The sequence below is a fragment of the Perognathus longimembris genome, chromosome 9 (genome assembly GCF_023159225.1).
Source record: "Perognathus longimembris pacificus isolate PPM17 chromosome 9, ASM2315922v1, whole genome shotgun sequence".
NCBI classification, from domain to species: Eukaryota; Metazoa; Chordata; class Mammalia; order Rodentia; family Heteromyidae; genus Perognathus; species Perognathus longimembris.
In genome coordinates this window covers 39,100,022-39,244,200 of record NC_063169.1, presented here as the reverse complement: position 1 = coordinate 39,244,200, position 144,179 = coordinate 39,100,022, and the positions used below count along the sequence as shown (strand labels likewise).

At 38.9% G+C, this 144,179-nt stretch overlaps 2 protein-coding genes across 6 annotated transcripts in view; one reads left to right on the top strand and one right to left on the bottom strand.

Annotated features, from left to right (window-relative positions):
• The first annotated feature begins 24,900 nt into the window (after nt 1-24,900).
• Ros1 (ROS proto-oncogene 1, receptor tyrosine kinase) lies at nt 24,901-121,709 on the top strand. 3 transcript variants are annotated; one of them, XM_048354636.1, is made up of 44 exons: nt 24,901-25,028; nt 31,586-31,630; nt 33,998-34,057; nt 38,746-38,806; nt 42,789-42,937; nt 43,583-43,721; nt 47,587-47,788; nt 48,436-48,512; nt 50,329-50,451; nt 50,953-51,137; nt 52,858-52,955; nt 54,739-55,239; nt 56,199-56,211; nt 56,499-56,736; nt 57,826-57,936; nt 59,536-59,714; nt 60,930-61,121; nt 62,603-62,703; nt 65,773-65,987; nt 66,812-66,972; nt 67,335-67,476; nt 69,781-70,043; nt 71,940-72,003; nt 72,287-72,489; nt 74,686-74,891; nt 75,781-76,067; nt 77,437-77,616; nt 80,325-80,527; nt 81,844-81,988; nt 82,754-82,986; nt 85,906-86,082; nt 88,465-88,633; nt 89,512-89,629; nt 94,477-94,667; nt 96,628-96,711; nt 100,540-100,675; nt 101,583-101,745; nt 101,818-101,882; nt 102,088-102,217; nt 104,189-104,286; nt 104,971-105,174; nt 106,579-106,713; nt 114,289-114,452; nt 120,853-121,709. In XM_048354636.1, exons 1-44 carry the CDS (start codon nt 24,906-24,908, stop codon nt 121,161-121,163), a joined length of 7,044 nt encoding a protein of 2,347 aa, XP_048210593.1. In that variant the 5' UTR covers nt 24,901-24,905; the 3' UTR covers nt 121,164-121,709. The 3 variants fall into 3 exon arrangements, with proteins under 3 accessions (XP_048210593.1, XP_048210596.1, XP_048210595.1); XM_048354639.1 differs by lacking the exon at nt 56,199-56,211 and adding an exon at nt 36,742-36,768 and having other exon boundaries at nt 54,739-55,235; nt 56,524-56,736; nt 77,440-77,616; XM_048354638.1 differs by lacking the exon at nt 56,199-56,211 and adding an exon at nt 36,742-36,768 and having other exon boundaries at nt 54,739-55,235; nt 56,524-56,736.
• Nucleotides 121,710-138,290: 16,581 nt separating this feature from the next.
• Nucleotides 138,291-144,179, bottom strand: part of Vgll2 (vestigial like family member 2) — a 6,841-nt gene continuing 952 nt past the window's right edge. Inside the window, exons 2-4 of one of the 3 annotated variants that reach the window (XM_048354635.1) lie at nt 142,461-142,770; nt 139,918-140,451; nt 138,291-138,738 (exon numbers count right to left, since the gene is read on the bottom strand). In XM_048354635.1, the coding sequence (XP_048210592.1) occupies nt 138,698-138,738; nt 139,918-140,451; nt 142,461-142,770 (885 nt within the window). In that variant the 3' untranslated portion in view covers nt 138,291-138,697. Of the gene's footprint in view, nt 138,739-139,487; nt 140,455-142,460; nt 142,771-144,179 lie in introns of those variants that run through there. The other 2 variants (XM_048354633.1, XM_048354634.1) reach the window with 2 other exon arrangements.

The following is a 144,179-nucleotide window of genomic DNA, read 5'->3' as shown; positions in this document are numbered from 1 at the left end:
TTTAGACTTTTGAGAGAGGTGCGGCCGGGGAGGGGGGAGGGATAAACTTGTATCCAAGGTTGTTTTTGTGGGTTTTTTTTAATCCTATATTGTTGGAAAATTTACTCCCACGAAAATATGGCACCTAAGCATCCTGAAACCATAAGTTGATTCATTGAATCATTTTCTAATTCCAGCTTTCCCTTTTTGTTATTTCTCGGTCTTTTCAAGATACTAAGTTTGGGCAGCTGCTTGACAGACTCAGAAGGTTTGCCCTGTGAGCGCTGAAAGAAACCAAGACAAAGAGAAGCATTGTTTAACCGGGAGGAATTCTTGGGTTGTGGCAGGTGAACTCCAAGGGCGACCCTTTCCATCTCTGCAGATGCTTTGATAGGGACGGTTTTATCTTACTTTCCGGAATCCTTAGAGGGATAAAGGGGAGAGATTTGGGATCTGGTAACAAAGACCAGCTGGATCCTATTGCTTTCATTGTATCATTCCTTCCTTGAAATATGAAAGAAAATCTCAAAGGTTATTTTATATCTACCACACACTTTATTTTTCATATCATACTAAATAAATATATATATATTATATGTTCTATCTTAAGTAAGATAGCATTTAAGCTGGGTGCCGGTAGCTCAAGCCTGTAATCCTAGGGAGCCCCAGATCTGTCAGATCCTTATCTCCCATTAATCACAGAAAAAGCCTGAAGGGGTGCTGTGGCTCAAAATGGTAGAGCGCTTTGAGCAAAAAGGAGCTCAGGGACAGCACCCAGCCACAAAGTTTGAGACTCAGGACTGGCAAAAAAAAAAAAAAAAAAGTATTTAAACAGAACTGCAAACTTGGTATAATTCTAGTTAGAAAGCTTCAAAATAGATTATGACTCGATTTAATGACCTAATTAATCTTATCCTTAACACTTAGTAATCCTGATTATGACTGTGAAGAAGAGATCTGATATATAAAATAGAAACCTCTATGGTCTTCTACTTCTGAATACTTTCCCCAGAAAAAATTGAGGACATGAATTACATAGAAAAAAATGAATTATATAGATCAGCAAGTACAATGATAGAAGAGAGTCATTACTGCACAAAGGAAAGATATGTAACTTGGATTTTAAAAGTCTGGATGGCCTTAATGGGGCGAAAAATGATAACATTAAAAAAATACTTGCCAGGTGAGAACTGGGAGAAAACTCAGAAATGGAGATCAAAGGGTACTTATAGGAGTTGAGCCTAATTTGCCAGTGAGCTTGAGCCTGACCCAGAGTGAAATGCAGGAACAGGATCTGGAGGCCCTGGGAAGAGGGAAAGTGGAGGAACTTGATCAGATTTGCATTTTAGAAAGATCACATACATTGGCAACAGATTGAGAAATGGTGAAAAGAGAGTGAAGACGTACTAGAGTTTGTCCCTGGAGTAGAGATGATAGGATCTAAGCCCTTACACTCAAAATAGGATCACAAGACCAGCTGCAGAGTGTGCTGGAAACAAATACTCCTACTCCCCCTTTAAATCTGCTCATTTTTGTTTTTATTGTGTGCAACTCCTGGGGCTTAAACTCAGACTCAGGGCCTATGCTCTGCACCTGAGCTTCACCCCACCGCCCCAAAGGTTAACACTTTACCCCTTGAGCCACAGCTCCACTTCCAGCTTTTTAGTTGTTTATTGGAGAGACAGGCCTTACAGATTTTCCATTCCAGGCTGACTTCAAACCATTATCCTCAGATCTCAGTCCCTTGAGCTTGGATTACAGGCATGAGCTACCAGCTAAAACAGTTTTTTTTTTAAAGGTCAATTGAGTGGTAGGAATAGTTATTACATTAATAGTTCTTACATAATATGCCTTTAGAGTAACTCTCACTGTAGTAATGGACGAGGGGAGGGCGGAGAGAAACTGGCAGGGGTGGAGCATAGGATAGCACAGTTGCTTAGTAAATGGTCCTAGAGAAACTGGATATGCATAGTAAAAGCATAAAAGAAAAGGCAAAGAGGAGGAGGAAAAGAAGAAGCTGAAAAATCTTCTATCCTGAGTTTTATAACTTATTCAGAAGTTTATAGGAAATGGATTCTGGCATTTTTCTTCTTTTCTTGTGGTGATGCAGATGGAACTCAGGGCCTCACCTGTGCTAAGCAGCACTCTACCACTAAGCAAATCCCTTTGAAAACTGTTCCACAAGGGCCATTTCACTGGCATGTGTGGGATGCAACATCTGGCTTGCTGCATACCATCAGGGCAGGGGTGGCCAGGAGATGTGTTGTGCGAAGATTCCATCAACTCAACAGCAAGGGCCACATGCCACTCCAGAGGTGACAACAGTCATTTCCCTGAACCTCCCTCAGAGGTGATTGTGACAAATCACCTTCTCTAAATGTATTTATCTTGAAAGGGGTAGTGTGTGTATATTATGGAAACTAATTTGTAGTGTTACCTATCAACTTACTTAAACCACAAATGAAATCTTTCCCAAATAGTGAATGTCAAATGTCACAGTTATAGATTGGGCTGAAATAAAAATAGAAATCACTCTCTGAATGTAAGTTGACTATCAAAAGTAAATTATCGTCAGATGCTGGTGACTCATGCCTGTAATCCTAGCTACTAAGGAGGCTGAGATTTGAGGATCATGCTTTGAAGCCAGCCAGGGCAGGAAAATTCATGAGACTCATCAATTAAGCTACTCAAAAAAGCCGGAAGTAGTGCTGTTGCTCAAGTGGTAGAGCATGAGCCTTGAGCAAAAGAAACTCAGGAACAGCAGTCAGGTCCAGCATTCAAGCCCCAGACTGGTCAAAAAAAAAAAAAAGTAAATCATCTTGTAGTATATGGTGAACCAAAATATCTTTGTACACTTCAGTGAAGTGTTTTTTGCAAAGACACTTTAAAATCTGCTATAGCATCAAACTGAGCCTGTATTAACACTGAACTTTTAGTCAATTTAGCACATCATTATTTAACTAGTTTTTGTGGTTAGTGAGATGTTTGTATGACTTTTCATATAGTTGAATGTAACTACTGCTTTTGTGAGTGTGTATTAATACCTTTTTCACATTCTTTCTTTATTTTTTGTCAGTCATGGGGCTTGGACTCTGGGCTTGGGCTCTGTCCCTGAGCTCTTCTGCTCAAGGCTAGAGCTCTCCCACTTGAGTCACCGCACCACTTCCAGTTTTCTGGTGGTTAATTGGAGATAAGAGTCTCATGGACTTTCCTGCCCAGGCTGGCTTTGAACCTGGATCCTCACATCTCAACCTCTTGAGTAGCTAGGATTACAGGCGTGAGCCACCACTCCCAGCTTTTTCACACTATTTCTAATGAAAGTTTTTCTTTATGAACAAACTGTTTTTTGTTGTTTTTGTGCTGTTACTGGGGGTCTTGAACTCCAAGCCTTGTTCTCTCCCTTAACTTTTTGACTCAAGTCTGATGTTATATCACTTGAACTAAATTTCCACTCTGGCTTGCTGCTGATTAGGTAGGGATGTCTCTTGAATTTGTCTACCCTGACTGGCTTCAATCTGGGATACTAAGATCCCACCCTCCAGGAGAAGCTAGGATTACAGGTATGAGTTATCAGTATCCAACTTAAAAGTGTTTAAATATTTTTAACTTATTGTGAGTAGCATGGATGGCAAGATTTTTATTTCAGTTTTTATTTTCATATTTTGTTCAATCAGGAATTTAAAATTATATTAACTTTATTTTACATATTTATTTTAATTCTTTTTATTTCATTTCATGCTTTTTGCTCATAACGTCTTCTTGTATATTTGAATCATTTAAAATGTCTAGCTTCAGGAGATCCAAGAGGAGACAGCAGATTGAAGAATTGCATTACATTCTCATTTCCCCACAAACCAGGACTAAATGCACAGTATAAGAATGATCCTTTTCTGAAAAGTATGAATATGGTCCAAATAGTTATTTGCATGTCTGAAGATAGAACAATGAAACTTGTTAGAACTGTTTTAAGAAGTGAAGAACCAGGTGCCCTTGCTCATGCCTATAATTATAACTACCCAGAAGGCCAAGATCCAAGGATGCTTCATAGCCAGCCAGGATAGGAAAGTCCATGAGTGAAACTCTGATCTCCAAATATCCACTAAACAAAAAACAAACAAAGCCGCAAGTATAGCTGTGGCTCAAGTGATAGAGCACAATCCTTGATCGAAGAAAAACTCAGGAATAAAACCTAGGCCCTGAGTTGGAGCCCCAGGATCAGAACAAAAAAAAAAAAAAAAAGAAAGAAGAAATAGTGCTGAGAATGTGGCTTAGTAGTAGAATGCTTGCCTAGCATGCATGAAGCCCTGGGTTCGATTCCTCAGTAACACATAAACAGGAAAAAGCCAGAAGTGTTACTGTGGCTCAATGTGGTAGAGTACTACCTTGTGAAAAAAGAAGCTCAGGGACAGCACCCAGGACTTGCGTTCAAGCCTCAGAAATGGCACGCATGGACACAAACACAAACACACACACACACACACACACACACACACACACAAGCAATGAGATGAAAGAGGCATGTATTTATAACTCAATGGAATCAAAAGAAATACAAGCACACAACTAAATAAAAGAATGCAATAATTTACTGACATCAAAAGGGAAAGTTATTAAAGAATATACAATTTGTGTATTTTTTCAATGTATGTGAAATCTAGAATTAAAATAAAAGTACTAGTGCTGCTAGCTCATACCTATAATACTAGCTACTCAGAAGGCTGATATATGAGGATTGAGGCTTGAAGCTAGCCTGGACAGAAAAGACCATGAGACTCTTGTCACCAATAAACTTCCAAAAGGCCAGAAGTAGAGTTGTGGCTCAAGTGGTAGAGCACTAGCCTTGAGCAAAATAATTTAGGGACAGCAACCAGGTCCTGAGTTCAAGTGCCAGGAACAGCAGACACATACACACACAAAGTTTCAAAGGTTGTTGATCATGTACACTGTGCCGCAGAGCACCTTGTAACTTCCCCAGCAATCTACAGATCCTAAATCAGTTTGAAGCTTTGCCCTTAAGATTTGGATTTGACTTGATTCAGACTCTGGGCAGGTCTGGACAATAGTCCTTTTCTCTTATTTTTTTAATCTGCTGTTCAAAGCAATCTGGTTCATATCCACTAAAAGAATTAGTTAGAAAATGTGTTAATGGGCTGGGAATACGGCCTAGTGGCAAGAGTGCTTGCCTCGTATACATGAGGCCCTGGGTTTGATTCCTCAGCACCACATATACAGAAAATGGCCAGAAGTGGTGCTGTGGCTCAAGTGGGAGAGTGCTAGCCTTGAGCAAAGAGAAGCCAGGGACAGTGCTCGGGCCCTGAGTTCATGGCCTAGGACTGGCCAAAAAAAAAAAAAGAAAGAAAATGTGTTAGCCTCACATTCTGGAGTGACTAAGTCTATTTACTCACATAACTCTAAGATTAAAACAAGACAAAATAAGACTTTCTTTTTCTTGGTCTGGGTATGGGCACTGTCCCTGAGCTCTTTAGCTCAAGGCTAGCTCTCTAGCATTTGGGCCACAGTGCCACTTTAGGTTTTCTTGTGATTAATTGGAGATAGGAATCTCAGAGTCTTTCCTGCATGGGCTGGCTTTGAACCCAGATCCTCAGATCTCAGCCTCCTGAGTAGCTAGGATTACAGGGGATGAGCCACTGGTGCCTGGCAAGACTTTCATATTGAAAGCAAAAAATATTATAATATATGAGTATAATAATGTCAAATGAGTCTTTTATTATGTTGGTAGATCAACCCATAGTACAACTTAATTGCATGGGAGAAAAATTAAACCTGAACAGTTTACCCTAAACTACCATAGGAAGAAATACAGACTAGTTTACATGTCAGAGGTAACAAAAATGAAGCAACAGGGCTGGGAATGTGGCTTAGCAGTAGAGTGCTTGCCTAGCATGCTTGAAGCCCTGGAGTCAATTCCTCAGTACCATATAAACAGAAAAAGCCAGAAGTGGCACTGTGGTTCAAGAGGTAGAGTGCTAGTCTTGAGCAAAAAGAAGTCAGGGACAGTGCTCAGGCCTTAAATCCCAAGTCCCAGGACTGGCATAAATAAATAAATAAATAAATAAATAAATAAGCAATAGGCAATTGTTTTTGCAATAAACATTGAGGATTGATATTTTGCAAAGGACAGGATGAGAAAAATGTATACATAAAGGAAAGACTGGAGGAAGATATTTGCAGCTTCTAAATATTGGGAATAAAATTTGCCTTCCCCATAAATACAGAAAATGTCACAATAAATAGGTAAGGGAAATCTTTCCCAGAACACTAAGTATCTAACAAATATATAAAGAGCTGTTCAAACTTCTTAATTATGAAATGTATGAATTATAAATGCACTGAGATACACTTACAATGAGCATGAGATGTAGTTGATGTACATTTTCAAGCCGTATATATCATTAAGAAGCAATGAGTGGAAATTCATGCATAATAGACAGACATAAAAATGATGGGATGAAGTAAGAAACGTGAGACCCAGAAATTTGTATATGTAAATGTATACAAAATTAAAAAATATTTTTACTCAAACAACAGTACTTTCTTTTTCAGGGCACATGATGGAAACAAATTCAAGTAATTTAGACTGGGTTTGGCAGCTCACCTCAGTCATTCCAGCTCTATGGGAGGCAGAGGAAGAGGAATATGTCTAAGACTGACCCTGGGAAAACACCTGAAACCCCATATAAATATCAAACTAAATCAAAACATGTTGGAGGCTCAAGGGGTACAATGCTTGCTAGCAAGTGTAAGGCTAGAATCTCAAAGAAGAGCAGATATTAAACAAATCTAGGTCCTCACTATTAGCCCAGACTGTCCTCAAACATATGGTCCTAGCCTCCTGAGTGCAGAGATGTGTGCTACTACACAGGGAAAGTGTGTGTGTGTGCGAAGGGCTGTTCAGTGATTCTTTATTACTCAAAGTGCTTGTCCGTGGGTTGATAAGCAGAGGGCTGCTATTTATCAGCAGTACCTCTTGGAGTGCAGTTTCCAAAGGCTTGAAAATGACCTAAACTGTGTTGCTCTTGGTATTTGGCAGCCAATTTCCATACTCTGTAACCAACCCACCTGGATCAAGGTACAGCCTGGTCTTAGCAAAAATGTATACTGAGGTGAAGAGTAAAGGTCATGTTCTCACCATCTAATGGAGAGAACCAGTTGCTAGGGCTTCTTATCAGGGCTATTGACTGGGGTTTGTGTGTAAGATCATGTTTACAGATCAAACAAGCTTGCTTATCAAGCTTTCCCTGTATACTTTCAATTATTACTATGTGACTAGGGTGTGGTTTATTAGAAAAATGAATTAGAGGCTGTGGGCATACTGGGAACAAAAGCTAGTAAAGCAAGCAACAAGGGTTACAAATGACACTTAAAAGCCAGAGCAATCATGGAGGTCATTCTCTAGTGCAAGGAGTGGTTCCCCAGCCTCAGGATAAAGGTCACTTCTACACAATATATTCTACTAGTGAGTGCATTTTCAGTGAATTACCATTTTTTAAAAAAGTTGCTGGGCACCTGTGCATGGTTCATGCCTGTAATACTAGCTACCGAGACCTAAGGATCAAGGTTTGAAGCCAGGCAGGGCAATAATGGGTGTGGATGAAGGAATAGCCCAGCAGCCAGATGAGCTGGACACCCTCAGCTCTCCCCCTGGGTAAATGGTCATATAAAACAATTAACACTAACTGGCAGGGCTGGGAATGTGGTTTAGTGGTGGAGTGCTTGCCTAGCATGCAGGAAGCCCTGGGTTCAATTTCTCAGCACCACATAAACAGAAAAAGCCAGAAGTGGTGCTGTGGCTCAAGTGGTAGAGTGCTAGCCTTGAACAAAAAGAAGCCAGGGACAGTGCTCAGGCCCTGAGTCCAAGCCCCAGGACTGGCAAAAAAAAAAGGCATTTGAAATGTTTAGCTTCATTTATTTAAGAAATATTTATATATTTGTTGCTGGATGACAGTGACTCATGGCTATAGTCCTAGCTACTCAGGAGGCTGAGACCTGAGGAGTGCAGTTCAAAGGCAGCCTGGGCAGGAAAGTCCATCAGACTCTTATCTCTAATTAACCCACCAAAAGACCAAAGTGGAGCTGTGGCTCAAGCGGTAGAGTGCTAGCTTTGAACAAAAAAAAAAAAAAGCTCAGGAACAGTGTCAAGGCACTGATTTCAATCTCTAGGTCCAATACATGACAAAAAAAAAAAAAAAAAAAAGGCCAGATGTGGAAACATGGATCAAAAGTGATAGAGCACTAGCTTTGAGTGAAGAGCAGGAAGCCCTGAGTTTAAGCCCCAGTACTGGCACATACAAACCTATATATTTCTAAAGCCTGCTTATATATTCTTCTACAATGTATGCTTTATTCCTATTAGTAATTAAGTAATAAAGTCAAGTTCATTGGTATGAATTCCTTACACTTCCAAGTTCTTTTCCAAGTCTTTTGGAAAAGACACTCACATATGGCATATCTGTAATCCTAGCTCTCAGAAAGCTGAGTTAGGATAGGATAGTGAGTTCAAAGACAGCCAGCATTACTTACTACTCAGACTCTGCCTCCCTCCCTAAAAAAAGCATCTTCAATATAACTGTTATCCTTTATGCTCTATTGCTAAGAGAATGCTGTGAAATTTCAATGTTCACACTTTATATTATACACATGTAGACTTTGATTAGGAGAAGCCTAGTAGTTAAGTAGTACTCTACTCTGTAAAAAAATTATACTACATATGTGGTGAGATTGCAAAATGTCTTTCCAATGTAGATATAATGCTTTGAACCACCATCCTTCGGGATCTCGGCCTCCTGAGCCTCTAGAACTACAGTCATGAGCCATGGGTGCCTGGCTAAATTTTTAAATTTCTTCTTTTTTCAGTCTGAAAAAGACTCTGCTGACATTAGCATTTCTAGTTTTAGAAACTCACATCTTCCAGTATATTAAAACCAAAAATTGGATCCCTACAATTGCCCTATTCTCTCAGATGGACTCTGACTTGGAAAAAAAGTCAGTGAGTATGAGTGATATCTTTATAATACACAGTAGAAGTCTTCTGGGAATTATTTATCTACCACACTGCAGAAACTGAACAACAAACCAAATATCTGTTTTATTTTTGCAAACAATGCAACATGTGATTATTGTAAAACAGTAGAGCATCTCAGAAGTATGTGACAGGTAGTGTTCTGTCATCCTTATCCTCCCCAGATAAACATTTCATGTGAATTCCCCCAGAGTTGCCAAAACTGAACCTTCAGTTTGCTACAGGAATGTTGCTCATTGAATGCAACTATTATTTGTGGACTATGCAAATATATATTGATGTGGCCTTTAAATGTAGATGTAATTTGGGTTGAAATATAAAAAGTTACAGTAGCAACTTTGAGGTATCATTTTGTTCCTTGATTTGCAGGTTCCATTCTTTTGCACAAGGAAAGCTGAGTAGACCTGGTTTTCTTGGTTCCTGAAATCTTCCTGGCTCACAGTAAAGCTTTTCCAAACATGATTATATACCCAATGAAAACTTGCATTTGCACTAACTGTATATTTTACTTTTAATAATTTTAGAACAAATAACTTTTCTACTTTTTTTTTTTTTGCCAGTCTTGGGCCTTGGACTCAGGGCCTGAGCACTGTCCCTGGCTTCTTTTTGCTCAAGGCTACCACTCTACTACTTGAGCCACAGTGCCACTTCTGGCCCTTTTCTATATATGTGGTGCTGGGGAATTGAACCCAGGGCTTCATGTATGCAAGGGGAGCACTTTTGCCACTAGGCCATATTCCCAGCCTCTCTACTTTTTTTTGGTCAGTCATGGGGCTTGAACTCTGGGCCTGGCTGCTGTTCCTGAACTCTTCAGCTCAAGACTAGCATTTGAGCCACAGTGCCACTTCCAGTTTTCTGTTTTTTATTTTATTTTATTTTTTGCAAGTCCTGGGGCTTGGATTCAGGGCCTGAGCACGGTCCCTGGCTTCTTTTTGCTCAAGGCTAGCACTCTACCTCTTGCGCCACAGCACCACTTCCGGCTTTTTCTGTTTATGTGGTGCTGAGGAATCAAACCGAGGGCTTTGTGCATGCAAGGCGAGTACTGTACCACTAAGCCATATTCCCAGCCCTCACTTTCAGTTTTCTAGTGGTTAATTGGAGATAAGAGTCTCATGGACTTTCTTGCCCTAGCTAGCTTGCTTTGAGCTGCAATTTTAAGATCTCAGCCTCCTGAGTAGCCAGGATTACAGGCTGAGCAACCAGCGCCTGGTGTCGACTTTTTTTTTTTTTTGGCCAGTCCTGGGGCTTGGACTCAGGGCCTGCCACTTGAGCCACAGCGCCACTTCTGGCCATTTTCTGTATATGTGGTGCTGGGGAACCGAACCCAGGGCCTCATGTATACAAGGCAAGCACTCTTGCCACTAGGCCATATCCCCAGCCCAAGGTGTCAACTTTTTTTGTGTGAAAAAATACCTCACTCATTGGCACCAGTATCACTATTGCTCTGATGAAAGAAATAGATACTTCTGATAAAGTAAGAAATATTTTTAGAAAAGCTATGACCAAGTTTTTTGGGCATCAAAAGCTTAACAATTTGTCATCCATACTTATGAGAACATTAAAGAGGCTGCTCGGCTGATTCATAACTCAAATTCTTGGCATATCAAGTGGGACTGGGTGAAAGTACATACAAAAGTAAATTTTAAATTTAAATTTCCAGTGATCAATGACGGACTAAAGTATTAAAGTATTAAATATCTCTAATAAAAACTTGCACCTGGGTGCTAGTGGCTCATGCCTATAATCCTAGCTAAATGGTTAAAATTAATTCACTCATTTGCTGATTAGCTAGTGCATTCAAATTGCCATTTATTTTCTCATATATCCATTCATCCATCTTGCTCTCTTTTGGGGGGAGTACGGTAATGTTTCTAAAAAGCAAAACATTATATGTAAGGTCCATCCCTGGGAGGGCTCCATGCAGATTCCCCCCACCTGTTTAAGTCTGTGCCCAGTACCTGAGTTACCTAGGTAACTGTCACACCTGGACGCATTTACCTCCTCCTTCTCTGAGATCACATTCAATCCATCTGGCCATATCATCTCCCACCTTTTCCTATACAATCTGGCTCAGCATGAGTCCCTGCTCTTTCCTTTTCTCTCTTACTCTCTCTTGCTCTTTTCTCATTTTCCCCTTTTCCTCCCCCCCCCCCCCCCCGCGTCTCCCCACATCTCCATCGTGTGTGGGCTGTCAGTTGGCTTTCTTCCCAATAAAGTCCTTTTTGCCTGAACCATGTGGCAGGTTTCCTTACCGGTGAACCTTACATTATAAAGTAGAGGTAGAAATTTATATAAAAACATCTTACTTCAGAAGATTTTGCTTTAATATATCTGGATCTGGTTAAATATAGTATGTGTGAGTTCTTGATCCAATCTCTTTAATTTTTCAGCGCTAGACTTCCTAAACAGAGAAGTGATAAACTTTATTCTTTTTAAAAATCTTATTTAAAAGGCAATGCCATCTTGTTATGTTGCCCAGACTAGCTTCGGGACTCCTGGGCTCAAGCAATCTTCCTATCTTTGCTTCCTAAGTAGCTAAGATAAAAGATGTACTATACCTTCTACACATTAAATGAGAAACTATGCACAAGACTCTTTGCTCCCAAATACTATACAATTGTACATTTTTATTTTTGAGTGCCGACTTCCCCTAATCTTTTTCATCTTTTCATGTATTATCTCTATCTATCTATCTATCTGTCTATCTATCTATCAATCAATCATCTATCTATTTATCTATTTTGTAGTCCTGGGGTTTGATCTCAGGCCTCAAGCTAGCTCAGCTTTAGTTTGCTTTACTGATCCACTTCTATTTGAGCTACATTTACCTTCAACTCTGATTTTTGCTGGTTACTTTGGAGAAAGAGTTTCATGGCTTTTTTTTTTTAGCCTGGACTGGATTCAAACCATGGTCCTTTGGATCTCTGCCTCTCAATAGGGTAACAGGTATGAACAGTCGAGGCCTGGAAAATCTCCTTTATCTTTGAGGTCAGGACAGCTGAAGGTTGGAAGTCCCATTCGATGAAGTGGCCAAAAACATTTGTCTGTAAGATGGCTAACAGAGTGATTGCCAGACAATCTCTAACTTCATTATGGCCCCTTCACTATGGTAAATAACCCTCCAGTCTTCCACCAGGAACTGCCCAGTTCCCTGCTGACAATTTTCACTCCACAAAAGGTGTGGCAAGAGGAGGCAGCCTAATTCCTGGAAGATCTCCACCCATTCCCAGAAAGACATAAATACTTCTCCTCTCTAGTAGTCTATCCCTACTGTAATGAGGTCCCCCCAAGGGACCGAACCACAATGTAATAGGGTCAGAGGGTGGGGGGAATCTCCCATCCCTCCAAGAGTCCACCACTCAGAGACAGTCCCAAGCAAAAAGATGGATTTATTGGGGAAGCAAAAAGTCTACTGACGGGCCACGGTCATGGCCCAGACTCGGGAGCTGGAACTGTAACCGTGCGCCCTGGGCCACACTCAGGATCAGGTTATAAAGGCAAATACCACATGTATTTGGTGAGGTTACAACACTTACAGAGCATGCCAGGTCACATGCAGGTGGCCAATGGAATTACAATCTGCCTCATTGCAACTGTTTGAACCAACCTATCATGTTAGTTAGACTTGGCACACAGACTTGGTGGGGCTCACATGATGCAGGTGGATATGCCTACTCAGGGAAGGGCACAGGTTTAATCTTGAATGTTCTACTACTTAGGTGGTCAAGCAGTTTACACAATCTTATCACAGCGAAGAGGAATTTCCCTGGATAGGGCAGGGGAGATCTTAGTGAAGATGGAGTTGGCTTCTGCTCTCTTAAACTAATCTGAGATGGAGTCAATCTGATACCCCTCAACAGCCAATGATGGTGCTGGCCAGATTTGACCTCCATATTACACCTACCACCCCATTTCTCTTATGCAGAATCTATCCCACCATACAGAATAGTTAACTTATGAGTTTATCTGCTATTTCCCTATTCTTGGCCAAGAAAAAAAATCTCCTAAGTTGCTCAATTGTTTTACAGTTTGCACAATTCCTACTAGGAAAAGAGATTGTGTTTGGGGTAAACAAATAAAAACTTAGTAGTAGGAAGCATAAGAATCTGGACTATCTACAATAAAAATAAAATGACACTGGATAATGTCCAAGTTTCGATCATAGTAGCTTTAGGACAGCTTTAGGACAGCTCTAGGTTTACTGTCCTAGTGTGACTACCACCATGTTGCATCCAGGTCTTTTCCATAGCAGCTCTTTGTCTCTGTGTAAAGAGACCCAGGACTGCAGGATGCTACACTAGAAAGAGAAATGTTAGGCTCATACCTGGCTTTAAACCTAGCTTCATATTGAGTAGATTTGAGCTTTGGTATCAGTTTACTCATCTGTATCACTATGCAGTGTTGCAAGCTTGCCAGCATTGAGTTCGGTAAGTGGCAGCTGTTGAGGTTTGGAAGTCTGAGCTTCAGGCCCTCTCTGATAGCAGTCCTGGCATTCAGAGATCAGCATAAGACAAATCTTATTTTATTTATTGATTTTTGTGCCAGTACTTGGTCATGAATGCACAGCTTTTCCTGATCAAGTCTGGTATTCTACCACTTGAGCCACAGCCCCACTTCTGGCTTTTAGTGGTTAATTGGAGACTTGTCTCAAGACTTTCCTTTTTGGGGTTACTCAGATCTTCTCCATGAGACTTTATCTCTAATTCACTGGCAAAGAGCTGTATTTATAATATGTCTCAAATGATACATAGCCAGCCTACTTAGCATGAGGTTCTGAGTTAAAATCCTAGTACTGCCAAAAACAAAAGAAGAGGTTAAAGAGGGGGTTGATAATTTGGCTCAAGTGGCAGAGTGCCTGTCTCACAAGCATCTAAACTAAAAAAAAAAAGAATGTTGGGGGCTGGGAATATGGCTTCGTGGTAGAATGCTTGCTTAGCATGTATGAAGCTCTGGGTTCAATTCCCTAGCACCACATAAACAGAAAAAGCTGGAAGTGGTGCTGTGGATCCAATGGTAGAGTGCTAGCCTTGAGCAAAAGAAACTCAGGGACAGTACCCAGGCCCTGAGTTCAAGCCCCAGGACTGGGAAAAAAAAAAAGAGAATATTGGGCTGCGATGTAGCTCTGTGGCAAAGCGCCTGTCTAGCAAGTGCAATGTCCTAGGTTTGATGCCAAGTAGCAAAAGAGAATTAAACAAAAAAAGAATGTTGTAGAATGGCATATCATTTCATTTAAAGAGTTTGAAATATACCCATGTGCAAAGATTGAGTGCAAAGAATGTACATGTAATTTATTTTGAAAAATCAAGTATTAAACCTAATAAATGATCAACTTAAAATAATTCATAATTTTTCTTGTAATGTCCCTACAACTAATCTGAATTTTAACATTTAAATGGGAGGAAAGGGATAAAATTTTATTCTAGAAATGGTAAGAACATGTATAGTATCAGAAAATGTAATTTTGTTTGATGGCAAAGTCTTGTAAATATTAAAATATTAAAATTTGTGATTTCTAAGGCTTATAAAATTCTGTGACTTTTCAGAACAATGGTCATTTCAAATCTTTGAGAAAGTTTGAATCAATAGTCAAGGAACTGTTTGATCAAGTTTTATTTCTTGTCTTCAACACGTGGTTCACAGACATGTATAGTTAGCATAATGTGGCTATTTGCCAATATAAAATATGACCATTGATCTAAATTATTTGATTGGCTTTATTTCTTGTGAAATCACACAGTTGAACCAAAAGATGAGGTTTTATTAATTTAGCTTTTACTTAGATTCTAGTTGGGCTTAAAAAGTGCTACACTGCCACCTTGTGGACATGAGGTTTTTAAAATTTTAATTTATATCAAAGCCTTTTTTTTTTTGGCCAGTCCTGGGGCTTGGACTCAGGGCCTGAGCACTGTCCCTGGCTTCTTTTTGCTCAAGGCTAGCACTCTGCCACTTGAGCCACAGCGCCACTTCTGGCCATTTTCTGTATATGTGGTGCTGGGGAATCGAACCCAGGGCCTCATGTATATGAGGCAGGCACTCTTGCCACTAGGCCATATCCCCAGCCCTCAAAGCCTTTTAATACACAACTAAACTCCACCTAAAATATATATGAGGCAAATAGCTATTGACTATAACTCAATAATGAGTACATAAGAAAATTTTAGGTATTTCCCACAATCTACAAATTAAAAGAATATTTTTTCCTGTGTAAAGTGATAATTTCTTTTAACTTTATCAGAAACCACGAAGTTCCAGATAAGACGTGGATTTTCTAGAAGTTTTTCCTGACCTAAGTCCTAGTATAAAACAGTCAACCATCTTATTTTGTCTGGAACTAAAACCGTTTTCCCAGGGTTCAGGTCTTTCAATGCTCATGTTAGGACTGTTGCTAACAAGTTCTGTAGAGTTGATCACTCTGAGTCTATATGAAAATATAAATATAAATAAATTATAAATATAATTGACGGAAATTTTCACACTACATTAAAAATTCTGTCAGATTTATGGGAGCTCACAAAATGCCTTTAGAACAAAAGGAGAGTCTGATGAATATAAAGTACCCTTATCTAACATTATAAGCAACAGTATTATAGCCACGGGTGGAAACAACACAAATACTCCTTAACAGTGGTGTAGTAAATAAAATGGGGCACATATTTTTACCTTTAATAAATTTTTGTTATCGTTAAGTAGTTGTACGAAGTTGTACGAAATAAAGCAGTTTATAAATATAATGTATCTTGATCAATGTCACCCCTTTCAACCGGGAAATGTAATAAAATGGGGAATGAGTCTTTGTTCATTGGTAGGGGATTTCTTTTGGGGTGATGAATATCTCTACAATTAGGGAACAGCTGCTTGCATGCCTCTGTAAATGTGCTAAAAGTCATTGAATATCACAGTTTTATGTGTTTGAGATTAAACAAATGTTTGTGTCACATTCTCACTGCTGCTGAATGTCAGCAACATGGTGATGAGAAGAAGGCAGTATGGGAAAAGTAACTTATGTGTCCAAGTTTCCAGGGTTGACTCCTTCCAGGTCTATAAACTCTAGAATAAGTTAATTTGAATTATTTAAAACAAAAAGAAAGGGCTGGGGATATGGCCTAGTGGCAAGAGTGTTCGTCTCGTATACATGAAGCCCTGGGTTTGAGTCCCCAACACCACATATATAGAAAACAGCCAGAAGTGGCACTGTGGCTCAAGTGGCAGAGTGCGAGCCTTGAGCAAAAAGAAGCCAGGGACAGTGCTCAGGCCCTGAGTCCAAGGCCCAGGACTGGCAAAAAACAAAAACAAAACAAAACAAAACAAAAACAAAACAAAACAAAACAAAAACAAAAACAAAAAGAAAGCCTAACATTTCAGGTAAAATCTTTGCGTTGAGACTTGGAGATTTAGTGTCAGATGCATCTGGGTTGTCAGAAGCATCAAGTCTATTTCCTCAACCTTAAGATGTTTTGAGAATAGTGTATTCTGTGTGGAATTGTGAGGAATTAAGGAGTGGCAGACTGGAAGAGTTATCAGGGCAATTATCCATGTATACCTACTTTTCCTATTGTTGGCCAGGCACTGAGTCAGAGTGAAGAAGGGAAGCTTTCAGCTCAGGTAAACCCTTTGTCCTTAGAAGAATGGCTGTGGACTGATTACATTGATGAGCTCCTTAAAGCTGCTATTTACCGGACATTTACACATTCTTTACGCAATTTACACATTGTTTCTGGGAAATTTCCTGGGAGGGACAGTTTCCCATATGTGGACCTCAAGCAGCTGCCAAAGCTATAGATAATAGATAAGATTTGATGTTCTTAGAAATCTCCCCTCTGAGTGTGTGTGTGTGTGTGTGTGTGTGTGTGTGTGTGTGTGTGTGTGTAAGTACTGGGGCTTGAACTCACGACCTTAAGCTCTTGCTCTTGCTTAGATGTTTCTGTTCAAGCTGGCACTCTACCCACTCTAACACCTGAGCCTCTACTTCCAGCATTTTGGTGGTTAATTGAAGATAAGAGTTTCAGGGACTTTCCTGCCTGGGCTAGCTTCAAAATATGATCCTCAAATTTCAGGATTACAGACATGAGCTACCAGCACCGACTGTCAGGATCTCTTCCCTAAACAAGGTGTGTTTGTGCTCACCTGTAATTCTAGCAACTTAGGAGACAGAGGCAGGAGTATCACAAGTTTGAAGCTAGCCTACCCTACAGAGAAAACAAGTTTTTCATTAAGACTTCCTTTCTTACACATATTTCCTTTCTTTTAGCCGTAACTCGGCATCACTTAATTTTATGACTCATAGTGAGGTGCCAGACTTTGAAGTCAGGCCCCACCACGTGAACCCCATTTTAGAATTAAACCCTGAGCCAATCAGATTTGTACCTGTGTCCTAATCTTGCTTGCACACCTGATTGTTGTAACCTTGTTCTTTGCCTTTATAAGCCCTGTGTAATCACAGCTCGGGGCTTCCTCCTAACCTCCGCTGTGTCGGTGGGTAGGACGAGGCCCCAGTTGGCAGCTCGTTAAATAAAGCCTTGCCTTGCTTTTGCATTTCGGAGTGTCTGAATCTCGGTGGTCTTCTTGGGGGTGGTCTTGCGACTTGGCACAACAATAGCTTTTGCTCTATTCTTACTTTTTTTTTTTTTTCTTTGCCAGTCCTGGGCCTTGGAATCAGGGCCTGAGCACCATCCCTGGCTTCTTCCCGCTCAAGGCTAGCACTCTGCCACCTGAACCACAGCGCCCCTTCTGGCCATTTTTCATATATGTGGTGCTGTGGAATCGAACCGAGAGCTTCACGCTTAGGAGGCAAGCACTCTTGCCACTAGGCCATATTCCCAGCCCCTTTTGCTCTATTCTTAAAACACAATCATTTCTCTTATATTCCAAAACATGGACCACTAGCAAAGATTTTAACCTTTGGTAACAAACTATTTCAGTTGCCTTGCAATTGCTAGTTCCTGTTTTTCTTTGCTTTATCAAATCATTTTTTCCTGATCTTCTTAGCTTTATGACCAAGGTAAGCAGAGCCTCTGAGGCAGGGATTGGCATAGGGCTGGCATGCATAACCTGCTTGGTGGAGTGAGCAATAGGCCTCTGAGGTTTGGGATGGAATTCTAGGTAATACTAGTCATGTTCTCTGTCACTGACTTTTTCTTTGCTCTCTCTGTAATCTCCCCATTCATTCGGCTATGTTCAAACACCGGACCCCCACAAGGACCACCAGAGACCCACACCAATGTGCAAAAGGAGTCTTTATTGCAAGCTCGAGCTTGGTCCTCCATGTACTCGGTAACCGGTGACGTAAGAAGCCCTGAGCCTAGGGCTTCCAACTGTTTTATACATTCTTTGCGAAAGGCAGGGACTTGGCATACATCATAGTATCTTTTAACAAATCAACACACACCGCGGGAAAATTATAAAATAATTCTAAAGCATGGTTGGCACATTTGGTGGCAGGAAGGAATCTGGAAAGGGTCATTGGTCGGATCAAGGGACCGATGCATTTAAAATGGATTGGTTAAGCCATAGGGGTATAGCAAGGGGGATACGTGCACAGCTGCAGGGTTTTAGTTAGATACTGGAAACCACACCTGGGTGGGGGAGTTCTGGAGTAACTCCAAAACCTGTTTTTCTTCTCTGCCAGTCACTCTTATGGGTGTTTATGGTTTCTCTGAGAACTATCTGTCCCAGGGCATCTTATGGTCTTTACGGGAAAGCGAGGGGTGGAGGGTAGGGCTTACAGTAAGGTCAGTTGGGTACAGAATGGGGTCTTAGTACAATATGGAGTTTCCAAGGTCCTTAGCCGCAAAGCAGTTTACAGAAGCAAAACTAGCAGTTAGTAACTACAAAATGGTGGTTACAAGTTTTAGTTTCTCAATTCTAGTGTTAAATCAGTGGAAGGGACAAAATGGAGTATTTTTAAAATGTCTTATCATGACCTCCCTTCAGAAGCTAGACTCAGCATCATTGTATCACCCTTTGCATTTTGTGCTTGAATCTGAGCCCCATAGGGTTATAGATACTAGAGAAGCCTGAGAATTTCCAGAAAGAAGTTCCTAGACAAGAGAACTAACCTTGAATGGTTAAGTCAGTTTCAGGAGGAGAAAATGGAGAAGGGTGTGTATAATGAGGTACATGGAGGGAGGATGATCCCTCCAGGTCTTGGAGATGGACAGGCAAAATATTATAGTAAAATTAGAAGAAAATGTGTCCAGAGTCAGAGTGGGTATGTTGTAACCCAAGTCTTGGGAGAGCAGAAAGCTGTGCCTCTGTCCCTTCAGACAGAGTGTCCTCTGCTAAGGAAGGCTGTCCTTGTGCTCATGAACAGGAAGTGGTCATTTTGCCACAGCCTGCACAGGATTGCTTCTGATTCATTTGCAGATTTTCAAAAACATTCCTCTAGGAAACTCTGACCTGAATGCTTTCCAGAGGAACAAATGAAGCTGCTAGTCAAAATAGAGGTAGGGTGAGAAAGACGTCACACTTGTCTTACAACTCTGTTGTCTTGTAACTGTAGGTGGCTTAAATGGGCCCAGCCTCAGAAACAGTTGAGCAAAGGTTTTGAAGTGATTGTGTCCGTGGGTATTCAAGGAAAATTAAAACACACACCAATGACAAGGGCAGTTGAGATACTTCGTATCATTTACACCCTCAAGTTACCTGGTTCCATTTTCATTCATGTACTTTAAGCATTATCAATATATTCACCTACCTTTCCTCTCTCCATTTGTCTATCCCTGCTCATTTTGAGCCTCTTTATCCTTCACAAGTTTCATTGTTTTATATTCACAAATGTGCTGTGTGTGTGTGCACATGTGTGCGCGCGCTCCTGTGCACACAGGCCAGTCTTGGGCTTTGAACTCAGGGTGTGGGTGCTTTCCTTGAGCTCTTGTGCTCAAGGCTAGAACCACTCTCAGTTATGTGAGTATATTGAAACAGAGGAATTAAACTTTGAAGAATGATGGACAACTTCAAATAACAAATCTGTACAAATCCCTGTTGCAGGGCTGGGAGTGTGGCTCAGGGGTTAAAGCTTTTTTTTTTTTTTTTTTTGGCCAGTCCTGGGGCTTGGACTCAGGGCCTGAGCACTGTCCCTGGCTTCTTCTTGCTCAAGGCTAGCACTCTGCCACTTGAGCCACAGCGCCACTTCTGGCCATTTTCTGTATATGTGGTGCTGGGGAATCGAACCCAGGGCCTCATGTATATGAGGCAAGCACTCTTGCCACTAGGCCATATCCCCAGCCCCGGGGTTAAAGCTCTTATCTAGCAAGCCAGGCCCTGAGGTTAAACCCTAGGACTTCCCACTCCCATTCTTATTGAAGACCTTTTGTCTTTCCCATGTTTCCAACGAATCTGCTTTTCCAATAACAGTTTTTGATATAGCAAAGCAAATGAACATGTACTGTGGTAGATAGGTTTGGCAACCATTTTGTGTTGTGAAATTTCATTGTTTGCATCAACGAATTTAATTAGAAACTTTAAAACATGTGTTGCAATATTTGCCAATATGAACTGTCTGGTCAAAGAAAGACAGACATTTTCTAAAACTGATGTCATCATTTCCTGGTTATCATTTCCTATGAGATTAAACATACTTGTATCATTACAATGCCAATAAAAGAACTCTAAATAAAATACTTTCCTGGTTGTCTTTATTAAGTGGCCAAAGTGCTCTCCTGGAAGGCATGTGGGGATATTGAGAACTACTTTCCTTAAATAGAAACAGCTAAAGAAAGCAATGTTAAATTTTTACTTAAGCAACAGCTAGAGTGAAGGCCCTGGTGTTAGATACCCCTTATGGGTATAAGAGGTTTAAAATAAGCTGGGCTCCTGTAGTTCTTATCTCTTTATCTCCTATAAACTCTTCAGAAAGCGCCAGAAGTGGAGCTGTGGCTCAAGTGGTAGCGCATTAGCCTTGAGCACAAAGAGGCTCAGTGACAGTTCCCTGAGTTCAAGCCCCAGGACCCCGAGGGGGGAAAAAAAAAAGATTAAAGCAGCTAACCCCATGCCAACTGGTAAACACAATACATTCAAGAATCACTTCTGGATTTACCAGGAATCTTACTTCATCACTTCAATAATTTTTGTGTGTGTGTATGTGTGGGTGTGTGGGTGTGCGTGCAGGTGCATGTGCACCAGTACTGGGCTTTGACCTCAAGGCTTGGGCTCTATCTCTTAGTTTTATCATTAAAGACTAGTGCTCTACCACTTGAGCTACACATCTACTTCTAGTTTTGTTTGAGATAAGAGTCTCATAGACTTTTCTGTCAGGGCTGGGTTTGACCCATCATCCTCAGCTCGCAGCCTCCTCAGTAGCACAGATTATAGGTGTGAGCCACTGGCTTACCTGGCTGCAGTAATTTTTCAGTAAAGAAATCTGAAATTTTTTTTTTCTTCTCCTTTCTAGATGAACTTTTAGGTATACTCAGAAGGAATGTTTTTAGTCTGAAGTCAATTGGTTTCTCAGTGTCTATGATAAGGCCAATGTTGGAATTTTCCTCGTGTTACTCATAGCTTAATGATGATGAACACACAATTCTTAAGTATGTGACTTTCTTAAAAGACTAATGTGTCCTGGGTCTTGGTTGTTATGAGTCAAAGTATCTGCCTCAAAAATAAAAAGCATGGGCTGGGAATATGGCCTAGTGGCAAGAGTGCCTGCCTTGTATACATGAGGCCCTGGGTTCGATTCCCCAGCACCACATATACAGAAAATGGCCAGAAGTGGTGCTGTGGCTTAAGTGGCAGAGTGCTAGCTTTGAGCAAAAAGAAGCCAGGGACAATGCTCAGGCCCTGAGTCCAAGCCCCAGGACTGGCCAAAAAACAAACAAACAAACAAACCAAAATAAAAAGCATGAGCTTCCCTGATCTGCTTCTGTTCGTCACTGGGTTTCCTGTCTTCATGAGCCACTGTCCCGGCCCTCATTTCTCAAGATGGTCATTGGAATGTTGCTATCTTTTTTTGTGTCCATCTGGCAGTCAGTGATCTGGCCAAAGAGGGGCCTGCAGTGTGAGACAGGAAAGTGAGGTAATATAGCCACAAGCCTTATGGTGTGTGCATGAATTTAGTGACACAGTGGTTGATCATTGACAGACTTAACAAAGTGACAGAATTGGCCTCTGGTCACAATCATAATTCTATGGTTTCCAGCAGATTGTAGACTCAAGAAAAAGTTGTGAGGTTAACAGGGTTATTCACACCTAACATCAAGGCAAATGAAGTTTGAAATGTGATGTTGGGAACTGGTGTTAAACTGAAATTATGGCAATTGGAATTACCAAATTGCAGCACATGAGAACCATGTAAATGATGCCTACCTTTGTGGTGGCAAATTGTGTTTCCCCAAAGTGATACTGTGTTTTCTCCCATCCATCATGTCCTTCTAAGACCTTGCTTCATATCAAGAAATAAGGGACTAATTCACTTCCCCTTGAATTTGGGAAGCTTAGTAACCACTAGCTAACCAATAGAATGTAGCAATGGCGATACCGCCTTTCTAAAGACAATACAGCTTGTGCTTTGAGAGCTGCAACCCTTTCACCTGGTTCTAAGCCATCCTCTAAGGAGTCTGATTGTCCAGTGACTAGGATGTCGTGAGGAAATTCAAAGGCACATGGAGAAATCACATGAAAATTATACAAACAAATTGACTCAATACTACATTATTGTACTTTTATGCTAGTAGAACAACAAGCATGGAGATAAATTTTAATGGAATGAGAAAATTCATTAGGTGTCATTGATTATTTTGTGATTTAAAAATGTCTTATATTGTGTTATTTTATTATTTTAAAACTTAAAAAATTATTGTTATTGTAAAGGTGATGTACAGAGGGGCTACAGTTATGTAGGTCAGGTAATGGGTACATTTCCTTTTAAAGAGTGTCACCTTGTACCTCATTTTCTGATATTTTTCCCTCCCAGGCCCCCTTCCCCATTTAAGACATTTTATTAATATACATTAGCAATATAAGAGATTGTACTGCAACAGCTTGGCATATGTATAAATGTGTTATTTTAGGAAAATAATCAGATTTCTCTAAGGATGTGTGTGTGTGTGTGTGTGTGTGTGTGTGTAAGTGGATGTAGGTGTGACAGTACTGAGGCTTGAACTCAGGGTCTCAAGCTTGGCTTTCTTGCTCATTGCAAGTGCTTTTATCACTCAAGCTCTTGATCCATACCTCCAGTCTGGCTAGTCTTCAGTCTGTATTTCTGAAAATGAAATAAATAAATAAATGAAGACTTGACACACAACAAGGACTTTTTCCCCCAAGAGAATAAGTTTTATGGATTAAGTTTGGGCATCAATATCTATTCATGTGGCACCCACCTTGTCAGCATTCACTAAAACATAATAATTTACCAAAAGATGTAGTAACACCTCATGCATGCATGCATGCATGCTTTTTTTTGTTTTGTTTTGTTTTTGTTGCCAGTCCTGGGGCGTGGACCCCTGGCCTGACCACTGTCCTGGGCTTCTTTTTGCTCAAGTTTATCAATCTACCTCTTGAGCCACAGTGCCACTTCCAGCTTTTTTTCTGTATATGTGGTGCTGAGGAATCAAACCCAGGGCTTCATGTATATGAGGCGAGCACTTTACCACTAGGCCATATTCCCAGCCAACGCATGCTTTTTTGTTTGTTTGTTTTGCTTTGTTTTGTTTGTTGGTCATGGAGTTTGAACTCAGGGTTTGGGTGCTGAGCCTGAGCTTTTTCGGTCAAGGCTAGAGCTCTACTCCTTTGATCAATCTGGTAATTAGTTAGAGGTAAAAGTCTTACGGACTTTCCTGCCTGAGCTGGCTTTGAACTTGATCTTCAGATCTCAGCCTCCTGAGTAGCTAGGATTATAGGCATGAGCTACTGGCACCTAGCGATCAGGTGTTTTAATGAAAACCTCACATCACTAAAAGATTAAATTGTACTTGGTATACTTTAAGAAAACAAATCTTCTTGGCATTTTAGATTGTCATGAAAAAGAATACCACCACAAAAATCTCTGACCTTAAAGAGTTAGCCTTCTGAGATCTAAAATGTAGCTCTTCACAGTAACTCAGTTCTGTTCTTCATAGATTTCAATTCTTTGTTTTAGACCTCGGCTTAACTTTATCTTGCTGTGACACGGACTGAAATTCAATGTAATATTTCCTTTACAAGGAAGCTATACTTGTAAATATCTTAGATCTCTATGGCAGCTGGTTTCTGTCTCAATAGACCTGATAAGGCAGTGTTTTAGTTAATGTGTAGTAAAATTCTGGGAGTGCTCTAACAGACTTCCTTGTCTTTAACTCACTCTCAGACAGTTTGTCTATTAATTTTAGCTTTGTTTGCTTTTTAATTTAAATAGATATACAATAGGGTTATGAGTGCATGGTTTCAAAGCATTGTTTTCTTTTTCTATTGCCTTGTTTTGTGTCAATTCTTCTAATTTTTTCATAGCATGTTATTGTAATAATATTACCATTTGACCAAGTATGGATAGTCAGAACCCAATTTCCTGTATAGATGAACCAATCTCAGAGAAGTACATTGGTGGATCATCTACTGAAGCACTAAAGTTTCAGACTGTACGAGTGTCACGCTTGCTGAAATACAATTTGCATTTTCACGGTTTACTTTCCATGTGAAGTGCTCTTCTAGCATCTAATCTTTAGTCAGTGAATGACTTTTTATGGGAGAAGAAAGGAAGCTATGCTTTGACATAGCTGTTATATAAACTTTACAAGCTATCTGGGACTCAAAGGTCTAAGCTAGCAGGTCTTGATATTATTTCAACAGTGAAAACAAAACAACAACAAGAAAAATCCACTAGCCACTCTTCCGACTGAAGTGATGAAGTCTAAAGAATTCATATAGAATGGAGAAAATCAGAAGAGCAGTCATCTAAAAGTCGACCCTTGATGAAGTGATGAAGAACATTCACTGGTTTGTTCTGAAACTTGTCAACTTTCTGACTCTTGGCTTCATATGGATTTCTGTAGCACAGTGCACAGTTTTAAACAACTGCCTTAAGTCGTGTGTGATAAACCTGGTAAGTCTCATTTGTCTCCTATTTGTCTTTGCAGGAAGTAGAATGTAAATTCCATTTGTAGCACATAGGTAATTGAACATTTTTCTTTTTGTGAGAACTCTTCTTGTAAGAGTGGTTCTAGGGAAGGATAGCATTTTTTTTAAAAGTAAGGTAGAAATATGAATAGTTTCAGAAGATGAGGCAGATTATGTTCCTTTGTTACTAAGTTGGATTTTTTTGGGGGGGAGGATTGTGGTATCATGAGGATTTGATCATGGAGGATTAAATGGAATCTATTCTTGCACATTTCAAAGTATTCTATTTTTCATAATTTATTACAGAATTATTAATATTTATCATGATATAGAAAGTAGATCTGGCCACACAGTACACCTTTTACTTTGAGACTAACCATGATATTTAAATTAAATGGATTACCATAAAGGTCTAGTGGAACAAGGAAACAATGCAGACACTACAAGAATTGTTTCTAACTCTTTATTTCTACCAGTACATTTGTAATTTTAGTTAATAAGTTTTTTGATGTGCAAATTCAAGTTTTCTTTCTCATTTCTGGTTGTCATCCCTTCTGTATGTATGTTGCATCAGCTTTTTATTGTCCTTAAGAGAGTCAGTAGCTCAACTATAAAAAGCAAATACTCATAAGCTAGTGAGCAATGTGCTCTTCCCATCTATAGACAAAGGAAGCAGAAATACACACAACCTGGTCCATAGTCACACATTTTAAAATATCAAAAATATGCAGATATATTCATTATTATGCTAATATATTGAAGACAGAATTCTGTGATATATAAGCAGAGATTTATATAACACATTATTGGCTCCTAGTAAGCATTTAAGAAATAGTTTATATCTTTTTTTTTCCAAAGATCTCATTGTCTTTGAGATAGGATAGTTTGCGTGTGTGTGTGTGTGTGTGTGTGGCGGGAGGGGGTGTTACAGTTGTTATCCAAACTTAAAAATGAAAGCATTGGATTACTAGATGTTTCCTTTCCTAAATTGTCTCAATTGTTTTCTTTATTAGGTAGAAAAGAAGGATAAAATCCTACAATTTCATTACTATTAAGCTTTAATTTTTGTTTCCTGGTCAGGGAACCAAAAAAAAAAAAGCTTTAATTATGTGAATATTTAGTATTTTTGTTAACTATCTCTTCAAATATGTATCTATAAATATTTTTACATACAGTTGTATATCCAGTCTTTTCATTTTATTATTTTTATTTTATTTATTTATATTTTGTCAGTCCTAGGCTTTGGACTCAGGGCCTGAGCACTGTCCTGGCTTCTTTTTGCTCAGGGCTAGCACTCTGCCACTTGAGCCACAGCACCACTTTTGGCCGTTTTCTATATATGAGGTGCTGGGGAATTGAACCCAGGGCTTCATGTATGAAGCCCTTTTTTATTGTTATTATAAAGGTGGTGTACAGAGGTGATACAGTTACATAAGTCAGGTAAAGAGTATATTTCTCTTTTTATTATTGAGTAATCTTGCTCAATTTATCTTTTTAAATTTAATTTTTATTGTCAAGATGATGTACAGAGGGGTTACAGTAACATACATAAGGTAGTGAGTACATTTCTTGTCAAACTTGTAAGATTATATTTCTTTTTTGGACAATGTCACCCCTTCCTTCACTCTCTCCAAGTTTTCCTCTCCCACCCCCACTCACAAATTGTATAGTTCATTTTCAAATAGTGTCTGATGAGTGTCACTACTGCGTTTGTTTACCCTTTGTCCTCCATTTTTCTGCCTCACCTTACAGTCCCGATTACAGATAAATGCAATCTTTTCATTTCACAATATAAGTTTTCCCCTATACCTTGAAGCTTTCTTGAAACAATCTTTAATGTACTTCATGGTTTATTATAGAAACACAGCACTATCATCTGTTAATTTTTCTTCTGGAAAAATGTATTTCTTTTGCTTTTAATAATTGAATCTCCATTTTAGTTTAGTTTTTTTATTCTTCTCTTTTTGTGTGGGTTCCTTGATTTCAGGGTTTGGCAAGACAAGCAGACAGTATGTTCCTTTGTGGACATGCCTTCCGTTGGCCACCTACGGAAAAGGGGACAGCTGATAAGGTGAACTGCCTGCCAATCTGGCCATCAAGTGTAATGAAAAGTCTGTGATCTGGGCCTCCCACATAGGTTCTAGAGGGACAAGAATGAGGTGAACAAACCACTGAATGTAGGCTTGGATCAAGAGAGAAGATGCACAGTTTACTGTATTTTCTTTGCCATTCTTTCTAACATGGACATTGGATATGAAGGCCATCTTTTACTTCCCTGGGTGGTTCTTGGTAGTGAGGCCTTATTCTTCACAAACAAACAAATGTGAGGCTTACTGAACAAAAACCTACTAGAGTTGAGTGCTTAAGTCTGGCCTGTACATATTAGTTGCGCATGAAATGACTTACTTTGTTTAAATTCTAAATGTTCGTTTGCATTCATGAGATTGGATAACTATCATATGTTCCTTAACTTTTAATATTTCTTCTTATATAAAGTGACTTTACAAAAAAGTTTGTTTCATTGAAAATATTAGGATGGTTATTTCTATAAACTTAGAGTTAGGATGCCTTGAAAAGCTTGCTTAAAAAAAGAATTCAAGAGAGATAGAGGGGAGAGATTGGAATATATTTTATACATGAGTGGAGATGTTACAATGAAACCTCTCCTGCACAACTTAATATATGCTGATAAACGTCAGCAACAAAGAATCCAGACTACTAAAATTACATTGATAATAAATCTGGATTGGAGTTTTAAGCCAGCCCAGGCAAGAAAGTCCATGAGACTCTCTTCTCTAATAAACTAGCCTCATCCCCTGCACTACCCCCACCCTGTACCCGCCCCCCTCCACCAAAAAGCCAGAAGTGGAGCTGTGGCTAGCACTCTATCACTTGAGCCACAGCTCCACTTCTGGCTTTTTTGGAGGGACAGCACCCAGGCCCTGGAGTTCAAGTCCCAGGACAGGCAAAAAGATAATATTTTACAAACCCTGATATAAATAAAAGCATGTAAAGTAGTTTCAGAACATGAATAGTTACTTTAAAACATCACTATAAAAGAAGAAATATTGAGTTAAAATATAATAGATATCTAACATCACAACAACCACAGAATTATTAAAAATGAATGATAAAATTTATCTATCAAATTGGCAAAAATAAAAACATCTGTGGATGGCAAACGTGTTAGTTGGCCTTTGCATGTATATTATTGGTTGGGGTTTGATAGAGTTCTAGAAAACAATGAGTTCATAATATCAGAATTGAAAGGGATAAAATACCTCTGCTCTTCACCTTTGTCTGAGGTGATTGCATAATTAATCAGATATGTATGCAAAATTTTTTTTTTTTTTTTTGGTCAGTCCTGGGCCTTGGACTCAGGGCCTGAGCACTGTCCCTGGCTTCTTCCCGCTCAAGGCTAGCACTCTGCCACTTGAGCCACAGCGCCGCTTCTGGCCGTTTTCTGTATATGTGGTGCTGGGGAATCGAACCTAGGGCCTCGTGTATCCGAGGCAGGCACTCTTGCCACTAGGCTATATCCCCAGCCCCCATGTATGCAAAATATTAAGGAATATTCAGAGTAGATTCCTAATGGCCTGAACTATACTATAATAATTAATATATTATTTAGTGAAGTCTTCACCAGGAACTTTAAGAATTTAACAGTATTCTACTTGTGTTTCAGATGAGGATGCAAAGTTTAACTATCTACAAGTAGGGACAAGCATAACATATGTGGTTAAAATGCATATCATTTCACTTTGTTCCTCTATTGAGGTAGGAAGAAAATAATGGATTAATTCCGGATGATGTGGGCAGGATAGTAAAACTTGTGCCAAGAAGTAGGGGTTAGATTAAGAGGGTCAGAGATGTAGAAGTGGGTCTTGGGTGGGGGGAGGATTTTTAACCAGAACAAATAGAACTAAGATAAACTGCAGGAAGCCCCAATGGTCCAAAGCAAAAGAGAGGAATCTGGTGCAGTTACCCGAGGCATTGCAAATTCACAAGAGCATTGGCTCCAGAGATAATCTCGTTGCCCCTATTAAATCCTAGCTCCACAATTTTCTAAACTTCTCAGTGCCTCCACTATAAAATGAGATTAAGAAATAATGTCTACTCTATAGAGTTTTTGAGATGGTTGAATGAGATTTTCTACAAAGTGCCTATAAGAATGCCTAGAATACAGAAGGAAACCAATAATGCTAGCTATGGTTATTTTGAGAATAAGTGAATAAGGAGAATAAGTGAGCCACTTGTCTACTTGCTTAGCAAGTTTGAGGCCTGAGTTCAGTCCCCAAACACATGCGAGAAAGAGAAATACACAGAGAGAAACAGAGAGGAAGAGAGAGAAACACACACACACACACACACACACACACACATACACACACACAAACACATACAACACAGAATGAGTAGAGATTAGGGAAGATTAGGGAAGAGTGTTGATAAAAGCTTCTTCGGAAACTCACATACCTGATTTATGAGACCACCTTACCAAGACCACACAGTAACATGCCACTCAGCTCCTTAACTTTTATCTTGAGAAATGCCAAAAGCTGGACTCAGAGCTGCTCTGATATGACTTTATGGCCATAAGAAACATCCCTTTGTTTAAAATAGAACACAAGGGCTACCCAGAATTCACATGCTTTTTGCTTCAGAACTATATTCTGAATCAGTGGGAAAAATGAGTCCAACTCTAAACTCATTGTCTTTCAACAGATTTTTTTGTTTGGAATTCAGTCATATAAAAAGGAATTCAAAGTTCATTTTGAACAAATTCATGAGAACAAAGTAATATGAAATACTTGGTTGCAAAGTTAATCTGAACTACATATTCCTTTTAAGAACAAAATATTATCATTTGAAGTTTTCATTTAAAATAAAATAATATGAGCAGCCTTTTCTTTTCCTTATAAATATAAATGATTAAGGAAAGGAGTTAGAAAACATCATTTGAAAATTAAATGAAGGTCAGTAGCTGTTGGCTCACAGCTAAAATTCTAGCTACTGGGATCATGGTTTGAAGCCAGCTTGGGCAGAAGAGTCTTCTTGAGACTCTTGTCTGCGATTAACCACTCAAAAACCAGAAGGGGCGCTATGGTTTAAAGCGGTAGAGTTCTAACCTTAAGCAAAAGAGCTCAGGGACAGTGCCCAAGCCCTGAGTTCAACCCCTTTAACTGGCAAAAAAGAAAATTAAATGCAAGGAGAAATAAGACTATATTTGGCATTGGTACCTGTATCTAATTACTTTTCAAGTTAACCTAAACAATGGCAGGCCATTGGGTTATACTTCCAAGGAACTTCTAGAACACTCTGAAGCGGGAGATCACAGCAAATGATTATTGGATTGTTTCCATTAGATACTATTCTGGGCACTGGTGACAAAGCAAAGGGATGGAAATGGATGGAAAGGAAAAGTTGGTTTGATCTTAATGATGGAATGGTCCCCCTTTTTCCTTCAAAAGCACAGGTAGTTAAGAGGTCACATCAGATAATTAAACTACTTCCACAGCTCTCCTTGTTTTTGTCACTTTTATAACATATCATGCTTGTAGTAATGACTCAGCCAAGGACAAATACCTTATCCTTTGCTGATTGTCTTTCCAATCCTATGGTTCTTATGGGCAAACCTTGAAGCTTTGATCTACATTAGCTAGAAATACTAGGAATTGCTAGGACTAGCTAGAAGTATTAGGAATTTTTAATTCTGTCTTATGAGCAATCACAAAAAAGGGGAGCAAACTGGAACAATTCTATTCTAACCTAAGAGACCTTTGAGCTGACTAGTTGCCAGTCCACAGGTTTATGTAATTCTGTCTGAGACTCTTTCCATCATTCTTCAGTAGCCACACTGTCTTCCATCTTCATTCCTATAGCCTCGCTCTCACAGTACCTTTGTACTTTCTGCTGAATTTTTGGTGTACATTTATAATTTACACCAGCATTTTGTCTGAGTACAAGATAGATTTAATACATATTTATTCACTTTTTCAATGTGCATGCTGGTACTAAGGCTTCAACTCAAGGCCTTACATTCTTGCTTGATTTTTTGGCTTAAGGCTGAAGCTTTGTCACTTAAGCCACACTTCCACTTCTGGCTATTTGCTGATTAATTGGAGACAGACTTTCTCCTTGGACTGGCTTTGAACCACAATGATCTGATCTTAGCCTCTTGAGTAGCTAGGATTATAGATGTGAGCCACAAACACCTAGAAAATTAATGAGTTAAAAACATGTAGATATTACTTTATTGTTAGAGAACAAGAAGAGGCAACACTATTCCAGAAACCTTCCCCTCCCTCATATACATTATGTAAAAATGAACTACATAACTTGTGAGGAGGAACAGAAGGGGGAAACTAGTGGAAAGGAAAGGAAGTGGTGACATTGTCCAAGAAGAATTATATTCATCACTTGACTTATGGAATTCTAATCTCTCTATACCATTCCTTAATAATAACAATTTTTAAAAAGCTGTGGTAGTTTCACTGTACCCAGTATTGATAGCTGATGATTACTACTCTTTCTTCATTTCAGGGCAGGCAATTTGACATTGGCACACCATCAAATCTCAGTGAACCAGTAAGTAATTGCTTCCATTGTCTAGAATTTTACAATGTTTGTGTTGCTAAAAAGAGACAGTGCTCAGGTTTTTGTTAGAATGGAAAGTTGCCAACTAAAATCTCACTTACTCTTCCTTGATAAAGTAATGTCAACTGAAAACAGTGAGAAGTCTGAATCATGAAATTCATTTAAAAATAAAATGTGTTCAAAGTGGGAAAAGCATAAGGTGAATTCAAGTCCAAGAATTTGATTATATAGCTGGGATATGGATTTGGAAAAATTCCTTAGTATTTATGATACTTAGTCTTATTGTAGTTTTTTTGAGAGCATTATGCTATATAGTCTCCAGGGTTTCTTTAATTGTTATATATTTTATGATTTTATTACTTTTGGGCACATGTACTCATTTATTCAACAAACATTTAGTAACTCTAAGTGTCAAGATGAAGTAGGCCCTGGACTGGGACTAAAGATTTAGAAATAGAGTCTATGTTTAATAAAATAATCTTTGGAGACACATAAAACTAGAGAGATGGACACATACAGTGATCATGGAAACCTGAATAGTGGTATAGTATGCTGTGGTGTGTGTGTGTGTGTGTGTGTGTGTGTGTGTGTGTGTGTATGTGTGTGTGTGTGTGTGTGTGTGTGTGTGTATAGTGCTAAGAGACTCTTCAGGAGAAATAAACACCTTGCTTCTCTGAAAACCCTCCAAACAGAAAGATAAAGAGTATTCTAGAAGGGAAAAGATGTATTATCTTGGAAAATGTGGTGTATTTCCAAACACAGAAATGTGGGTCTGTCACAATGTTGGGGAATGGTACAGAACACAGCTCACAGTCAGAATACAGATGGGGTTTGGTCAATAACCAGCTGAGTCAGTAGGAGTTGGTGACAGTTTGTACATGAGGTGGGAGATAAGGGAATGAGAAGAGGAGGAGAAGGAGCTCAGGTAACATAGATGATTTAATATGTCAGTGGGAAATACAGAAGAAGGAGGAAATCTGAGCGGGGCCACTAAGGAATGGGATACTTCACATACTGGACCTGAAATGCTTATAGAACTTAAGAGGAGACATCAAGTGAGTGAGTGGATATTTGGCTCTGAGGATCAGGAAGGAACCCAGGTGCAGTTATAAATTTGGGGGTTATAAGCACATGGCCTGTGGAAGGAATGTTCACGTCAATCACAAGCCCAGATAAATCACTTGTGGGTACTGGTGGCTCATGCCTGTAATCTTAGCTAATTGGAAGGCTGAGATATAAGGATTGTAGTTCAAAGCCATACCAGGCATGAAAGTCATGAGACTCTTATCTCAAGTGAGCCATTGGAAAGCCAGATGTGGCACTGTGGCTTAAACTGGTAGAGCTCTCACCTTCAACAAAAGAGCTCAGGCACAGCACCCAGGCCCAGAGTTCAAGCCCCACAACTGATTGGGGGAAAACAAAAATCAGGTGTGTTAAGGAGAAATGTGCAAGTCTGTCCAAAGAGAAGGTAGATCAGTTGTCAGAAGATATTTCAGAGCAGTTGTAGGGTGAGAGTTGGCTTGTAGGCAGCAGACATCTTACATGATGTACCCATTAGGTAGACATGCCACCTTCTAGTTGTATCCTGCTTTTAGTTTGCTTGTGTGGGAACTGCCTGAGGAGCCAAGATATACCTGGTGCCATGCTGTGCTAGACTTTGTCTGCTGCCAGCTGCCCAGTGGACAGGGTGTCCTGAAGATTGGGTGCTGTCTGTGTTCCAGGCCCACACAGGGCACAACACCTCTTAGCAACCCTGCTGCCTTGAGGGGAACCATACCATGTCTTGGCTCCATCTGTAGATATGGCAACCCAAATGTCCTGATCTCTAAACCATAAGGGGGTATTGTTATTAAGCATTTGCAGGTGACAAGAGAAAGTCACATTTCTTCAGTCACCATAGTTTTTTCCTTTAAAGAATTTATTATTAAGGAGCTGGGACTATGGACTAGTGGTAGAGTACTTGCCTCATATACATGAAGCCCTGGGTTCGATTCCTCAGCACCATATATATGGAAAAAACCAGAAGTGGTGCTGTGATTCAAGTGGCAGAGGGCTAGCCTTCAGCAAAAAGAAGCCAGGAATAGTGCTCAAGCCCTGAGTTTAAGCCCCAGGACTTGCAAAAAAAAAAAAAAAGAAATTTATTATTAAATAGTTGCACAAAGAGGTTACAATTTCAAAAGTCACCTACGAGTATACTACATTTTGATCAAAGTGATATTATTTTTCTTAATTGTTATTACAAAGGTGATGTAAAGAGGGGTTACAGTCACATAATTCAGGTAAAGAGTACATTTCTTTTTGGACCATGTCATCTCTTCCCTTGCTCTCTCCCTGTTGTTGTTTTTTTTTTTTTTGCAGTGCATACAAGGATGTCATTTTTGGAACTCTGTAGACCAGGGAAACTGCACTTTAATGTGTGTAAGTATTAGCTATGTTTTAATTATTTTCATATTGATCTTTCCATCCAGAGAAAATTTGTCGAAGTGGAGTCTTATTTTCATTTCCACTGGTTTTCAACTTGAAAGCTAAACAGCTGAGTAATATTAATTAATGAGAAAAAAGTTAAGAACAACATTATTTCTTTGTAGTTGTGATAAGCTAGGGCATGTTTACTGACAATCAATGGACAATCACTTGGAGATTGACATTACTAACACAATAGGAAGCAAAAGAATGTTAAAGCAAATTAAAGATGCCCAATTATTCCCAAAGTATATAGCAGTAGAATGTTAAGCATTTCTTAACTTTCCTAGTTCTGAACTTCTCATGTTTTTATGTACAATTATCTGGGGATCTGGGGTCTTGTTAAAATGCAGATTCTGACCAGTAGGTCTGGATGGGTCCCGAGATTCTGTGCATATAGCAAGCTTCCAGTGATGAGATGCTGGTCCTCAGACCTACTTTGGGAAGGAAGCCTCAGATTATGTTCATGTTCATAGTTTCTTTGTGGGGAACATGGGAAAAATCTAACACAGAAATCACAAACACCTGGTTTTCTCACATCATGTAAAATAGACATTATGAATTCCAGATACTCTGTTTCTCATTTTTAATTTAGTCTGGCTTTGCCACTTCATGTGTTAAGGCATTGAACTCCTTGCTTTTATTGCTTTTCTTGGTAGTAAATTAGTATAATAATGGAACCTCATTCCTAAGGATAATTCTAGACACATTATAAGTATTCTAATCTTATGGATAAAAATTTTGTTATTTAAAAGCGGGTTCCTCTGGGGCTGGGAATATGGCCTAGTGGTAAAGTGCTCGCCTCATATATAGGAAGCCCTGGGTTCGATTCCTCAGCACCGTATATATAGAAAAAGCCAGAAGTAGCGCTGTGGCTCAAGTGGTAGAGTCTAGCCTTGAGCAAAAAGAAGCCAGGGACAGTGCTCAGGCCCTGAGTTCAAGCCCAGGACTGGCAAAAAAAATGGATTCCTCTAAATATTTTATCACATATATGATGTATGATTTATTTTGACAAAATTAAAAAGGATTAGAAGAATTAGACCATAGAAGTTTTTGCACTTATTTTTTAAAAAAATGTCTTCCTTATAGAGAAGGTTGAATGTTGGAGATATGGCTAAAGTGGCAGAGCACCTGCCTAACAAGGGCATGGCCCTGAGTTCAAACCCTACTATTGCCAAAAATAAAAAATCAAAATAAATTAAGCCCACAAAGAGCATCCATTGAATGTATTTACATATGGTTCACAGATAGATAAAGGAAGATTAAACCAGACTGTGTGTTCGATGGGGTTTGGGATATGATCACTTTGGATGGGATGGAATGAGAATAACAAGGAAGTGGGAGAAAGGGAGGCAGGAAAGTTCTGTTGACTATGATCATTTTATGAAAATTCAACATCTGTGTGAGGATGATATGTGCACTTCTGTGTATGTACTGTGTTGATATGTGCTCTGTTTTCAGTAAGAATAGATTTTAAAAAGTGAGTTCCTTTGTTTAGTTTCTTCAGATCAGAGGTTAAGGTGACTTGAATGATAATAATCCTAATATGCTTCCTATGTGTATGCACACATACACATTGGTGACTGGACTTACTAGTTACTATGTACATGTTACAAACTGCCACTTAATTAGTTATTTGTCTAGTTATTTGTATCTCCAATCTTTTTCAAAGTATAACCCTGCACCGACCACAGTGTGGGGCACACAGCAGCTATCCAACACTGGCTGAGTGTAGTGTTGGGAATATCATTGGTTGTGAGGCAACAATACAAGAAGAAACGTGGATGATGGAGCAAATAATCTGGGCTGAGGAACCTGCTTGAATTTACTAGCCAGAGCTACTGGTGGTTTTAATTTCAATTAGTCTCTAAGTCCATTCTTTACCCTTGTCCATCAGAGTAGGATACAAATGGCTCATGCCTGTAATCCTATCTACTCAGGAGGCTGAGATCTGAGGAGCATGGTTTCAAGTCACCTTGGGCAGGAAAGTTGTGAGTCTCTTATCTCCAATTAACTACCAGGATACTGAAAATAGTGTTGTGGCTTGAAGTGGTAGATTACTACTAGCCTTGAGATAAAAATCTCAGAGACAGCACTCATGCCTTGAGTTCAAACTCCATGACCTGCAAAAACCAAACCAAAACAAAAAATTTCTTATAGATATCATCCTCTACCATTTTTTCAGTGTTGTAAACAATGTAATTTTTAGAGTTATTTGTACAAAAGCTTGTACATAGCTCTATACAACTCTGAGTTCCTTTTAAATTACTGCTTTCTTTCTTTTGTTAAACTCAATGGTAGAGGGGCTGGGAATATGGCCTGGTGGCAAGAGTGCTTGCCTCGTATACATGAAGGCCTGGGTTCAATTCCCCAGCACCACATATATAGAAAATGGCCAGAAGTGGCACTGTGGCTCAAGTGGCAGAGTGCTAGCCTTGAGCAAAAAGAAGCCAGGGACAGTGCTCAGGCCCTGAGTCCAAGGCCCAGGGACTGGCAAAAAAAAACAAAAAATAAACAACAAAAAAACTCAATGATGGAAAAAGAAATTAATTTGGAAGAAATGTACAGCTCAGTATCATTAAAAGTATTCATAACATTCAGTATTTTAAATAAGTTTTGCTTTCTTTTTTTCTATGCAGAATGATACCTATGTTACCATTTGTGAGGTGAGTTGACCCAAAAATGATATTAAAGCCAATGTATTTGCATAGGATCCTCAGAAAAATTCTAAATTAAGAGGGGTTGAAGGTGTGACTCAACTGATAGAGCATTAGCAAATGAACAAAACCATCAAGTACTGAGTTCAAGTCCTGGTTTCAGACAAAAAAAAGCAAAGAAAAAAATTAAAAATGAAGTAATAGAAGTCAGTCTAAGTACACAGAGACCTTTCCTGGGGAATGTTATCATTCTGGGCATACAGATTACATCAGCTCATTCTAGGCACAAATATTTGTTGTACATCATATTTGTATATCATATATGTATATACTTCATATAAACTTATATATGAACATGTACAATGTGTATACATATTTTTATGTATAGAAACATACAGCCATTCTTTAGTTCTAGGAACCCCTGTGGATATAAAAAAAATCCTTGGATGTTCAAGACCCTTATATAAGAAGTGCAGTATTTGCAGTTGACCTGTGCACATCTGCTCACACACTTTACATCATCTCTACATTACTTCTAATCTAATACAATATGAATGCTATAAATAGTTCTTTTTTAATAATTACTTATTTATTGTCAAAGTGATGTACAGAAGGGTTACAGTTTCATATGTAAGGCAGTGGGTACATTTATTGTACAATTTGTTACCTTCTTCATCTCTCCCCCTCCTCCTTCCCCCTCCCCCCATGAGTTGTTCAGTTGGTTTATACCAAGTGGTTTTGTAAATATTGCTTTTTGAGTCATTTGTCTTTGTATTCTTTATCTCTTGATTTTGATACTCTCTTTCCCTTCCTTAGTTCTAATACCAGCATATACAGTATCCAGGGTACTCAGATGTAAATGGTTCTTACACTGTACTATTTTGGAGGCATACAGAAAAAAAGTGTGTGCATATTTAATCAAGATATAATTAGAACTACTTTTGGCCATCAATTGGTTGAATCTACATATGTAAAACCTGCTAAAACATAAGGTTGACTGTCTATTACTCTAATCTGAGTATTCTTTCCCCAAACAAAGAGTTCTCTACCATGAAATCTATCACATTAAGAGAACTCTTTAACTCAGTTTCTTCATTATTAAAGAAGATCCTTTCCTAACATTTTGAAACACAGGTATCCCCTGGCTGCTTTGATAATGAGTGATTTCTGATGTCTCTGGCTCCCCTCCAAGGTCCTCTCTGCCCTTTTTCCTACACTTGATTTTCACCTCTTCAGAAAGGCCTGTGTGGAGGTGGGAGGTAGAGGGAGAGGTTGTAGGTGTAGCTCCGTTGATAGAGTGCTGGCCAATGAGCAAAAGCATTGGGTACCGAGTTCAAGTTCTGATCTCTGACCGAAAACAAAAGAGAAAGGAAGGAAGGCAGGAAGGAAAGAGGGTGGGAAAGGGAGGGAGGGAGGGAGGGAGGGAGGGAGGAAGTTGTTAGGTCTCCTAGGCAGAGGAGACCTGGCTCCCATAGGGGAATGCAGTTGAGCAATCTGGAAGGTGCTGCATAAATGTTCCTAAAAGGGGATTCTGGCTCAGATTCTATCAACTTTTAAGATCCAAACACCTTGAAATTCTGTCCAGGCAACTCACACTTGAGAAATAATGAGTAACCTCATGTGAAGTCAGGAGTGTGGAGCTGTGAGGCAGCCTCATTGCTACCTTTACCTCCATTTGAAATAATATTTAAATGTTCATATAGGGCAATTTTACTATATGTTTTTCCTTGAAAATAATCCAGGACAACCAGCCACAATTTCCTCCATTTGTCTGGACTAGTGATATTTCCAAATAATACATATTTCCAAATGAATCTCCTTTTTCCTTCCTAGTTTCCCATCTGGGGGGGGGGAATCATGTTATATTGTATTTTCTAATATCATTAATATGTGGAAATCTAAGTATTAAAATGTCAAGTTTTAGTTGAAGCCTATCAGCAATGTTAGCAGGCTGCATTGATTCACCTGTTGTCTTCTTTTCCACAGCGTGAGTCATGTGAGGTTGGCTGTAGCATTGCAGAAGGTGCCCATGAAGATCAAGTACTGGGTAAGGAAACACACTCAACAGTAGTGAAGCAACCCGTACCCCTCCAGGGATTTTTTAAATGAAAGAGTAATGAAGTACCTCTTCAAATATCCTGGCTCCTACACCTCAGTAGAATAAAAAAAAATATTTATAGAGAGCTGAGAGCCAGTGGCTCATGCCTATAATCATAGATACTCAGGAAGCTCAGATCCGAGGATCATGATTTGAAGCCAGCCCAAGCAAGAAAGTCTATGCGATAAGACTCTCCAATTAACTACCAAAAAAGCTGGAAGTGGAGGTGGCTCAAAGCAGTAGAGGGCTAGCCTTAAGTGAAAGAACTAAGGGATAGCGCCCAGGCCCTGAATCAAAGCCCTGTGATTGACAAAGAAGAAACAACAAAAGCCCTCAACTATACAACTTTGTCCTTCAATTTAGGTGTTAATTTTTTTTCAAATTGTCCCAAATTTGTTGATTTGGGAGACTTGTTAATTTATAATATTTAATGAATGGAAATACTGGATATATTATAAAATTGTTTTAACAACTTGTTTATACAATGCTCTCATCAGCTATGGAATAATGTCTGTGTGCCACTAACAAATGAGGTGTGCCAAGTCTAAATGAATGCACTGGAGACTGGCACAAATGGCCCACACCTGTAATAATCCTGGCTACACAGGAGGCTGAGATCTGAAGAACTTGGTTTGAAACTAGCCTGGGCAAGAAAGTCCATGAGACTCATGTTCAATTAACTACAAAAAAGTTGCAAGTGGTGCTGTGGCTCAAGTGAGTACTAGCCTTGAGCATAAAAGCTCAAGGACAGTGCCCAGGAACTGAGTTCAAGCCCCAGGACCAGCACATTGGAACATACAGACTTCCCTTTAGGGTTTTGAGAATTTTTTTTTATTGTTTATTATAAAGGTGATGTACAAGGGGGTTTCAGTTACATATATCAAGTAAAAGTACAATTCTTTTCATACAGTGTCACTTTATCTTTAGGTTTTTATGATGAATCATTTTGCCCATTGAGCCAAGACTTTGTTTGTCACTAATGCATCGGTTAGCTCACCCATTTACTTATGTCTCTACTGTTCTTATTACATTTTAGATTTTAGAATGTTCATGTCCTTTTCCACATGGTAAGAAATGATAATAGTTAACAATACACTAAAATAACAAGAGATATTTTTATTAGGAATTTTCAGACACTGTTGCATTAATTTGTAAAAAGTAGCTTTGTCTTCAGAGATATAAATCCTGTTTTATTTTGTTTTTGTTGCCAGTCCTGGGGCGTAGACTCAGGGCCTGAGCACTGTCCCTGACTTCTTTTTGCTCAAGGCTAGCACTCTACCACTTGAGCCACAGCGCCACTTCGGGCTTTTTTCTATATATGTGGTGCTGAGGAATCGAACCCAGGGCTTCATATATATGAGGCGAGCACCTTACCACTAGGCCATATTCCCAGCCCCAGAGATATAAATCCTATCATTACGACAGGGAAGAAAATTGAACTGAGAGAAAAGAAGGAAGTGGTGACACTGTTCAAAAAGAAATGTACTCATTACTTGACCAATGTAACTGTAATCACCTCTCTGTATATCACCTTTACAATAAAAATAAATTTAAAAAATGAGGCATAACGTTTAAATGCTTGCTTGGGGCCCTATAGATGATAAGAGATACAACTGCAATTGCGATCTAGCTGTTTGATTGCAGAACCTCTCTCTCTCTCTCTCTCTCTCTCTCTCTGTGTGTGTGTGTGTGTGTGTGTGTGTGTGTGTGTGTGTGTGTGTGTGTGTGTGCTCTTATGGTCCTGGGGCTTGAGCTCAGCGCCTGGGTGCTGTCCCTGAGCTTTTTTTCTTGTTTGTTTGTTGCTTTCTTTTCCCTTCAAGGCTAGTGCTTTACCAATTGAGCCATAGCTCCACTTCCAGCTTTTTAGTGATTGATTGGAGGTAAAAGTCTCATGAATTTTCCTGCCTGAGCTGACTTTGAATCGAAATCCTCACAGCTCAGCCTCATGAGTTGTTAGGATGACAGGCATCCATAGTAAGAAATGGAAAAAGTAGAGAGGTACTTTGTTTTATACAGTTGCTACAGTTCCAAATGAAGTGCTAATCAACGGAGTATTGTGCCAGACTTTTTGGGGGGTGAGGGTGGGCTGAGCTCTCAGATAACAATGGCTTTAATTTTCCTGGATTTTAGAGTATGGACTTGAAGTCATTGTATGTAATGATGAGAATTGCATTAGTTTTGATGTAAAAGAATGAGTTCCTGGGGATTTGTCTGTAACCATTCATTTTAATCTCCCTAACAAATCCACCACACTTCCTCTATCAGCGTAGTGTTATTTGTTTTAAGTCCATTAAAAAGTGTAAGCATTTCATTAATCACATCTTTGGCAGAATAGAAAAACTGAAATAAGATAAATTTTACTCCAGTGTAGATAGTACAGTACCAAGCAAATAGTACTCAATAAACATATGCAACAAATGATCATGTCTTCAATGTTTAGAAGTCATGGCATGTTTGTATGACAAAAGAGTAGAACGTAGAGTCTTTTGGCATGAAGGTAATAACTTTTTTTGGGGGGGGAGAGGCTTTTTTTCTTTCTTTCTTTCTTTCTTTCTTTCTTTCTTTCTTTCTTTCTTTCTTTCTTTCTTTCTTTTTTTTTTTTTTTGCCAGTCCTGGGCCTTGACTCAGGGCCTGAGCACTGTCCCTGGCTTCTTTTTGCTCAAGGCTAGCACTCTGCCACTTGAGCCACAGTGCCACTTCTGGCTGTTTTCTATATATGTGGTGCTGAGGAATCGAACCCAGGGCTTCATGAATACGAGTCAAGTACTCTTGCCACTAGGCCATGTTCCCAGCCCGGGAGAGCCTTTTGATATTTGGAATTTGAAGACATTTTCAGGATTATTGCAGTGTTATACTAATTACTGCAGTCACTCTAAGCCTTAGCTTTCCTCAGCTGTTACACAGATGTTCGGAATTTGGTAAGGGAGTAATTTTGTACATGTACCAAATAAATTGCTGAAAAGATGGGCAGCAACAGTAGAATTATGCTGTAAAATTCCAAAACTAATTTTGTTTGTTTTTTGCCTGTCTTGGGGCTTGAACTCAGGGTCTGAGCACTGTCCTGGCTTCTTTTTTTTTTTTTTTTTTTGTCCAGTTCGGGGGCCTGAGCACTGTCCCTGGCTTTTTGCTCAAGTCTAGCACTCTACTTCTTCAGCCATAGCACCACTTCTGGCCTTTTATGTATATGTAGTGCTGAGGAATTGAACCCAGGGCTTCAAGTATTCAAGGCAAGCACTCCACCCACTAGGCCATATTCCCAACCCCAGTCCCTGGCTTCTTTTTTGCTCTACCACTTGAGCCACAGCGCCACTTCTGGATTTTTTCTATATATGTAGTGCTGAGGAGTCGAACCCAGAGCTTCATGTATCCAAGGCAAGCACTCTACCTATTAGGCCATATTCCCAGCCTCTCAAAAATACTTTTGGGTGTATCCCTTGGAATGATGGATGATCCTTCTATACCGCAAACATGCTTTGGCATCTGTTTCCCTCGCATGTAAAAAAGTGGTGCCTTATTATCATAGGATTGAGCAGTCTCCACCCCACCGACATTACCTACCTATAAAAAGAAAAAGACTGCCCCGAATACCTGCTCCTGTTTACTATGCAGGTGAATTACTACAGTAGGAGAATTCATAGGGCCCTGGATCAAACAGGCACACTCTCTCTTGTTTTTTTTGTACCAGTCCTGGGGCTTGGACTCAGGGCTTGAGCACTGTCCCTGGCTTCTTTTTGCTCAAGGCTAGCACTCTACCACTTGAGTCACAGCGCCACTTCTGTCCATTTTCTATATATGTGGTGCTGGGGAATTGAACCCAGGGCTTCATGTACACCAGGCAAGCGCTCTTGCCACTAGGCCCTATCCCCAGCCCGCTCTCTCCTGTTTTGATGAACAGAAGTGTGTGGTGAGTGGCATATTGTTTCCTCTGCAGAGGGCACAGAACACCCTTCAGCCCCCTTTGCATCTTCCATTGGAAGCCATAGTGTGACATTGCGATGGAAATCTGCTAACATATCTGGAGTCAAATACATCATTCAATGGAAATACGCACAACTTCCAGGCAGCTGGACTTACACAGAGGTATGCAAAGTTGACTTCCTATCTAAGCAAAGAATGCGTTATTTAAAATTCCAAAAGATTACATATAATGGCAGTAGCCCTCCCTTATCAATTTCTGCAGTTTCAATTACCTGTAGTCAATTGTCAAATAGTATTAGAAAAATATATTATTAGCCATATCTGCAATTCTTTCAGCATGATATCACATTATCATTCATCCCGTTCACCATTACCTGTCTGCCTTCCCACGGTGATTCTATATGGATGGAGGTCAGGAAGAAGATTCTCATAGGGTTTTGTTCTGATTTAGAAGTACTGTTTAGGGTAGTTCTCCCTGAGTGCCAGTTTTAGGAAAATGTGAGCAAAACTAGAACTAAAAATAGTTCTAAGACATCAAGTATATTAACATGTCAAATTTTAAGTAAAATTTTAAGGTAAGTGCCAAATAATTGAATCCTTAATTTTGCTAATTTGAGGAAAGAGAGAATTTCTGTGTGAGTTCGGTAGACTGATTTCTGGATAGTTCTGTTTTACTTTGTGTGGTAGGAATTTGGTGGCTCAATCTTCAAAAGTCCATCTACCTTTCGCAAATTAATCTGTATTCTTCTGTTCCAATGTGTTGGAGTGATTCAGTAAATTCTGATAATTAATTTCTCATGGATCTAGACTGTGTCCAAGCTCTCATACATGGTGGAATCCCTACACCCCTTCACTGAATATATTTTCCGAGTGGTTTGGATCTTTACAGCCCAGCTACAGCTTTATTCTCCCCCAAGTCCCAGCTACAGGACTCATCCCTATGGAGGTATGGCATGCATACATTGTTTATTAAATAAGGATATTATTTATCAGCTCTGGCTTAGTTTGTTATTGTTTTAAGTAGTGAAATAAATCTGATGTGAACCTCTTGATACGTTACAAGGGGCATTCTGGCTACTGTATGGAGAACCAACTCTGGAGTGTGGGCAGAAACAGGGGAATCTGGGAGGAGGCCATTGTAGTGACTCATGTGAGAGTTGTCAAGACATAATAGACGTATGGTGGATGTATGTCAATTGTATATTTATTTGTTGAGACAAATTTTGGACTTTTTCTTGCCCAGGCTATGAACTTTCTTTGACTGTGTAGCAATGAAATCTGTGAAAATATTTAGCTTCTTTCTTTCTTATCTTTTCCTTTTTCTTAGAAACTTGGTTATTTTTCTCATTTATTCTACAAGTATTTCTTAAGCAGCTATTCTATTCCAGACATTGGTCTAGAAATGAAAGTCCTGACATCCTCAGAGCTTTATTCTGAGGAAGGAAAATAGGCAGACAAAAGATTAAATAGAAGTATTCATTGCGGTTATAAGAGGTCCAATATATAACATCTTCTTTCCCAGTCCGGTTCTAAACCAATGAAAGAAAAAAACTCTAAAGGCCCATAGATAAATACAGAATACCACCATTATTTCTGAGGAAGACTAAACTGGATGATATGACTTAGCATGAAAAAACTGAGATTAATTTGCTAATTCCCTGATACCTATTCTATACTGAAGAACAAGCAATCCTCTTTAGTGAAAGCTTAATTCTGCCTGTCAGCGAGTGCTGGCTTCCTGTGAACTGGGGACCAGAACCTTTCTTTTAAGACCTCTGACTTATTACCTCATGGTGCAATGGCTTCTGCCAGCATAAGTAGATAGTTGTCTTTCTCTATGGGGAAATCTAGGGCTGAATAAGTATTTACACAAGATGCATGGGGAGATATGGCATGAGGAATAAGGAAGCATTTCATTGAACAGCGAAGGTGTAATTTCGCATAGGTATTTGTGCTGAGCAGGATAAATGATAAAGAATGCTTGAGGAGGGGACCTATTTTGTATGGCAGACTGGTGGAATAGGCCTCTCTGAGAATAATGGTATGCAAATAAATTTAGAATGAGTTTTCCAGGAAGAAGGAAATGAGTAAGCTGAAGAGGAGGAGTTGAGATAGGACAATAGCCAGAGTTCCAGTATTGTATGGCCACAATGTCTATGATATCAAGGGCTAGATTTTATTCTATGCATGGCAGGTAGCAAGACTTTGGAGAAGACTGGCTCAGATATTTAATTTTTCATAATCAACAAAATTATTTATTTAGAAATTATTGGCACAGGTGGAAACTTTTTTGAAGAGAGTCCTAGGGCACAGCAAATAGGAGAGACCTGACAAATGCAATCAGACTAAAAGTTTCCGCACAGCAAAGGACAGGTCACCAAACTAAAGATAGTCAACAGACTATGAAAAGATCTTCACCAACCATACCTGAAACAAACATCTTAAGTAACCTAATATCTTAAATAACAAGATAGTGCAGATACTTAAAAATTTTAAATTTTACTGTAGCTGTTCAACAGAGAACAGATAGAATAGGATGGAGGCCAAGGCAAGGGGGGTGGGCAGTTAAGAATACAAGCAAGTGATAGCAGTAACTCTGATTATGATGACCATGGTGGAGGAGGTGTAAAGATTTGCTATGTATTTTGAGGACATGGCTGATGGAGTTGCAGAATGGATTTGGTGAAGAGGATGAAAGATCTACCTTGATAACTTAGATTTTCAGTCTGAATATCTGAACATTGGCCTTTTTTAGATGTAGTAATGTGTAGCTTGACTAGGCAGGAAAAAAAAAGGTCTATTTTGGCCAAGTAAAATTTGAAATGTTTATCACATAACCAAATGGAATTGCCAAAGACACAGTTAATTTGTGCACTTGAAACTTGGGATGGATTAGAGAGATCTGAACTATAAATGTAGAAGTTACATTAGAGACATTCAGGCAATTATTGCATCTTGCTATGGAGGTGGTGCTTTAAGTTGTTTGAAGTGGAGCAGTTCATATCTGAGTGTAATCCTAATGTGTGTGTGGGTTTTGTTCTTGGTTTTACTCATGGGGCTTGAACTCTGGGCCTGGGCACTACTGTCCCTGAGCTCTTTTGCTCAAGGCTAGCGCTCTACCACTTTGGGCCCTAGCTCCACTTCAGGTTTTCTGGTGGTTAATTGGAGATTAGAGTCTCATAGACTTTCCTGCCCAGTCTGGCTTTGAACCATGATTCTTAAATTTTAGCCTCCTGAGTAGCTAGGATTACAGGTGTAAGCCTCCAGCATCCAGATCCTACTGTGTTTTTGCTGACTTTATTCTAATTCAGTGGATTGTGTTTTTTTCTCTCCTATTCCCAAAGATGACTCTACAGGGAGCCCAGTTGCGATGCAAAGATTTTTATATTTGTCACACCTCTGTGAGTTTGGGAGAGAATGTTTCATAGAAATACAGAGACTGATTAAGAGGCCTTTCTGAGACGTCCAGTGTGAGAGCTGAACTGTCTCACTTCTGCCAGCTCCATGGGCCAGCAGCAACATAGAACATTTTCCAGAAGCGTTCAGTAGGAGAAGTCTAGTCAATGGCAGAATGACATGAATGTCTTTTTTTCTGTGAAAAGAGAAAAGTCAAGAATGTGGTTTTTGGCTGAGATATGGGAAGTAGGTAGATGCCTGCATAGAAACCAGCTTGTTAGCTCATATGTTTGTCTTTCTATTCTGTGCTACTTCAGTAGCATGTAGAATGAGTCAGTAAATATTTCATCATTTAATTCGTGCTCCTTTCAAACTTTCCGAGGGTCAAGTGCCATTGAAGCTCAGTCAAGGCTGGATTCCCAGGGACTTTAGTGGTGGGTGTGGTAAGAAAGGTGTAGCCTGGCTCGTCAGAGCTGATGGTAACAGAAGGGAAGGAGACCAGTCTAGTCCAATTCCAGCTTATCTGAACTCACATCTCCAGTGCAACCAGTCAGGCTGCTGAACAGTGAGTGAAAAGTTCCCAGCTCCTACCTTTTTCAACTCATGATAATCATGGTCTCATTTGCTCAGATTCTCTTCTTTACCTGCTACCATCTCAGGATAAAATTTATTTAGGTCTCTAGAGATTTCTGACAGCTCTTAGTGTAGAATATTTATTCTATTTGTAGACTTCAACATTTTATTTGGAAAATAAACATTTCAAAGCATCTTTTGGGTAATGTTAGTACATAACTGGAAGAATTGAAGACTAGGTATATACATTTCTACCACCTTCTCTCTATCATATGTTTTTCATTTTTTATTTAACTGTTACTATAAAGGTGATGTACAAAGTGGCAGTTACATAAGTCAGGTAATGATTACATTTCTTTTTTTTTTTAAACATTTCTTTTTGGATAATGTCACCCCTTCCCTTACTCTCTCCTTTATCCCCACCCACAAGTTGTATAAGTTCATTCTCAACCTATTGTCCTACCATTTCTGTGTACTGTTTACCCTTCCAAAGACAGATAAACACAGAAGAAAAAAAGAAAAGAAAAACAGCAACAAAGGAAAAAACCTTTCTTGTTTCTGCTTCCTGGAGTTAATTTCAATAATATTATTATATATGGCCAGATGTACATAAGCATTGAACCTTTTTGTTCCTTCTACTCATCCTCTGGCCTCACTGTGTGTAAATGCCTAGAGTCCTATGTAATTTATTATGGTCCAGTGTATTTTCATATGTTTTGAATATGAATAAAGTATCCGTACTGCAGTTAACTCTTTAAAATGAAGGGCTTTTTTTTTACTCTTTTCTAGGATCCTAAAATATGTACATTTTTATGCTCACTATATATCATTGTCTCTTGCAGTTCCCGAAATGGCTCCTTTCATTCGCAACATAGAAAGTTCGAGTCCTGACACTGTGGAAGTCAGCTGGGCTCCGCCTCAATTCCCAGGTGGACCTATTTTAGGTTATAATTTAAGACTGATTAGTAAAAATCAAAAATTAGACTCTGGGACACAGAGAACTAGTTTCCAGTTTTACTCTACTCTCCCCAATACTACCTACAGGTAAGAATTCGTAGTGGCCCACAGGGAATTGGAGCTAGTATGACTGAAGGCAGGCTAATTGTTCAAGAAACACAGCTGTAGTGTAGATTAAATGCATTTTAGGCAATGTCACTGACTGTGCTGTTGAGTCAAAATTGAAGTTTTATTTTAAAGCATCTATGTTTATTAGATCACAGAAGCCCAAACAAAATTGTTCTTAACTGTTTCTATTATTTTCAAGGCTCTTTATAAATATGAGACAATAAAGTTATAAATACCACAAATGCCATTCTTTTTTAACTAAGCATGAAAAAATTAAGGAGGTAAAACTCAGTTAATGGTGCCTTTATTAACCACAAGAGATTGTTTTTTATTATCATTAGCTTCTCTGGCATTTGCTAAGGGCCACCTAAATTAGGGGAGGAGTGGGGGTCATGCAGATAGCAGAGTTCAGTTTTTTGACCTCTGTGACCCTGAACTGTTCTGTGGGGAATGTAAACAAGGATGTGATGGATGGTCATTTTAGTGCTGAGCAGTGACACTCAGTAACTAGATATATGTATTACCACACCATCCTTTAAATAGAAATGCCATTGCTCCTTCTGTTTGCATCTCATGTTCATACCACGCCATGTGAAACACATCTCTCCAAATTGTTTTTGGAACAGGTTTTCTATTGCAGCAGTCAATGGAGTTGGTGAGGGGCCAGAAGCAGAATCTACTATTACCACTTCATCCCCAGCAGGTACTGCCCAGGGTTGCTCCTTTTGTGACACAGGAATAAAGGATAGCCAAGACAGGGTCAGATTTCAGTGGTCCGAATCAACTGTAGACTTCAGATCCCCTCTTTTCTGTATTTGCATGTTTTATAACCTGCTACATTTTTAAAATACATCTTTTGTGCTGGTATTGGGGCTTGAACTCAGAGATTGGGTGTTGTCCCTGAGGTTTTTTGCACAAGAGCAGCACTCTGCCACTTTAGCCACAGTTCTATTTCTGGCTTTTCTTTGGTAGTTAATTAGAGAGAAGAGTCTCACAGATTTTCCTGTTCAAGCTGGCTTTCAACCATGATTTTCAGATCTCAGCCTCCTGAATAGTTAGGATTACAGTCATGTACCACCAGCACCTCACTTAAAATTTCAATTTTAAGTGAATACAAATATTTGAAAACTAAAAAGTAAAAGTTTAACTTGAAAAATTTCACATTAGGATTTAGGGATTAAAAATTAAAATACTAAAGAATATTGTTTAAAAATGGCTCAAATTCAATCCTAGGTTTCATTTGAAATCACAGGCCTTTTGGTATTTTTCTAAGTACCTTTTTTGGGGGTGGTCAATTACTTTTATTTTTTCAATTTTTATTATAGAGATGATATACAAAGGGGTGACTGTTACATAAGTCAGGTAATAAGTACATTTTTTCTGAACACTATCATCCCTTTCCTTTATTTTTAAATTTTAGAATTTTAAAATTTGCCTTGCTTGTTTGAATGCTTATTGTATTAATGAAATAAGAAATGAACATGCTTTCTAAGACCCATTAGTCTTTTTTTTTAATTAGTAAAGAATGTTAAGGGGCTGGTAATGTGGCCTAGTGGTAGAGTGATTGCCTAGCATACATGAAGCCCTAGGTTCTGTTAGCACCACATATACAGAAAAATCCAGAAGTGGCACTGTGGCTCAAGTGGTAGAGTACTAGCCTTGAGCAAATAGAAGCCAGGGACAGTGCTAGGCCCTGAGTTCAAACCTCAGGACTGGCAAAAACAAAACAAAAAACCAAAAGAATGTTGAGTACCATTCAAAGACTCATAATTCTACAAGTCTGTTTTCTATTTCCATCAGAATTTCACTTGCTGATCTGACCATCTTTTTTCCACACCTATGCCAGTGGATATTGGATGTCATCTGTCACCAGTCTTTAGATTTTTTGGCTGTTCCAGGAAGGACAGACATGATTATTATGCAAGACACATGTCCAAAGAGCAAGTTAAATATAGAGACCTGTTAAAATTGTTATGTGATTATTGCATATCAATTATCCCAAAAGTGTTTATCACTATGGATCCTACAGCAATCTTCAGTTGAAAAGAGAATCATGTAGATTTTTGCAGCCCTTAAATTTCATTCCTAAGGACTTTTCTTTTGCCTCAAAGAGATGTAGAGGACTAAACAGAAACAATCATTGTCTGTGTATATGTGAGAATCCAACAAGCCACTCTGGCAGGGGCAGACCTCTTTCACCAAGCAAATTCTCACAACTAGGAATAATGAACTGAGCTCCTACAGGGGCATGAATTGTAACAACTCATGTGATGGTATTTTGGGGGGTTCTTAAAAGCATGTACACATGAGTCCTACTTGATTGCCACTGTATTTCTTACCTTTCATCATGGATTATTATTAATAATTATTAATATGGATTGTCCTATTATCTTCAGAGAATATTTGATCCACAGTCTCATTTAAGTGCCATTTTCTTTTATTTTCATTTTAAGAATTGGTATATTTTTGATGTTAGTATGCATTTAATATCTCTGTCTGTAACTTATGTCATTTTGCAGTTCAAGAAGAGGAGCAATGGCTCTTTTTATCCAGAAAAACTTCATTAAGGAAAAGGTCTTTAAAACACTTAGTAGATGAAGCACACTGCCTTTGGTCTGATATTATACACCATAATATTACAGGTCAGTATAATAGAAAAATGTTTAATGTTAAAGGAACAGTTTGGAATTTCTGCAAGAAATATTTCTAGAGTAGAAGAATGTTTTAAAAAATGATATTAGGTCTGAGAAGGGATGTAGCTTAGTGCTAGAGCAGGTGTTTAGCATGCATGAACTCTTGGGTTTAATCTCCAGCACGCACACATACACACACACACACACACACACACACACACACACACACAAATAAAACTACTCACATCCCCTTGTAAAACAAAATCCAGTTTTTTCCTAATTTAAAGAATATACTTTTAAAAAATATTTCTAATATATACTACTTAAATTGTTCTTGGAGAACTTAGAAGACTATTTTCTTCAAAACTACCACTTTTATTGAATATTTTCTTCAAAACTACCACTTTTATTTCTTAAGTTAATATTAGATAAATAAAATCTCTTTAATATTAGATTTTCTTTTGTCTTGGTTGTTATTTAATAATGTGTGTGTATTTTGTGGTCTTCCAGGAATATCAGTTCATGTCCAGCAGGAAACTGTTTATTTCTCTGAAGGAGTTCTCATATGGGTGAAGGAGGTTGCTAATATGTCTGATATGTCTGACCTGAGAATTTTCTACAGAGGCTCAGGATTAATTTCTTCCATCTCCATAGACTGGCTTTACCAGAAAATGTATTTCATCATGCATGAACTGGTTAGTCCAAGAATTAAAATTGAACAACTAGCTATTATTGATACTGTGTCTTGGTATATTAACAACTAAACATAGTTCTCATATTCAATGCATACATACTGGGCTGAAATGTGGCTACGTGGTAGAGTGCTTGCCTAGCATGCATGAAGGCTTGGGTTCCATTCTTCAGTACCACATATACAGAAAAGGCTGGAAGTGGCACTGTGGTTCAAGTGGTAGAGCTTTAGCCTTGAGCAAAAGAGGCTTAGGGATAGTGCCCAGGCCCTGAGTTCAAGCTCTGGGACTGGCAAAACAAAACAAAACACATACCCACAGAGTACTTTAGCCAGTAGATTAGTACTGAATCATAGATCTAATCTCCAGGGGCCAGCCCTTTACTGACTAGTCCTTACTTCCCATAATCAAAAGTTGTTTATTTGTTTTACATCTTTTTGGTTATTGTTGTTGGTTGTGGAGCTTGATCTCAGCGCCTGGGCACTGTCCTTGAGCTTTTTTGCTCAAGGCTAGTGCTCTACCACTTTGATCTATAGCTCCATTTCTGGTTTTCTGGTAGTTAATTGGAGATAAGCATCTCACAGACTTTCCTGCCCAAACTGGCTTTGAGCCACGATCCTCAGGTCTCAGCATCCTGAGTAGCAATGATTATAGATATGAGTCACCAGTGCCTGGCTTTATTTTACATTTTATTTGTAATAATTAGTTTCACAAGGGAGTTTTGTTTTGATATGTCCAGATGTACAGACAATGGGTCTTAATTAGATCTTCCCCCTCCATCACTCTCCCTCCTCTCACCTCTTCATTTTCCCAAATCAACTTCAAGAAGTTCATTGTTCTATTTTCACATGTGTGCATAAAGCATTTTGATCACATTTACCCTCTCCATTTGCCACTCTCCCCAACAGTCATAGTTCTTGTTAGTGATACTTCATCTGTATTACCACTAGATAAGACTTCCTGTCATAGGAAACATAGATTTTAATTATTAAAAAAACAGGTTTACATTAGTAAAATTCTGAAAGAGTACCAGTCCTGAGATCTTTGAGAAGACACAGTGTTGATGGTTTTAGGTTCTATTTCTTTGAAAGCTGTAAGTATAGCTGGAAGCCCACAAGCTTAGGATATAGAATAATAACTTCCTCATTTTTATTTTTTGTAACATTGGGATTTAAATTCAAGGCCTAGCACTTGCTAGACAGGTGCACTGTCACCTAAGCCACACCCCCAGCACTGTTTTGCTTTTACTTATTTTTTGGTGCATTTTTTTGCCTAGGCTAGCTTCAGATCATTATTCTTCTATCTATGTCTCCTGTGTAGCTGAGACCTCAGATGTTTGCCACCACTCCTGATTTATTGGTTAAGATGAGAATGTTGCTACTTTTCTATCCAAGCTACCCAAGAATTGCAGTCTTCCAAGTCTCTGCCTCCCAACTAGCTGCAATTATAGATAGGAGCTAGCTACTGCTTCAGTCCTGTACCTCTCCTTTTTAAGAAAGAATTTTGCCATGTCATCTAGGCTGGCCTTGAACTCAGAATCTTCTAGCTTCAGCCCCCCTATTGCTAGAATTATAGGTATATACTAAAATGGCTTCTTTTGTTTGATCTGAAAAGTGTGAAGTGATTATCACAGTTCCTAGCATAGGACAGAGCTCAGGAAAGGGTTGGTGGCTGAAATGAACACAAAGTGGGCATTGATCTTATTTCTGTGTTTTTGTTTGTCTAGGTGTGTGCCTGTGATTTAGAGAACTGCTCAAATTTTGAGGAAATTACTCTGCCTTATGTTACTGCACCTCAAAAAGTTGTAGCAGATTCCTACAATGGGTAAGTATAGCCTTGTAAATATGGCCTCTCTTTTATTGGTGAAAATCTTTGTGAAAAGTGCTTTCTAATGAAACATTGGTGTACTAATTTCAGGAGAATTTAATTTCCTGGCAAAGCATTTATTCTATTATAGAGCCTAGATAAAATTACTTTCAAACTTGATAGTCTACCCTGCAGCAAAAACAACTATATGGCAAAGATTTTTTTTTTTTTTTTTTTTGCCAGTCCTGGAGCTTGAACTCAGGGCTTGGGAGCCGTCCCTAAGTTTTTTTGCTCAAGGCTACAGCTCTACCACTTTGAAGCACAGCTCTACAGCAGGTTTTTAGGTGGTTAATTGGAGATAAGAGTCTCAGGGCCTTTCCCGTTAGAGTTGACTTTGACGACAACCCTGACTTCAGCCTCATGAATAGCTAGGGTTACAGGCATGAGCCACCACCACCAGGCTTGGTTTAAGGATCTTTAATTTTCTGTTTTGTTATTTTTTATTTTTTTATTTGTTTTGTTTTTTGTTGCCAGTCCTGGGGCGTGGACTCAGGGCCTGAGCACTGTCCCTGGCTTCCTTTTGCTCAAGGCTAGCACTCTGCCACTTGAGCCACAGCGCCACTTCTGGCCGTTTTCTATATATGTGGTGTTGGGGAATCGAATCCAGGGCTTCGTGTATACTAGGCAAGCTCTCTTACCACTAGGCCACATTCCCAGCCCGGCAAAGATGTTTTGTAAGGTCTTAGGTCTGCATTCTAGTCCTGGATTTTTATTTTTATTTTTTTGTACTGGTTTTGGGTCTTAAGCTCAGAGTCTGGGCACTGTCCTTGAGTTTGTTTTTGCCCAAGGCTAACTCTCTACCACTTGAGTAAGCGCTCCCCTTCTGGCATTTTGGTGATTAATTGGAGATAAGAATCTTGTGAACTTTCCTGCCCAGGCTAGAACTGTGATTCTCAGATCTCAGCCTCCTGAGTAGATAGGTTAATAGAAGTGAGCCACTAGCACCTGACCAAACTATTTTGTACCAAACTATTTTATGGTTTTCCTTGAACATATAAAATTTTTTTTGTTATCCTTAATAGTTCTACAAAGTACTTGCAATTCATCATGTCAGTTTGTAAGTACAATACACCTTGATCAGTGTTACCACATTCACCATTCTCTTTCAGCTCTCCTAACCCCACTTGTCCTCTAAATTTACCTAGTTCCATTTTCATCTATATACAATGGATATTATGACTATATCCACCCACTCTTCATCTTTCCTTGGAGAGCTTCAAAGGCCCTTTCTATTATTAAATTCTGTGATTCATTCAAGCACCAATAGAAGCCAGGCACCAGTGGCTCACACATGTCATTCTAGCAACTCCTAAGTCTGAGATCTGAGGATTACAGTTTGAAACCAGCCCAGGCAGGAAAGTCCATAAGTTTATCTCTAATTAAACTCCAAAAAGGCAGAAGTAGAGCTGTCACTTAAATATAGAGGATTGACCTTGAGCAAAAACAGGCCCCCTGAGTTCAAGGCCCAGGACCAGCAAAAAAAAGAAAAGAAAGAAAAAGAAAAAAAGGCCATTGATAATTATGAAGTGACTAAAGCATTAATGAAAACTGAAACTTTCCAGTGTTCCAACAAATACTTTAAATGGGCAGAACATATATCTTTTTTTGCACCTGGGAAATAATGGACTTCCAAGGAGAGAGAAATGGCTGTGACTGGGTGGCAAGGCAAAGCAATTAGGTGAGGAAGTTATGTAGCTACGCTTGCAGGAAATCACACTCGGCTTCTTTGTTCCTGCATCAGGTATGTGTTTTATCTCCTGAAAGACGGCATTTACAGAGCTGACCTCCCTGCGCCATCTGGCAGGCCAGCTCCAGCTGCGCGCATTGTGGAGAGTTGGGAATTAAAGGACTTTGCGATAAAGCCACAGTCCAAGAGAATCATTTACTTCAACGACACCACCCAAGCCTTCGTGTCCACATTTCTGGATGGCTCAGCCTCCCATCTCGTCCTTCCTCAGGTCTCCTTCGTTGATGTGAAGAGCTTTGCTTGTGAAAACAATGACTTCCTTGTCACAGATGGCAAAGCTGTGTTCCGACAGGATTCTCTGTCGTTTAATGAGTTCATTGTGGGATGTGACCTCAGCCACATAGAAGAATTTGGGTTTGGTAACTTGGTCATCTTTGGCTCATCCGTCCAGTCACACCCGCTGCCAGGCCGCCCTCAGGAGCTCGCCGTGCTCTTTGGCTCTCACCAGGCCCTTGTTCAGTGGAAGCCCCCTGCCCTCGCCATAGGAGCCAGTGAGTGGGGTGCCAGGGCGACTGCTGGCCAGCTGGAGGGAGAGGAGGCCAGAGATGCTCGGTTCTGGGATCCGGTTTCAAGAAAGTACATATAGTTGTCCCCCAGAATCAGCTACTTAGCTATAAATGAGAGTTTATCCAGTTGCTCTGCATTTATTAGCGTTTCAATAGAGGGATCTTCATATTTCCCAGATAGATTGCAAAAGAAGAGTTGGACCATTTGTTGGATGTATATCATGACTATACACTCCGACTTTCCAGCCAGAGTGAATATTTGCAAGGATGGTATCATACCTGCATTGGGATCTTACATAAATTTGAGAAATACTCTAAAATTCTCTAAACCTCACTGCATTTCTAGGGAGTCAGTACGTGCAGAAAGGTTCTAGAACCAGTCCTCAGGGGTTCAAATGCTGGTTTTACAGGCAAAATGACCCCGAACATGTTATTTAAACCCTCTGTGCCTTGGCTATTACAATTGAAAAATGACAACATTGGTTATATCGTGTGTGTGTGTGTGTGTGTGTGTGTGTGTTTACCAACTTTGGTCCATCAGACAATACTATTTAACAAATGACCATGTATGCCTTTAAGACAAAGTTAATTATTCCTAGCCAGGCATGGTAGTATAGTCCTGCAACCTTAGCTCCTTAGGATATGGAAGACGAATGATTATGAGTTCTAGGCTAGTCCTGGAAAAGTTAGTGAGACCATATCTCAAAAACAAAATAATAACGAAAGGGTTTGTGGTATGGGTCAAGTAGTAGAGTGCATGAATGACAAAAGTAAGATCTAGCATTTAATTTACCATGTCACAAAAAAGGTAATTATTATTGATTGTTGCATATCTCAAAACTGGCAGATGAATAGGCAGCTTTTTCTTCAAATGGGAAATTTTGGAAGTTAATGTACAAACACTGAAAATGACCATAAATATTCATCATTAAGCATTTTTCTTCAGAGCCTGCTTATACTAGTATTTTAGAGATACAACATTACAATATATTTCTAGTATAACTGGTTATAATATAGTTTTAAAGATAACCCTCTGATAGTTGAGGGGAGCTGACCAAATAGCTTTGACTAAAGAGCATATAATTTGTTGGGCATGATGTCTCAGAAAGGGCATGTATTTGTTTATTGTCACCCTGACTCTGATGATTGGTATGATAATAGGTCTTATTGCCTAATGAATCTGCCATCTGAGATAAGGCTGTTGATGAGCTTACTGAATTCTTGGTTTTCTCTCTGGAGTCATCCTAGTCAATAACATTGTTGAATTCTTTAGGCCCTTCTGCCTGGCAAAACTGGACTTATGAAGTGAAAGTGTCAACCCAAGATCTTTCTGAAATCACTCAGATTTTCTCTAATATAAGTGGAACTATACTTAATGTACCTGAGCTGCAGAGTGCTACGAAGTACAGGGTGTCTGTGAGAGCAAGTTCTCCCAAGGGCCCAGGCCCCTGGTCAGAGCCCTCTGTGGGTACGACCTTGGTACCAGGTAAGACAATGTTCTGGATTTAAAGGAGTGATTTTGAGAAGAAGATCAGTTTGTAAAATTCCTTCCTATGAGCTGGTGGAGTATTTCAAGCAGTAGAGTGCCAGCTTAACAGGCACAAGGCTCTGAGTTTAATTCCTAATACTGCAAAAAATAAAAATAAATAAATGAAACAAAACAACAATAAGCCCCTAAAACAAAACCATAAATGAAAATGTGGTTTCTTTCTTTCTTTCTTTTTTGTTGGTTGTAGGTCTATGTGCTGTCCCTGGGCCTTTTTGCTCAAAAGTAGTGCTCTACCACTTTGAACCATAACTCCATTTCCAGTTTTTGAGTGGTTAATTGGAGATGAGTCTCATAGGAACTTTTCTGCCTGGGCCCATTTCAAACCACAATTCTTAGATCTCAGCCTCCTAACTAGCTAGGATTACCTACTGTGGTAGCTACCCTGCCCAAGAATAAGGTTGCTTAAGGATGCATTTTGTAATTGACATTTGTAAAGCAAATAAACACTGCAACAGCTGTGCTTTTAACTTGCTCTTTCAAAAACTTCCAAAGATATATTTGAAGAAACCAGTTGACTTCTTTCTTCTTCATGGGCTTCTTGTTTCTAAGTTTATTAAGCTAAAGCATTTCTGAACTCTGATAGTTTTGGAGACAGAAGTAGAGGGGCTAAGGATGCTGTTGAATTCCACCATTCTCTGAAAAAAAATGGAAGAATAACTATCATTTATAGAGCTGTCATAATTAGTTCTGGAGGCTCCTAAAGGAGCCATGGCAAGTAGTGATCATAAGAGTGGGGGTGCCTGCCATGACCATCGTGATGGCATATTACAGTCATGACACGAACATTCATCTTCACTTTCCATTTCAGATACTTAAGCAAAAAGCAGGAAGCATGCTAAATAGGATAGATAATTCTCCTAAGGAGATACAGTTATTCATATCCTTCCACAGTACTTTTCAACATGTTTATATGCTTTTACTTAAAGAAAAGGTATTCTAGGGCATGTTATATGTGCTTAAAATGTGCTTTCTGTGATACTTCTTTTAAATTTTATTTATTTATTTATATATTTATTTACCAAATAGCTATTGAACCACCATTTATCATGGCTGTAAAAGAAGATGGGCTTTGGAGCAAACCATTAAATAGCTTTGGCCCAGGAGAATTCTTGTCCTCTGACATAGGAAATGTGTCAGGTAAACACTGTTGTATACTTAGATGACAGGTTTCTATTCCTATGATTTTCAAGTTATTTAATAAATAGAAAAATGTTGAGTACTGGCTCTTAGATCTTTGCTTTTATTGGTGAAAGGGAAAATGCTGACTGGACAATACCGGTAGTGATATTGTTATGAAAATGTCAATTCTCAAGTAGGGATGCTATTTATGAAGTCACAAACTGTCAAGTTATTTGTTGCTTGATGTCCACTTTGAGAAGGCTTTGATACAATGTTCTCGCGTTTTAATTTGTCCATGTCATGTTGGCAGCAAAGACAGCTATTGTTTAGTAATCCCTTTACCATGAGTTTTAGTTATAAAATGGGAGTGAAAAAATACAGGAAAGAGTTTACAATAAAATGTAAGAAAAAAACCACATTGACAAGATGATTAATTTTTTCTAGAAGAAGAAAAGTCTTTATTCTAAGGTAACATGCCAATGACTTTTCCTGAAGCTGACATCTTCCACAGCTATCTATTTTATTACAAACTTAGCTAATAAAGTACAAAAGGAAGCTGAGCATTAGTAGCTTATGCTGTAATCCTAGCTATGCAGGAGGCTGAGATTTGAGGATCACAGTTCAAAGCCAGGCCAGCAGCAAAGTTTGTAAAACTCTTATCTCCAAATAACTACCAAAGAGCCAGAAATAACAGTCACTCAAAGTGGTAGGGCACTTGAGCACAGAAGCTCAGGGACAGTACCTGGGCTCTGAGTTCGAGCCCCAGGACTGCAACACACACACCAAAGTACCAAACTGTTTCTAGCAAACAAAAGAATTGGTCTTAGCAAGTCACATAAAACTGATAAGAAAAATATCACTTGGAGTCAGAATCTTCCTCTTCATAGGTAAGATTAGACAATCTCACCAAATCATAGTTTTTTATCTTAAAAATGGTGAGAATTATTTGTAACTTTGTTTTGGGGGTTAAATTAAGCATGTAAAGTTACTTGAGACAATATTTAGCAGAGAGGCCAGAGTCAGTGTGTTCAATTAGTTCTTCCCCTCAGTTCTAAGAGTTAATATTTTGCATTTACATTAGTGACATATCCTTGAGAGATCACTGAAATCCCCATGAATATCTATGTCAGTGTGGGCCTTAAAATTATCTATGACTGAGCATCATTGTCCAGCCTCCCTACTCCCTACTCCCTACTCAGGAAGCTGAGGTCTGAGACTCTCCAAGACAGTCTGGGCAAGAAAGTCTGTGAGACTCTTATCTGCAGTTAACTACCAAAATGCCAGAAATGGAGTTCATAGATCAAGTTGGAAGAGTACCAACCTTGCACAAAAAGGCTAAGGGACAGCACCACAAGCCTTGAGTTCAAGCCCTGGCACTGGCACACACAAACACATACATACGTACATCTCTCCACCACGATATCTATATTGATACTGATATATGTCTATATCATTTAGGCTCTATGATATCTATATGTATATATACATAAATATATGTGTATATTATTAATAAGTTGATCCATCGATAGATCGCAGTGCCTAAATGTTTTAAGTCACGATGTTTTTGATGGCATACATGAAAAATAACTACTAATGGGGTTTTGTGTTTGTTTTGAGATATGGATTGGTATAACAACAGCCTCTACTACAGTGACATGAAAGGTGATGTTTATGTGCGGCCACTGAATGGGACAGATACCTCAGAACATTATCACATCCCCAGCATCGCAGGAGCAGGGGCTTTAGCTTTTGAGTGGTTGGGTCACTTTCTCTACTGGGCTGGGAAGACATATGTGGTAAGTCAACTGCTGCACTCTGAGTGATCTAAAGCAATCCAGCTTCCATGAAATTGTATACCACTAGTGTGTGTGTGTGTGTGTCAGTCCTGGGGCTTGAACTCAGGGCCTGAGCACTGGCTTCTTTTTGTTCAAGGCCAGCAGCACTCTACCACTTGAGCCACAGCACCACTTCTGGCTTTTTTTTATGTGGTGCTGAGGAATCGAACCCAAGGCTTCATGTATGTGAGGCACGCACTCTACTACTAGGCCATATTCCTAGATCCCCACTCTTAGTTTTATTCCTTATATATTTTCATCACTATCTTAAAATAAATACATTAAAATGCTCACCTCAGAGTCAGAGGGTAAGTACATACTTGTAATCCCACTATGTGGTCCAAAGCTGGCCTGGACAAAAAGCAAGAGACCTTATCTGTGAAATAACTAAAGCAAAAATGGCTGATGGTGTTGCCCAAGTATTTGCCTAGCTGTTATAAGGCTTTGAGTTCAAATCCCGACACCATACAAAAGATGGTTTAGTTTAAAAATACTTTGAAAGAAGTGGAAGGGTAAATATAAGAACTGGTTAGGTATTTATTCTGTCTTTTGTGAAACTTTAATTCCAGGACAAATTGCTCAACATTAACCGAGTTTACATGTGAGAAAGAACATATAAAGAATAGGAATTATTTATATGCTTACTATGAGGATTGCAGGGGCAAATATTTTAAAGGATGAAAAATGTACTGTCATATAATAGGTAGTAGGTAATGGTAATAACTAGTATTGGGGAAATATGTGGTAGAGATAAACCAACAGAGGAGTTATCATTTATGAGGACATGTACCCATCTTCTAGGAATCCAGTAAAAAAAACCATTGTCATTCATGAGGGTTTTGATTGTCTGGATGTATTATTGGGAATTGTCAATATTTTATCTGTAAACTAATTTATTTCCTTTCTGTTTGGAGATATGATAGGTAAGTCCATGAAAGCAAGTGCTGTGTTTGTCTGTTGTTATGTTTCCAAGGCTTACCACCAGTACTCAGCATATAGAGTTGTTAAATAATTGTGGTTGAAAAAAATGAATGGATGCATGAATGGATGGATGGATGAATGGGTGGATGGATGGATGATAGAAGAATGGAACAACTTACTAATAACTGCATCAAGCTATTATGATAATGATGTCCTTTGAGACTAGTTACCTGGCCCACTATCATGTTTGTCTAGATACAAAGGCAGTCTGTGTTGACAGGACACACCGACATTGTGACCCATGTGAAGCTGTTGGTGAACGACATGGTGGTGGATTCAGTCGGTGGCTATCTCTATTGGACCACATTCTACTCAGTGGAAAGCACCAGGCTAAATGGGGAAAGTTCCCTTGTCCTACAGGCACAGCCCTGGTTTTCTGGGAAAAAGGTGACAAATTAAAAATAATAGTTAAAAATAAGTTCTGGTTGTTTAATAATTCTAACTAATGATCGTCTATAGTTATGATTATATTACCTCTGCATACTGTGTTTGAGGTAGAATCCTACAGGAAGTGTTAATACAGTGAAATCTTGCTATAATCTAAGTTTTATTTGATGGTCATAATTGATTATACCACTTGCTTTTATCTTGGATAGACTCATATTTGGCAGCTTTACATTTTTCTTAGTTTTAATAACCTTAAAAAGTACTTCAGAGCCTCTTATTGGCTGTTGTTTATGTGTCTTATTGTTTTTAATCAACTTTGGATCCTGACTTTTCTAAAGAGCATACGGCTTCTAAGCAACTTGTTTGACTTTTCTGTTTCATTATTGGAAAATGAGTTGCTATGAAAATTAAGTAAGATAATTTATGTGAAGGCCTGGGAATGTTTCAGAAGCATGCTACATGCTCAACACAAAGCTATTAGTATTTGAAAGGAACATTTGGTAAAAGAATATGCTACAAACAAATGTTATTTTTCCTTCTTTAACTTCTAAAAGCAATTTGTATATGATGTACCTTTCTTTTTTTTTTTTTTTTGGCCAGTCCTGGGCCTTGGACTCAGGGCCTGAGCACTGTCCCTGGCTTCTTCCCGCTCTAGGCTAGCACTCCGCCACTTGAGCCACAAGCGCCACTTCTGGCCGTTTTCTGTATATGTGGTGCTGGGGAATCGAACCTAGGGCCTCGTGTATCCGAGGCAGGCACTCTTGCCACTAGGCTATATCCCCAGCCCTATGATGTACCTTTCTAACTATCCTTTAGATACTTACATTTCTGAATCTTATTTTTTCTGATTGTTGTAGTGATATTTGCCCATTGTAGAAAATTTGGAAATTACAGAAACACTCCCCATAAAGAATATAGAGGAACGAGATCATTTACTTTCTAATATATTTTAAATATTTTCTTATTCTTGAGTATTTTTCTTTAGAGATAAAAGTATACAATACAGATAAACCAAATTATAGATATATTATATATGTTTATGTCTCTCTCTCTGTATATATATATATATATATATATATATATATATATATATATTCATATGACTTTCTTAATGGCAGGCAATCTATCAGAAAGGTTTTTTTTTGTTGTTGTTGTTGTTTTGTTTTTTGCCAGTCCTGGGCCTTGGGACTAAAGGCCTGAGCACTGTCCCTGGCTTCTTTTTGCTCAAGGCTAGCACCCTACCACTTGAGCCACAGCACTACTTCCAGCTTTTTCTGTTTATGTGGTGCTGAGGAATTGAACCCAGGGCTTCATGCATGCTCGGCAAGCATGCTACCACTAAGCCGCATTCTAAACCCTCAGAAAGTATTTTTAGTTCTTTGACATTTTTAGTTCTTGTTGTACACCTTTTACATTTTCAGACTCATCATTTTTGTTTAAAAGCTTAAAGTGTAATTATCAACTCCTTATATTCTATTTAGGTTATTGCCCTAACTTTGGACCTCAGTGATCAGCTCCTTTACTGGTTGGTTCAGGACAGTCAGTGTATTCACCTATACACATCTATTCTTCGAGGACAGAGGTAATAAATGTCTCTTAAAGGCAAAGAAGGGAAAAACTTGCCCCTCCATGTGGATGATTTGTGTAGGGAGCTATGCTTCCAAACTAGGATGAAATGGAGACCCTCCAAAATGCCTCCAACATATGAAGCTTGATGATTAAATGTGCCTAAAAGGGATTGTGTCCAAAACTGTGAGAGACTACAGATGGCTACATCCACCTGAATATGTCAAAATGGCTCAAGTTGCCACCTGCCCTGCTTACCAAACTCCTAGTTTATGTGGCATTAATCTGTAGGAGAAACCTGGATGTAGAGCACCATCTAATGGTAGAATAGCACAGCAGGACTAACTACAAGCTTAAATAATAAAAACATGCAATCAAACCCTGGAGAAGTTATTTGTTTAGGCAAGAGTGCCTGCCTCGGATACACGAGGCCCTAGGTTCGATTCCCCAGCACCACATATACAGTTATTTGTTATTCTTATCAAGAATTCTGCTGGTTTTGCAAATATGGTCTAATGGATGGAAGTATGGTTAGTTTTGCTTCCTTTGTGTTTTACTTCCTTCTCCTGTCCCCTCCTCTCCTTTCCTCTTCCCTCTCTCTTTTCCTCTCTCCCTTCTTTTCTTCCTCTCTTCCTTCCTTCCTTCTTTCTTTTTCTTTTCTTTCTCTTTTTTTTTTTTGCCAGTCCTGGGGCTTGCACTGAAGGCCTGAGCACTGTCCCTGGATTCATTTAGTTCAAGGCTACCACTCTACTACTTGAGCCACAGAGCCACTTATAGCTTTTTCTATATATGTGGTGCTGAGGAATCGAACCCAGGGTTTCATGTATAAGAGGCAAGCACTCTACCACTAAGCCGTATTTCCAGCCTTCCTTCCTTCCTTCCTTCCTTCCTTCCTTCCTTCCTTCCTTCCTTCCTTCCTTCCTTCCTTCCTTCCTTCCTTCCTTCCTTCCTTCTTTCCTTTCCCTTCCTCCCTCCCTCCCTGGCTTGCTTTCCTTTCTCTCTCTTTTCCTGCTTGCTTGATTGTTTGCTTTCTTTTCCTCCCTCCCTCCCTCCATGTCCTGGGGCTTGAACTCAGGGTCTGAGCAATGTCCCTGAGCTTTTTTTTTTTTTTTTTTTGGCCAGTCCTGGGCCTTGGGCTCAGGGCCTGAGCACTGTCCCTGGCTTCTTCCCGCTCAAGGCTAGCACTCTGCCACTTGAGCCACAGCGCCACTTCTGGCCGTTTTCTGTATATGTGGTGCTGGGGAATCGAACCTAGGACCTCGTATATCCGAGGCAGGCACTCTTGCCACTAGGCTATATCCCCAGCCCTCCCTGAGCTTTTTTGATCAAGGTTAGTGCTCTACCACTTGAGCCACAGCTGCACTTCTGTTTTCTTGGCAGTTAGTTGGAAACAAGAGTTTTGTGGACTTTTCTATCCAGGCTGGCTTCAAACCGTGATCCTCAGATCTCAGCCTCACAAGTAGCTAGGATTATAGGAGTAAAACACCAGCACCAGGCCCAGCCCATTTTGTTATGTCTTGAGAATGTGATGAGGAAATGAGATCAGCTTCATTCATATGCAGAATATCTGGCATTGTTATGTCCACATTTTATAGATGGTTGAATAAGAGGTAAAATTACTTGCCTGAAGTTCCACAATTAGTAATTGGCTGAGTTGGGAATTCCATCCAATTATATTTACTTCTGAAGTATCTCCAATACTGAAAATTCATTTATTTCCCATGAGATATGGTCTTGTTTAACAGCTGACATGATCACTTATGCATGTAGGCCATGCCTCCCTGGTATCATGTGAACTAGGTTAGGTATGAGGTCATCACTTGAGTGAAATTGGGTAGTCTAGAAGAGTACTTACCCAGGCTAGTGCAGAGTTTATGACAAATCATGTTAATAACATAGCTGTTCTGTGTCTCGATGGATGGGAGTTCTCACGGCCACATGTTCAGTAAAAGTTGTCTCTGCCAGTTTGGATAAATGCTCATAAATTCTTAGTCTTATTTTTTTCAAATCCCTTAGATATGTAGGTTTTCCTTTTTTAAAAAAAGGAACATCAGAATCTTAATTCTGGGTATCCACAGTGTTGTGTTACTGCATTGCCTTTAGTGATACATGTATGTATCACTTTTATATAATTTCTTTCTTTTTTTGTCAGGGCCTGAGCACTGTCCCTGGCTTCCTTTTGCTCAAGGCTAGCACTCTGCCACTTGAGCCACAGTGCTACTTCTGGCCATTTTCTATATATGTGGTGCTGGGGAATCGAACCCAGGGCTTCATGTATATGAGGCAAGCACTCTTGCCACTAGGCCATATCCCCAGCCCCCCCCCCCCTTTTTTTTTGGCCAGTCCTGGGCCTTGGACTCAGGGCCTGAGCACTGTCCCTGGCTTCTTCCTGCTCAAGGCTAGCACTCCGCCACTTGAGCCACAGTGCCGCTTCTGGCCGTTTTCTGTATATATGGTGCTGGGGAATCGAACCTAGGGCCTTGTGTATCCGAGGCAGGCACTCTTGCCACTAGGCTATATCCCCAGCCCCACCGCCCCCCCCCCCCCCCCGCAGCCCCTTTTATATAATTTCTTCAAGCATTTAGACAGACGGCATGTACTTTAGAAAATTTTTGTTTGTGTTCTGGTTTTACTCTGGATAGTAACCTTTTTATCTAGATCCTGCACATACTTTTTCTTATGCTTTTCTTCTGCTAATTCAAGTGGAATAAACCACAGATATCTCTGGCTAACATTCAGGTGGTTGAGGCTTGTCCACATCTCAGGCAATCATTAAAATCTGCCCACGTTTATATTTCTGCTAATGCCATATCATACTGATAAGAAAAACTCATAGAACATTTGATTGAGATTGGTCATTCTAAGAAGAATATTTTAAAAAGCAATTTAATATGGAAATAAAGTTTTGATAATTGTTGTTGAAAGGATTTTCTCTTTCTTTTCGTACACACACACACACACACACACAGACACTCAGACACTTACACACATACAAATTTATGAATGCACAGCCTCACAGGCCCTTGCACACCCCAGCCTTCTCTCTCGGCAGATGCATGCACTAATGGATGTGATGTTTCAACAGCACTGAGGATGTCCGTATCACAGAATTTGCTGCCTGGAGCACTTCTGAAATTTCCCAGAATGCACTGATGTACTACAGTGGTCGACTCTTCTGGATTGATGGTTTTAGCATTATCACTGCACAGGAAATAAGTCAGAGAACCAGTGTGTCTGTTTCAAAAGTGGCCAAATTTAATCAGTTCACCATTATTCAGACATCTCTCAAGCCTCTACCAGGTACAGCATCTTATTCCTGCCTACCTTCTTCCCCAGTACCTTCTGTGAGATAAATATTTAATTTGAGATTTTTTGTCTTAAGAATTATGCTGAAAGAAGAAAAAGATACTTTTGACTTGATTGCACTCAGCCTTTTCCTTTCTTACTTGTATGTGTGTCAGTTTCTAAATTCTTCCCACTTTTGTTGTTGTTGTTGTTATGGTTTGTTTTTGGTTGGTGGTGGGGCTTGAATTCAGAGTCTGGGTGCTATCCTTGAGCTTTTTTGCTCAAGGCGCGCTCTCTCTCTCTCTGCCTTTTTAAGCCACAGTGCCACTTTGGGTTTTCTGGTAATTAATTGGGGATGAGTCTCATGGACTTTTCTGTCCTGGATGGCACTGAATCTCAATCCTCAGATCTTAGCCTCCTGAGTAACTAGGGATTAGAGGTCTGAACCATTGGCACCAGTTCCCCATTTTTTATTAGTATCTACAAAAGATAATTCATTCATCAATGAAACTAGGAAGTTTCATTATGACATATACTCAGTTAAACCCAGATTTATCATCTGAAATAGTCAAAATGGGATGATTTTATTATTTTTGAGAGAAGATTTTTATATGGACCAGGCTAGCATGGAACAAACTTTGAGTTCAAGCTAGTCTCAAAGTCATTATCTTCTTACTTTCATGGTGCCAGGATTCTAGGCATGTGCCACTAAACATGACTTGGAAATTTTTGATTTAGTTCTAATTACCAATAATATCAACTGATTTCCCCTGATTCTGTTCTGCTTGATAATCCTAAATCCTCTTTACCTCCATTTCCTTCTTTCTTCTATTTTGTAGGGAACTTTTCCTCCACCCCCAAGGTGATCCCAGATCCTATTCAAGAGACTTCATTTAGGATTGAGGGAAATGCTTCAAGCTTCCAAGTCCTATGGACTCCCCCCCCTACAGTGGACTGGGGTACAGTTTTCTACAGTGTGGAATTTAGTACTCATTCCAAGGTAAGGTGTTGGCTCAAGGACTTTTTCCCAAACACATGTAACAGTATTGAACACACTGATTTGTACTTTGTTTGCTTCATTAAGCTCATGTTCTTTGTTGTGTTTTTTTTTTGGTTTTGTCCCCATGGTGTTTGATTATTAAGGTTATTTGCAGAACACTGGTTTGTGGTGAATCTCTGACTGGCTTGTGCTAACTGCTGTGATGCATACACTTTAATTTGTTTATCTAGTAAATTGCAGGTATTAGCAAAACTGTACATGATGTCAACAGTGAACCAAAGTTTGATGATTTTAGCTCTTTAGCAATGAAGAATTTTATAATCCTATTCCTAAGTAGATGATATTTTATGTTTATATTTTAGTTCCTGGCTACAGAGCAGCCTTTGCCAATGTTTACTGTGGAAGACCTGCAGCCCTATGCCTTATTTAACCTTTCTGTCACTCCTTATACCTACTGGGGAAAAGGCCCTAAAACATCTCTGTCACTTCGAGCACCTGAAACAGGTACAGGGGTACACACACAACACACACACACATACACTTCATAATTTATTCCAAAGAAGTCTACTTGAAAGATTTCTTAAAGCTTTTAACTTGATTGTAATAATATTTACAATGCAGATAAATGGTTTAAAGTAATTTGTGAGATATTTCATAAGGAAAATGGGTATTGGAGAGCAGAGACAATTTCTTGCAAGGTTGTTATTAACAAAGATATTATTTCAAAATGTGTTGTTAGTAAACAACTGGTGTGTAAATTTTATGGGTTTTGGAAATTTATTTTTAAGAGATATTAGCCATATCTCTACATGAGTCTGTCATTTAAAAGTGCGCAAAGCACATTTACACATATCACACCTTTGTCAAACATTTACTACCTACCATGTGTCAAAATCATCATTTTCCTTGGCACTTACACACTCTAAAGTGTGCCTGACAGGTGTTACAATCTTAATTGTGCAGGTGAGAAAATGGAAACCCTGTAGTTGCTTAAATAAGTGGCAATAACATAATCCAGAATTTTCATTCCATTTTTTTCAATCTCCATTTAGTCGACTTTGGCAAATGTTGACAAACATTAGCTTTCTATTCATTTAATTTGCATACACTTCCTAACACAGGACCTGGCAGGTGATACCCTCGATAAATATGCACATGCTACTGCATTCTTATCGTTATGATGCATTCAACAGCACTTATCCTTGAGTCTCACATCAGGAACAGAGTGGATGTTCTGAAACATTTAGCATTGGGATCTAGGCATGTTCTGTTTGTGATTATCTTAAACTATCAGCTTTGGTAGCACTGCTGCATGGAGATGAAATCCTTCTGGAGATCCACTTGAGGATAGATTAACATCTACCAGATGATGGGAGAAATAAGGAAGGCTGGTAGAATTTGACCCTTACCTTCTTGATATTTACAATCAAACAAGTGATTATTCAAATTCAAGAATATCTATTAAGCACTCATTGTGTGCCATTCCTATATTAGAGGTGGGGGATTTAAGTATGGAATAAGAAATGATGCATTCTCTGATTGAGTTCATAAAACTCACCAGCCACATAACAGAAATGAGACTGACAACTAAGCAGCTGCAGCAATGAGTACACAACACTCTCAACACTTTCACCATATCAAGTTGCCTTGTATATACTTAGGAGAGGAATAGGTGCATGGAATATGTCCATGAACAAAACTTCAATGAAGCTTGGAGGGATGGAGCAAAAAACACATTCCATGTGGCATGTACAATGTTAAGAAGGCTGGGAGAGTGGTGGTGGGAGTAATGAACAGTAGGAAACAATGTGATTGGAATGAGGGATGGTATGGAAACCCCACAGAAGAATCCCAAGATACATAGGGTAGAGTGACTTGTAAATCAGGCAAAGGGATTTCTCTCAAATAATATATCAATAGATTGTGTTGTATGGGCTGGCTGTAGCTTGACTAGGTAGCTTCAAACCTTTGGGATGCTACTGTGTTCTCCACAACTTCTTGCCTTCTTTTAGAGTGAGAGGGCCCGATTCCCCGATGTCTTGTATTTTATACAAGAACTAGCTGAAGGCTCCCCTCCTGATGACCTGGAGCTAAATCACTTCTATCAAGATGAGAATGAATGCTGCATTTTGTAAGGAGAACCAGCCACCTTTCATCTATGTGGAGCACAGATGAGAAAGATGTGCTTAACTATGAATTGTGGGGATTTGGTTTGCAAATAAGACAGTCAACATTTGCTAAAATATCATGAGGGGACCCAATAGGGATTGCTGCCTCATGAAGAGCTTCTAAGAATGAGAGCGTTCTCAGAGAGCTCCCTACATAGAACGCAAAACAAAGATTGGTCCTAGGGGCTAGAATAGTGCTATTAATGGTCACCAGGCTGTCCCAGGAAGACAGGCCACCAGAGACTATTTGATACTTCTGGATGCGAAGACCTCAGTCATCGGTAGGGTTGCTGTTAGTCTTCAGTTCAGGGCCTTTCTTATACAGATTGCTTATTATATCATGGTATTTGGGTGTATGAAACAGTTGATTACTCACAAATGTCTGCTTCAATCACATGGACTATGAAAGAAAATGGAAAGTAATACAAAATGATCTGTAGCATAGAAATATAAAAGTAACCTGGTGGTTTGACTTTAAAAAACAAAAGCAAATTGAACAAAAAAAATGACTGAGAGAGATATACTTCAACTGGCTAGAATGAGAAATTTTTGTTGTTGTTAAGAAGTCCATACCTTGATTATGAGTGATAAAAGTCAGCCTTGTACTCCTTTTGTTCCTATCTGTGCCTCTGCTTTTCAGTTCCATCAGTGCCAGAAAACCCCAGAATATTTATATTACCAAGTGGTCACAAGCTCAACCACAATAAAGTTGTGGTGGAATTTAGGTGGAATAAACCTAAGCATGAAAATGGTGTGTTAACAAGATTCGAAATTTTCTATCACATATCCAACCAAAGTGAGGCAAAGAAAATCTTCCAGGACTGGACTGTTGTCAATGTCACACCCTCAGTGATGTCTTTTCAACTTGAAAGCATGGATCCTGGGTACATTGTTGCCTTCCAGGTAGGAGAGAGAAAACCCAGTTGCAACAGTGGGAAAGAAGAGTAGTTAATGGGAATGGTTAAGAATTTTCACTTATAGCCAGGCATTGGGAGCTCATGCCTATAATACTAGCTACCTGGGAGGCTGAGAGCTGAGGATTGAAACCAGCCCAGGCAGAAAAGCCTGTGAGACTATCTTCAATTAACTACCAAAAAGCTGGAAGTGGAAATTTGGCTCAAATGGTCACACACCAGTAGTCTTAGAGCCAAGCAAAAGTACAAGCTCTGAGTTCTTGGGTAAGTTGGGTAAAGGATGCTTTGTCAACTTTCCTGTACACAAAGGTTACTTTTTGGATTGAAAGCAAAGCATTCTGTGCAGATGTGATCCTTGCATGCCGTGCACCATGGTCCGTACTTTTGTATTCATTATCTTATTTAATTCTCAAACTGTGAAGGAAGCCCAAGTCTTGTGTGATGTCAGTCAGTTAGCAAAGCTGAGTGGGTAGGAAGTGGTACACCATAAGCCAATTTCTAGAGTCCTTTCCAACATGTTGCAGCACCCGTGTGAATCACCTAGTTGGCTCCTGCAGCCCATGAAAATAAAATGAATGTCTGCATAGTTGATGCCTCACAGCACTGTGAGCATTTGATAGACCAGAAAGAGAGACTGTCAGACAAGAAAAAAAATTGGCACTCAGTTTTGATTTTGTTTTGTTTTTGTGAAATAGAGATCCAACTATGTAACTCGGCTGACATCTGATGCCTTACTTACCAATTACTGGGATTACAGAGGTGTACAACCATGCCAAATAGTTCACTTTGATATTTTAAATTTCATTTGAAGTAACTTTCCACTTGAAATAGAGGGCTTGATAATTTCTCATATTCTCATCAACTATCCTGTTGGTTGGTGACAATGTCATACATACTTACATACTTTTTTCCATCTTTTGGAGGGAGAATAATGTTTTAGAGATTTGAGCTTCTTATGTATTGGGTTTTTTTGGGTAAATTTATAATTGTATGATTATTTGGATAATTCATTAGGACTACATACAATAATCAATATATATGTATATACATGTTTGTCAATGATGCATATACACATACACAAACACACATGCATGTATGCACACAGAAGCTGGTCATTGTAGCACTTTCAGTCTCAGCACTTGGGAGGTAAAGCAGGAAGATATGTTCAAGGCCAGACTGTAAAAGGTCACAAAACCCTGTTTCCAATAAAACAAACAAACAAAAGTATAAAAAGACATTAATATAGAAGATGTGGTAAAAAATGTACTTAAGGCTAATAACATAATAAAAGTACTATGATGGTTTTTTGGTTGAGAGAGAACTGTAGACTATATTTGTATGACATTGCCAATAGTCTTTGTAGACTTTTATACATAAGCAAAATTTGGAAATGGAAATGGTTTAATAAACAATAAAAGGTATCTAAAAACCAAAATAAAATATTTACTGTTATGATGTTAAGGCAATATATTTCAATTGTTTGGAAATATAAATGTGACATAAGTATTCACTAACTGATCAATTGCAGAACTTATTTATTGTCACTGAGACAAGTCTTCAATGCATTTGTGTGTGTGTGAGTGTGTGTATGTGTGTGTTTGCACATGTGCACACGTACATGCCAATCTTGAAGCTTGAACTCAGGGCCTGGGCACTGTCCCCCAGCGATTTTGCTTAAGGCTAGTAGTGCTCTACCTCTTGGGCCACAGCTTCACTTTAGGTTTTTGGTGGTTAATTGAAGATAAGAGTCCCATGGACCTTCCTGCCTGGGATGAGTTTGAACTGTGATCCTTAGTAGATCCCAGCCTTTGGAGTAGCTAGGATTATAGGTGAGCGCCACCAGTGCCAAGATAATGCATTTTTGTTGTTTCTCTTCTATCTTTAGGTTCGAGTCTTTACATCTAAAGGACCAGGACCATTTTCTGACCCAGTAAAAACTCAAACTTCAGGTATTTATCATCTAACAGTTGTATGAATAGCCTTTTGAAATAGTCCCCCCCTCCCCCACCCATTGGTATCCTTAGGAACATGAACAGTGTCTCTGAGTTGAAGTTAAGATAAAAAAAAAAGATAAAAAATAATTTTTTCTCATCATAGGCTTAGAAGTCTTCATGGAGACTCATGTACTATAAGAACCCAAAGGCAGGCTAGGGATTTCAAAATTGCCTGATATTGACTCAAAAGACTGCTAAAGTTATTCCCATACATATTATCTATGTTTTTCATTTGCAGACATCAACCCATTACCTTACCTCATAACCATTATTGACAACAAGGTGGAGTTTTTAGATATGGATCAACAGCAAGTCATGTGGACATTTTCAGCAGAGAAAGACCTCAGTGCCTTAGGCTACACTGCTGACAATCACATGGGATATTATGCTGAAGGAGATGCCATCTTTCTTCTGAATTTGCAAAATCGTTCCAGGTCTGAGGTACTTCACTTGACAATTCCTTTGAAATGAAAGATGGAATATTTATATATCATACTATCCTGTAATGAAAGTGGCTGGCCAGTGGTTGAATTATCAAGAGTAGAATGATTGACAAAGTAGCTACCTATACTGTTTAGCTACAAATAAATACAAGATAGAAATGGGACCAGCAGGGCTAGGAATGTGGCTTAGTGGTAGAGTGCTTGCCTAGCATGCATGAAGCCCTGGGTTCAATTCCTCAGTACCACATAAACAGAAAAAGCCAGAAGTGGCTCTATGGCTCAAGTGGTAGAGTGCTAGCCTTGAGCGTCGAATCTCAGGGACAGTGCCCAGGCCTGGAAAAAAGAAAAAAATGGGACCAGTGATTTTCAGGAATCACTTGTATACGGTTACTGGGCTTAAGGCACTGTGTTAGATTCTAGAGATTGAGAGGCATGTTAGCTCTTAATAGAGCTCATCCACTACCTGGTCTTACTAGAGCTTACCTGAGGCAACCCATTATAATGAGAAAGGTTTATTTTGGCTCACAATTTTGGAGGCTTCCTTCTATGATCATTTGGTCCTGTTGCTTTTGAGCCAGTGATAGGCATTTTGATGGGACACGTGATAGATTACAACTTTCCAACTGATAGTCAAGAAGAGAGAGAGAGCAAGAGGAAGAGCTTAAGGTCCCAGAATTCTTTTTTGAGGACATGTTTCCAGTATCTTAGAAACCACTTCCTAACAGTGCCACACGAGGGGACCGAGCAATTGACAAACTATTGTGCCTCCCAGGCCCAAAAGGTAAAAAACCAACCAAACAACAACAAACAAACAAAAAAACTGAAAAGGCATTGCTCTTAATAAAGGTAGGTTATTATTATTATAATACTAGAAAAGCAGTATCACATATAACTGAGAATGAATTTTGGAAGCTGACTACCTCGAATTTATCACTTGCTCTCCATTGAGAACTGGGACCAATAGTAAGTTATTTAGCCTCTACGTTAAGCACAATGCCTGACATGATGTAGACATTCATGGAATCTCAGCTCATACAGATAGAAAAGCAATAGGAGTAACAAGTGCAAAGGCAGAGGGACACAGGGAGCCATCGCATGTTCAGGAACTATAAACAGAGTGAATGGACCTGGAGGGGAAAGGGAAGTGACAGGTGGCAGACAGTAAAGCCATGGAGGTAGGGAGAATCCTGAATATTATGGACCTCATTTACCACACTAAGGTGCCATCAGTAAGCCATTAAAGAAACTCAATGAGTCATTAATATGGTCAAGTTGTATTTGAGAAAGATTTCTCACATAGTGCCAGTGACTCACTTCAGTAATCCTAGCTACTTCAGAAGGCTGAGATGTGAGGATCACAGTTCAAAGCCAGCCTGGGCAGGAAAGTCTGTAAGACCTTTATCTCCAAGTAACTACTAAAAACTGGAAGTGGAATTGTGCCTCAGCTGGTAGAACACTAGCCTTGAGCACAAAAGTTTAAGGACAGGGCCTAGGCTTGGAATTCAAGTGCCAGGACTGGCACCAAATACATACATACATACATACATGCATACATACATACATACATACATACATACATACATACATACATACAATAAAGATTTCTCCAACAGTAATGGTAATAATTCTTTAGGGTTAAATCTGAGACATTCAGTAGATTGTTGCAGAAGTCCAGGTAGGGAATATTAAGGGCCTGCATTCAGCAATAGTCAATGTGGCATGAAAGGAGAGAACAAGCTAAGAAGATATTTAAAATGAAACTAGCTCACTATTTATGGTAACAAGCCAAAGGGCACCATAATTGCTAGGCTTGGTCCTTTGTGAATATCAGATATCCATAGAAATATAAAATGCTAGTGAAAAGGAGGTTTAGAGATAAGGTGATGAATTCTGTTTTCTAGGGGTAATTCATATGGAGTTCTTGGAAGGCTGACATTTGAAACAGTAATCAATATTCCTTGGTTACCCTCATCTTATCTGAAGTTGTGGATGGTTAGCAGTGATCTGTGGGTTATAACTAAAGTAATAGAAGAGAGCTTATTATGTCTTGGTGACAATCCTGACTTATTGCAAAACTTTGGATTACAAAAGAGAAATGCAGTAAACAAACAATACATAGGATTACAGAGAAGTCTTTGAATTAAAATGACAATTAATACTATCTTCCTGGTTATATTCTCTATCTAATGTTAAGCTTTTCCAAGATGCACTGGTTTCTGACATCACAGTTATTGCAGTAGACTGGATCGCAAGGCATCTCTACTTTGTGCTGAAAGGATCACAAAATAGAACACAAATATTTGCTGTTGATCTTGAACACAAAGTGAAATGCCCAGTGGAGATGAAGATTTGCAACACAAATTCAACAATCATTTCTTTTTCGGTATATCCTTTTTTAAGGTATGTGGTGAATATCTTTTCCTACTGTATGGAAAGAGAAATTGACCCACATAATATTGTCTTTCTGGTTTAAAAATAGAAGCTAGATGCTTAGGGTTCTTGAGTTTAATCCTACATATAGATTTTTGAGACACCAGACACATAATCTTAATCTAGACTAAAAATGTGACCAGTTTAAAGTTAGGCTAATTATGAGGTAATATAATGGCCAAACTTTATAGTATTAAATTTAATAAAATCACCAGATGATAAAGACAAGAAGACTGAGCAGTGACAGGGGAACTTACAGGCAACAGATCTTGTATAGAAACCACTGTTGTAGGTTGAAGCATCTTGATTTTACCAGTGGACTCAAAATGTACTTTAAGGCCTCCTTTCAGTAACTGAGTAGCAATTTGACAGGCTAGGAAGAGGCACTTTTATGTGTGCCACAAGCATGGGCATAGAATATTTGAAATTAGAGTCTTGATTCTTATTAAGAAACTGAAACAACCTGACTTATGCAACCCTAACCCCTCTGTATATCATTTTTATAATAACAATAAAAAATAGAGACAATGAACAGGACTAGAGATGGTCATAATGAAAATTATGAGTATACATTTTGAATTTACAGCTACTCATGTTTCGTATAGGCCAATATGCTTGGCCTATAAGCACCTGAGGTCATTATAGACTAAGGCTTAACCTGTAAACACATTCGTTAAAAGCAATCATTGAAAATACTATGAGTTAGACCGATTTTGATCTCTTTAACTTCAGATTATTGGACATTTAGATATATTCTTTCCTAATACTGATTTTGTTCCCAATTACTAAAAAATGGTTGATCTTCTTTAGAAAGTAATCTATTTTTTACTAAGTTGCAGTGATATTTTTCCCCCTTTAGCCGCTTGTATTGGACGGAAGTTTCCAATTTGGGCTATCAGATGTTCTACTGCAGTGTTATCAATCACACCTTGCATCAAATTCTGAAACCCACAGCAACAATCCCACAAAACGCAAAGAGCCATTGCTCTTGCAATGTGACGGAATTTGAGTTAGGTGGAGCAATGACTGTTGATGTTTCAGACCTAGCGGAACCACGGATATATTTTACCAAAGGTCAAGAGATCTGGGCTGCAGATCTAGAAGGATGTTGGTGCTGGAGTGTTGTCATGGTGCCTGCCATTCTGGGTAATGTACATGTCCACAATCTCTTCTGTCTGCACTCCACACATACTCAAAAGAATGTACAAATGGTAGCTGCTTTACACCAAGCCAAGTGGGGTTACAGACTACATAACAAGTTATCAGGTAGAGCCATTCACAACATTTCCTGGATTTGTGTTTTTGAAATTGCAAATGTGTGTGAGTGATAATTACACTTTTGGTTTTTCTGACATGATTCCAAGACCTCTTTGAAATAAATTTCTGTATTCTCTTAATTGGCTTAAACTGTAGAGATGATTTTTTTAACTTCTTAGGAAAAAATCATTTGTTTCTGTTAAATTTGTGACAAAGATTCTTTGATAGTACTTTTATTACATTCTTCTGAAGTGTCTTCTTGACTAGTCCTATGCCTTGACCTCTCAGGTCCATCCTTGCTAAGTCCAGTTTTAGCAAGAATCTTACCACTTAGGTTTTGAGAAACCTCATCTTTGATGTCTACACCTTCAGTTTGCCTTAGCAAAATTTTTCCTAGGCTAGTTTAACAAGAATCCACTATCCTTGGTGCCCCATCTCTAACTCCCTCATGCTTGTTCAATAAAAATTGTGACTCTCTTTTTCTGTATTGCAATATCTGTTTTCTCTATTGCAATGTAGTTCTAGTCTAGATCAAAAGTCCTTACTACAATTTTAACACATATATGAACAATCTTTTCTTTAATAGAGGACACATAAGAATTAGAGGGTGAACCTTTATCTTTCAAAAACTCACAGTTGTAATCTAGAATCTTATAATTAGAAAACTATGATGATTTTAGAGGTCATTTAGTGTTCATGTTATTGGAAGAAACCACCCCTATAAAATGTTTTTCTAGCACACCAATTTATTACTGCATTAGATATATTTACTGTGAATTAATTCTAAATCATTGATGAAAATATTGTGCAAATATCTGAATCCTGCAGCTATCCTCTGTTGTTGATAGATTGCCTCTGATTCACTTGGAATTGTATAGGCAGAGTTTACATCCTGGCTCTGCTCTTAACTAAAGTAGATTATTTAACTCCTCAAACATCAGTTTTCATATTCACAGAACAAGGATGGTAACAATAACATTTATTTACCTTATTAACTTGATATAGTGCTAAAATGAGAAAATATTGTTGAGCCAAACAGAATAAAAGAAATATTCTTTTCATATTAGAAACCAGGAAGACTAGAAATTTAGAAATAGCAATGTAGGAAAAGGATTTCCTATATTGTTTAAACTAGAAAAAATTAAGATTATTCTAAAAATTATTCTAAGAGATTCTTCTAAGAAAATTCTTTAAAAATTAAGATTATTCTTAAAATTCTAAAAGTTCTTCTTTGTATGTTCTTTGTGTTTTTGATCAGTAGGAAAAGCACTTGATAGCTTGACGGTGGATGGGGAGTTTATATATTGGATCACCGCAGTAAAAGACAGCATGCAGATTTATCAAGCAAAGAAAAGAAATGGGGCCATCTTCTCCCAGGTGAAGATGCAGAGGAGCAAGCACATCTTGGCTTACAGTTTAGTGATGCAGCCCTTTCCAGGTAAAGTCACGTTTACAATCTGCTTGTGTCTTCAATGCTGGCCCACCAGTCCCTGTGCTATGCTCCCACCAGTGCTCGCAGGTCAGTCTTTCATGTATCCTGATAGCTGTTTGCTCTCCATTGCACATTGCTTCCATGTGTATACACAGCTTGGATTGCAGAGGGAAACTTGAGATGTGAGAAATCTGTGACCTGTCATTCTCTTTGCTTGTCTCTTCTCAGTCCCATAATTTTTCTTCTTCTGTCCTTTTCTATTTTAGTGATGTTTTGGGACTCTCAATGTTCTCAAATGACACTATGTAAAACCTCAAGTACAGTATCTTCAAGTAAAGCACTGTATTGTTTTACTGTATTACTATTATTCTGTACCTAAATATTATGCATCAATATATGGTAGTGTTGTGGTGGTTTGTAGTAACCTCTTAATGTTTAAATTTATGCTGCCATTTCTATTTCCCTCTCTCTCCTTTGTCTTTCCCTTCTTTCTTCTTGTTCTGGGGATCAAACTCAGAGCCTTGTACATGTTTGGCAACTGCTTTACAATTAAGCTACATCTCTTAACTCCTCATTTTTTAATGATGTGTGAAAAAGATGTGTGTGTGTGTGTGTGTGTGTGTGTGTGTGTGTGTGTGTGTGTGTGTGTGTGGTGTGAAGATAGGACTGGAGATTGAACCCAGGACATTATACATGCTATGCAACTGCTTTACCCCAATCCACTCATAATGTTGTTTAGTATTTTACTTCTAAGTTTACGGCCTCCATAAATGGTGTCTCACACCTGTGATCCTAGCTATTCAGGAGGCTAAGAATTGAGAACTGTAATTCAAAGCCAGCTTGGGCAGAAAAATTCATGAGACTCTTATCTCCAATAAACTAGTCAGAAAAAGCCAAAAGTAGCACTGTGGCTCATTAAGGGAATGAATGTTGATCTGATTAGTGGATTCCAAATATACATTCCAAAATGCAGAAAGGGTTTTTTTTAAAAAGAATTTTTTTTGCCAGTTCTGGGGCTTGAACTCAGGGCCTGAGCACTGTCCCTGGCTTCTTTTTGCTCTAGGCTAGCACTCTACCACTTGAGCCACAGCGCAACTTCCGGCTTTTTCTATATATGTGGTGCTGAGGAATCCAACCCAGGCCTTCATGAATACAAGGCAAGACACTTTACCACTAAGCCATATTCCCAGCCAGAAAAGAATGTTTAGGCCTGGGAATAGGGCCTAGTGGCAAGAGAGCTTGCCTCATATACATGAAACCCTGGGTTCGATTCCCTAGCACCACATATATAGAAAATGGCCAGAAGTGGCGCTGTGGCTCAAGTGGCAGAGTGCTAGCCTTAAGCAAAAAGAAGCCAGGGACAGTGCTCAGGCACTGAGTTCAAGGCCTAGGACTTGCAAAAAAAGAAAAAAAAAGAATGTTTAAAGTTAGGTCCACATTATAGATTTCTAGGAAGAGAAAATGTACAAGGAACTTGTAAACATTGACACTTAGAAGGTAGGGGGATTTGGAGGAAAATTCCACTAAAGTTACAAAATGGTCCACACTCCACTCTATCTAATACTAATATAATAGTATTCATTTGTAGTCTAAACTGGAAATAGATGCTCATATTAGCAATGAGAGCAGTAATGTCAATCAAAGGATATTAGTGTTTTTGCCAGTTTTATTTAACTAGTATGGTAGGGTATACTGTATTAGGAATGTCATTAAAGACAGAAAAACACATTTCCCCTCCATTCCTCCTTCCCTTCCCTTCCTTCCTTCCTTCCTTCCTTCCTTCCTTCCTTCCTTCCTTCCTTCCTTCCTTCCTTCCTTCCTTCCTTCCTTCCTCCCTCCCTCCCTCCCTCCCTCCCTCCCTCCCTCCCTCCCTCCCTCCTTCCTTCCTTCCTTCCTTCCTTCCTTCCTTCCTTCCTTCCTTCCTTCTTTCTCCTCTCCCTTCTGTTCTCCTCTCCTCCCTCTCCTCACCTCCTCTTCCCTCTCATGTCTTCTCCTTTCCTCTCTGTTTTCTTCTTTACTTTTAGATTGTCCTTGTTTCCTTTCACTCTTTTCTGTTGTTTCTTTTCTGTTGTTGTTGTTTTTTTAAAAAAACAGGACCTTGTGGCTGCTTAGTCTAGGCTGGAAAACTTGCTATGTTCTGCAAAAACATCCCAAGAGCTAGGTGGCATGTGCCACCATGCTCAGCTTCTTCAAATTTCTTTTAGCCTGTCTTCTTGTTAGTTCTCACTAGATGGCTGTTTGCCTTTGAGGCAACTTGTTTACATCCTGAGCTGGGAGAAGAGAAGGGCTGGAAAGTATAACAGCAGGCTTGCCCTTTATTATCAAAGAGCCAGCTGTTGCTCTGGAAGGCTCACAGAACAGACACCCACCTTAGATTTGATGGGCTTGGCTATGTCATAGACTTGCCCTGGCTGAAGTTAATCCACAGAACTTCCCCTGGGCATAACACTGAAAAATATCAGATATACATGAACTTGAAGAAGAGGAGGAAGATAGTGAGTAGATTCTGGCAGTGATTGTTACCCACAGTGTCAAGATTTTACCATTCCCATTTCTTCAAAGGAAACATCATTTTGTGGTTTTGTTTGTATCCTTCCCAGAAAAAGTTAAGTATGTTACAAGTTTCTTTCCAAATTTTGATATTTTTCTTGAGGTTGAAGGAGAGTTCTGTTCCTTTTATGCTTTCTCTAACCCTAGCTGTTTTCTTATTTTAGACAAAGCATATCTGTCTCTAGCTTCAGATGTTGGAGAGCCAATTATACTTAATGCCACCAACACCAGCCTGACAATCAGATTACCTCCAGTCAAGACAAAGCTCATGCTGCCTGGCATCACCAGCCCAACACCAACCTTCTTGGTTTATTATAGGGAAGTTAATGACATGACAGCCAGCTCTGATTTGAAGTACAGAATGCTGGTAAGATTGGAGTTAGTGGTTTTTGACTTTCCACAAGATGCTCTTTTTTGATAGAAAAGTCTCAGTCACAAGGGACTTCCCAAATGTTCGCTTGTGTAATTTCTTACAGTCAGTGGTGTATTGAGAGGCATTAGGTTTTAGCTTTCTTGTCTAACTAAAACCTACTCTCAGGCTAGTATATCAACTCTGGCCTATTGATAAATTGCCATGGTAACAGTTCCTGAGAGAACTGAATTGTTTCCCCTGATTTTCTATCTATCCTGAGAGACTTTGGTTTTTGTTTTTGTTTTTTTGAGACTTTGTTTTTTGTGGTCTATGGAATACATTATAATTTGTTTGCTATTTCCTGTATGCTATGAAATGCAAGGATAGTTTGTTTTTAAATTGTCTTTGTGTGCTTAGCAGTTTTACAATAGTTGGAATAGCAAAAATTCACTAGATAATTCTTCAATGGAAAAATTAATTAACACCATTTATCTCAACATTGGAACTTGTATTTCAATTGTCTTAGTAATTGACTCATATATAAATACACACACACACACACACACACACACACACACACACATCTCCAAGAGGTGGAATTTATCATTGGCTATTGGACTTTAAACATTATATTCTCTCTCATAAAATATATCTGATTCCTTGTTATTTCCTTTACTTTGTGTGGTTTAGTTTTCCTTTGCACATTTCTAAAAGGAGTTGTTTTGAAGACAAATTGCTTGACCGTCTGTGCTTACAGCATTGGAAATTTCTGTTACGAGAGCTAATCTATTGTATTGTGTTCACATTTATTAGGATTGGTCTAAGACAGTGATTCTCAGCCTTGACTTTACCCCCAAACAATTCACTTACAATCCACAGTGGTGAAACTCAAGTATAATAATTTTTTAAAGCTTCCTAGATAATTCCGAAGCACAAAGTTGAGAAACATCCTTTTACTCTTACTAGATAATGTCACTTATCTCTTATTGTACCCATTTAGATATCATTATCTTATGGTAAGATTTTACTGAAAGTCTACTATAATTCTAGTGAAATAATGCTTTCCTCTGCAAATTTAACTTCTATGTGAAATGAGTTATTTTGCAAAGTTGGCTCATGGATGCCAATCAGTAGCCAGTTATTTATAACGATACTAAACAATTTAGGTCTGGGTAGATTAAGATGCTGGTGTTTTTATTAATAATCCAGAATGTTAAAATATACTAAGTATTTTTGAGTCTGTGAATATTTTCTCTTTGGTTAAATAAATCATAACTTATTTATATAAAACCTAAGACTCAGATATTGATTTGTGAAAATTAAAATTACAGGAATCTCAGGACAATATAGCCCTTATTGGTGGATTACAACCCTTTACCACATATATGATACAAATAGCAGTAAAGAATTATTATTCTGATGCTTTGGAAAACTTATCTCTGGGGAAAGAGGTTTTTGGAAAAACTAAAAGTGGAGGTGAGTATGGATTTCTAGGGTGGTATTTTGTGATATATAAGATATATGTCTTTTTTTTTTTTAACAATTATGAGTCCTTTAAACTTAGCAAGAAAGGTACATTTCTAGAAAAGTATTTTGATGACTTGTCCCCAATTCTAAGCCCTGAAGGTGGTGAATAACATTTTTTTCACAGTACAAAGAAACATCAAAATCAGTATTTTGATCAAGTTTTGGTTTTGCCACATAGTGTCACTCTTTTCCCATTTTGTTGTTGGTCTCTGTTCATCTGGGGAGACAGGAAAACTACCCCATTTCTCTATGAGAACTCTATGAGAGTCCACTGAGACTTTAATAGAACATCACTTTAAAAAAAAGAACGAGGTAACAAACAGTACAAGAAATGTATCCAATGCCTAATGTATGAAACTGTAACCTCCCTGTAATTCAGTTTGATTAAAAAATATATATATATAAAAAGAACAGGTCTAGAGTCTACAAAGGTGTTTTAGGAGATGAAGATTGTCTTTGAGATGTTTCTGAGAACATTCATCATAGCCTGCATCCTACAGCGGGAGTCAGATAATCGTTTGGTCATCAGGTATAAATAGGTAAGTCCATCAGGCAGCCTTCTCATTTGCCATTTTGGTAGAGGCTGACTTTCTTTCTGGATGTATGGTAGTCCTTCTGCTCACATGATAGGATTGTTCCCCAACGATTTCCTCTCTTCCTCCCACCTTCAGATCTATTGCCATGTCCCTTACCTTTCACTGCTCTTTATTTCAGTACCAGAGGCCGTGTATGTCATTAATACAACTGTGCTGTCAGACACCAGGCTCCTTATATCCTGGAGAGAATCTCAAAAGCCAAATGGACCAAAAGACTCTGTCCGTTATCAACTGACAATCTCACATCTAGCCCCAATTCCTGAGACTCCTCTAAGACAAAGCAAATTTCCAAACGCACAACTTACCCTCTTTGTTACTAGACTGTCTGGTGGACAACTCTACGTGTTAAAGGTACAGAGCATACTGAACACTTTGCATTGCCATTCTGAAGGGCAGGTTTTGAAAGGGTCAAATAACTGTTCTTTTTTTAAAAAAATCAAAAACAGTAGTTTTTATTAAAAGGGGGTGGGAGGGATAAACACCAGATAGCGATTTTCAAAACCTAGGTGACATAGTTTTTTTTTTTTCAACAAGAGAGGGCCAGAAGAAAGGTTCTAGGATATTTATTCTAAACATGCAATTTTTTAAAATAATTACTTATTTATTGTCAAAGTGATGTACAGAGGGGTTACAGTTTCATATGTAAGGCTATGGGTACATTTCTTGTACTATTTGTTACCTCCTCCCTCATTCCCCCCTCCCTATTCCCCTCTTAAAAAAAAATTATTGTCAAACTGATATACAGATTGGTTACAGTTTCATACATTAGGCATTGCATACATTTCTTGTACTGTTTGTTACCTCCTCCTTCATTCCCCACCCCTTTCCCTTTTCCCCCATGAGTTGTTCAGTAGATTTACACTAAACAGTTTTTCAAGTATTGCTTTTGCAGTTGTTTGTCTTTTTTTTAACCCTGTGTCTCTCGATTTTGGTATTCCCTTTCAATTTCCTAGTTCTAATACCAGTATACACAGTTTCCAATGTACTCAGATAAGATACAGAGATAGTGCAGGTACGACCACAGAAAGGGGATACAAGACGATCATCAACAATAGAAGCTATGGTTTCACATTGCATGTTGAAAGTAATTACAACAGTGATATGACAGCCGTTTCCATAACATGGAGTTCATTTCACTTAGCAACATCTTATGTGTTCATAAGGGCTATTGGGCTGTTGTGATCCTCTGCTGTGACTAGCCTAAACCTGTGCTAATTATTCCCTATGAGGGAGACCATAGAGTCCATGTTTCTTTGGGTGTGGCTCACTTCACTTAGTATAATTTTTTCCAAGTCCTTCCATTTCCTTATGAATGGGGCAATGTCATTCTTTCTGATAGAGGCATAAAATTCCATTGTGTATATGTACACATTTTCCTGATCCATTTGTCTACTGAGGGGCATCTGTGTTGGTTCCATATTTTAGCTATGACAAATTGTGCTGCGATGAACATTGTTGTGCTGGTGGCTTTAGTGTGTTCTTGTTTGTGGTCTTTTGGGTAGATGCCCAAAAGTGGGGTCATAGGGGAGCTCTATGTTTAGCCTTATGAGGAATCTCTGTACTGCTTTTCAGAGTGGCTGAACAATTTTACATTCCCACCAACAATGAAGTAGGGTTCCCTTTTGATCACATCCACTCCAACTTTTGTTATTGTTAGTTTTCCTGGTAATAGACATTCTTACTGGGGTGAAATGGAATCTCAATGTTGTGGTTTTTTTTTTGCATTTCTTTTATAGCCAGTGATGTAGAGCACTTTTTCATGTCTCATGGACATTCTCATTTCCTCTTCAGAGAAGTCTCTTTGTAAGTCTTTAGCCCTCTTGATGAGGGGGCTGTTGGTTCTTTGAGGTTTTGTTTTGGAGGAATTTAATTTTTTGAGTTCTGCATATATTTTAGATATGAGGCCTTTGTCCATGGTATGGCCGGTAAAGATCTTTTCCCAATCTGCGGGCTTTCTGTTTATCTTGTGAGCTATGTCCTTTGCCCTGCAGAAGCTCTGCAGTTTGAACAGTCCCATTTGTCCAGCCTTTCTTTGATTTGTTGCTTTTCTGGGTGTTTGTTAAGGAAGTTTCATCCTGTGCCAAGGAGCCCAAAAGTTTCTCCTACTCCTTCTTATAGGGTTTTCAGAGTATCTGTTTTAATTTTGAGGTCTTTGATTCATTTGGAATTGATTTTAGTGCAGGGTGATATATAAAGATCTAGTTTTAATTTGTTGCAGGTGTTGAACCAGTTTTGCCAGCACCATTTGTTAAAGAGGCTGTCTTTCTTCCATCCTGTTTTTTTAGCTCCTTTACTGAAGATTAGGTAGGCATAGTTCTGCAGGTTCATTTCTGGGTCTTCAGTTCTGTTCCATTGGTCGTCAGGCCTGTTCCAGTGCCAATATCAAGCTGTTTTTATTACTATAGCTTTGTAGTACAGCTTGAAGTTTGGTATTGTAATTCCTCCAGCACTGTTGTTTCTACTTAGGATTCTTTTTACTATTCTGGTTCTTTTACTGTTCCATATGAATTTCTGGATTGCTTCCTCTATTTCATTAAAAAAAAAAGGTGTTGGGATATTACTGGGTGTTGCATTGAATTTGTAGATAGCCTTTGGCAATATTGCCATTTTGACAATATTAATCCTCTCAATCCAGGAGCATGGGAGGTTTTTCAATTTCCTTAGTTCTGCCTTAATTCTGTTTTTCATGTTTTTAAAGTTCTCATCATAGAGGTCTTTCACTTCTTTGGTTAAGGTTATTCCTAGGTATTTTATGTTTTTTGAGGCTATTGCAAAAGGAGTTGCTTTCCTGATTTCAGCCTCAGTCTTCGGGTCATTGGCATATAGAAAAGCCATTGATTTTTTAGGGTTTATTTTATATCCTGCTACTTTGCCAAAGTTTTGGATCAGCTCAAGTATCTTGGGAGTAGAGTCTATGGGGTTCTTTAGATACAGAATCATGTCATCTGCAAAGAGAGAGAGTTTGACTTCATCTTTTCCAATTCAGATCCCCTTTAAGTCTTCCTCTTGCCTAATTGCTCTGGCTAGGAATTCTAGTATAATGCTGAAGAGGAGAGGGGAGAGTAGACAACCTTGTCTTGCTCCTGATTTTAGAGGAAATGACTTTAGCTTTTCCCCATTAAGAGTAATGTTCACTGTGGGTTTGTCATAGACAGCCTTAATTATATTCAGGAATGTTCCCTGGAATCCTAGTTTCTCCAAAGCTTTTATCATAAATGGGTGCTGGGTTTTATCAAGTGCTTTTTTAACTGTCCTTTTTTTAACAAAAAGGTTCTGGTTTGCCACCCCGAGGAAATGTGGTGTGCTGAGAGTCCTGCTGCCACTGTGAAAATGTTCAACACACCAGAGAAACCCTATGGCCTGTCTCCAGATAACACTAGCTTGAAATTCAATTGGATGGCTCCACCTAATATTAACCTCATAAGATTTTGGTTTGAACTCCAGAAGGTAGATTTTTTATGATATAGAATAAATCGAGAAGCCTTTTCATATGTCTATAACATTCTATTATATGAACCAACAATGTATTTGATTATGGTAATCAATTTAGGTTTGGTATATAGAAGTGATACACTATCCAGACTATTTCTGATAGAACTCGTAGAAAGATTGGTTTGCTACTAGGGAGTGCTCTGAGCAAAAAGCATATGTTTTAGTGTACTGATTTCATAATATTTTTCTTAGTTACATGCTGTCATCACGGTTTTCTGATTTGAAGTCTACAACAATTTGATACAAAAAATGTTGAAAAAACAAAACCCTAAATATTGTTTGGGAAAACCCTTTCTGGAATGGAGTCATGGCTCAGAGTGCCAGCTGTGAGCATGAAGTTGAGTGAGAACACAGGCCTTGAATTCAAGTCCCACCCCCAGCACAGTAACAGAAGAAAAACCTCTTCAGCCATTTGAGGGCTGTATATATTTTTAAAAATCAGCAAAGCCTATAATAGTGGCATATTCATTTTAAGGTTGGTAAATTTATTCATATGAGCTCATTAAAATTGTGCTTTTTTCTCATCTGTCCAGAAGACCAAATGGCTTGAACTCAGGGTTTCTCATTCTCAATTTTCTTGTTAATCACTTGAGCAATGTCTCCAAGGCTAGATTTTTGCTGGGTTTTATTCTTAGGCTAACTTTAAACCACAGTTCTCTGATCTCAGTGTCTTAAATAGGTAGAATTATAGTTATGTGCCACCAATGCTGGGTAGAGAATTAAATTTTGGTTCTCTAGCAGAACCAAATATTACTAAATTTCTAGACTTTAAGACACTGAAACTCATGCTTTCCCCAAATCACCCAAATAACTTGAAATATCCCTCATGGATAGCTTCTACTCCTGTTGTTGATGGCATCTAACAAATGGAAGGTTTTGATTCCCTTGTGAATTTCTAGCATAGCCCATAGGGCCTTTCCAAGTTAATGGGTCTGCCAAGAACATCCATTCCTGCCCCTCCACCTTCGTCCCCTTCCCGCACCATGTCTCAGATGAATAATTATTGCAATCAATGCACCTGTTTCATTAAGGCATAATCTTAACTCAGGAATTTATTTGGTGCTAGCAATGCTCCTAAACATCAGCATTTATATTTCTTATTTTTAAAATTTTTCTTTGTTTCATTTTGTATCTTTCTTTCTGTAACATGTTGGTATAGTTGATGTAGTTCCTGAAAGTGCCATAGAGAATGTTTCCACCTTAACAGCAAACCAATGTAAAGTATTTACCTAATGAAGTGGCATCGCACTCAGGAGTGTCAAATGACAAAGGAGATGTAAAGTGTTTATTCATGGAACCTGACCTTCTTAGGAAACCACTGAGGAAAATACACCATGAATCCATGACAAAATGCCACACCTTTTGCATTCCTCTATTTGTATAAGTGAAAAAAATCAAATAATTATTTCAAGGGTAAAAATATACGGATTAAAAAAATATCACAGTCGGGGCTGGGGATATAGCCTAGTGGCAAGAGTGCCTGCCTCGGATACATGAGGCCCTAGGTTCGATTCCCCAGCACCACATATACAAAAAACGGCCAGAAGCGGCGCTGTGGCTCAAGTGACAGAGTGCTAGCCTTGAGCGGGAAGAAGCCAGGGACAGTGCTCAGGCCCTGAGTCCAAGGCCCAGGACTGGCCAAAAAAAAAAAAAAAAAAAAAAAAAAAAAAAAAAAAAAAAATATCACAGAGCAAGAATTTTCTGATACCTACCTAGAAAAACAGTGTCTAAAAATGAATGAAAACAAGCTTTCTGGCTTTGAATGCAGTTACTTAGCTTCCTTTTTTTCATGATCTGGATTTGCTTTGTGTAAATACAAGGAATTTCAGTCATATGGCTGAAGTGTTAGAAGAAAAACTGAAATGTTTTAGTTTGTAAATCACTATGAGCATCTTCATAGACTCCAATTCTGTAAAGTTATTATTGTGAAATTAATGAATGTCTGGAATTGATGTTATCATCATTGTGCTCCACCATCATTCCTTAGCTATGAATTTTGTGTTCTTAGCTTCCTGATTCAACATAGGTATCTGCTCCAGGGATTAAAAAAAAGTTGTAGCTGTGAACCTCCCCCCTGGTGAAGCACTGGGTGAATATCCACCTTGGGCTTGCCTTTAAGAGCTTTATTCATGTGAGCTTATAACAAATAAAATGACTGTTAGTATTATGGCTACCATTATGGCTAATGGCAATCACTCATAGAGAAGCTCTTATTGCTTCAAAGAAAGTAAATGTCATTTAACTTTCAATCAATTCGCCACAGGCTTACAAATTTTCTAGGTCTAAGAAGACTTTCTTCAAGAAACAAAAATGTTAGTTGATGCTTTTTATTCCTAGTGGAAACACAATGAGTTTTACCACACCAAAGCTTCCTGCAGCCAAGGCCCAGCTTATGTCTGTAACATCACTGAATTACAACCTTATACCTTCTATAATGTCCGAGTAGTTGTGGTTTATGTGACTGGAGAAAATAGCACCTCACCTTCAGAAGGCTTCAAGACAAAAGGTGAGGGTTATAAAACTCATTGTGTTGTGTGGAGTTAGGAGAGACGGGAGAGAGTTATGAGACAGGTGACACTGATCAGATGCATTGTACTCCTAAAATGATGTTGCATTTTAGTCCCTTTGTACAACTAAAGACCATTACTACTACTATTAAAATCTCATCATGTAGGAAGACTACAGGATTCTCAAATCCCTTTTCATCTCTTCACCAATCATGGAGGTTGAAATTTTTTCTTAAATTGGAGTGATTGCTATTTCTTGAGCTTAAGTGAAGAACTGGAAGAATCAGGAGAGCCATTGCAGGAAGTAATAAAGTAATATGGTCTTGAAGTATCCTGAACTGGGAAAGGTCACTTCTTTCAGTTTTCTGATTTTTCTGCCTAGCTATGACATTTTGCAGTGAGAACTGGATTAAAAAATGATCATTGAATGTTAAAGAAATTAGTTGTGCTATGATGTCTATATTTTAAATGCCTAATGAAAAACCAAGCAAGTCTATTCAATTAGTATTTGGAAATACAGTTTAAGTTGGTCCTTATTAGAGTAAAGGGAAATGTCTAGGGCATAGCTCAAATGGTAGAGCAGAATAAGTACAAATCCCTAAGTTCAAGTCCAATACTACTAAAATAACTACTAATAAAAAAGAGTAAAAGGGAAATGCCCCAAAACTTATGATAATTTTATTTGCATTTATAATTTATTTACTGTCAATCCCATCAGTACTTAATTATCTATTACTGATCAAATTTCAGATACTCATTTCAAAATACATACTTGTATCAGAATATCTTATGATATTTCTTTAGTGTACTTACCTTTCCAGAGAAAGACATTTTATACTTCTTACATATCAATTAATAGTTTCTCTTTTCCCCAAAGCTGGAGTCCCAAATAAACCAGGCATTCCCAAACTATTAGAAGGGAGTAAAAATTCAATACAGTGGGAAAAGGCTGAAGATAATGGAAGTAGAATTCTTTACTACATCCTTGAGTCCAGGTATGTCTGTTTGTGAAAGTGCTTTAACATACTATAACTATAAAGAGCTAGTAAATAAAGTATAAGATGATCAAAAGTAATATTTATGCAGGTACGCTTGTATGAAAAACAAAGCATCTTTAGTACAAGAATCTTGAAAGCATCAGTATATTTTTTGCTCAACCCCTAGAGGTCAGCCTTTGTACTCTAATGATAAGACAATGTACATCAGTCTCTAAAATCTAAAACTGTCTATTAAAACTTTTCAGAGAAACCATTCAATTGAAGGTCCATGCAACCATTATTTACCTTATATCTATTCCATTTAAGAAGCCGTGTTGTTGTTTGATGTATGATGATGGCATGCATGTAAATTTCTGATGATTTCTTTTAGCAAGGTTCAGTACTCTCTAGTGAGAAACAGCAATGAGCTAGATGTTTTTCAGAATGTAAACATAAAAGAAGAGCTGAAATGGCCTGAAGTTATAGTTGGTGTACCTTCCCCACCTGTTGTGAGGCATACTTTGCAGTGTGTTCCCAGGGACTGAGGATAGACTGTCAATGAAAGCTAACAGCTGATCAACACATGCAACCTCAGACTTGGCCAGCATGGGGAGCTCAGTGAACCACACTGGCTTAAAAGGACTGATTTCCTGCCAACAGAGGGAAGATTTCCAAATTCCCCAAACACTCCCCTCACGGGACTATGAAACCATCTTTAAAGAAGCTCCAAGGACAAAAGTCACTTCCATAATTATAGTCCTGGCAACTTGAGCTTTGGATCTATTTTTGCTTCATCTTTCTCTGGCATCCCTATAACCTTAAAAAAATTGTTCCTGCTCATGCTAGAGAAATCTCTTGGCCATGTCTCCAATAGGGACTTTATGAAATAAATTTTTCTTACTTCTTTTCTTGCACAGTAAAATACATTCTGACTTACAGGGCTCTCTTGGTGGCATGTGATCATAGTTGCATTCAATGACCAGACTATACCATAGTTCTTTCTAGGACTCGTCAGTATGTCCCCTCCAATAAGACTTTAATTGCAGGATTCCATCTAAATAGTTGGTGTATCTTTTGTCCCGTGTATTTCCTGTTGATACCTGGTCCACAGGAATGACAGAATTAAAGCTTCAGTGACTCTGAGTCAGCTTTTTAGTCAGATACTTCAGTTATTCCTAGTCAGGGAGCTGAGCTAGGTTGTGTTCTTGTTGATGGAGCAGTGATAGAGAAAAGTGCATAAACTTGGAAGCATAACAGGCCTTATTAACTTCCTGGGATTACTATAACAAAGTGCTACCTACTAGATGACTTAGAATAACATATATTTACTTGTCCAGTTATGGAAATCAGGGCACCAGCAGGACCATGCATCTTCTGAAGGATCCTTGCTTTTTGCTTTTAGTGTCATATGGTTGTTATAACACCTTGGTGTTCGTGGCATATCAAGATACCACTTCAACTTTGGCCTCTGCCATCACATGCATTGGTGTCCTAATTTCCCCCTTCTTATGAGGGTAGCAGTCATTGAATGAGGGCCCAAACTGATCTGGTATGTTCCCACCTTAACTTCATGACATCTGCCAAGACTATTGCCATAAAGATCATATCCACAAGCTCTAGGTGGACGTAGATTTGTAGTTCAGTACACAGACCATGTTTAAATCTTCACTCATGCTCTTCTTTCCCTCCCTCCCTCCCTTCCTCCCTTCCTCCCTCCCTCCCTCCCTCCCTCTCTCCCTTCCTCCTGTCTCTCTCTCTTTGTCTCTTCCTCCTCCTCTTCCTCCTCCTCCTTTCTTTTCTTCCCAGTCCTGGGCCTTGAACTTTAGGGCTAGGTACTATCTCTAAGGTCCTTTTGCCCAAGGCTAGCACTCTACAGGTTGAGCTAGAGCACTACTTCTGGATTTTTCTGTGATTAATCAAAAGAAGAGTCTCACAGTCTTTCCTGCCGGGGCTGGCTTTGAACCGTGATCCTCAGATCTCAGCCTCCTGAGTAGCTAGGATTACAGGCATGAGCCATCAATGCTTGTTTCTTTTTATTTGTTGTTGTTTTGGGTTTTTTGTTTGTTTGTTTTTCAAATTTTTATTATCAAACTGATGTACAGAGAGGTTACAGTTTCATATGTTAGGCATTGGATACATTTCTTGTACTGTTTGTTACCTTGTCCCTCATACCCCCTCCCACCTCCCCCTTTCCCTTCCCCCCACCTGAGGTGTTCAGTTCACTTACACCAAACAGTTTTGCAAGTATTGCTTTTGTAGTTGTTTGTCTTTTTTACCCAGTGTCTCTCAATTTTGGTATTCCCTTTCAATTTCCTAGTTCCAATACCAGTATACACGGTTTTCAATATACTCAGATAAAACTTTTTTTTCTGTAAAATGAGGATGAGAACAACTCTCTCGTCAGGTTGCTGGGAAATGAAACAACATAGCAAAACTCCAGTGTAGTGTGTATGATCCTAACCAACAGCAGAATCCTTCATTGCTCTGTAGTTGTTAGGAGCACTGCCTATATTTGTAGGCCCTTTTTCTTGTGACTTCACTACTGGATAAAGTGATGAAATCTCCAATGATCATCCTTATACTTCAGAAAATATTCAAAAGTACTATGTCAAATTGCTGTGTTAAGAGTCTGGGAATGTGGTAGGGTGCTTGCCTAGCATGCATGAATCCCTGAGTTCAATTCCTCAGCACAACATAAACAGAAAAAGCTGCAAGTGGAGCTGTGGCTCAAGAGGTAGAGTGCTAGTCTTGAGCAAAAAAAAGCCAGGGACAGTGCTCAGGCCCTGACTGGCAAGCCCCAGGACTGGCAAAAAATTAAAAATAAAAAATGCTTTGTTAAGGATAGTCCTGAGGCCATATGGCTATTGATAGCAGGAGTAACCAGCAGTGCAGTCCGAAATCTCTGCTATTCTTGCTGATCTCTGTCTCCCACCTCCCACCAAGGTCTAGCCCTCCATATCCTGTTGCTCTTTCAAGACAATCACTTACAGGGACAGAGTCGCTTCCACTTTATCCCTCTGAAGTTTCAGTGGCTTCCGCCAGGTCCTAAAACTGTTGTGATACCAGAACTTTCATAAGGAAAATGTTCCTCATTATCTGATAACATATCAATGGGAGACCTAGAATTTGCCTTCCGCCTGTGATTCTGTTAAAAGACATCCAAGTTTCATCTTTTTAACCCTACTTTTATGCTCTTGTCATGTTTCCTATGAAGAACAATATGCATTAGCTTTGAGGTTGAGGGTAGTCTAACACGAAAGGAAGAGACAGAACAACTTTGATGTAACATCACAACTTCCTCATCAATTTTATATTCCATATTTTATGGCATAAGCAAATTACAAATGACATAAAAGAACAGAAAGTTAAGAAACTTACAGCCAGGCACTGGTGGCTCACATCTAAAATCCTAACTACTCAGAAGGTTGAGATCTGAGGATGGTTGTTCAAAGCTAGCCTGGGCAGGAAAGTCTGTGAGAATTTTTATCTCCAATTAACCAGTAAAAAGTTGGAAAGGGCTCAAATGGTAGAGGGTCAGTCTTAAGTAAGACTGACCAAAACAACCTAAGGGGCAGTGACCAAGCTCAAGCCTCAGTACTGGCACAAAAGAATAAAAAAGGAAAGAAAAAAGAAACTTATGAACTTTCCAGGTGAAATTTATCATTCCAGTTACAATATATGAGGGAAATCATAAAGTCTGTGTTTCTTTAGGTCTGTCTTACTTCATTTACTATCATTTTTCCAAGTCTTTCCATTTCCTTATGAATGGTACAATATCATTTTTTCTGATGGAAGCATAGAATTCTATTGTGTGAACATACCACATTTTCTTGATCCATTGATAAATTATATAGGAGTCTAGACATTCATACAGTGAGACCAAAGAAGGATATTCTTAGGAGAGGATCAAAAAGGTTCAATAGCTATGTGCATATGATGATATAAAATGATGTTTATTGAAATGAGCTCTAGGAAATGGAAAGAAACAAGAAGGTTTTTTGTTTTCTCCTTTGATTTTTTAAATTTCTGGACCTGTTGTCATGTATGTAAGTTTACCCGTTTTGGGGAGGGTAAGGGGGAGAACAGAAATGGTGGGACAAAGGGTGCACAAATACAGCAGTGATACTCACTGGACACTATGGTGAAAATGAACTGTTGGGAAGGGGAGGTCCAGAAAGAATAACAAGGAGAAAATGAGGGTTCAAAATAAATGTATTCATTACCTGACTTATGTTAATGTAACCCCTCTGTACATCACCTTTACAATAAAATAATAACAACAATAATAATAAATGTATGAAATAGTTGCGTGATGTGCTTGGGATTCTGAAGGTGTTTTATATATTCTAAATAGTAGCAAAGGGATAATCAGCTTTCACTTGGCCATTGATTATCCATAGCTAATTTGATGGGCTGAATTGGTTGACTCATGCATCACTTAGATGGTTTTATAAAACCATGCTGTGTTCTCCATTGTTTTTGTTGTTGTTGTTTTGTTTTGTTGCCAGTCCTAGGCTTGGACTCAGGGCCTGAGCACTGTCCCTGGCTTCTTTTTGCTCAAGGCTAGCACTCTGCCACTTGAGCCACAGCACTACTTCTGGCTGTTTTGTATATATGTGGTCCTGGGGAATTGAACCTAAGGCTTTATGTATACGAGGCAAGTACTCTTGCTACTAGGCCATATTCCCAGCCCAACTTTGCTGTGTTCTATAGCCAAATCATGTGGGACAAATTAGGTCAAGGGAAAAGCATTCAACAAGAGAGTTTAGAGGTGTATTATTAAAATGATACAGGAGCAACTAGACATAACATGTATATTGTCATGTTTCTCTTTTTTGTTTACCACATTGCTGTTTGTCTTGCAGAAAGAGCACTTCAAACAACTCACAAAACCACAACTTAAGATGGAAGATGGCATTTAATGGGTCCTGCAATGGCATTTGCACATGGAAGGCCAAAAACTTAAAAGGAACATTTCAGTTCAGAGTAGTAGCTACAAATAATCTTGGGTTTGGTGAACATAGTGGAGTGAGTGAGAATATTGTAATAGCTGAAGGTATGTTACCTTATCTATCTGCCTACTAGCTTAATGCATGAAGGTTTAGTGATTAAGATAGGTGAGTCTGAAGCTCTAGCAACAGACTCAGTGACTGTGTAAGTATCATCTAAACTACTGAACTAGTCAATTGATTTCATGTGATTTTCCTATACCATTATTAGCATCATTTTTCTTCTCTCCTCAATAATAATAAGACACTTACCAACACCTGTAACAAAGTTTGTGATTCTAAAATGGTTCTAAGACTGTCTAATCTGATCTTTATCTGTCTAGCTTTATTATCCTGTAGCTGGCCTGGTACAATAATTTTCTCCCTCTTTCTTTCTGTATCCATGTGTTTCTCTCTGTCGTTCTCACTCACTCTTTTTCTCTGCCTTTGTCTCTTTCTATTTTTATCTATGTCTGTATCTGTGTCTGTGTCTCTGTCTGTCTGTCTCTGTCTCATCTCTCTTAGTTCTTTGGTAAGTGTTTTGTTATGTCCCCTAGGCTGACCTGCAATTCCTTATGTAGTACAGGCTGGCTGTAACTTACAATCCTTCTGCCTCTGCCTTCCAACTTCTGGTGTTATAAATATAAACTATCATACCTACCTCCTCACAATCTCTATGCACAAGAGGCTCAGGACTGCTCTTTATCTCTTTGCTAATATGCATGTCTTTGGCTGTATCCTATTTTGTGTTATGCTATATCTATCTAATCACATAGGTGCCATATTTTTTCTCTTTACAGTCACCAAATTTTATCTACTTTGCCATCTTTATTTCTCTCTGCTGAGTTCTCATCTTCCTCTTTCTATATTGGCATACCAAATGTAAGGTATCCTTTCATGTCAGTGCTTTTGCCTTAATTACACAGTTGACATTTCAGCTTGCTGAACTACAAACAGAACCCTTAACCACTCTTTTAAAATCCCAAAAGGTTATTTATTCACTGTCATCAGAATCACAAACCTCAATGTGTCATGTAGGGTCTTCTATGACTTGTCCTCCAGTTGTAGTTTATCTTCATCAATATTTATCCCTGTATGGTACCCTCATTAGTTTGGTAAGAACCTTTTTGTCACTTAACTTTTCAATTTGCATTTTATTAAGCCTAGAAGGCAGGCCCACACCCACCTACCATGTGCCCCCTTTCATTCCTAAATACTTAACTTAAATGATCCCACTACGATACTTAACTAATGCACCTAATGCAAGTAAATTATTGTGTTATATACATACGCTTCTTTAAAACTTGTCATTATTATATTTATATCATGGGTATTTATATAATAGCTTAGCTAATATTTTCTGGAAAAAATCAAATACTAAATACTTCAGTTTTTGAAATCTATATCTGCTCTTCCTAGCATATTTTTATCTTGTTCTTTTAAAGATGCAAATACAATTTTTAACTCATAGGAAGTACAAAACCAGGCTGCCCCCAGCTCTGGCCTATAGGCTGTAGTTTGTCAATGTTCCATTTTTTTCCTATTTATATATTCTTCAGTTTAATATCCATGGAATAAATGGGAATGAAGCAATTATAGAAAACAATAATCCCAACTACGTTATATGAAGAATGACACTTTTTGGTCCTGTTTTTATTTAAAAGAGCATGCATGTTTTCTTAAAATAAAAATTAGCTGAATATATACCAGTGAAGTGTTGTATATCTCTAGAAAAAAAAAGGGATGGAAAAGAGAGAGAGAGAAAGAGAGAGAGAGAATTCAGATTTTCTTTTCTTGAGGTGTATATAATGTCACCACAGATGCTTTTAAACCTTTTAAAAATCTTTAATTTTTTTTAACTTTTAGCTTTAACTTTAAATTCAATTGTAAATTTAAAAAATTAATATAAAAAACATAAAAATGTTGCAAAAACCCAATAGAAGCTAGCTCTAGTTAATCATCATGTAGACATATCTGGCAATTACTTTTACTTTATGAATTGATTTTCTTTCTCATTTATATGATTAGATGATTTTTGGACAGCAGAAACAAGTTTCATACTTTCTATCATACTTGGAGTTCTTCTGGTTGTTACAATCCCGCTGACCTTTGGTAAGTATATAGATTTTAAAATTAGATGATAAAATATTTATTTGATCATCCAGTTTGATTTACCTATTGATTTTATCTCATCTCCTACATAAAACTTGAATTAACTAGATAAGGTAAATGAATAATAAAATCCACAATAAATAATAAATTCCAATTGTCATTGGATGTTAAAACCACTCCTGTGAAGTATTATGACAGGCTGTGTGAAGAAATTTTCTGTAACTGTTAAGCTGGTACTGGGATTTCAGTTCGGGGCTTTATGCTCTTGCTTGGCTTTTTCTCCAAAGGCTGGCACTCTACCACTTGCATCACGACTCTACTTCCAGACTGTTACTAGTTAATTGGACATAAGAATTTCACGGGTATTTCTGCTTTGGCTGGCTTTGAACTTCAATCCTCAGTTCTTAGACTTGGAGCATCTGAATGTTTCTACCCTCTCCCACTTGCATCAAGCTGAGAACCAGGGCTTTAACAAAATGGGCTTTTGAGGAACATTCTGGATCTAAACCATGGCGGTTACTACCTTATGAAAAATATATCTGTATTTACATTTCATTGTATATTTTAGATAAAGCTATTTATGTTTGCCCCATCTTTGAGCTTTCTTTAAAATAGTATTTGTTTCTGATTGGCCATAGCAAATGTTGTGACATACAGATTGAAATAAAAGAGAAATAACTCTGGGTACAAAAATAAAAGGATTAATAAGGGACCAGGGAGAACCATTGGTTGGTACTTTCTGTCTCCAGGCAGACGTCTGGTTTGGAATGGGCAGGGCTTCTTTCATGGGAGATCCATTCCAGGCATGTCAGATCCATTCTTGCTTTCTGTTATCTGACCGGCTTATTTTAAATCTTTGGTCATTAGTAAAAAATATGTAACAAAAACAAAAAATCCAACCAACCAGCAAACCAGAACAGCGGAAGAATTAGATTATGTAGACAGAAAGCTAGCTATTTCCCATTATTTATTTTACATGAGTGTAGTAGTCCTAAATATCTGCCCCTTCTTGTTTGAAAAATTCAGTTTAATAATGAGAAAATCACAAATGAATGATTAGATATTGGTACTGTAATGTAATTATAGTGACACATAGTTTGCTTTATTTCTAATTGTTTTGGTATAAATATCAATAGTATTTTCTTTCAGTTTCCTGAAGGTCTTGATTTGGGTTATAAAATACATGTCCCTCCAAGCTACTGCTAATATTGAATCTCTGACATGATGAAAAACTCTAGGAAAGGCAGACTACCAGAAAAGAAACTCAGGCACATGTTTGGGAAGCTTTGACTTCCTTTGTAAGTAAGGGAAAGTGACAAGGGGAAATTGAAGAAAATGTTACAAATATAAAGTTGAGACTCCCTAGTGATAAAGAAAGCCAATATTCATTAAGTATGTCAAATCTGTGTTCAAATTGTTTGGAGTCATAAAGTATCCCAGATCACATATGACTTGAACTAAGATTTCATTTCAAAGATCCTATCCAGAGAATTTGTGGGACACTTCTTTAGTTAACTGAGAAAGCTAAACATTTCATCTGATTCTGTTAGGACTTTAACCTGTGGTTCCAGGGAGTCTAAGTATTGCACAGCTGATGTTTGTGCCACTAAGCCAGCCCCTCCAGAATTACACATAATGCCTGCAGTATATTTGGCAGTTGGCATATAGGCTTGACCGCTTGTCTGCCTTCCTACTGAGAAGGGAAGTTACATGAAGAATCTGTCAACTGTCTTTTGCTTGCCTACTTGTACATCACCACTGTTCAAACACATGACTCTAGCGGATGAAAATGAGATAATTTCAGATCATCTATTGTGTGTTTCAAGACATCCTAAGGATATCTGACTTTCTCAGGAGTTAAAGGTCTTTTATTCTGTTTTGAACTCATGGGCTTTTGAGTGTAATTCAGATTTTGCTTTTATTAGCATTGCATGTGGTTTTACAAGTAGTAGTGTAGGTGTGTGTGTGTGTGTGTGTGTGCATGAGAAAAGATGGAGTTATTAAAATAATGAGATGTAATAATTGTTCTAAAATTTATGTTGTGATGAGGGCTCTCACAACCCCATACTTAGAAATATAAAATTGAAACAAGGTTTTAAAAATAAGCACAGACAGTCTTTGGGTTGGTGAATAGAAATATTTAATATGCAATGTAATTGCTAATTGAAGGAATTTGCCCTTTAATGAGAGGGGTAAGACAAACCAGTGTGAAAAGATAAAACTAGGAATGTATGTGTTGAATAATGTGAAATATAGATGACAGTGGCATAGGAGACACAGAGAGCCACACTGGCTCCTTGAAGGTCACCGAAAAAACCATCAATAGCTCAAAGAGGTATGGGAGGAATCACTGGGAGAAGAGGGGTAAAGGCATTTTAAGGTAAAAAATGTTTCTTGGTGCTTGAAACCTTTCCCTATTTGTCATTAACTGTAAGTTCTTAAAAATGACTATAAAGTTTAATCTTTCTTGTGTTTTTATTCCACATTTTAATTCACATCAGTTATACAAGCAAACTTCATTTTGGTGTGTCCTTATATGCACACAATGAACCTTACTCAGGCTGACTCTTTTCTTCATTCTTCCTCATTTTCCTTTCTCCCATTCCCAGACCAATTTTTGTCATTGTTCCATCTTAACATGAGTACATAGAGTGAACGAAGGTGAATATGGTCAAAACTGTCTGTCTATCTATCTATCTATCTATCTATCTATCTATCTATCTATCTATCTATCTACCTACCTACCTACCTACCTACCTACCTAGCTAATCTATCTATCTATCATCTGTTTTTCTGTCTATTTACTGACAGCATCTTGCTCTGTAGTTCAAGCTGGCCTCTTAATTCACTTTCTTCCAGCCTCAATCTCTCAAATGCTAAGATTTTGAGCAAGTACCAACCATGCCTGCAGACATTTAAAATTTAATAATAATCTCCCAAAGCTCTCTGCTGATTTTGACTGACAAGCAAGTATTTTAGGTTACTTAGAGATATTTTATTGACACAGTTGTACATTAATATTTTTAAAAATCATTTTATCCTGATGAAAAAAATGATCTGTTGCTTATGATATAAAAAAGCAATACGAATCACTCATGATGAACTAACTACTGCTAATGTTTGATGAGCTTCATTCCCATAATTTTCTATGTATTTAAGGGAGTGTATTGTATACTTACACAACAGTAGATCTACACATTTATATATTATAATATACAAGATAAATCATTATATTGAAAGCATTTTCTCAGGTTATCTCAGTATTGGATATATCTGGACTCAAGAGTAAATTTGTTTCACGAATAACTTACTATACAAGATTGTTAGCCTTATTTTGGTTCTAGTTTGTGAATACTTTTGAGAAATGTATTATAATGTTAAAATAATTACATTTATTTATAACAATACTAAAATTTAAGAGCCTGTGTGTGAAGTGAGATGAAAAGTGATATGTAATAAATTGTGTATTTTTTTGTCAGTCGTGGAACTTGAACTGAGGGTCTGAGCATTTTTGCTCAAGGTTAGTGCTCTACCACTTTGAGTCACAGTGACACTTCCAGTCTTCTGATGGTTAATTTATGATAAGAGTCTCATGGGCTTTCCTGCCCATCCTGGCTTTGAATCATGATGCTCAGATCTCAGCCTACTGAGTAGCTAAGATTACAGATGTGAGCCACTGGTTTCTGGCTAAATTATGTATTTTAAGTGGCATGTTACCTAGATTTAATTATAATTTTCTATTATGACTTTTTCTATAAAGTTCTATTATTTCCTAAAGGAAAACTGAAGAAATATTTTATTTTCTAAATTGCCTCTTTTCTTTTATAGTCTGGCTTAGAAGATTAAAGACTCAAAAACCTTCCAAGGAAAGGTTGACAGTTCTCATAAACGAAGACAAAGAGCTGAGTGAGCTGAGAGGTGTGTCGGCAGGAGTGGGGCTGGCTAATGCCTGCTATGCGATACAGTACGTAGCCTGGGTCATCTCTAGGGATCCTTATGGCAATGGTAACAGCTGATTCATCTAGAGATGGTGGTTGAGCAGAAATTCAAAAGGTCTCATGTATGTCCTACTAAGCCATTCGAACTTCATTTGATTTTAGAAGCTGTACAAGAGTTGTCTATAAGATACCTGTAAGACAGATGAGTTTTGAAAATCTGTTGTTATTATTATAATTAAGGAAAATTAAGTTTTCCATGTATGAAACTCTTAATTATGCTCCTGTGATAAAGGGAATAATTCAGTCATGGGCTTTGCTTGTAGAAATTTGTAATTCAGGACATAAAATAAAGGATTTGAGGTAGACACAAAAGTGTCCCATATCATCTATTCAGCTATTAAAGATTATTTATCATCTGATATTCAATATTATTTATTAAAAGCTCAAAACATTCAGTCACCTAGAGGAAGCTTTCCTTGCCATAATATTCCAGATGAGAAGTCTAAAAGTGAATCTGATGGTGATGGAGTTGATTTCTGTGGTCATAGTAAATACCATTTTATCTGAGGTCAGCTATGTTAAGTGAAAGCTCATAAACCCAGATGCAATTTTAAGTAGTTTTTTTACATACAGTTGCAACCTGAAGAAATACATAATTATTAGTTCAACAGAGCTAGCCGTAATTAAAAAAAAAATCTCAGAGCAGCACATACAATTTCACGTGCCTATTCAAGTGGGGGTGTGAAATGGCAGGTCCTGTCTGGGTAAAGACCAGAGGAATAAGGAAGTATTAGAAACACAAAATTCCATGCCTATGAAGTAGAACGCATAATGTGGCCAAGTCCTGATATTGTTCTTCCTTTTTCAAACACAAACACTAGCAAATTTGTAAGGGCTATGTGTTTGGGAGGAACAAACATGATTGTTTTCCAGTGCTCTTCCAACCCAAGAGGAGATTGAAAGACTTCCTACCTTCCCTCGGGAAAAACTGACTCTGCGTGTCTTGTTGGGAAGCGGAGCCTTCGGAGAAGTGTATGAAGGAACGGCCATAGATATCTTAGGAGCTGGAAGTGGAGAAATCAAAGTAGCCGTGAAGGTACCATGAATTTCTGAGCTCGTCGACATGGTCTGCGATGCTGATTTCTGACTTACTTTTTGTGTTGTGCAGACTTTGAAGAAGGGCTCCACAGACCAGGAGAAGGTTGAATTTCTGAAGGAAGCACATCTGATGAGGTATCAGGGTAGACTCAAAGTATTTTTCTATTACTGTTGTGGGTAGGAAGCTTTTATCATTGTTTCTGGATATTTTTGTGTGTGTGAGTGTGCCAGTCCTGGGGCTTTAAAGGAAGGTATGGATAAAGAATTGCTGTACTCCATAAAGACTCTCTAGGACTCCGGTCACTGTCATGTCATGCAGCTTTGTCTTTCCACCTTGTAGCAAGTTTAATCATCCCAACATTCTGAAGCAACTGGGCGTCTGTCTCTTGAATGAACCCCAGTACATCATCCTGGAACTGATGGAAGGAGGAGACCTTCTAACCTATTTGCGCAAAGCCCGCAAGTCAAAGGTAAGCACTGGCTCCATAGTATTGTTTCCTAGTGCGTATGCCCTATCATTTCCAATAATTTTTTTTTTTTGCCAGTCCTGGACCTTGGACTCAGGGCCTGAGCACTCTCCCTGGTTTCTTTTTGCTCAAGGCTAGCACTCTGCCACTTGAGCCACAGTGCCACGTCTGGCCATTTTCTGTATATGTGGTGCTGGGGAATCGAACCCAGGGCTTCATGTATATAAGGCAGGCGCTCTTGCCACTAGGCCATATTCCCAGTCCCCAATAATTTTTATTTAAGTTCATTAGGTTTGAGCCTTGACTGGTGAGCAAATATTAGAAGGCTTCTGTGTAAAAGTATCTCGTTTTATTCTTCATTTAGAACCTTGGGCTAATATTTGAACTTATTTTGACTACTTAAATCATTGGGGTTTGTTTGCTTGTTTGTTTGTTTCTGGAGCATAGAGATTGTGTAGAGTTAAAAAGACACATTTCTGTACTTCATATAGATGTTGCTCTGTCCTAGGCTTTTCTTTTGTCCAGTCATGGAGCTTGAAATCAGGGCCTGGGCACTGTCCCTGGGCCTCTTTGTGCTCAAAGCTAACACTACCACTTGAGCCACAGTACCAACTTCTGGCTTTTTCTGAGTACTTTATTGGGAGAGATGAGAATCTCACAGCTGGCTTTGAATTGTGATCCTCAGATCTCAGCCTCCTGTGTAGCAAGGATTCCAGGTGTGAGCCACCAGTTCCCAGCTTGTCCCGTTTTACTTCTAGTCTTGACGTCTACTACATTCTAGACTTATGAGGAGTTCAATAGTGTTTCTTAGAACACGAGCACTATTCATTATCTGGCATTTTAAGGCATGGTATGAGATTGTCATGGAAGTGGGGGGGAGCAGCACTTAAAAAGGGGGATCTGACATGGGGCTGTGCTTTGTAATTTATAAGACAGGAAGCAGGGCACAAGGGAGCTAATGAAAGAATAGGAGGCTGGAGACAGAGGAAGTTTTTGGATGTCTTAGATTAGAGATGATATAGGCCTGAACCAGGGTAATTGCAGGGCAATTCAAAGGCCCACACAATATGACTGTGGCCTCTAGGCAGGAAGTTAGGATTTTTTTTTCGATATGTTACTAATAAAAATATTGACTGGTATTTTTCACCTAGAAATAGCAGCCAGTGCAGGCTTAAGTATATATTTGTGCTGACTTGTTTAGATGAGAGTAGTAATCTGTGATTTGAAAACAAAATATTGCTGCCAATAATATGCGATTCATCTGAAAAATAAGCCCATTGTCCTAAATGACTTGATAAAGGGCCAATAATTCAATTATAATAGAATTGACTAAGTGGTTATTTCTACTTATAAAATCAGCTGTTTATTAAATGCCTGTCATGTAATATAGAATATTACATACTCTGCATATTTTTAAGGGATCTGGCATTCTCTTTAGTTCTTACCACACCATAGGGCTTGAGTCAAGAGAAGGCAGTTAATTATGAAGGTCACCAAATTCCTACCAATCACATCCCTGCCCACACCAACTCCCTTACATATTTTATTTTGCATCTTGCAAAAGCAATATAACTTCATCCACTTTATATATTATTTAATTAATTTAGCAAACTGAGCAAGTTCACACAACTTGTGAATAGAACCAGGTAGGTTTCAGATCTTTATTTGCATGTTTTTACACTAAAAATTCTATGCCATCTCTTTTTACTATATAGTTCATCATTCATATATATGTATATCCACACACATATGTATATATGTGTATATTTATATGATATTTGGATAGAAAGCATATAAATTACCATTTTCCTATTTTTCTCAATTCCTGTAATCATAACTAAGAGTTCCTTTAGATATCCTATGCAAATGTGTATATGCATATTTATATCTCTATCAGTATGTAACTCATATATATAGTTATATACTCTGTGCAAGTTGGATAAGTGTTTGTAATTCTCCTTTTATCTCTTCTAGTTTCATGGTCCTTTACTCAACTTGGTTGACCTTGTAGATGTGTGTGTAGATATCTCAGAAGGCTGTGTGTACTTGGAGAAGTTGCATTTCATTCACAGGTACAATGATAATATGATTGCAAGGTTATTATGGTGATTGCTTCAGTAATCAACTGTAGTTTGGGTAGATCACACAAGATACTTCATCATTTTCAAAATAGCAATATTCTCTTTGTGTGTGTGTGTGTGTGTGTGTGTGTGTGTGTAACAAAGGTTTGTATTGGGATTTCACACTTGTTAAGCAAGGTACTCTGTAGTGGGCCAGGCCTCCAGTCCAACTTTAATGCTAGTCATTTTTGAGAGAGCCTTGCTGTTTGCTCTGGTACATATCTGGACTGTGCTACTTCTAATGTTCATCTCTCCCCTTCCTTGCCTCCCTCGCACACCCCTTGGTAGCTGTGATGATAGGTGTACATCATCATGCCCAGCTTGTTCCATAGAGACAGAGTCTCATGGACTTTTCTGCCTGGGCTGTCCTGGAAATTCGGTCCTCATAATTTCAGCCTCCCATGTAGCCGAGATGTTAAGTGTGCACCACCATGCTCAGCTATTGGTTGAGAAAGAGGTCTCCCAAACTTTTCTGTCTAGGCTGGTGATTATCCTAATCTCAGGTTTCCAAGAGTAGAGGCTAAGATTAGAGGCATGAGCCACCAGTGCCTGGCTAAAAGTCTTTATAGATCTACTGTGTTATTTGTTTAGTATCTGGAGTTCTATCATTTTTGTTAAATGTGACTTTTGCCATAGGGATCTAGCAGCTCGGAACTGCCTTGTTTCTGTGAAAGATTACACCAGTCCTTCACGGGTAGTGAAAATTGGGGACTTTGGACTCGCAAGAGACATCTATAAAAATGACTATTACAGAAAGAGGGGGGAAGGCCTTCTCCCTGTCCGGTGGATGGCTCCTGAAAGCTTGATGGATGGAATCTTCACGACTCAGTCTGATGTATGGTGAGCTGAACAGGACACAAAGAAATGAGGTCTGCTTGTCACATGTCAGAGACCCCGGGGTCTTCCTAGGAAATCTTTTTCATTTTTGTTCTTAGTATGAGTGACCAGAAGACCAGAGAGCTTATGTGATTTGTCTCAAGCCAGGGAAGAACTATTCTGAGTCTCAGCCATTTGTGCTCTTCCCCCAGTCAGTTTGACCGTTTATTGTACAAGTGCATATTTAATAGATACATTTATGTCAAATATTTTGGCTGACATGCCAATAACGTGTAAGCTTGTTACTACTAGAAATCGATTATCTACAAATTAAAATTCAAGTATGTGCCCAAATGCTTACTATTTTCATATTTTTGATAACTAATTGTTTAATCTTGGATAGAATCAAGAAGAATAGAACATTGTGGGAGGGGGGTTAGTCATATCTTGGTTATTTGAATAAGAACCTCCATTTTTTGCTTGTTGACAACCAACTTTTGATTGGAGCTGCTTAAAATGTGTGCAAAGATTTATCCAGTGACTTTTAAGTGGGGCTGGCCCTAGGTAAAAATATACATGAAATAAAAATTGGTCCAAAGAACTGCCATTTATCAAAGTAATATTTGTAACTGTTTGTCATCATTCTATCCCCCTCAGCTTGGAGGGAAATGGTGAAACATTCTATTGTTTATTCCTACATGTGTCTGTATATCAATGCCGTGAAATCCCTAGGTGATGGAGAACTGTGGGGGAGGGAGTGTATGTCTCACCATGAGGAGGAAATATGCATATATGTGCACATGTATATCCCTCTAAATGCCTGTGTATACATGCAATAGCGTGCACATACACACACATATACATATATATGCATGCCAATCTGTGTGTGCTTATGTCTCTTTGAGTATGTGTGTCTGTGCATTTGTTTGTATGTGTGTCTGGGTCTTTGTGTCTTTGTACCCACCACCTCAAACCTTCCTATCACCTTTGAAATGTGGCTCATCCACAATATCTTGTTCTTTTTATTATTTATGTATTAAATTTTTTGTAGTTATATGAGTTTGAACATATGGCCTGCTAGAAAGTATTATAAAACTAAAACACTTGACTTATGCCTCCAGCCCCCTTTTGCATTAATTATTTTTTAGATAGGATGTCATGCTTTTTTAATCCTCCTATTCATAAGCTCACATGGTTGGGATGGCAGTATGCATCATCATGCCCAATTTGTTGGTTGAGATGGGGCTCAGACTGGCTTCATGGCTCTCCTTTTTTTTCCCCTCTTAATGCTAGCCTGCTTTAAAGTTATCCATATACCTTTTATAAGACCAGCAATATCAATCTCAAAATAGTTCCCAAGAGTAATGTTTTGCTGTAAACCTGATCTTTGTAATAAGTACAATTAAACAACACCCTTTAATATCCTAGGTCTTTTGGAATTCTGATTTGGGAGATTTTAACGCTTGGTCATCAACCTTATCCAGCACATTCCAACCTTGATGTTTTAAATTATGTACAAACAGGCGGGAGATTGGAGCCACCACAAAATTGTGCTGATGATCTGTAAGTTAATTATGTTCACATAATCATGTTCACAAAAACACATTGACTTGCAATCATAGTCTCAGTGGTGTGACAGCTTTAAAAAATGGGATTTAAATGTTTATATATCTCACATAAAATGTAAATTAACTGTGGGACTTAATTTACTAATTATATTAGGGCTTCTTACACAAATTATTTCACTCCGATATAGAATTTTTGAGGAGTACAATATAGTTATAGTCTTAGTAAGTAAGTATAATTATAGTTCTTTTTTATTTATTTATTTATTTTTGGCCACTCCTGGGCCTTGGACTCAGGGCCTGAGCACTGTCCCTGGTTTCTTTTTGCTCAAGGCTAGCACTCTGCCACTTGAGTCACAGCGCCACTTCTGGCCATTTTCTGTATATGTGGTGCTGGGGAATCGAACCCAGGGCTTCAAGTATATGAGGCAAGCGCTCTTGCCACTAGGCCATATCCCCAGCCCCTGATCACAATATTTTAATATTTTTTTGCATATGTATCAGTCCTGGGCTTGAACTTAGCCTCAGGCCTGAGTGCTGTCCCTGAGTTATTGTGCTAAAGGCTGCTGCTCTACCACTTGAGCCACAGCTACAAGTCTGGATTTTTTTTCATGGTTAATTTGGAGATAAGAGTCTTGCAGATTTCCCTGCCCTCTGCTGGCTTCAAACCACAATCCCCAGATTTCAGGTTCATGAGTAGCTAGGATATAGGTGTGAGCTACCAGTTCCAACTATTCTACATATTTTTAAGACTCTACTAAATAAGAACATATAAATTAAAAATTAGGTTACCTTTGTTGATGTAGTTGACATTGATTCATAGGGCATAATATTACTAAAAATTATACATATTTGATCAATTTATGATCTTAGCACAAAATGACTGAATGTAGATGATTCTATCAAGTGATAACTAACCCTTGTTGCATTCAAGTAGCTATCTCAGAAAAGTGACTGATTTAGGTCTATATTTCCAGATTGTATGCTAGGTGCTAACTAGCCTCCTATGGACAACTTCAGCAGAAATATAAAAAATTTAAACATTTCCCAATAGGTGAAACCCAGGAGGTTTCTAAAAGAATAACCAGAAAGTAGTCACACCAGGACACACACGTTATCATGCTAAGAATTGTATGAATTACAGAAGTCTTCATATCAGAGGCACAGCTCTTCAGTCTCTTGGAATATATTTTGAATGAAAAGATAACACATGAACCAGTTGGATAGCCAGCCAAAATGTAATAAAGTGCTAAACTGTGTGGTACAGGAAAATTCAAAAGGAATTAGCAGTATGTGAATACACACCATAGTTGTACTGCCTTGACGATGCTGTGTTATTTACAGGAATAGTTAGACTTGAGCCAAAAGATGATTAAGAGCTGGGCACCTTGGTTGGATGTTCTCCTGGTGAATGTTTCTGCATTATTTAAATCTTCCCCCTAGAAGAGGATAAGAATTATTATAGGCTTCTAATTTAGATTTTATAGCCTCTGGGGTATTTGCAGGGAGATCAAATACATGCACACTTGAGTAAGTTTAGTAGAAGTGAGTAAAAAAAATTCATGAATCTTTTGGTGGGAGAGAGGGGAAAATCTATAAATTAGAATTAAGAAATTATACTAAATTGGAAAACTTTTGACAGGATATGAGAAAGAAAATCTTAGCACTTAAATATGAACTAAATATTAACTAAATTGTTTTTAAAAGTAATAACTATTTTTGCATCTTTTACACATCTTTTTAATTTTTTATTTATTTATTGTCAAAGTGATGTACAGAGGGGTTACAGTTTCATACATAAGGCAGTGAGTACATTTCTTTTTTGGGGGGGGGGCGGGGGGTTGCCATTCCTGGAGCTTGCCTCAGGGCCTGAGCACTGTCCCTGGCTTCTTTTTTGCTCAAGGCTAGCACTCCACCACTTGAGCCACAGCGCCACATCTGGCCATTTTCTATATATGTGGTGGTGGAGAATCGAACCCAGGGCCTCATGTATACAAGGCAAGCACTCTCGCCACTAGGCCATATTCCCAGCCCTTCATTTCTTATCAAACTTGTTATCTCCCTCGTTTTTCTCCCTCCTTCTCCCCTCCCCAATCACTCCTCCCCCCATGAGTTGTACAGTTGGATTATGTCATATACTTTTGTAAGTATTGCAATGGTTCACCTTTTACCCTTTTTCTCTACATTTTGATGTTCTCCTTCCCTTCCCTAGTTCCAATAAACATATATACAATACCCAGTTTTTACCCATTTCTTAAACTCTCAGAAATTTTCCCCCAGAATTTCAGTTGCACAAAATTTTCTTTATGCTCCTAAGATTTTAAGTAGCCCTTTGGGCCCCTCTGTAGGTGAATAATGTACCTCATAATAATTATACAACATTTTGTGCATAGGCTCCTTAGGCATAGATTACTGAATTACATTTTGTATGGTATATGTAATTATTTTGTATTTTGGGAAGATGGAGATGAATAATAAATTGCTCTATTATAAAGTAGAAAAATGTAGTTATATTTAACTACATTTCTGTATCCAAAGACAGTGAAAAATAACATAGCTAGGAGGAAGGAGTGCTGGAAAAGTATTCCTGGTGATGAGTAGGAAAAGATAATATTGTGTCTAGTTTTGTCCAGACTAATGCACTAGGTTAAATAACTTAACCTCATGTTTATAAAATATACCATTTCCTTGTAATTAAGACTTGTCTATTGTTGCTTGAAAAGTTCATAGGAATATCATTAATAAAAAGTGAGCCATGTCTCCAGCCCTCTGCATGCTGCAGGACTCTGGAGCCCAGGCAAGGGTTAATATTCACTGCCAGCAGGAAAAGGAGCTCTGCACGGAAGTAGAGCTCTCAGAGATGCCATCCAATCTGACCTGAGCCTTAAGTTGTCATGATGAAGATTAACTACTCCCCTTAGAGTACTGAAGGAACTGATTTTTATTTGAAGCAGTTCTCTAAGATCACAGGCCCAGCTTAGAGGGTTGAAAGTCTTCCCTGAGCCACGCTACACCTTCTATTCACTGATTAAATACTCAGCACCTGGATGCACTTTGGGTTAGATGAGCTCCTGGATGGCTGTGCTATTCACAGCTATTATTGGAATGTTGGGTTCAGAGCATTCCTGCCCTTCTCTCCTTAGGTTCCGACCTGTAAAGGGGACAGCTCAGCCATCAATATTCTCTCCAGGTTTTAATTTGCATGACAACCACACCACTCATGAGAAGAAACAGGATCAAAGGGCAGGCTACATCAAGAGGGAGCTCTTTGGGTCCTATGATAGACAGATCACATGGGCAACTAGAATTCTGGAAAGTCTCTGAGATGTAGGAGGAAACACTGCCTGAATTTGGAGGTTTGGCATTATATTAAGAGTATACTCTTAAAATGCTTAAGATGCTAAGTGGTCTCTGAGATGCAAGTAAAGAAACTCTTGAAATCTGTATTTTATGTGTTTTGTCTACAAAGCTATATAGACACTTAATAGTGGAAGATGCTGTGATGTTTTCATGTGTTGTACTTTAATAGCTTCATGAATCCAAAGACTAGGAGACTAGTACTGAATACAGCTAATGAGTCCCATGCTATTTTGAAAAATAATTGAGATAAAAGAGAACTAAAGTGTTTTCATAGTGAGTGGAGGAATTTCAAGCCCAATACTTGACCAAATGAGATACTTAAGCATAATGAGCAATTTTCTAGAACAACCAAGCCAGATACATTTTAACAAACTTGAGGACTAGCAAATTTATTTTGAGCAATATACTTGATTATTTATAGCTGTAATCGTATACACATATATAATTCATGATATTGAATAATAAACAGTGAATAGTGTAAGTAAAGAGGCCCCCAATATGCCAGTTAACAGTGGTTAACTAACTTGAGAGACAAAGGTAATACTTTTTAAGGGACTGTTGAATTCTTAAAATGCTTCTTCTTTTTATTCCACAGCCAGTTTATTCTTATTTGACATTACAAGTTGTATTCTCTACTTTTAGATGAGATTGCTTTATATAGCTCCTCTTCTCTTGTCTTTATTTTCTCTGCATGTTCCTGCAATCTAGAAAATTAAATAAATTGGCAATTGGATTCAATTGCCGCTAAACCATATTCCCAGCCCAGATATTAACTATTTTTTTAAGTTTGTATAAGAATTGCTGGATCATTGTTACCTAGTGATTGATATAATCTTGTTCTAGCTCCCTTGCCTTTTTATCTTAGTCCAAACTACCACTATCCCTCACTCTAGTTTTCTTTAACACCTTCCACTTGGCCCTTATATAGGCCATTATCCATCTACGATCTAGAATAATCCTTCAAAAATGTAAAGATTACCTTTTTTTGGCAACGTTACTCCTGCCCTAAGACCTTCATAAATTTCCAATTACTTGCCTGGTCTGTGAGACCTGCATACTCATGCCTTCCTCTTCTGAGTTTATCTCATTCTCTCCCCTTAGTGACTGCACTTCAGCCACGCTGGCTTTCTTCCAGATTCTAAAATGTGCCAACCTCTTTCCAAATTTAGGACTTTACACGTGCTTTTCCCACTCCTAAATGCCCCCTGACTTCTATCCACACCCTACTCCCATGACTAACATTTTATTTTCCTACAAAGTCCGTGGGCTTAAATGTCATTTATGGCAGAAAGGCCTGCTGTGAATTACTTACCAAAAATGTTCCATGTCCATTAGGATGAATGTTTCTTTCCTTTCCTATTTGTAAAAGAATTTAACATAATTTGAAATTTGAATTATATATACATATGTATATATTTCTGCAGATATGGTAGTATTAATACTCTAAAACACTTTCCTAGTTTGTGTTTACCTATTTGTTCTTCTTTCTGCCCCCAATTTTCTTCCTATCCACAGAAAATCAAAAAAGGTCAAATACTTGGCAATTGTCATAATTAGCAACTTGGTCATCAAACTCGGAGGAGTTATGAGAGTCCTTTAGCTCCTTGTTAGTACCAGGGTTGAGTGGTGGTAACACTATAACTTTAAGGATAGTCTAATAAAAACAGCTGTAAGTGGATACTTAGTCTTTTTAAGCTCTAGGGAACTGTGGGGGAAAAAAGGGAACTCTGTAGAGGGAGGAAGGTGAAGGTCCTAAGACTTCCTTGGGGGCTTCAGTTAGGTTAGTCCACACCAAAAGCCTTCCAGTTTGAATTACAAGGTCATTGCATAAGGGACCCCCACATTGACATGGGGGAAGAAGGGAGCGGTATGTAAGAAGAGAGAATGGTGTATCTGGACAAGAGGAGGTCTGGTTTCTATTTCAAGTTTTCTTTGTTTTCCACATTGTATGACTGTTTCTGTTGAGAGCTAGAGATTCTGCCAAGAGGCACCCTGAGGGCATATGAAAGAAATGGGCCTGGTTTCCTGGCCTTGTCAGCAGATAGGGGATTTGAGGGAAGCCTGTAACCAAAGAGAATAGAAGGACCTGTAAAATGGCAAAGTGCCCCAAGAATAGGTGAAGAATTCAGGTGTTCATAGTGGAAAGATGCCTACAGGATAGACCAGACCAGTAACTCTTCACTGAATTCCAGGGCAGGCACTGAGATTAGTGAAGATTTGGAAAGCATCCTGGGGTTCAAAGAATCTACAAGTGCATTCTCACGCATCACAATAAGCCTTTCTCGTTGGAAACTGGCACATTTCATTATATCAGTTTGGAAAGCTGGATGGAGGAGGTGGAAATAGTCTGGAAATAAGATAGTCTGAGTTCCTTTATGGAAAAGTTCGAACATTTCCTAAATGGATAGTCTGAAATGGGCATCTAACCTAGGTTATAAGCTATATTGCGATAAATGAAGCAATTTTTTCTTCTGCTAGTTGGAGAATTCAGAAAAGACCTGATTAGTTCTAGACAATATGAAAGAGTTACTTTCCTTTCCACTTCCTGTACCTGTCACCTGTGAGGACGGGAGTCAACATGGCTGCATCCCCAGCCCCTGATACTTCAGCAATAGGTGGTGTGAAATAAGTTGCTGACAAATCTATGAGTGAATGAACACTAGGTATGTGGGCTTGTAAGCCTGATAGCCTCCTCTCCCATAGCTTCAGCATGCTCACTTCCTAAGCAACACTAGGCCCATCTAGTAAGGGCAGTAAATAATTAGCCTCCACCCCCTCTTCCTTGAGATGACACTACTTTAGGGCAATTATGACCATATAAGGCAACAAGATCTCCTTAGAGTGACCTTCAGGCCTGGGCAGCTGCAGGAACCCTTATCTGCCATTTGGACAGCAGCCATAAATCCTTGGCCTACATGATGTAGTCCCTGGTCCCCACGTCCACACCAAGTTCCCAGCCTTCAAGACCTCCTAGGTTATACATATGTCACCACAGACAATAGACCTTCTCCCAGTGAGAAGGGGTCTTGTCGGCCCCCTTTGCTGGCAATAAACTCTTCCTTTGTTCTTCTGTACCTGGATGTCTGCGTGGTTTCTGGCAATGTCTAATATATTCTAACAGGGCTGCCCAGATATTTCTTTAAAATAGTTTTAGTTATTATATTATTAATTTATTTATTCCTTTACCATACAAAATTTATTTACATCACATCTTTTTGAAGTGGTAAGATCACAGCAAGAGAACAGGCCACCCTGTAACAAATCCATGTATAAAATCCACCATAAAAGCTTTAAAAAAAAAAAGAAACACATTACTTTTTTGGTATTTTTTTTTGAACTAGCATACAACACAAAGCTAAACTGATTCGTAGTTTGCTTATTCCCAATCTTGGGAGAAATACTGCCTTTTTACAAAACCACATGCCTCTTTGGAAATTTAAGACATTCCTACACCTGACAAGTGCCAGTTGACTTACTCTGAAAGAGATATTTCCTCTTATGTTTTTTGTTTTGTCTGAGACTGGGACTTGAACTTAGTATCTGATGCTTTCGCTCATTGGCGGAACACCTAAGGGTTGGTTCTTTTTTTTTTTTTTTCCTGTTTTTCCAGATATTTCTTAGATAAAGGTTTAATTAACCAGCAACTTATGTCTGGGGAACTGATAGCACAATCATGAACTAACGTTCTGGAATCAAATCTAGATTTTATGTGTGATTTTGCCTCTAAATAGCTGTGTGGACAAATATTAGATTCTGTTTTACATAGAGTATATATAAAGTCTTAAATCTCAGCTTCTTCAGATTTTGTTTTTTTTTTTTTAGATAACCTTTATTTAACACGTGTTCTTCAGTAATTTTTTTTTTTTTTGAAGAGTAACTTTTTGGATTTTTTTATTGTCAGGATGATGTACAGAGGGGTTACAGCTACATGCTCTTCAGTAATTTTTATAACTCTACTGAGGAGATATTTCGGACATCCATTCATCTATTAACTTGGATTAATAACTAGAAATAATGTTAACTGTTGAAAGAAAGGTGTTACCTATTAAAGGTAATATATTGCAAGTCTCTGTTAAATGAGGAACCAAAGTGTCTTCTCTGATCACAGAGCACTGGAAATAACTCAGACTTTCACTTGTAAAATAACTTTACCTTGGTTATCAGTAATAATGTATTGTTAACATTTATTTACCATCTTCATCTACATATACAGGTGGAATTTAATGACTCAATGCTGGGCTCAAGAACCAGAACAAAGGCCTACATTTCATAAGATTCAAGAGCAGCTTCAGTTGTTCAGGAATTTTTCCTTAAGAAGTATTCCTCAAGGCCCAAATGAAGCCATCAATGGTGGAGTCATAAACGAAGGCTTTGAAGGTAAGTTTGATTCTTCAAAAGTTTCTAGTTTTTTTTTTTTCCCAATGCAAAGCGATCAATGCCAAAATGTAATGTACAGAGAAACACTTTAGGGTAGATAAGAAAAATACTGATGTCATCATCACAATTGTTCATTGTGTTTCTTTAAAAAAAATTACTTGGTATTGTGTACTAATTTTTTTTTACAGGTAGTGCTATGCTCCATGGATTTCTACTATGTGAGATAGTAATAACAAAAATTGACATCCTAGGCTGTATTTTCATGAGGTCTGTTCCTCTCCTCTCTGACTTCCACCAGTTGAACCTCAAGCTCAGATTTGAGCTGATTATACTCTCCATTTATGGTACATTGTCATCATTAACCTATGCAGGGTTCCTCTCTTGTTTTGTTTATTTGTTCAGTCCTTTTGTCTCCATATTCCTCTCCTGTTCTATTTCCTTCCTCCCTCAGAGGCAACCATTCTCATTATTTTAATGAGTATCCTTTTATTTGTATGCTTTCCTGAGAAATATATATTGCTTGGCATGCATGAATATGAGGGCCCTACCAGAAAAGGGCTCCAGCTTGTACTAGACTCTCAAAGGTCAATGGTATCATCCTTTTCCCATGTTGCATTGCTTCGTGCATCTAATAGGCTGAGATAGGTAACAAAATGTACAGAATAAAATTCTTTTGTGAAAGGTTATAGTAACAATCCTAGCTAGGTGTTTTTTTAAATTTTAGTACTTTTTATGTGCACTAAATATGCTATGCTCATTAACTCAAAGAATCCTAATAGCCTTATGATAATGTACTCTTAAAGTTTCACTCATTAACGATGACATGTACTGCAGATTTTGTAACAATCACATATTTTGTTGAGAAAAATGATGAAATGAAAAATTAAAACTTCTTAATTAAGAATTAATAACTAGCCAGGCTAGTTCTAGCCAAAACTAGCTAAGCTAAGAATGTGGCTTAGTGGTAGAGTGATTGCCTTGCATGCATGAAGTCCTGGGTTCAATTCCTCCGTACCACATAAACAGAAAAAACCAAAAGTGGAGCTGTGGCTCAAGTGGTAGAGTACTAGCCTTGAGCAAAAATAAGCTCAGGGACAGAGCCCAGACCTTGAGTTCAAGCCCCAAGTCTGGCAAAAAATAAAATAAAATAAATAGCTGGGTGCCTGTAATCCTAGGTACTGAGGAAGCTGAGACCTGAGGATCACAGTTCAAAACCAGCCCAGGCAGGAAAGTCAGTGAGACTCATATCCAATTAACCACCAGAAAACTGAAGTGGTTCTGTGGCTCAAATAGTCGAGCTCTAGCCTTGAGCTGAAGAGATCTAGGACAGCACCCAAGCCGAGAGTTCAAGCCCAATGACTGACAAAAAGAAAAAAGCACTACTCAGGTGATGATGGCTCATGCCTGTAATCCTACTGACCACAGTAGGATAGTACTGATATCTGAGAGCCACAGTTCGAAGGCATCCTGGACAGGAGAGTCTGTGAGATTCTTATCTTCAGTCAACTACTAAATAGCCAGAATTGTTGCTGTGGTTCAAGTGGTAGAATGCTAGCCTTGAGCACAAAAGCTCAGGGATAGTGCCCAAGCCCTGACTTCAAGCCTCAGAACAATCAGTATCATCATCGTTGTACAGATGATAAAACTGAGGGTTAGCATGTTACTCATGATGATCCTGCTGAGTTGGGGTCAGAGTTTGGCTCTGTTCTTGAGCCTTCACCATCTTCCTTCTCAGAGCCAGTGCTGCAGTGAGGAAACTGGACAAGCACTTTTCCTGGATATATTATATTATACATACTATGCTGCACAACTAGTTACAGTGAAAGAACTTATTACATTTGGTTGCTGGAAAAGAATCACCACTTTTTCCTGGTTATACCAATTCATTTAAGTGCCATGCCTTAGTGGAAAGAACATGTCAAATACTATTAATAGGGATAGAGAAGCAAGCATAACGATTGAGAATAATAGGACAAGTTTTATAGTTGAACTATGATCATTTAGACAGAAACGAGCAATACTGGGCCATGACGGCAGTATAACTTTAGTAAAAGAGGAACCATCATTTTGTTATTTACAATGAATGTAAATCCTGCAGGTAAAAATAGAAGGAAATATAGAAAGCCGGAAAATTTTTGGTCATTGTGATTGTGATGGAACCAGAGAGGCAGGGAAGAGATAAGGATGAAATAGAATGGAAGATAGAGTTTGCAAGTTTGCAAAATATACAAATGGTGGGACAGTTACTGCAAGGCAAACCTGAACTTAATTACTAAGAGAACTGCGCTTAATGACAGTTTGCTGCTTTGCAGACTGGTGATTGTACTTAGCAAAGCAATAAGGTGTCTGTCTTTGTTGATATTGTGGTAGATAAAGAAGAAAGAAAAGCCACTGGAGGGATTTTGTTGTTGTTGCTTAAATAAAGCACCTTAGGATTATAGCAATTATGCCATGTCTATTCTATGGTCCTACTGACCTAATAGGGTAGGGAAGGGATAGAGGGAGAGAAGATTAGTAACGTATCTGGGCATCTAGTAAAAATATCCCAGTGACTTCATCCAAACATTTGTGTAAACATCACCTCATCCGTCCAAGAGAGTTCTACAGGAAACAAATCTAAACGCTCCTCTGTTGTTCTAAACATAGCCAGTCAGTCTGCATATGTCTCGCCCATAAATACCCTGTCTTACTTGGAAGCCTTTATTTTAATATTTTTCTCTTAAAGAGGTTGTGGAATGAATGTTGTCTTTATTCAGGATATCTGCTGTAAGATCTGACTCATAGGCATTGTATTAAATACTTCTTATTTTATCTTTAAAACAGTTTTTAAACAAAAATAAATGAAACTCCCATGTCACCCTGTCTCTCATTAGCTCTTTATGCAACAAGATGTATTAATTAGTTGCTGAAAGCTTGCCAAGGTCAAGTTACTAAATATTGCTATGAACCAAAGAAGTTGTTAGCTAATGGTTTTTCTCTGATACATGACAACAGAATTTGCAAAAACTGTTTATTTGCCTCATTTTCTAAAAAAGGATTCTTTTCAGCAGAGTGTCTGTGGCTCACACCTGTAATACTAGCTACTTAGGAGGCTGATCTGAGGATCGCGGTTCAAAGCCAGCGCAAGCAAAAAAGTCTGTGAGACTCTTATGTGCAATTAACTACCAAAAAGCTGAAAGTAGGGTTGTGGCTCAAGTGGTAAAGCACTAGCCTTGATCACAAAAGCTCAAGGACATTGCCCATGCCCTGAGTTCAAAACCCCAGGAGGGGCACAAAAGAAAGAAAAAGGTTCTTTTCACAAAAACGCAACAAAGCATGCTTGGCAGGGAATTTCCAATAAGAATTAAGGTGTGACAATGAAGTAGCTGGGAGGATAGATGCATGGAAGTGTTGTATATTGTACATAGAAGTTTTTGTTGAAATTCTGAATTTTAGCTTAATTTCTTTCCTTTAGTAGTTGAACAGAGGGCTTTTAAATGTTAGCTTCCTTCCTTCCTTTCTCTTTCTTTTTTTCTTTTGGTCATGGGGCTTGAACTCAGGACCTGGGTACTACTGTTGCTGATCTCTTCTGCTCAAGGCTGACACTCTACCACTTTGAGCCACAGCTTCACTTCCAATTTTCTGGTGGTTAACTGGAGATTGAAGCCTGGGCTGGCTTCAAATTGTGATTCTCAGATCTCAGCCTCCTGAGTAGCTAGGATTACAGATGTGAGCCACTGGCACCCAGCTCTGAATTTCTTTAACTTCCTTATAAACAATTTAATTTATCCAGTCATTGGAGTCCCTGAGCTACTTAAATATTTTATTTCTTTCCAGCATGTTTATGTCTTCTATTGTTATAATCACATATAGCAAGTTATTCTAATTTCTCAGTGAATTTCTCAGTGGTTTTAGTACCTACTGGCAATATCCATCAGCACTCGTGTCCTTTCTGTGGCACTAGTCAAGCTTTGTATTAATGAAATTGTTTATATGATGGAGAAAGTTTACAACACAATCTGAATATTTCTATGGCTTGAAATATGACATAATGATTTGGGGGACAATGAATAGGAAAATCAGATCATGCCAAGGAGCCTATAAGCATGTGCCTTGACCATCTTCTTTTATAATGTAAAGGATGTGAAAAAGAAATACATAGATCTTAAAGCAAGGATGAAATTCATGTGCTGTTATGATAAAATATGATTTGCAGTTCAGGTGTGAAATATAGTAAATAGGTAAATCCATTAGGAAAAACAAGTACAATGCATTGTTTCCCTTATTCCCTTGAAATGATTTTATTTTCCTCCTATTTCAACTTTAATACATTCCAAGTAAATGAAACCTAGCTGTCCATAATGGGGAAGTTCATCATGTAGGCAGAATTATAGGCCCCATCATTAAAGCCACACATTGATATACTCTCATGCTGGAGAGAAGAGGAAGGCTCAGTATCTATCTACTGAAGTGCTTCTGATGTTTAAAGTGTTGTACTTCATGAAATGATAGTATACCTCTGGTCAGAAGTTTTCATCTAGATATGACCACCCATAGATTGGAAAGTACTAGTAAAATACAATTCTTGCAATTTCAATTTCTATATTTATTTTATATAGATATTATAAATATTGTATACAGTATATTTATCTTTTTGGTTGCTTAGATTTTGTGAAATGTTTCAGAAACTTTGTTATAGGACTTCTTGTTTTTCTACACAAGAAGATCAAAAAAAGACAAAGTATCATTTGCACAGTTGGGAAGAAGGCCAATTACTTGTTGGCTGCCTGGTTTTCTGCTGCTACCCACATGGCTTACACCTGGTTTTCTAGACCTCACAAGTCCCAGGGACTCCTGAGGGCTGCACAACCCACATAACTCTTCCCCACACGGCATAGAACCCTACCCAGCCCACAGAGAAGACAAGAATCATTCACATTCACTCCTTCTGTGTGATCCTGAGAAAATTATTTAACTCCTCCATGCCTCATTTTTCTTAATTTTTTTCTTATTTATTGTCAAAGTGATGTACAGAGAGGTTACAGTTTCATACGTTAGGCATTGGATACATTTCTTGTACTGTTTGTTACCTCCTCCCTCATTCCCCCCATTTTTCTTAATTTTAAGAGAGAACAATACTGGTATGTAGTTAATAGAAGAATGAGTTAATATATGAACATAGTTTCAAACAATGGTACAGAGTAAATGTTCTATAAGTGTTAATGCTATCAGAAAGCATCACAACAATGGACAATATATTTCATGTCATTTTCCTTTTCCTTCAATCCTGCTGTCAAAATGTGTGAGGTTTGCATCCATTCTATTCTGTGGTCATAAGCGTGTGCATTTTACTTGCCAATTAGTGTTTTGTTTTGTTTTGTTGGTCAGTCCTGGGCACTGACCAAACACTGGGCACTGTAGAACTCGGGACCTGGGCACTGTCCCTGAGCTTCTTTGGCTCAAGACTAGCACTCTACCACTTTAGCCACAGTGCCACTTTGAGCTTTTTCTGTTTATGTGGTACTGAGGAATCAAACCAGGGCTTCATGCATGCTAGGCAAACACTCTACCACTAAACCACATTCCCAGCCCTGCAAGCTAGTGTTAATGGTTTCATATGACCATTGACCCAGTGGGAGAGCTGAGGGTATCCAGCTCAACTGGGTGCTGGGCTATTCCTTCATCCACACCTATTATTGTCCTGCCTTTGGACCCTTGATCTTGCTCTTCTCTTCCTCTTAAATGTTCTTAAGATAGCCACAACATGAATTCCCTCAGCTAATTTGGGTCTCTGCTAGAATTTCACTTGATTAAAGAGAAATTTGCTGACACCCTGTCTAAAACAGTGGCCCTTTTCCATCACCAATTATTCTCTTGCCCTTTATTCTGCCAAGTTGTCCTTCATGAGGACTAGCACTCTCTGACATAATTAGCTGCCTACTAGTTTATTGTTTCTCCATTAGAATGCAAAGTCCAAAGAGCAGCAACTTTTTATCCTCAATACCTAGAATACAGGGTGGCTTGTAGTAGGCACCCAGTAAATATTGATGAAAGGATATTTTAGACAGAAAGAGCTTTCTGAGGCATTTCATAATTTCTTTCATAAGGACAATGACTTAGTCTATCTGTTAACTGACAACCATGTGGTCTTACCACATTGAAAGTTCCTTACTTAAATGCACATTACCTTTTATGATTATCTTTCTGCTTCCCCAGTAGACTGGAGTAGTTTCCAGAACAGGGAACACCTCATTTATTTTTGTTTTCCCAGCACTTATTAGGACTTTATTCATTAATGGTTCTAATAATTATTTGCTGACTACATATATAAAGTTGGTGCTATAATATAATCTATACACTGTTCCCAGCAAAGGAAATTAAATAGATGCTAGAATAACTGTCCTATTTTCTTTCCCCACAGGTGAAGATGACAATATGATTAGCTTGAATTCAAATGACACCATGCCAGTTGCTTTGGTGGAAACCAAGAACCAAGAAGGGTTAAACTATATGGTACTTGCCACAGAAAGCAACCAAGTTGAAGAACATTCTGAGGGTCCTCTAGGCGCCAAGGAATCTGAATCCTGTGGTCTGAGGAAAGAAGAGAAGGAACCGCATGCAGACAAAGATTTCTGCCAAGAAAAACAAGTGGCTTGCTGCCCTCCTGGTAAGCCTGAAGGTCTGAATTATGTTTGTCTCACCCACAGTAGATATGGAGATGGGTCTGATTAATAGCTGCTTGGGAAACAGAGTTGAGATAGACACTCTCATTAGATAGTTACTGACTGAAAAAAAATAAAGGATAATAGATAATAGGATAGTAGTCTGACTCTGATTTTGCATTATAAAGTGCTTGAGTTTTCATCTCAAATTTGAGAATCATATGGTTTAATCTTCCATATCAATGGTCTCATTTTCAGTAGAGCTTTTTTACATGCAGAAAGCAGAGGGAGACTCAGAAATGTGGAAAGAAAACATTACTCTCCCTCTTTCCCCTTTCTCCAGGGTAGTGCTGCCAACGCTTCAGTTTTGGCAAAAACTTCTTGACCAGATGGTTAAAAACAGAACTATATCTGTCCAAAGACCTGGAGGGAATATGAAGCAAGCTATGGGGCAAGCAAAGTTCAGCACTGGTGCTGACCAGCCCCCAGGGTGACTTGGTGGCACAAATTTCATACAGCAGCAGGCCAGTGCTAGCTGAAGTGAAAGATAAGAACAAAGGCCTAGAGTGCTGGGCACGGGTGGCTCACACCTGTGATCCCAGCTACTCAATTCAACTCCAGCTCAGGCAAGAAAGTCTGTGAGACTCTTCTCTCCTATTAATCACCTGAAAACCAGAAGTGGCACTGTGGCTCAAAGTGGTAGAGTACTAGCCTTGAGCAGGAAAAGCTCAGAGACAGCACATGAGACAGAAGTGTAAGCTCCACAACTGACCAAAATAAAATTCCCTGGAATAAAGGTAATTTCAGCAGCTTCAGGGAACAAATCTAATCTTTATTTTGAAAGATTGACACTAGCTGATAGTGGCAAATAGATCTAAAGGGCACATTTTCTCCCAGTGAGGCTTGCCAAAACTAAAACCACAGTTTTGTACCCAGTTCTAAACTCGAAGAGCTCCACATATCACATGTGAATACTCACTCCTATTCACCAAATGAAGATATGGTAAAGGGCAGAGAAAGAACATTTCATTACATGATACAGGCAGCACTTCACTGCATCTTTTTATTATCCTTGGAATACAGATATTTGCCTTAGGTTAAAAATGGAGATTTGATGGGGTAGAGGAAATTGGGGAGGGGGAAGAAAGGAGAAAAATGAGGGAGGAGGTAACAAGTTTGCTAAAAATGTACTCACTGCCTAATGTATGAGACTGTAACCCCTCTGTATATCACTTTGACAATAATAAATTTTAAAAATGGAGAATTGATAGCAGGGGATAAGTATGCCTAGTTAATCCAAAGGGATCAAGCTTCTGTACAACTTATATAAGACCTTGAGTTCAAAGCCCAGTACTCCCAAATGCGTACAAGGTTGGTAGAGTATTTTGTAGAAAAATAGTAACAAGTCTGGTTCAAAAATACTGTTCTGCTCTTAGCAATACTTGTAAAACAACTGGCTTAGAGGAAAGATGGTGTATTTTATTAGGATAATTGCTTATACTTTAAACTGAAACAACTGAATCAGCATATATATACACACATATATGTATATATACGTATATATATACACATATATGTGATGGTATTTATATATCTTACAAACTTACAACCATGGTGGAAAAAAAACCAACCATTGTTATAGGTAGTTGTAACCCAGCACCCTAGATGTCTGTGAGTAAAGATGCAATGAACTATATATGAACCATCTGAACTTCATCTAATGTTGTGCAAACATTTATCAAGTTAAAGTGTGTAACTTTAGACACATAAAACGACCAGCTAATGTTCACTTTTAGCCAAATGCATTGTAGCTCAACCTTCTACATGTAAATAAAATAGTTGGCATTTCTGTTGTTTGTGATTAGTACCATATGAAGATGGAAAAAAAACCCAACAACTCTGATCATTAGACAGGCATTATATTGAATACCTGGCCTAATGTCTATTTGTCTAAACTACATGAACATTATTGTATATATGAGTTGGCCTTAAAAAGTAGAAAATAACTCTATTTTGGGGTCCCTGCACTGTTCCTTAACTTGTTAGAGATCTAAAGTTCTATGTATTAGTAATTTGCCTAATGCACAAGAAGAGGACAAATGACCAAATATATGTCAAAAGTACTTCTTGTTTAAGCTTGAAACTAGAAACACAATGATAAAGCAGAATACAAGAAGAATGCCAAGTCAGAGGACATTCAATGAAATAAATTGCCTAGGGGATCCACTTCCTAACAACACAAAGGGATTTCTTTCAGTAAGAACCAGCTACTAAAAACATGCTTGACTTGGTGCCAGAGCCTCATGCCTATAATCCTAGCTACTCAGGAGTTTGAGATCAGAGGATCTTGGTTATATGCCAGCCTGCACTACAAAATTTCATGAAAGTCCATCTCCAAGGAACCAGAAAAATGCTGCAAGTGGTAGAGTGTCAGATGTGAGTAAGCAAGTGAGTGGAGAGCATGAGGCACTGAATTGAAGCCTTGTTAACAGATACACAAGTTTGAGTTTGCCTTCTTACAGAGGTTCCTCTCATGGCTTTAATCTAGATAACAATGAGTGCATAGGAATCTCTTCTAAAATCTCTCAGCTTTTGTTACTTTTTGAAATGGACTCCATTTGAATAAAGGGAAAATTTTAAGAGGTGCTGGAAAACTGCCTTTAAAATTTATTTTATCTTTTTAAAATTATCTCTAAGTAGTTGTAAAAAGAGTTGCCATTTAATAAAACTTTATGAATACAATATATCTTGATCAACGTAACCCCTTTCAACATTCTCACCCATCACTCCTAATACATCCTTTCCTTCACTTTTCTTAATTTTGCTAGATATGTATTAGATTCTTTTGTTGTTGGTTTTCTTGGGGGTGGCTAGGATTCTTTTCTTTTTCTTATTTATTGTCAAAGTGATGTACAGCGAGGTTACAGTTTCATATGTTTAGGCATTGGATACATCTAACCATCTCTTAGTCATCTCTGGACACCTCTGATTACCTTTGAACATAGTTGTGACTTGGGATATTTTAATTATGCATACCTTCTCACTCTGTTTGCATTTCTATTTAACCTGAGTGTGGCTGAAGATGTACTAAAGTGCCATCTTTACAGCATGGCATGGCATGTAATAAAGCTCCTTCTTAGACCCTTTGCATGCCTCTCTATTTGGTCCATCAGAGTGAGTGGCTGGACCTGACATGTAAATCTTTTTTTTTTTTTGCCAGTCCTTGGGCTTGAACTCAGGACCTGAGCACTGTCCCTGGCTTCTTTTTGCCACTTGAGCCACAGTGCCACTTCTGGCCATTTTCTATATATGTGGTGCTGGGGAATTGAACCCAGGGCTTCATGTATACGAGGCAAGCACTCTTGCCACTAGGCCATATTCCCAGCCCCCTGACATGTAAATCTTAAAGCCTCCACTGTATGTTATTCATTTGCTTCATACAGAATGTCATTAGATATAGAGAAGACCATTCTGATGACAACATCTACTGAAAACCATCACTCTGCTTTGACTAACCTCTTTTACATGTATACTGCCTGAAAGCCTGTGCTGAGAATGGGCTGTGATACTAAGAAGTAAATGCATTAGTAGTGGGGTGAGCAGCCTCCAAGGAAAGGCCCAAGATTTTCCATTACTCTTACTCCGCCATATCTGAACTTGTCCTTTACAAGGCAGGATGTTTTCTCACTGTTCCTGCGACCCTCTACTGGGAATTTGTCATTCTTTTTGGCCAGCCCAGATACAAAAACCTTTTAGGTTGGGGAATTTCTTCACCTGTACTGTTTGGGTGGGAGGTAGGAGATGTGTTCTATTTGCAAGCCCAGCATTTCCTGCAGTAAGAAAACACTCCCAGACCCACCCCCTCAGGCTCCTCATCAAGAACTAGGGCTTCAACAAAGTAGGCTACAGAGAGTCTTCCGAGAAATGGTGGCAACTGTAGTTGTTCTGGCTCTTGGCAAGGAAGAGGCAGTGGTGCTGGAAGTGCCATCATTGTCCAGGGTCAGCAGGGTCAGCAGAGTAAGTCTGCTCTGGTAGTCAGGCTAGGCAGATGGGACCAGTTCCTCTGTCTGCCATTGCTCCCTGTTCTGTTCCCCACAAATCTTCCCTGGGGTTCTGTGAGCTATGTTCATATCCTTTCAATACATTCTTTTCTTTTATTCAGTCCGAGTCAGTTTCTGTTGCTTACGCCCAAGTTTTTACTCCACCCACAACATGAACCTTTCTTTTAGAAATTTTAATAGATGAGAAGTGTTCAGAAGAATTAGATTTGCAGTATACTATATTTGTATTATAATTCATATTACATAGGTATCCGAGGGAAATAGGCAACAAAACTCTCATGTTTCAGCTAGGAAGCACAAATTAATCCCTTTAAAATAATGCATAATGACTAAATGGATAGAAATATTTAATACAAAATAAAAGAGAATTGCTTGAAATCTTGTAAACTATGTTTTTTAAGGACAAATCATTGATAAAATGTAACTGGTTGGATAATTCTGTCATTGTAATTCTACAATTGGAAGTTAATTCTGGAAACATTACACTTATATAGGGGTTAAAGTTGGCGATGGCTAAAGGTGGGGTGTGTTAAAATATGTTGTTTACTAAAAATGAACAGAAAATACAGCTCCTTGATAACATTTTATCTGTAAAATATTACCTGGGTATAACTTGCAAATGTTTATATGAAATACCTGATTGATAAATCAAATTTTCATTTAGTGTTGTTCAAGAAAAAGAAGTAACCCAAAGAAAAAATATAAGTTGAAAATAAAAATGTACGGGGACGGCCGGGCCAGGACCGGGTCACCTATGAGCTGAATCAGCCCCCGCCTGAGTCCTGGCGCCCGAGGTTCCCGGCCCGGCCCTCCCCGCAGCCCCGCGCAAGCCCTACTTTGTATCTGCCTTTGCTTTTCGTTCAGTTTTTATTTTTATTTTTTTTATATTAAATGATGTGGTCTATGGAAAAATAAAATAAAATAGGACTTAGTTTAAAAAAAAAGAAAGAAAATAAAAATGTATCATTTGTGGTTTTAAACACTGCCACACAGGGTTAAAAAAAAAAAAGACAAACAACTACAAAAGCAATACTTGCAAAACTGTTTGGTGTAAATGAACTGAACAACTCATGGAGGGGGAAGGGAAAAGGGAAGGGGGGAGAGGGAAATGAAGGAGGAGGTAACAAACAGTACAAGAAATGTATCCAATGCCTAATGTATGAAACTGTAACCTCTCTGTAATTAAGTTTGATAATAAAAATATATATAAAAAAATAAAAAATAAACACTGCCAAATGAAAATTTTAACTATTTTTAACATATTAAATGAAGCTGATATGTTAGTATACTTCATATAAAAATGCTCATTTGAAAAAGAATGCTCCTCTTTTTTCCTGTCCCATACATTCTATCTGGCTCATCCATCTATGTGTTCTTCCCTTATCTCTTGGGATCTCCTCACCTGTTCTCTTCCTAACTATCCCAGTCAGTCTTCTGGGCCAACTCATATTCCAACTTTAAGAAAGGTGTTTCCTGAACTCTTGTCTCTCCTTTCTCAGAAATACCTTACTTGTCTTTATATCTCACTTGGCAGTAACTGCATGTATTTTTCATTCTCTTTTGGTCTTTTTACCCAAATTCTAAGCTTTTAAAATGTAGGATAACCTCTTTGAACCATTTGTATATTTTCTAGGGAAAAGTAGTTCATGTTTAATAGATTGTTGGACTGAGTTCTCATTATAGTACTACATTTCAGAAGTATTTATCATCTGTAGCTTAATTTTTCCAGGGCACCAGAAAATTGGTCTAATGCTAAGGTGGCTCAAGAGGAGTCTTTAAATCTTGATTTTTCTTCTGAGACCTACAGGCACAGAGTATGAGTTGGGGGGTCTGCTTTGAAATTCACATCAGATGTAGGTAAGGCCTGACATTCTGGAAGGCCCTGACATGGGTGGAAATATAGTGAAAGAGGTAAAAATCATTTTATCACTCTTAATTTCTCCCCTGTTTCAGATCGACCTTTTTTCACTAGAATGATCTTTATGAGATTATAGATGGTGAGAAGACCCACATTTGGTGCCAGGACACCAAAGAAGGCAGTAACTCGGTTCTGTCTAAATCCAAAGACCTACCACCTAAAGGAATCAAGATGCAGTTCCAATTCCAAGGCCAAAGGCTTAAGAAATGAGGAAGCTGTCCATACAAATCCCACAGTGGGAAGGTCAGAAAGCCAGAAATTATCATGTCCAAAGGCAGCAAAACACGATTTCTAGCTGCAGAAGAGCGAGAAGGAATTTGCCTTTCTCATGTCTTATTCTATTAGACTCTCAGCTTACAGGATGATGCCCACCCACACTGAGTAAAGGAAGATCTTTGTCACTCATGTCACTGCATAAAATGCCAATCTGTTTTGGAATTATACACACAAATGTACTCATAACTAGTGTTTCATCAACTATCTGAGTACTCTTAGGTTGACATCTAGGGTTGACCACCAAAGCAAAAATGGAGGAGTAACTGAGCATGGCTTTTGCTCAGTTCTTGGGTATGAGGCATTTTCTCCAATCTGTGACTCACTGACTAGAGAAGTAAATGGGTCTTCTGTGCAAAGACCCTGCAGCTCCATGACAGACAGAGGCCCAAGGAGCTATGGCAGTTTACTCTGGTGACTGCACAATAAGGAAAGGAAGAATTTCCAGACATGTTAGAATTCTGGATGCAGGCCAAGTGATAACATTGGTATTCAGAGGCCTGAAGCATCACCAGAAATTTCTTAGAAGAGCTTATGGGCCAAGTACTAAATTGCATCCAGACTGATGGCTAACAACTACAATGCATCTACTGGGTCCACAGCCCCACCAAGTGGTCATTTCCCCACTCTTCAAATGTACTGGATCTACATTGTGGTTGGAGTAGCCCCCTCACTGGGTCCTTGGTCCCTGGATGAGATAAAAGATGCCTTAGTGTGGTTGGCCAGTTGGATACCTCTGTCATTCCCTCCCTTTTCCTTCTCTTTCATCATCTCAAATAGTAAATCAAAGTCAACTTTGAATTTGAGGAGAATGACAGCCCTCACTGCCACCACTAATCTTGGTCTCCATTTACTTTACTAGGGCTCTTTCAGAATTTGGATGCATCCATCAGAATGCCTGCAGAGTACCGCAGTTAAATTAAATACTAGTTCTGACAACAGTTAATATACTAAGGGTAGCATATTTGCTAAAGCATATTAAAAGGGCTTAAAAGTGATTGCTGTTGAAAGGAGCTAAAGAGAGACTTCACAGGAGAAGAAATAAAAATGGCAAAGGAACATATGAGGAAATGTTCAACATCCCTGGTAGTAAAGGAAATACAAATAAAAACAACCCAACTCCAGTTACAATGGCCTATACTCTGAACTCAGGCAACAACAAATGCTGGAGGGGGATGTGGGGAAATAGGAACTCTTCTCCACTGTTGGTGGGAGTGCAAACTAGTACAACCACTTTGGAGAACAGTATGGAGGTTCCTCAAGAAGCTCAGCATAGACATACCCAATGACCCAGCCATACCACTCCTAGGCATCTATCCTGAACAACAGGTCTCAGGATACCATAAAGACATCTGCACATCCACGTTTATTGCCACACAATTCACAATAGCCAAAATATGGAAACAACCCAGATGCCCCACTACAGATGAATGGATCCAAAAAAATGTGGTACCTGTACACAATGGAATACTACATAGCGATTAGAAATGATAAAATATTGGTATTCGCAGGGAAATTGTCAGAGCTTGAACAAATAATGTTGAGCAAGACAAACCTAGAACACAGAGAACAAAGGAGCATGGTCTCCGTGATTTATGACTGTTGGAGGGGGAGGACAGTAGAGACCAGGTCTGCAAAATAAGAAACTTCTTTTCAAATGGTATTTCCATGTTTGGGTCAACGACTTTACATTATGTATCTAAAACCAAACAACTACTAAACAAACATAAAAAGGTCTAGGATAGACCTATCAGTGGATCGCAATAGCTCAACAGCTATGTACACATGATTATATAAGACGAGGATAAGCAAAAAGAACTCCAAGAGAAGGATACAGGAGGATTCTATTGTTATTGTTACATTTAATGTTATAGGTGAATTTCCTTTGGCATACCTTACATGGCTACTGTATATGATTTTGGTACACTGGATATTGTATATATGCTTACCTGAACTAGGGAAGGGAAAGAAAAATGAGGGTGTAACAGATATGACAAGAAATGTACTCACTACCTTATTATGTAACTGTACCCCCTTTGTACAACAACTTGTCAATAAAATTTAATTAATAAAAAAGTGATTGCTATTGAGTCTTAGTGTCTTTTCCTCATAAGAGCCATAGTGATCTTATGTATCACCTTATTAATGAGACAATTAAAAAGACTAGTGAGAATAGATCTTCAGATTTAGCTATGTGGAGCTAACTGATGGCTGTGACAAATGTCTGTGTGGAGAAGCCAAGTGAGAGTGGTGCAGAAAACAGGCAAACATGGTGGAAAAAGCAAGAAGATGGCTTCTATAACATGATTTGCCTCTCAAAGTTAATGAGGAAGTGAGACAGCAAGTGGGAGGAGATAGGCCAAGAAGGTTTTCTTACTTTTTTTTTTTAAGACAGAAAATAATACAGCCTGTTTTTATACTGATGACAGCAATCCAGGAGATGAAAGAAGAGTTATGCAGAAAGAGGTTTCTTTGGGGGGAGGAGGGGTATATAGATACAATGTATTTTGATAGTCACCTCTGATTTTCTCAGAAAGATCATTTCTCAAGTGATGTCCTTGAGCAGAAGGCAGAGAATGAGACTCAGAGCTGGAGGCAGACTCTGAGACTAAGGATTCCTGTGTGTGAAAAGGATATTTGACACTAATTGGCTCCTTCTAAATGTGACAGTCTCTCCTGACTACTCTTAATGAGAGGATTTTCCTTCCTGAAGCTGCCTTCCAGAAGATTTTCTTTTTTTAACTTATACTCCAAACCTTGGATCAAGTGACATTTTCAATTTTATTATTTAGTTATGCAACTAAATGAACAAAAAAATTGCCTGTCCTGGGGCTTGGTCTCAGCCTGAGCACTGTCCCTAGCTTCTTTTGCTCAAGGCTAGCACTCTACCACTTGAGCCACAGTGCCACTTCCAGCTTTTTTTGCTTATGTGGTGCCTAGAAAAGGAACCCAGGGCTTCGTGCATGCTAGCCAAGCACTCTACTGCGAAGCCACATTCCCAGCCCCTAAATGAAATATTTTAATGAGATAATTTTTATTTTCTTTCACAATAGTTGGTGACGCCTACTTGTGGTAGTTCATTTCCAGTTTAAAGTGAGCTGCTGATATTTAGGGCTACAGTGAGCTTTTAAATCCTGAATGACAGACCTTATCATGACATGGGTGTCAATGAGCAGCATAGCTTTGAGGTAGTAAGAGGTCCCACAAGGCTGGCATCACTCTGTGTGGGCCAGTGTGGAGACTGGGCTTCACGGAAGAGGCAGAACTTGATCTTAGACTTTGAATAGTAGATAGCATTTGGACTAGGGAGCAGAGAGAAAGGAGGGTTTTGTTTGTTTTTGTTTTAAACATGGTAGGAAGTAGAAATTTACAAGAATCTTCTCTGGAGTATAAGAGAAAAAACATGTGGACTGCTCTAAGGCAAAATAGCAGTATCACAACCATTATTTGTGTATCTGATATGGGATGGTCAATTTATGAGCTTCCTGAAACATAGGAAACAACTACAGCTTGTTTTATATTAATAAAATAGTTTAACTTCATTCTGAGCATTGATTTATTAGACAAGAAACTCCAAGAAATGAGAAAACAAAAGACAACATGCAAAGTATTCTTTTTTTTTTTTTGCCAGTCCTGGGCCTTGGACTCAGGGCCTGAGCACTGTCCCTGGCTTCTTCCCGCTCAAGGCTAGCACTCTGCCACTTGAGCCACAGTGCCGCTTCTGGCCGTTTTCTGTATATGTGGTGCTGGGGAATCGAACCTAGGGCCTCGTGTATCCGAGGCAGGCACTCTTGCCACTAGGCTATATCCCCAGCCTGCAAAGTATTCTTTTCCTGTCACTTATAGAGTTTTCTGTAAGAGACATAATTTCATTCTTTCTTATGGCTGGATAATATGTTAGAAATTTGTTGATTTGTTTGTTTTGTTTTGTTTTGGGTGCCCATCTCAGAGCTTGAACTCAGGGCCTGAGTGCTGCCCTTAAACTTCTTTCACTCAAGGCTAGCTCTCTACCACTTGAGCTACAGCTCTACTTCTGGCTTTTTGGTGCTTAGTTGGAGATGAGTGCCTCAAGGACTTTTCTGCTCAGGTAGGCTTTGAACCATGGTCCTCAGATCTCAGTCTCCTGAGTAGCAGGATTAGAGGTGTGAACCACTGGAGCCCAGCTGAAATATAATATGATAATATATATAAATATAATATAACATAAACAATTAATATAAATAATATTTTAGAAAACACTTAATGCTTTCCCTCTGTTGCTGTCCTAAAACAGAAGAAAGTTACATTTTCTCTTATGATTCTGCATTAATTATCAGCATGAGTGTATATCATGATGGGAGACTATATTTGTTTTTCTTCTTTACTTCAGTACATTTTATATCTTAAGAGAGAGGAAGAGAGAGAGAGAGAGGGCAGTATCTCATTGTGGATATTTTTTTTCAGTCCTATTTATAGTAGTATCTTTCTTTAAACATCAAATGACCAATCACCCCATTTCAATGTATGGTGATAACATCTAGAATTATAATCTTTGTTTATTCACTAAAAGTTTGGAATTGTTAAGTATAAAATTGTGAATAATTTGCTTAATTCCAATTGAAGACAACTGTCTATTTGTGTTCCCTCACAGTATCTATTTCCCTAGAACCTTTTCTTAGTCGTTTAAAAAACCATGAATGAAGAAGGTGGTGTTTGTTTTTTTTTTTTTTTTGGCCAGTCCTGGGCCTTGGACTCAGGGCCTGAGCACTGTCCCTGGCTTCTTCCCGCTCAAGGCTAGCACTCTGCCACTTGAGCCACAGCGCCACTTCTGGCCGTTTTCTGTATATGTGGTGCTGGGGAATCGAACCTAGGGCCTCGTGTATCCGAGGCAGGCACTCTTGCCACTAGGCTATATCCCCAGCCACTGGTGTTTGTTTTTTGTTTTTGTTTTTTAATTCTTTGAACATGGGAGAGAAAATACCACAAGCTCTATTCCTTATGTTTCTTACCCAAATCTATCTGCAACATCTTTCAGTTTCTAGGTGTAGAAAGGTAACTGTCTGAGGTTAAAAAAAAAAAAAAGAGGCTGTCTCCAAAGCAAGGTAGACTAATACCAATAATACAACACTTTGTTTAGAAGGTGTTTACAGTCATAATCAAGAAGTTCCATTACATTGCAGTTACAGTGAGGGAGTTATACGATATTAGGGAAAAATTATCTGGGGTGGATTGCACATTAGGTAAAATGTGCTGGGGAAAGAAAAAAAGAAATGGGATTGTGCCTAGTAAAAAAAACAGCAGTAACAAAAAAAAAGAGTTGTGTTTCCACCCCATTTCACAATACCAACTATTAGTGGCACAGAGCAGAAGATAGGGCTAGCAACAAAATAAAGGCAAGGCTGTTATTTGAGGATTAGCAGGAAAAGAAATAACATTCTCATTAAGAATTCAATCATAATTTCTGTTTGTACCCACTATGTGTGGAGAATGTTAAGGCCTGTGTTCTTTTCCTCTCTTGAGTGGAAACTATGTTGGTCTGAAGAATTCTAAAAGGGTTCCAAATTTTAAAATAGAGAAGAAATATTTTCCTATTTGTAAAGATAGAGATTAAAGTATGACTTCCAAAAATAAATTACAATACTTTCTAATCAATAACTAGCTTGTTAGAATGGTTCAAATATCAATTAGGAATAAAAGTTTGTTTAGCTTTTCTTTTTTTTTTTGGCCAGTCCTGGGCCTTGAACTCAGGGCCTGAGCACTGTCCCTGGCTTCTTTTTGCTCAAGGCTAGCACTCTGCCACTTGAGCCACAGTGCCACTTCTGGCCATTTTCTGTCTATGTGGTGCTGGGGAACCGAACCCAGGGCCTCATGTATACAAGGCAAGCACTCTTGCCACTAGGCCATATCCCCAGCCCCTTAGCTTTGTTTTCTAAAGTTTAGTGTACCTTTCATTTTAAGTTATCCCTTGCTTCGACTTGTTCATTAATACATTTTATGAGATATAATGATGAGAGGATGGCTCAAGCAAAATCTCTTTCTGAAACACTGAAAATTAAGCAGAATGAGATCCTACTAGGAAATCATAAGACCAAAACAAACAATGAGAAACAAACTGCTATCATTTATTTAGGTGAAATCACCAAATTTGAGTAAGCCAGAGTAAATCTGGACTTCTTTGTGAGAGGTTGGCTTAGTAACAGTCCACTGAAAAACTCGTAGAAATGTCCTCATTTGTGGTAGTATATGATAGAGATTCTTAGCTTTCTTTACATTCTAGATAATTTTTCTTTAAGATGAAAAATTTCAAATGAAGGGCAGCATGTTTTACAAAATTAATGATTTGTCTAAGGTAGTTCAATGTGTTAAACATTCATTCTTCAGCAAAACATTTTATTCGTGTGTGTGTGTGTGTGTGTGTGTGTGTGTGTGTGTGTGTGTGATGTTAAAGTAAACCTGGCTTAGCAGAATCACCTCTGCTGTGGATGCCACTCTGCCTGGATGATACTTGGAGGTCATGGCCGGAAGCAACTGGGAGCTGTTCTTGGAAGCTGCCTTGCCTTTTTAGGTGATGAGGGTCTCTCTGTGATTAGAGTAACATGATTGACAGCTCCACTCTAGCTCCAATTAGCATCCTATTATTTATTAGCATCTGCTTTCAGATTATGCGGTAACTTCACAAATATTTCAACCAGGGAAACAGCGGCTATCAAGTGTCTCTTTCCTGATCCAGCCCTCTGGGGCGCAAATGAAATACAAAGAACAGTACAGTTGGTCTGTCAAGAGAGAATAATCATTTGTGTCTGTCTGTCTGAAGCAATGATAGCTCTGGTTTCTCTTTTGGCTCGCAAATTCTCTCTCTCTCTCGCTCTCTTTCTCTATGATATTTGTGGATAAATATATTCTGTTGCATGGATACAGCTTTTTCATGACTAAAGTTAACATTTATTTGTTGGTGATGAAGAAGATTCACCCTTCAGAAATTATATTTGTTTGCTTAATCCTATGACTTTTGTAAATGTCACAATGTCAGTCACATATAAATGGCGACTTACAATAATGATATTGTGATTAGGATAGTTTGCCTTTACTCCAGAATATATAATATATTCTAAGACTCTAGTAGGAAAGAAGGGAATAAACAGAGCAAAGATCTGGACAAATGCAACCAAAAATGTGAATTTCTTGTGGATATAAATAGCCAACCATTTTTTTTTTTTTTTTTTGGCCAGTCCAGGGCCTTGGACTCAGGTCCTGAGCACTGTCCCTGGCTTCTTCCCGCTCAAGGCTAGCACTCTGCCACTTGAGCCACAGCGCCGCTTCTGGCCGTTTTCTGTATATATGTGGTGCTGGGGAATCGAACCTAGGGCCTCGTGTATCCGAGGCAGGCACTCTTGCCACTAGGCTATATCCCCAGCCCCTAGCCAACCATTTTTAAAGTAATTTCATAAAGAAATCTAATGTCTTCCAATTCATCTTTATTTGAAAGGCTTTCAAATACATTTCTATTTTTTTTCTTCCATGCCATGATATAATTTTACGAATGACCTAAAAACATATGCTATGGAAATGGCACTGATGTGGAAAGCAGTTGGGCTCATTTTTGTTACGTGTTTCATTTTTTTTCTAACTCACTAACTGCTTAAAAAACCAGAAGAGATGACTAGGTGACTGCACAGAGGCTCTGATTCTGAGCAAATGGAAGCTACAGTATACTAATAGTTATTTCATATGCAAATGGGAATAACAATTACTGTAGTGACCCCAGAACACATTGTCAGAGTGGCTTTAAGTCAGGGAGTCAGAGTCCCATCACCCCCTTCCCTCCCCCCCCCCACCAGACACACACCTCTCCACCTCCATTCCCATCCAGGCATGAATCAATCAAGCTAGAATTTGCCACACATTGAAATAGAACTTCAAAGGGGAAATGAGATGGGATGGCAACTCCCCTTCGACTAAAAGAGTAAAACAGATAGAGTTCCCTGTAGTTGGGCGACTGAGTTCGCAACCAGAAGGCAACTTACTTAGTGGTGGAGAGCTGTCTCTCCCCTTTTCATCACCTCTTCCTTGGCTTTGGCCAAGTGCAAAGGGAAAACTGCGGGTGATCTGTGTGTAGTGCCAATATGACTGCAGGAGAATCTAACCTTTCTCTCAGACCCTCAACCAGGTATAATACCTAAACACACCCTCTTTTCATTTTTCATGTCATCCTTTAGGTCCTTGACTGTCAATTTCTCAGTTACTAGAACCTTTTGGTCTACACCGCTTCACTAATATTAGCAGGATAGGATGGGAATTCTTATTTTTCATTAGTGGGTAGGCCAAGAGCATGTCAGCCAGGACAATTCAGCCTGAAGTTCACTTCAAAGCTCTTGTTACGTAGAACCAAATCATAGTTCTAGAGCACCTTGCATTTCTACTTTAGGAAGATATAAAATAGAGTGAAAAGCTGTGCTTCATGTGTCACTCCAGCCAGATCCCTGGAGCCTGGGCTGGCTCAGCAGTCTGGACTGTCTGTTCAACACTGCCCCAAAGGCCAATTCCAGTGAATGAGTCTCCTCATCAGCAACCTGATATTCAGGTCAGATGCAGCTTAGTTTTGGTAATCAGAACCTTGTGGCTGAGAAAATGCTCCTTACGGGTTGTGACCACAGACTTTCTGAGTGCTAATGTAGGTGGAACACAGGTAAAGTGCCCCTTCCAGTCCAGGATATGGTGAGAAGAAGCCTAGCAGAGCATAGATTGCTATGTATTCTTTTGCTGTGGCGTATTTAGTGGCAGATTCTAAAAAGCACCTTGGAACTTCATGCATCTCATTTATGCTTGTATATAGCAGTGGTCTGTGCCAATGGAACATGGATTAAAAAAATCCACAGAGAAGTCCAAGGTTAATTTTAGTTATTACTTCAATGCCCAAACCTCTTAGAGGGCTTGCTTAAGTTGGGTGTGAAGAACTTGGGAGCAGTGAAGGCTATTAAATATTAATTTTAGTTAATAAGAGAAGCAATGATTTCCTCCTAGAGAAGAATAAAGGCCTGCATCCAGCTGAAACATCTAACCGTTTTGCCATTTGTTGAAAGGGTGAAGACAATGCCTCTGATAGCTCCTGTGAGACTGGAGCATCTGTCTGTGTGTTCTACCAAGTATTACAGTTTATTTTCCTGCTCCTTTGCCTTCTTTTATACATCTGTTGTGGAGAAAGAAGTAAGATCAAAGTTGAACAGCAAAAAGGACTTCGCAACAGGACAAACAATCATCACTATGGTAACAGTGTAGCTTCTGCCTCTGGCTACCTGAGCTTGGCATCATACCTCTGTCAAGTACAAACTTTATGGTTAGGTAAATTATCTTCCATTCATGTGCCTCGGTTTGCTCAGAATGAGAAGGAGATCATAATAATAAACTGTTATGTGGCTTAACAAATAACACATTCAGATTAGTGCCCAAGACACAAGAAAAAATTAACATTAGTTATTATTTTGATATCACATCTGGAACAATATAATCATATTTGAGTGAAAACAATAGCATCATTTCTGTAATGATTGCACCTAGTTCATAGTTTCCCAAAAAGCTAGAAACTGAGGATGAGTAACTCTGCCACACTCATGCTCTGAGGAAGGTCCCATAACTGCTCCCAACTCTTGAGACCATTATCCAAGATACGCGATATTTGCCTCTCACATTACTGTGAAGGTCAAGATTTGTACTAATATTTTTATGCTTCAATGGTGTACAAGGGTGATTTGAGTGTAACACAAGTATACTGTTTTGATGCTTTAGTGAAAGAACACAAGTAATTTTGTTATTAACAGGAAAAAAGAGAGAGAAGACTATAATAATCTCTCTGATTGCCTAAAAGGAACTCTGGTTTCATGGCATAGCTTATTAAAATATAAAACAAACCTTATTTCAAGAACACTTTTAACTGATGGCTCCTATCTTGAGAGTATAGAAGGTAAGGACAGCAATTTCCCTTCGGGACATGGTGACCCTGTATCTGTCTAAATCATCTACTGTTACCGCTCTGAGCATTCTAACTCCTTGAAGGCTGACAGGTAAAACCTTGGCTTATGCAGGCCCTGGTTTCCTCATCTGTGAAAGAGAAGAGGAGATTCTAAACTTCTCATCTCTAAGTTAGATGGAAGAGAGAGAGAGAAGTTAACAGATTTCAGAACAAATTTGCACAAAAAAAACAGCATAAGTGTGTACATGTGTTTCTCATGATATGGCTAACATTGAATCACACTACTAAAAACTACTTTATTGTATTAAAAATGAAGATTTTTATGAAACACAGTGAGCTTATAGTAAATAGACATCTTTAATGTTCATTTCTTCTTCCTCATCATCTTTTTCATTGCCCTCACACGGCCCCTGTCCCAACACAAAAGTGACCATCACACCACAGAGACTAAGAAAAACATTCTTAGGAAACATTCTTAGAAAAACATTGTTGAGGGCCAGGGCACTTGTTCATGTGATGATTCCTAGTCCCTCTCCTTGGTGACAGATGGGAGGGAGTCTTTTCTTGCATTTTCCATCTAAACCATAGAAGAAGGGACAGGCTTTGTGGGAGAGAAGGTAAAGCATGGTTTCTTCTTTCACCATAAACTGTTCCTTTATAAAAAGATGATCAACATACATGTATAACATATTCAATGCAATTGCAATTTTTCTGCCCAACACTAAAAGTGCCACCTTGGTCAATATATTTCTGGAGTTTTAAACAGTTGTCCTACAACAGCTGTTTTCAGTAAGATTGAGGCAGGTGGCTCCAGATCAACCACTTGCCACTCACATTCAGGCTGAAGCTTGCATGCTCACGGTCCCAGGAAAATGTCTGTCCTTGTGTCTGGAGTGGGTGTTGTAGAAGGTGATGGGCAGGGAGGGAGCTGGAGGCTGAGTCCTGAGGAAGCAGGAACTAGCTTCTCTGTGTTTCTCTAGCACAGTCTTCCTTGCAGATCCAAATCCATCTTAAAGTCAGAGGGCACTGACATCAGTAGTGCCATAATCACACTATCATTCACATTAATGTGAAAGAGGCACATCGAAAGGTCTCCTTTTTGCTTTCCCCCATTCCAAGAAAGCTTATGGTTTCATGTCACTGGACTACGCAGTCTCACCACAGATATTTCCAGTGATTTGGCCAAAAGTCATGAAATAGAATTCAGTCTCTGGATCTGCTCTGGCAGAAGAGATTTATTTTAGATGACATGTCTGTAAATGTGGTTTTTGGTTTTCCCAAGACATGGAGAAGTTTGAAGTCTCTGCCTTGCCCTATGTGTCCTCATCCAGGAAGCAAGAGGCACAGATGCTGAGCCTCCCAGGCTGGTCAGAAGGGAAAGGGGAGGGGAAACCCTGGATGGCAGATCAGCTCAGAAGGGTTGCACCACAGAGGGAATAGCGACGAGCTGCAAACCAAGATCAGAAGCTGTTACAAACCCACTCCATGTCTGCTTTGGGTGTCACCAATTGTACCAGGCAGGAACCTACAGGGAAGAAGGCGGACTGTCTAAAACCAGTACAGATCCTTGCTTTTATCCTGAGGCTGCAAACCTGAAAATAGAGAGAAGATGAGAGACAGAGACAGAGAGGAGAGGGGGGAAAAGAGAAGAAAAAGAGGGAAAGAGAGAAGAGGTGGGGAGGGAAGACATCTTAAGGGAAGAGAAAGGTAAACACCATTGTTTCATTGTGAAAAGTTACAGGCTTCATCTAAGCAAAAGCAGTGAATGATGAATAAAAGCAAAACAAAGCAAACAAAAAATTCAAATCTGTACTGGAGTAAAGGGGAAGTAGGCAAGACTACTAGCCAGTAATAATATGATGTAAGATTATACTAAAAGCTACACAAAATGCACTGAAATATATTAAAATAAATGAAACTGTATTCAAATACATCCTTCAAATATACCCTTCAAATTCAACTCTACGCCAGCAGCACCAGAGCATTATCATTCACCTTTAAGTTTTACATTTGTAGGAGATGGATTTAATTTGGTAATTAAGCTCATTGTAAGAAGAATCAGATCCCTGAAATCCACAGAGGATTGAAAACTACACTCTGGATACCCCAGATCAGTGCTGTCTAAGGGGAATACAAGCACTATTTCAAGTTTTCTGCCGACCACATGGGAGAAAAAAGTGAAGAGAAACAAATGAGAATCAATCGTTCATATTTTATTTCACCCAATATGCTCAATAGGCGACTGCCCAATGTATTTGAACATGCAAAAGTCAATATAAAAATATGAAGGAATTGATGTTTACATTGTTCTTTTTTGCACAGTTTTCGAAATCCAGTGTGTATTGTATCTTGAAAGCACATCTTAATTCGTCCTAGGCAAGTAGCAAGGACTCGCATGTGGCTAGTGGCTACAACACTCATTTTTCTTATTGTTGTAAGTCTTCTGTGATATTCACAGATATGGCACAGAGTTAGCTAACAAGTGGAATAACAATGCCATTCATGCGGGCTGTATGCCACAGTGCCCCCACCTCCCCATAACAACCAAAGGGAATCTAGGCTCAGTCCAGGGTTGGGTACAGGGTCGAAGGGCTGGTGGGGAGACCACACTCCCTCCTGCGCTTACCTGAGTCCACGCTGAGGCCCAGACCCTGGGCCATGTCCCCCGTGGGGCTCACGAAGGGTCCCCCAGGTGTTGCCCACGAGCCACCGGCCGGCTCGCCCTTGGTGGGGAGCTCGCAGGGTGGACTGCCGGGGGCGGTGGCAGAGGCGGGTGCAAGGCGGGCCGGACGCCCCGAGGCGGCGGGCATCAGCAGCGGCCCATAGCGGGGGTCGAAGTGCGGCGCGTAGACCTCGTGCACAGCGGCGGGTCTCGGGTAAGCGGCGGCCTGGGCGCCCAGGGCGCCGCCCAGGGAGTAAGGATGGTGCGGATGCGGGTGCGGGTGAGCGTGGTGCGGGTGCGCGTGGTGCCAGGCGTCGGTGGCGCCCTGGTGCAGGTGGCTGTGCAGTGCGGCGGGCGAGTAGGGGTCGGCGGAGGCAAAGGGCAGCTCCGAGTGCGCGGCGGCCAGCGGGCTGCCCAGCGGAGCGGGCACCGGCGCCTGGTACGCACTGTTCCAGAACGAGGCGGGGAAGCTTCGCTGGCTCATCGGGTAGGTGCTGTCTGCTGGCGGGGTGGCCGAGGGGAGGAAACGGAACCCGTCACTGTGGGGTCCCCTGCGTGCCAACCCGACCCCGCACCGCAGAAAGGGAGGGGAAGCGGGGTGCGGTGTGTGTGTGGGGCGCTTCTCCACGGGAACCGGCCTTTCCATGAAAGCTGCTCGGTGAGTGATGGCCATTTCTGGGCACCCAGGACCTGGGCTTCGGAAGCCCCCGGGGAAGGAAGTGTGATTCCTTAGAATCTGGCAGACAAAATCTGTGGTGGGGGCAGGGGGAGAAAGAGGGGAGAGGTCCTCTCCTTCGGGGCAAGCTTTGGGGAACCGAGAGCGTCTCCCCCCCCCCCAACCCTTCCCCCGCCCTCAAGCTAATCTGTCGGGGCAGCCTCCATCTCCTTTATTTCCCCCACCCTCAAACCTCTCCTCACTTTAAAGATGTCTTTTTTTCCTTGGTAGGCCACCTAGCCCTCTCACTACCCCTCTCGCATTTCAGCCTTCCTTGTTCCAGAAAATGCATCCTCCGTTCTATGTCACCACGGACTGGAAGTCAGTCCATTGACGTATTTCAAAGCATTATTATTAGTTTTCTTTCTAGAAAACTTCTTTCAAATGCGTGCCCAAGGATTGAAGGGAAAAAAAAAGTAAACTAGACATATTAAGAGAGCAGCTGTGTTTTTTGCACAAGACGTGAAGGGACAGGCTTTCGATCCTAAGTTTTAATTAACAAGCTTTCTGCATCAAAGTAAGAATGCTGGGAATAATAATTATTATTGTCACTATCACTGTCAACCCCTAGTGAATGGCAGCATTTTAAGAGAACAGCATTTGGATCTATTGTGTTGCCTTTGGTAGAGAAGAATAGCCATCGAATTCAGTGGTCTTTAGGAAGCCTTGCACCTGCAGAAAACATCTCTATTACCTACCAGAAATTTTACAGTGATTTGAACGTGCACTCTTGGTGCACTTAGGCACTTACACCTTCCTGTATTTAAAACTAATGTTTTGGAATCTTGTCTAAGGACAAGGTTATTATAATTTTTGCAAGCTTGAGGGAAAAAAGAGGATTCGGGTTGTCACTACCTCCAAAAAATGGCTAAGGAAGTTTGACTTATATTTTACGACAAAATTCTCATTGTCTCATTGTGCAGTGTAGGGCACATTGAAAACTATGCTGGTGAAAAAAGTTTACTAAATGGTTTTGCCATCTTTCCTTTGTTAGTAATGAAGGGAGGCTGAGATTATAGAGTAGAAGAAAGATTTAGTTGGCTAGTCCAGGAAATGATCATCTTTGGTTGGACTAAAGCAGCCTTTAGGGTGGCTAAAGACATGAAGTGTTCCATGAAAACCACCATAGGTGTTTGGACTGTACCTAAAGGTGTATTTCTTTGCTTATTGTAAAGACTTTTTTTTTTTTAAGGTTGAAGATTTCTCAAGTAATTGGAACCTAGGAAGAGGCTTAGGTTAATTACAGAAGGTGTTATTCCCTACCGTATTTTTTTTTTCCCTGTAAGAGACTCTAGGATTTCTTGTTTCTGGTCAAATTAAAAAACAAAACAAAAAACAACCCAAAACTGGGAAAACAATTTGTAAGTTGTTGGTGAGATCCTGCGGGGGCAGGGTTGGGAACCTCACATTTCCTCAGGGCATTTGCATATATTCCAGTATTTGAGTCTTAAAGCCTACCCTGGAGGTGGTTAGAACCGCAAATGTTATTCTAATTTTAGAGAAGGGTACATAGTGACCTCAAAGAGGTTAAGAGACCTGTCCAAGGTCGTATTGTTGAGAAGTGGTAAAGCCAATACAGAGACTTAGAAACCCAGGCCTAACAATTCCAAAGCATTCCTGGTGCTCCCCCACCGGGAATGGTCTTGCACTGCTCTCCACATCACCTTCCCCAAATGTTCTTCCTCACTCCATCTTTGATGTTTAACGTTCTTTCAGTGTCTTTGAACCCCAGGCTGAGAGAGGAAGAGAACCACTCCCATTTACCCTTCCCCTTAAGGCCCCACATTCATACCTCGCCAGGGCCCAGAGCTCCGCGGGGCTTTGCTGCTGGTACAACTGGGGGAGTAGCTGCTAGGCTGGCTTAGGGCCCTACTGAAATGTTCGTCCACCACAGAGCTGATATCCCCCTGGAAATAGGTGAAGAGGACGCAACGGGAGTTGATGTACTCTGCCTCTGGTGGGCGCTCTTTCTCTGGGCTGCCTTCCTCCTCTTTTATACTGGCTGGTGTTTGGCTGGAGAACGAGGAGCTTCCGCTGCCACTGCTGCTAGGGCTGGCGCTGCAGTCTTGGGCTTCCTGCATTTTGGAGTAATAGGCTAGTTTCTGGCCAGAGAGAGAAAGAAAGAAAGACGTCAAATTCAAAAGAGGTGACTAAATAGTTCAGCCTGAGCTCTTTCATCTTGATCCCCACGGATGGAGAGACTGGCATCTGTGCCTAAGCCTTGCGCCCTTCACATAAGGCCTCTTTGCTTGCAGGCTTTCTTAGAAGAAATTGTGATCTTGGTACCTCTGTGTCCCAGAGTTGCTGCTGATCCATGGAGAAATGACTCCAAAAATGTCCTGGTGAAAATCTGAGCATATAGGCAAAAACACCAATTTGACCTCAGAGCTGAGCTTAGAACAGACATATTCCAAAAATTAAACTCCACCAATAAAGGACACTCAAGTTCAGTTAGCACTGGCTATTTCCTGCCTGAGAATCCAGAGTGAGATGTAAGATTAAGCATCCTCATGATGAAACAGAAACAACAACAAAAAAATCCTGCTTCCACATAGCCAGGAATGGAATGGATGAACTACCATGTGAAGTGTGAAAAAGCTCTACTTGCTAATGAATGGGGGGGGGGGAGTAATCATGGGGAGAGCATCCTGCATAGCTATCATAATCATTTCAATAAATAGATGCTGATATTTGTTCATTCATAAAAGTTCCATTTAAAAGTCTGTCTCAGTTTTTAAATGGACCATTTAGGCAGGGAAAAACAAACAACAACAACAAAACCCAACAGTGGCCTTTCAGCATTTTTACACTCAGTATCTCCACACACATGAAGGGCAGAAAAGAGAGCTGAAGGATGCAAGTTTAGATCCTGGGGACAAATCACAATGTTTAATAGTAAGAAATTAAAAACCAAATGTATCCACGGAGAACACTTGTTTAGGAATGAGGAATACACTGTATAGTAAAGCATGCTTCAGACAGAGATGGCCTTGAAAGAGCCCCTGAATCCTACAAAAATGAACAGAAATCCCAATGCAGTAAATTGGCTCAGGACTGGGTGCAGAAAGGACGAGAAAGAGAACTTAGTGAGTCCTCTCCTCCCTGCAGTACCTTAAGAAGGAGCCCCTGATCAATCTCAGAGTTTACAGTCAAGAGATCCTAGTTATTTAGTAACAAATGCCACGTCTCCACCTGCCTTACAATTAGGAACTTTGAGATTCTTAAAAATTAACCTTGAGACTACAAATTTCAAGCTGGAAAGTTTAAAAGAAGAGAGGAAAAACCAAAACCAAACCCAACCCATCATTTGTTCACCAAGAAATTTGTGAAGTCATTCTGAATTTGCAAACAAAATTGGTAAAAACTATTCACTGACACATTTAGGTGAGTATTTCACCTCAATGTGTTCAGGCCCTCACGTTCCAGATTCCTACAGCCCAGAGTGTATGACTTGTTTTGTTTTCTTTTGAATATTGGCCTCACTTTGAACTACCTCAATTTAGGGCATTGA

What these genes read in the sequence shown, in the direction of transcription:
- Ros1 (XM_048354636.1), top strand. Translation starts at nt 24,906, where the DNA reads ATGAAGAACATTCACTGGTTTGTTCTGAAACTTGTCAACTTTCTGACT. An exon ending in AATGCCTGCTATGCGATACA is followed by an intron (nt 100,676 to 101,582) that starts GTACGTAGCCTG and finishes ATTGTTTTCCAG; the next exon opens with TGCTCTTCCAACCCAAGAGG. An exon ending in AAATCAAAGTAGCCGTGAAG is followed by an intron (nt 101,746 to 101,817) that starts GTACCATGAATT and finishes TGTGTTGTGCAG; the next exon opens with ACTTTGAAGAAGGGCTCCAC.